General features: G+C 43.5%; 3 protein-coding genes across 4 annotated transcripts in view; all 3 read right to left on the reverse strand.

The window, feature by feature from the left end:
- Positions 1–2,243: 2,243 nt before the first annotated feature.
- Positions 2,244–78,761, reverse strand: LOC121571951 (collagen alpha-1(XXII) chain-like). Of its 2 annotated transcripts, none has more exons than XM_041883755.2 (63): positions 78,573–78,761; positions 75,789–75,935; positions 68,135–68,701; positions 57,323–57,403; positions 49,562–49,673; positions 47,961–48,084; positions 47,409–47,684; positions 46,146–46,226; positions 45,749–45,868; positions 44,919–44,963; positions 44,732–44,794; positions 41,474–41,512; positions 39,154–39,207; positions 38,930–38,983; positions 38,780–38,833; positions 36,242–36,295; positions 36,070–36,114; positions 32,671–32,724; positions 32,496–32,549; positions 31,900–31,935; positions 31,686–31,715; positions 31,322–31,375; positions 31,101–31,154; positions 27,137–27,190; positions 26,458–26,511; positions 26,246–26,299; positions 26,052–26,105; positions 25,689–25,742; positions 25,053–25,097; positions 24,869–24,931; positions 24,687–24,740; positions 24,282–24,323; positions 23,971–24,003; positions 18,469–18,522; positions 18,086–18,139; positions 17,201–17,254; positions 15,462–15,515; positions 15,287–15,340; positions 14,547–14,651; positions 13,773–13,817; positions 12,944–13,021; positions 12,785–12,820; positions 12,565–12,663; positions 12,323–12,358; positions 12,103–12,216; positions 11,354–11,407; positions 11,074–11,181; positions 10,866–10,919; positions 10,607–10,660; positions 10,335–10,388; positions 8,461–8,514; positions 8,311–8,355; positions 7,673–7,726; positions 7,524–7,577; positions 7,209–7,262; positions 6,746–6,817; positions 5,931–5,966; positions 5,714–5,758; positions 3,835–4,014; positions 3,578–3,644; positions 3,272–3,454; positions 2,918–2,995; positions 2,244–2,683 (listed from the first exon to the last, which is right to left on the reverse strand). In XM_041883755.2, the coding sequence occupies exons 2-63, from the start codon at positions 75,880–75,882 to the stop codon at positions 2,490–2,492; spliced, it is 4,875 nt and encodes a 1,624-aa protein (XP_041739689.1). In that variant the 5' UTR covers positions 75,883–75,935; positions 78,573–78,761; the 3' UTR covers positions 2,244–2,489. The 2 variants fall into 2 exon arrangements, with proteins under 2 accessions (XP_041739689.1, XP_041739688.1); XM_041883754.2 differs by having other exon boundaries at positions 78,428–78,761.
- Positions 78,762–81,743: 2,982 nt separating this feature from the next.
- LOC121572922 lies at positions 81,744–88,296 on the reverse strand. The gene is made up of 3 exons (XM_041884958.1): positions 88,215–88,296; positions 84,089–84,345; positions 81,744–83,862 (listed from the first exon to the last, which is right to left on the reverse strand). Exons 1-3 carry the CDS (start codon positions 88,275–88,277, stop codon positions 83,130–83,132), a joined length of 1,053 nt encoding a protein of 350 aa, XP_041740892.1. The 5' UTR covers positions 88,278–88,296; the 3' UTR covers positions 81,744–83,129.
- A 13,852-nt stretch (positions 88,297–102,148) lies between these two features.
- The window catches only part of LOC121572556 (potassium channel subfamily K member 9-like), a 47,823-nt gene continuing 5,792 nt past the window's right edge, over positions 102,149–144,179 (reverse strand). Inside the window, exon 2 of the mRNA XM_041884604.1 lies at positions 102,149–103,083. Coding sequence (XP_041740538.1) covers positions 102,149–103,083 — 935 coding nt within the window. The remainder of the gene's footprint in view (positions 103,084–144,179) is intronic.

Below are 144,179 nucleotides of genomic sequence, written 5' to 3' on the forward strand. Positions count from 1 at the left end.
AGTAGGAAACATAATAATTGAGAATGAAATTCATACCTGCACACAGGAAGATTACAGTACTCACAAAGGAAAGGAAATGGCTTTTCTATAAAAAGGGATCTGTTCCAGTCTTTATTACAACATGATACAGTATATAATATACCTTTCCATTACTTACAAATATACCAGCCACTAATTAAGGATATTTTAGCACCAATCTTTTAGGATAAACAGGTAAGGATTACCGTTGTAAAACCATTTTTAACATTCCACATACGGTAGGCTACTGGTAGTTCAAACTGTAAATAATTTAACAGTATAATGAACAAAAACCCTAAATCAGTTACATACAGTTAGTTGTTTTGAATAATCACAAATGTATATGAAATGAGGAAACAAGCCAAACAAATAATTATAAAACTAGAACCTTATGCATTATTTGCTATGGGAGCACTGGAAGAAAACATCAGACATTCTAATGCTCATATTAATGGGCTAACAAGCATTTTCCATTTACAAAACCATGATGTTACTGTAGTATTGCTCCTCTTTGGCATTCTGAAACATATTTCATAACGAAGTCCACACATCTCCACTGTGATGTGGTGGTAAAAGTCATTGAAGAGTACATCTGTCTCTTTGACTGCTATGGATCATGAGGCATAGTTTGATAGGCTACAGTACAATGGGCAATGTAGTCACTATATGTTTAGCTTTAAATATTCAGGAGAGCACTTAGGATGACCTTCAATGAAATGACCTGAGCTGCAGTTGGCCAAGCTGTGTTTTCACTGTGGGTGTTGGCCTGGGTTCTGGAACACTGTGGGTGTTGGCCTGGGTTCTGGAACACTGTGGGTGTTCTAACTGTGTTCTAGAAATACATGCTGGATCCAGGCTCACATTCATATAAGGAAGGTGTAAAATACAATATATCTATTTTACTTTAATGGTGACCCGATGAACATTTCGTAACCTCAACATTGATGCGTTACATTTCTTTGCCTTTTTCAAGCCAAAATAATTCCCCTAGAGTGAGCAGTGGGCTATCTATTGTATCTTTTTACTGATTCTCTCTCGCTCGACCCGTCTTGTGAGTTTTAGAGAAAGTATAATTGGTCCACTGGGGGCGTGGGTTGAGTGAGGAAGACATCCTTCAGACAGAATACTCACGGACCTTACCAATCAGAATGCACAATACAGGGAAGAAATAACTAATTTTGTATAGCACTTAATGATTTAGTTAGAACAATTTCTTTATTTGAGTCACTGTGTCCTTGGCCCTTTGTGCCACATGGAGACTGGCTAATAAGCAGGAGGAAGTGACACATTAGAGAGAATGGAGAAACCAGGAAACAAGCAACTTTGAGGAACGACTGGAACAAAGGCTGTGGTTTTAGTACCTTCTCTCTCCAGACTGTTTACAGCCAGACTCTGTGGAATCACCAGAGACACTTAGGTAGAAACGAAAGGGGAAATTTAGTTTTCCTTTTATAGTTTTCCATTTCCTTTTGAAAGAGTCTCATGGGTCTCGTCTACTTGACGGCCTTACATGCATTCATTAAGTTTGATTCCCTTTGGAGGAACAATGAACAAACACTGTACAAATAGGCAATTAAACCTGTCACAAATGGTTTTGTTATTGACACAGTATCTTAGTTTGTAATAAGGTGGAGATTGTAATAGGAGTTCTACAGATATCCAGATAATCTAAGAGCTCAGTATTCACCCTGACCAGTTCTGGTGGCCTGGCTATCATTATTCAAGACAATTGCACTATCAGAAGCGTACAGGCAAGGCAAAACAAAACAAAGCATGAAGTTGTTCACCACCATCCACATGCTCATTAAAGATCCTTCCATGAAACTCAGTATTGTTATTTCAGATTGTGCCTCAGTCACCCCTCCGCCGGTTTTTGTTTTCTTTGAAATAGTTTTAAGCGTTTGATTGAGCCTGCCTAAACTGCCACATAGGCAGGGTATGCACTTTTGGGGACTATTCCATTGGTTCCATTGTGTCAGGCAAGCTCCATCAAGTGAAAACAAATAGTATTTGAACCCAGGCCTGGTTCTGTGCCGCCACATTATAGCCCACTAAGCATGACTGTAGTCGGTGTTCTTTTACATGGTCCTTCGAACCGGATAGGAACAATGGCAGTCCGTCTGGTTTTGTAATTCTTGATGACATTACCAAATATCAGACGCCCCCCCAACCCTCCAAACCCACTTCCCCTGGTCATTCCACCCCCAACCCCCCAACCCCCCACATCCACTTCCCTGGTCATTCCACTCCCAACCCCCCACAACAAAAACGAACAAATTCTGATCGGCAGGCAGGCAGCACACTTCTCTCGAGCTACCTCCAAACTGAGAAAAGAAAAGTCCTTGGTTCATCCTGACACATCCCAGTTCATAAATAGGTGGACTTGTAGTTCTCTGGCTGCGTCTGAAATGGCATCCTATTCCCTTTATAGGTTGCCATTTCGGATGCACCTTCTGTGTGTCTCTGTCTCGTTAAGTCCCCTTGACGTTCTTGGTGTGGGGTCGTGATCCCAGACTGGCGTAGTAGGCACACTGGGAGGGGTCACACTGTCCTGGGGGTCCGCTGGGGCCTGGCTGGCCATGGGGACCAGGGTTCCCTGGTTCACCCTGAGCTCCAGCCGCCCCGGGCTGCCCATCCTTACCATAGCCTGGCATACCTGCTGGTCCTAGGGGGTGGAATAGCAAATGGAATGGCAAAGAGTCACACTGAAGCAACTGCTGCTTTCTTAGGAAGTTCAAGTGTCAGTCAGTCACTCACTCACCCCATTCGTGCTGGATAGCTCATAGTTTAGCAACTAAGGATCTCAAGATGGATACAAACAATCATCCATTTAGAATGATATAGTAGTAATAGAGACATTCTATTGATGTAATGCTGTAATAGAGGAACAGTACTGTACCTATAGGACCAGATGGTCCAGTCTCTCCTCTCTGTCCAACTCCGTTTTCCCCCTTTTCTCCTCTGGATCCTCTCTCACCTGGACGTCACAGAGATGACAGACACAACACTCACAATGATGTTTTTACAGACAGTGTCTGAATCAAGACAACCTAAATCAAGACTACCAAAGGCGACTAATATCAATGGGTGGCAAAAATGTGTTTTCTGGGTATAGTAGAAACCTGAAACCTCTCATGTAGTGTTTTGACAATATTACACTCTTTAATATTATGCTCTCACAGTGTGTTTATCTGAACCAAGAAATACAGGAAGTGTGACCAAATAAAATGGGACTTCACTTTGGATCAATTACCTTTAGGACCCATGGGTCCCCTCATGCCATCTCCTCCGTTCTGCCCAGGCATGCCAGGCTCTCCTGGGGGTCCGGGGCGACCATGGCTCCCTTCTTTCCCTGAGGGGCCTGGAGGTCCTGGCCGACCTGCCGTGCTCTTCACATGGGCTGGCTGGATCTGGGCCATCAGGTACGCCATTTTGTCTGGAGGTGGAACACACGGACACACAAGTATGACTTGCACAGCTCATTTTAGGTCAAACAAACTTTGCATACATTACAGATTGCACTAATGTCCCACTGTTCCTAACAATACGCCAGTCTCACCATCTAACGCTTTAGCTAGTTCCTCCTGGATCAGCCTTCTCATTGTTTCCAGTGATGGTGACTCTCCCTGTGGAAGGATAAATTAGCATGTTTACGTCATCGAATTCTAGAAGTCTGTAATATTTTCTATAGCACTCTGACTGTGACTGGGATTGAACCAGAGTATTCCATAAACCACAAGACTGTGTTCGCCTGCTGAGCTAAAACCTGGCGGTTAACTCTGGGGGGCTAATGCAAGTATTTAGATCACAACTCACCCGTGATCCTGGTTGTCCAGGGTTTCCAGGTGTTCCCTGAGGCCCAGTAAGTCCCATCTCTCCTGGTGGCCCGGACATACCCATCATCCCTGTGTGGCCCTTACGGCCTGGGGTTCCCGGGTTACCAGGCATACCTGGATCTCCAACAGGTCCCTTATCTCCCTTCCCACCTGAGTTGCCCTACAAAGACATCCAACAAAACACACTCAGAAACAATATACAGTGAGGGAAAAAAAGTATTTGATCCCCTGCTGATTTTGTACGTTTGCCCACTGACAAAGAAATTATCAGTCTATATTTTTAATGGTAGGTTTATTTGAACAGTGAGAGACAGAATAACAACAAAAAAATCCAGAAAAAAACATGTCAAAAATGTTATAAATTGATTTGCATTTTAATGAGGGAAATAAGTATTTGACCCCCTCTCAATCAGAAAGATTTCTGGCTCCCAGGTGTCTTTTATACTGGTAACGAGCTGAGATTAGGAGCACACTCTTAAAGGGAGTGCTCCTAATCTCAGCTTGTTACCTGTATAAAAGACACCTGTCCACAGAAGCAATCAATCAATCAGACTCCAAACTCTCCACCATGGCCAAGACCAAAGAGCTCTCCAAGGATGTCAGGGACAAGATTGTAGACCTACACAAGGCTGGAATGGACTACAAGACCATCGCCAAGCAGTTTGGTGAGAAGGTGACAACAGTTGGTGCGATTATTCGCAAATGGAAGAAACACAAAATAACTGTCAATCTCCCTCGGCCTGGGGCTCCATGCAAGATCTCACCTCGTGGAGTTGCAATGATCATGAGAACGGTGAGGAATCAGCCCAGAAATACACGGGAGGATCTTGTCAATGATCTCAAGGCAGCTGGGACCATAGTCACCAAGAAAACAATTGGTAACACACTACGCCGTGAAGGACTGACATCCTGCAGCGCCCGCAAGGTCCCCCTGCTCAAGAAAGCACATATACAGGCCCGTCTGAAGTTTGCCAATGAACATCTGAATGATTCAGAGGAGAACTGGGTGAAAGTGTTGTGGTCAGATGAGACCAAAATCGAGCTCTTTGGCATCAACTCAACTCGCCGTGTTTGGAGGAGGAGGAATGCTGCCTATGACCCCAAGAACACCATCCCCACCGCCAAACATGGAGGTGGAAACATTATGCTTTGGGGGTGTTTTTCTGCTAAGGGGACAAGACAACTTCACCGCATCAAAGGGACGATGGACGGGGCCTTGTACCGTCAAATCTTGGGTGAGAACCTCCTTCCCTCAGCCAGGGCATTGAAAATGGGTCGTGGATGGGTATTCCAGCATGACAATGACCCAAAACACACGGCCAAGGCAACAAAGGAGTGGCTCAAGAAGAAGCACATTAAGGTCCTGGAGTGGCCTAGCTAGTCTCCAGACCTTAATCCCATAGAAAATCTGTGGAGGGAGCTGAAGGTTCGAGTTGCCAAACGTCAGCCTTGAAACCTTAATGACTTGGAGAAGATCTGCAAAGAGGAGTGGGACAAAATCCCTCCTGAGATGTGTGCAAACCTGGTCGCCAACTACTAGAAACGTCTAACCTCTGTGATTGCCAACAAGGGTTTTGCCACCAAGTACTAAGTCATGTTTTGCAGAGGGGTCAAATACTTATTTCCTTCATTAAAATGCAAATCAATTTATAACATTTTTGACATGAGTTTTTCTGGATTTCTTTGTTGTTATTCTGTCTCTCACTGTTCAAATAAACCTACCATTAAAATGATAGACTGATCATGTCTTTGTCAGTGGGCAAATGTACAAAATCAGCAGGGGATCAAATACTTTTTTCCCTCACTGTAAACAATGTTGTTTATGGTCGTTGGTTGGGCAGGGTCCTGCATGTACTCACCCTCTCTCCTTTGAGTCCACGTTCTCCTGCTCTGCCTGACATACCCTGTGAAACAGACAAGGAGTTTGTTTAATATTTTGTGGGCAAGACATCGCCCAATCCATGTTCCACATTATATCCATTTCCTAGTGTAAAGACGCTAAAAGTAGCTGATGAAAATTGAAATATGTCTCAAAAAATCAATCAACAAACCAATCAATCAATCAATGGTTCTTACCTGTTTCCCCTCTGGGCCGACAGGACCAGTAGGACCCTAGATAGAAAGACAGATCGAAGGCAGAGACATTTATATAAAAATACATTTGATCAAATCAGAAACGCTTGCATCACAACTTCCAATCTTCTTATGGCAGAACATCAACTCAGACTATTCCAACATGAGTGGTAGGACTAGGAGGCATAGCAACAATCAGAGGTGGGAAAAGTACTCAGTTGTCATACTTGAGTAAAAGTAAAGATACCTTCATAGAAAATGACTCAAGTAAAAGTGAAGGTCACCCAGTAAAATACTACTTGAGTAACGTATCTTGTTTTAAATGTACTTAAGTGGTGGTGGCAAAAGTATTCAATTGTCAAACTTTAGTCAAAGTTAAAAGTTAAAGTAAATGCTATACATCTAATTCCTTATATTATGCAAACCAGATGGCACAATTTTCTTGTTTTTAATAAATTTATGGACAGCCAGGGACACACTCCAACACTCAGACATAATTTACAAACTCAGTATTTGTGTTTCGTGAGTCCGCAAGATCAGAAGCAGTAGGGATGACAACGCGTTATATTGATAGGTGCATGAATTGGACCATATTTCTGTCCTGCCTGAGCATTCGAAATGTAACGAGTAAAAAGTACATATTTTATTTAGGAATGTAGTGGAGTAAAAGTAAAAGTTGTCAAAAATATAAATAGTAAAGTAAAATACAGTAGTACTTCAAAGTATTTTTACATAGTTACTTTACACCACTGACAACAGTAGCTTAGAACCCTATTGATAATGTTTACATAAAAAAAGGAGCAGGAATCCCTACTTACGGACGGTCCCTTGAGACCACTAAAGCCTGGTAATCCTGGGTTCCCAGGGTCTCCCTTGGCTCCAGCCTGACCCTGTAATACACACAGAAACATGGGGACTTGTGACTTTCACATGGCGTAGTCATACTGTAGTCATACTGTAGTTGAACACTCACAGGCTGCCCCACTCGTTATAAGGGTTCTTGTGAACGTTGCTGCGCTTGGAGGTACAGTTCATAAAAGATCTTGCGGTGGGAGATGAAACAGCTGCAAGCAATTAATATTCATATTTACAAGGGCTTGATGGGACTTGATCTAGCTGGTTGTAGAGTACCAGATACAGGGTAGAGGGAAGCTGCTTTGTTCGCTACATACAAACAGCATTTCACTGCATGTGCATGTGCATGTTTTCACAGAAGCTAGGACCACGATGTCTGCAATGTTAAGAGCAGTTACTGCTGTATATAAATAAATAATCACTCACTGGAGTACCAGGGGCTCCTGGCTTTCCTGAAGGTCCTGGTTCACCAGGTTTACCCTTGAGAGAGAGACAGCGGTAGAGATGGAGGGAGGGAGAGGGAGATAGAGATGGAGAGAGAGGGATAGACAGAGAGGTAGAGAGGGAGAGAGAGAGCGAGCGAGACAGAGAGAGCGACAGAGCGAGAGAGCGAGAGAGAGAGAGAGAGAGAGAGAGAGAAATACAGACATTAGTGAAACGTTCTATCAGCCAGGTTGTCATCGTGCTAAATCTGGTGTCAGCAGATAAAGGCTTGTCTACTGCAGTATAAAGGTGACTTACATTCTCCCCTCTCCGGCCAGCCATGCCTTCTGGTCCAGGTGGTCCAGTATTACCCTTCACAAACAAACACAACGCATATATTATTAAGACATTCCCTGTATGTTGATAATTGCATAGTTATGATTGGTTATATTAGTGTTCTCACTCACGTCTTGGCCAGGTTTACCCTCCGGTCCACTACGTCCTTCCTTTCCATCTTCACCCTGATTGGTCGAAGACAGAAACATATTAATCAATGCAACCAATCAATTCACAGTAGGCCTCTCTTTCCTAATGAAGCCCTCAGGAAAATGTTTTGATTATAGCTATAGAAAGGGGCTCCAATTGTCAAATCCACCCCTTGACCTTGACGGCCTGGATGTACGAGTCTGGGGTCAAGGTGAGACACTCTTATCCATCCAATGTGGTCTATAAAATCCATAGGTTCACATGGAGATAGACAGAAGTCTATGTAACATAAGCCTCTGTCTTAAGATATGTGTTATAGTGATGCACTTGGGCAGCAGGGGATGTGAGCCTGGCACTGTGTCTCAGTGGCGTCTGTAATGAGGCATGCTATTGGTCACACAATAATAGGTCACACTATATTGAGACAGGCAGGTATTGTATCCTAGAGCTGAGAGCTGAGTGAGATTTAATAAGAGTAGGCATGTGTCACAATTTTGACAGTGAGATGATTTGATCTTGACAGACCAGGGAAGACATATGCCTAACCACGTTATTCACCACGTTATGGCCTAGTCATCTAATGTGTTGAGAATGGTGACATGGGAGTCAATGGGCTGACCTTTGAACCTGGTTGTCCAGGCTCTCCTCTGTGACCTTTGAAGCCCTGTGTGGAAAGAATGATCAACATGAATACACCAACAATGTTTTATTACTGAAATTATATCTCCATTAGCCACACAGTTAAATAATCCTTCCCACAGTTACTCACAGGCATTCCCCTGAGACCTGGTTGTCCTGATGGTCCTGGCTCTCCTTGTTTACCCTGAAATCCCAACACAGAGTTAGATTACACACCAAGGGAATGATGTGCAGGTAAATATGAAGGGGGCACATATTGTGCCATGTACAGTTGAAGTCGGAAGTTTACATACGCCTTAACCAACTACATTTCAACTCAGTTTTTCACAATTCCTGACATTTAATCCTAGTAAAAAATCCCTGTCTTAGGTCAGTTAGGATCACCACTTTATTTTAAGATTGTGAAATGTCAGAATAATAGTAGAGAGAATGATTTATTTCAGCTTTTATTTATTTCATCACATTCCCAGTGGGTCAGAAGTTTACATACACTCAATTAGTATTTGGTAGCATTGCCTTTAAATTGTTTAACTTGGGTCAAACGTTTCGGGTAGCCTTCCACAAGCTTCCCACAATAAGTTGGATGAATCTTGGCCCATTCCTCCTGACAGAGTTGGTGTAACTGAGTCAGGTTTGTAGGCCTCCTTGCTCGCACACGCTTTTTCAGTTGTGCCTACAGATTTTCTATAGGATTGAGGTCAGGGCTTTGTGATGGCCACTCCAATAACTTGACTTTGTTGTCCTTAAGCCATTTTGCCACAACTTTGGAAGTATGCTTGGGGTCATTGTCCATTTGGAAGACCCATTTGCGACCAAGCTTTAACTTCCTGACTGATTTCTTGAGATGTTAGTTCAATATATCCACATAATTTTCCTTCCTCATGATGCCATCTATTTTGTGAAGTGCACCAGTCCCTCCTGCAGCAAAGCACCCCCACAGCATGATGCTGCCACCCCCGTGCTTCACGGTTGGGATGGTGTTCTTCGGCTTGCAAGCTCCCGCTTTTTCCCCCAAACATAACGATGGTCATTATGGCCAAACAGTTCTATTTTTGTTTCATCAGACCAGAGGACATTTCTCCAAAAAGTACGATCTTTGTCCCCATGTGCAGTTGCAAACCGTAGTCTTGCTTTTTTATGGTGGTTTTGGAGCAGTGGCTTCTTCCTTGCTGAGTGGCCTTTCAGGTTATGTCGATATAGGACTTGTTTTACTGTGGATATAGATACTTTTGTACCGGTTTCCTCCAGCATCTTCACAAGGTCCTTTGCTGTTGTTCTGGGATTGATTTGCACTTTTCGCACCAAAGTACGTTAATCTCTAGGAGACAGAACGCGTCTCCTTCCTGAGCGGTATGACGGCTGCGTGGTCCCATGGTGTTTATACTTGCGTACGATTGTTTGTACAGGTGAACGTGGTACCTTCAGCTGTTTGGAAATTTCTCCCAAGGATGAACCAGACTTGTGGAGGTCTACAATTATTTTTCTGAGGTCTTGGCTGATTTATTTTGATTTTCCCATGATGTCAAGCAAAGAGGCACTGAGTTTGAAGGTAGGCCTTGAAATACATCCTCAGGTACACCTCCAATTGACTCAAATGATGTAAATTAGCCTATCAGAAGCTTCTAAAGCCATGACATTATTTTCTGGATTTCTCCAAGCTGTTTAAAGGCACAGTCAACTTAGTGTATGTAAACTTCTGACCCACTGGAATTGTGATACAGTGAATTATAAGTGAAATAAACATTTCTTGTGTCATGCATAAAGTAGATGTCCTAAACAACTTGCCAAAACTATAGTTTGTTAACAAGAAATTTGTGGAGTGGTTGAAAAACCAGTTTTAATGACTCCAACCTAAGTGTATGTAAACTTCCGACTTCAGCTGTATAACAAGGGACCATTTTGACTGATCATGTACAGAATATATCCATGAATGAAGCCCTAACAGGATAACAGGACATATAGAATATCCTGGGAATATAGTCAGGCCATATCATGTGTACTCACCGGTTCTCCTTGTTCTCCTGGTCGGCCATCTTTGCCAATTTTACCCATTTGACCCTATGGAACAAGGTTATTCAGCATTTAGTCTTTCTTGCTTTTAGCCTTGGGTTTCAAACTGTTTATTCACATTCCACTCCATAAATTACACGTATGTTTTCATGGATAGCGTGAGACAGAGGTTATAGTGATATTGTTACTACCACACCAAAACTATTTTAAGTCTTTAGCAGATCATTTCGACTCCTTCACAAAACTTTATCAACATTGTTTCTCACCATTAAGCCTGGTAGACCTGGTGGCCCCTGGATTCCCTTCATCCCCTCCTTGCCCTGCAGAGAGAAAACAAACACAAGATAGTTCCACAGTTTCAACCATGATAAATCAACAACAACACTATGATGATTAATGTCCTCTGCCACAACACTCATCCCAGTTGACCTATATGGCCAGCCAGTGGGACAAGGCTGGTATAAAACTAATGACATGTAGTGTAATATGCTGTCTGAATATAAAACACATTGACAACATCCTGACTTTTTCTCCAGGGGCTCCTGGGGGACCGATGGGGCCGGGTTGACCGTCGTTACCCTACAGAGAGACGAAGAGGCAAGAGTCAGAAAGAACATTCATCCTACTGCAATGACCATAGGAGTTGGTGATACTAAATAGCAAAAGAGCAGGTTGACAGACGATGGGATATGGTAGGTACTGGTAATACCACCAGGCAGGTACAGGTACTCACAGGATTACCAATGATACCAGCAGCACCGGGGTGGCCAGGGGGTCCGGTGTGGCCCTTTTCACCTTTGTCTCCAGGTCCTCCTTGGGGTCCTCTATCACCTTTCACACCCTGTGGAACGAACAATAAATAATACATATCACCTCTGTCCACTGTGTTATATGGCAGGTGACATAACAGACACAAACCACTGGATGGTTTCAGGTCTTGAACTCAATAATGAATGTTCTATGGAAGATAGATGTGTGTGGTTGATAAGCGGGTGTGGTTGAGGAGGACTTGCTTTCTCTCCGTTGGCTCCTGGGGATCCAGTGGGTCCGGTCGGGCCTGCCTGGCCCTGTAATGATAATGACACAGAGACACCATCAGTCTCTGGCTAACTAAAGGCTCTCTCTCTACATCTTTCTTTCTGGTCTGTCTATCTTTGTCTCTCCCCCGCTTCCCCTCTTTCTCCCTCTCTCTCTCTCTCTCTCTCTCTCTCTCTCTCCGGCTCTCTAAAAAGACCATCAGCAGCCCTGTCTACAGGTCCTGATCATTCACTGTACCCCCCAGAGGATAGTAAGCCTAACGATGCTGAGAGAGCCAGGCTGTTAGCTTCCCGCCACTTCAGTCAAACACAGTGTGATGGATACAGGAGACTCCTCGCTCTTCTCCTAGGCTACTGTCTGAGACATACTACTTCTATGAAGTTAAACAAAGTCCTCTTTGCAGTGTTTAGAGCAGGGTTGCCAAACCCTGTTCCTGGAGAGCTACCCTCCTGTAGGTTTTCGCTCCAACCCCAGGTGTTACCAACCTGATTCATCTTCTCAACCTGCTAATTATTAGAATCAGGTGTGCTAGATTAGGGTAGGAGCAAAAACCTACAGGACAGTAGCTCTCCAGGAACAGGGTTGGGCAGTCCTGGTTAAGAGCATGAAGAAGTGGTATGGAGAGGATCATTTTAATCCAATTCATGATTCAGGATGAGTATCTCCCAGTAAGGGATACCTTTATCATACAATATATGGCATGGTACTATGACTTTGTCCTTACTTGGTACCCGTCCTGTCCGTTCTTTCCTGGGGGTCCAGCGTGTCCCTTGTCTCCTGGTGTCCCTGGCAGACCAGACTGTCCCGGGGGTCCGGCTGGGCAGTCTGAACATATGTCCTGAAGGACAAGGAGAAACACTTAGTGATGAAAGAATCTGTCTGTCTCAGGATCATTTAACAAGATGGAGGAAACAGTACTATGGTAATGAGGCTCTCCTCCTTACCTTCAGATTCAAATCCGACAAGTCTGCAGCTGCTCCCTGAAAGAGATGGTGTCCATTATTATACAAAGGTTGATTGGACTTATACACTTCACACTGATATCACACCATGCGTTTGAATACATCCCCATAGGTGTGCTATCATGTCAGTGTAGTGACAAAAAAAGTGAAGGTACAGTATTTGGTCTCAGTTTGCTGTGTTGTTGGGACATTTCCAAGCCCATTTACTGTACATGTCAACTTACTGGCTCTCCTGGGGATCCCTTATCTCCTGGTCTTCCTGGTAAACCATTGTGTCCTGCTGGTCCCTGTGTACCAGCGACGCCTGGCAGACCTCTCATGCCCTGAACCAGGAAACAAACAGCAGTCAGTTGAATTTTTATTTGAACATTACTCCGTTTGTGTTTACACTTTGTCACACTAAGGCTGAGCATAATTATGACAAAATGTCCAAAATGGTTTTACCGACGGTCCAACTGCACCATTGAGCCCTGAAGGTCCCTGTAAAAGATAAAGATGTTCTCATACATGTTCAAAATATGCAGCAAGATTGAATGTGCCTGTGTGTGTGTGTGTGTGTGTGTGTGTGTGTGTGTGTGTGTGTGTGTGTGTGTTTGTCTATACCGGGGGTCCGACTTTGCCTTCTCCTGGAGGACCCCTGTCCCCTGGAACCCCCTGAAGTCCCTGGGATCCAGGTTGTCCCTGGAACACACAGACATAACCTTGGTTACCATCCAGTAAGGCACCAACAGAACCTTAGTCACCATCCAACCAGGGGACATTGTGTCCTGTTAATGCAATAGCCAATACTTTCTAATGACATTGCTGCAATATCATTTTGTTTGGCTCGTTTTGTTTGGCTCAGAGAGTTCTGCTGTTCTGAGCAGAGTGGTTGTTGATCTCTGCAGGTCTTGGCTGCTCAGGCAAGATACATCACGTGTGTTTATGTCTAACAACAGAGAATCCAATCTGAAGTTTCAGTTTGGCAATCATAAAGGTGACCAGGGAGGATGGTTTAACAACAACAGAGATAGAATCAACAGAAAAAATTCTCTCTCTCTCTCTCTCTCTCTCTCTCTCTCTCTCTCTCTCTCTCTCTCTCTCTCTCTCTCTCTCTCTCTCTCTCTCTCTCTCTCTCTCTCTCTCTCTCTCTCTCTCTCTCTCTCTTCTCCTCTCTCTCTCTCTCTCTCTCTCTCTCTCTCTCTCTCTCTCTCTCTCTCTCTCTCTCTCTCTCTCTCTCTCTCTCTCTCTCTCTCTCTCTCCTCAAAAAGTTGTTGTTAAATCACTGTGTTAGTCACAGTATGCTGGTCACAGAAAATTGCTTTAGTGCAACCAAAATTGATAATTTTCTTCATTTAGTCACCAGATAGAATCACCCCTGATTTCAAGGCACTAATGTTTCTCACTACCCCTCACTCCCTGCCTCCCCCAACCCAACTTTAAAATGAGTTACCTTCTGGCCGGGAGGTCCTTCAATTCCCTGCTGTCCAGGATCACCCTGTAATATAATATCACACATAACACTATTATGAGCCCACTGGCTGGTCAAATCAAACACTTGGCATGTCAAGTCTTATAGTATAACATAAATGGGTGCCCCTATATTCCCTGTATAGTGCACTGCGTTTGAGGCTAGGATTATATGTTATAGGCCAGCAGCTGACAGTAGTAAAATGGAACTGTTATGAACCACACACACACAGCACCTGTACACCGTCCTGCTGGGTTCCTTCATTAGTTTCATGTGATAAAGCTGTGTGTTGTTTCTGTGTTTGCTTTCTCAGCACTATCACCATATGTCTGTGTTGTAGAAAAGGAGTAAAAAGGTTCCAGGTCAAATCACTGGCATAACTGCATAATGTGGGTTGTACGGTACTAACGTAACCAGTCATATTTTAATATGGTTGTATTTAAATGCATGTTGATTTATGTACACGTGCAGCCAATACACGTACAGGATGTGAAGGGCTTTTAATTTGAAACTCCAGAGCCTGAGATCTTAATTGCCTGATTGGATAAGTGCCAACAAACTCTTGTTCATATTTCTTAGAGTGTGGATAACAAGTTAGATATGTGTTAACTCTGTAGTCAGGAGCTTTTCCTGACTACGCCACAAGACCAGGCAAATGTGTCTGTGTGACCTTGTTTATAGTGGTCACACAGACAGGAGAAACTCCTGGCCGTAACAACAAGGTTTGAACTTCTTATGAAGAGTGATGTATCTTACATTCTGTCCGTCTTTGCCCTTCCCTGGTAGGCCAGGGGGTCCTTGTATGCCTGCATCTCCAGGAGGGCCTGGGGGGCCAGCACGACCCTCCTTCCCCAACTCTCCCTGGAACACACCACACACAGGGAGATGAGCATAGCCTAGCGTAGCATAGCATAGCATAGTCAGTCATACAGCACGAGTTTGTCACGCCCTGGCCTATAGAACTCTAGCTAGTTTGGTCAGGGTGTGAATATTCTAGGTTTGTATTTCTATGTTTGGCCGGGTGTGGTTCCCAATCAGAGGCAGCTGTCGCTCGTTGTCTCTGATTGGGGATCATACTTAGGCAGCCAGTTTTCCTGCCTGTGTTGTGGGATTTTGTTGTGTTCCTGTTTAGGCTTGTGTGTTAGCCCTTTTGACCGTCACGGTTAAGTTTGTTATTTTGGTTACTGTGTCGTGCGTTTATTACTTAATAAACATGTACGCCTTTCACGCTGCACCTTGGTCTGACCCGTTTCTTAACGGACGTGACAGAGTTACAATAGAAGGTCCCTAGGACACATGAGTTACGAGTTACAATATGATGTCCCGAGAACACATGAGTTACGAGTTACAATATGATGTCCCGAGAACACATGAGTTACGAGTTACAATACGATATCCCTACAACACATCAGTTACGAGTTACAATATGATATCCCTAGACCAACACATTTGAGATCACGTGTTTTGATCCATATAGCAGTGATTAGGTTACTGACCCTCTCTCCTCTCTGTCCAGCTATTCCAGGTGGTCCAATGGTTCCAGGGATGCCCTGTGTTATAGACAGAGAGAGAAGTTCAGGGCACACATTAGGTTAAAGTTTAAAGCATTAGGGATGTCCTCGAACACCAACAAAATGTTTTTGGGTTGTCATTTCCACAAAATTAACCTACCACATTGCCAGGCAGTCCACGGGTGCCCTGCGTACCCTGCAATCCTTGAAGACCCTGGAAGAGAAGCAAGACTTAATTCACAACTGTCTATATGTAATACACTGCTCAAAAAAATAAAGGGAACACTTAAACAACACAATGTAACTCCAAGTCAGTCACACTTCTGTGAAATCAAACTGTCCACTTAGGAAGCAACACTGATTGACAATACATTTCATATGCTGTTGTGCAAATGGAATAGACAACAGGTAGAAATTATAGGCAATTAGCAATAAAGGACTGGTTTTGCAGGTGGTGACCACAGACCACTTCTCAGTTCCTATGCTTCCTGGCTGATGTTTTGGTCACTTTTGAATGCTGGCGGTGCTCTCACTCTAGTGGTAGCATGAGACGGAGTCTACAACCCACACAAGTGGCTCAGGTAGTGCAGCTCATCCAGGATGGCACATCAATGCGAGCTGTGGCAAGAAGGTTTGCTGTGTCTGTCAGCGTAGTGTCCAGAGCATGGAGGCGCTACCAGGAGACAGGCCAGTACATCAGGAGACATGGAGGAGGCCGTAGGAGGGCAACAACCCAGCAGCAGGACTGCTACCTCCGCCTTTGTGCAAGGAGGAGCAGGAGGAGCACTGCCAGAGCCCTGCAAAATGACCTCCAGCAGGCCACAAATGTGCATGTGTCTGCTCAAACGGTCAGAAACAGACTCCAAGATGGTGGTATGAGGGCCTGACATCCACAGGTGGGGGTTGTACTTACAGCCCAACACCGTGCAGGACGTTTGGCATTTGCCAGAGAACACCAAGATTGGCAAATTCGCCACTGGCACCCTGTGCTCTTCACAGATGAAAGCAGGTTCACACTGAGCACGTGACAGACGTGACAGAGTCTGGAGACGCCGTGGAGAACGTTCTGCTGCCTGCAACATCCTCCAGCATGACCGGTTTGGCGGTGGGTCAGTCATAGTGTGGGGTGGCATTTCTTTGGGGGGCCGCACAGCCCTCCATGTGCTCGCCAGAGTAGCCTGACTGCCATTAGGTACTGAGATGAGATCCTCAGACCCCTTGTGAGACCATATGCTGGTGCGGTTGGCCCTGGGTTCCTCCTAATGCAAGACAATGCTAGACCTCATGTGGCTGGAGTGTGTCAGCAGTTCCTGCAAGAGGAAGGCATTGATGCTATGGACTGGCCCGCCCGTTCCCCAGACCTGAATCCAATTGAGCACATCTGGGACATCATGTCTCGCTCCATCCACCAACGCCACGTTGCAACACAGACTGTCCAGGAGTTGGCGGATGCTTTAGTCCAGGTCTGGGAGGAGATCCCTCAGGAGACCATCCGCCACCTCATCAGGAGCATGCCCAGGCGTTGTAGGGAGGTCATACAGGCACGTGGAGGCCACACACACTACTGAGCCTCATTTTGACTTGTTTTAAGGACATTACATCAAAGTTGGATCAGCCTGTAGTGTGGTTTTCCACTTTAATTTTGAGGGTGACTCCAAATCCAGACCTCCATGGGTTGATAAATTTGATTTCCATTGAAAATTTTTTTGTGATTTTGTTGTCAGCACATTCAACTATGTAAAGAAAAAAGTATTTAATAAGATTTTAATAAGATTATTTCATTCATCATTCAGATCTAGGATGTGTTATTTTAGTGTTCCCTTTATTTTTTTGAGCAGTGTAGTATTATCAGACATGTAACTGAGAACAAATATACTGCCGTAAAGAACCTGAACTTACAGGGTCTCCTTGTCTCCCAGTCTCTCCTTTAGGGCCAATGTCACCTTCTGGGCCCTGAATTGAAAGGGATTACAAACAAACTTGCCAGACATTTAAGGATATGAAGGAAGCTGAAATCATTCAGTATAGTATGTTAAATTATGTAGAGTTTTGTTTTTCTATTTTCCAATGGATGACACCTTATGTAGGGACCTATAAAATATGCGGTGCAGAGAACGCGGACTGAATCACGGAATCCAGACATTAAAACGGAATTCAACCATTTTATTTTTTATTGAGGTTAGCTGGGAATGAACTAAACGTATTGAAAATGATTTAATTTGTCCAGGTTTATCATAAGACGTGAACAGAATGCATCAGTGATTCGTATTTCCTGCAACTTTCTGATGACGCAACGGCATGAGAATGCCCCTCTCTACCACTTTGTGTAGCCATTAGCGAGGATGCTAAGGAAAACCGTCTTCTCAATTAAATGTTAACTACAAAGTATCCTATGCTTACCTGGCAGAATGATATCATGATTATTTGCATCAATTCAGGTTATTTGTTTTGCAAACTCTACCATCACTTGTGCAAAAACACTGCTAAAAAACTGCCTATTGCTAGGTACGCACTTGAAATAAAGGGTAACTAGGCTACACTCCAAAATCAAAATGTATTAGATTTTTGCCCAGACCCCAGAAATTGTCTCCAGATGTGGTTTAAGCATTGTAGTGGACTTAGAACATCCAATTTTGTTGTTTTTCTAACAAAACGGAATTAGGCAAAAATTCTATGGAGTTTATAGTGCCCTACGTATGTTATTGTTGCTACATGGGTTGTGAATAGGTGAGTGTCAATTATAAATAACATTTGATTGACTGACTGATTGATTGAACTCCTTACCTGTGGTCCAGCCAGTCCTTTAAAGCCTGGTTCTCCAGGCAGTCCTCGTTGACCCTTCAGACAACACATAGGTTAGTAACATCCCCAGAATTATGTTCAAAATCAAACAAATTATACCGTATTTTGCTCTTTTGCAATGCCAGATGATTCCTTTAAAAGCCAAACACACAGTGGAGCACTGTCACTATTTTAGTACACATAGAGAGCACTGTAACTGCTGCATTGTTGATGTCCATTTGACTCTACCAAATAAAGGAGGCACTTTCATCGATTCACATCTCTTCTGACATCTAGTGGAGAGTTTGGAGCATTGCTGATTCTCCCTAAATGCAGCATAATGTTACTCCTTTCGTAAAAGGCACAATTTATTATGAATAACTTACAATCTCTCCTGGATTCCCCTGCTCTCCCTTTTCTCCTCTCTCTCCAGGATTTCCCTAGGGAGAAAGAAAAAGGATAAAACGCATGTCCAAGTTGGGAAATATCAGTGGTGTAAAGTACTTAAGTAAAAATACTTTAAAGTACTACTTAAGTACTTTTTTAGGGTATCTGTACTTTACTTTAATATTTATATTTTTGCCAACTTTTACTTTTACTTCACTACCTTCCTAAAGAAAATAATGTACTTTTTACTCCATACATTTTCCCTGACACCCAAAAGTACTCATTACATTTTGACCGGAAAATGGTCCAATTCACAAACTTATCAAGACAACATTCCTGGTCATCACTACTACCTCTGATCTGGCGGACTCACTAAACACAAATGCTTTGTTTGTAAATTATGTCTGAGTGTTGGAGTGTGCCCCTGGCTATCCATCAATAAAAAATAAAAAATAAATGGTGATGTCTGCTTTGCTTAATATAAAGAATTTGAAATGGTTTATACTTTTACTTTTATTTTTGATACTTAAGTACATTTCAGCAATTCCATTTACTTTTGATACTTTGATATTTAAAACCAAATACTTTTAGACTTTTACTCAAGTAGTATTTTACTGGGTGACTTTCACTTTTACTTGAGTCATTTTCTATTAAGTTATCTTTACTTTTACTCAAGTAAGAAAAATGAGTACTTTTTCCACTACTGGGAAATATACAGTGCCTTGCAAAAGTATTCATCCCCCTTGGCGTTTTTCCTATTTTGTTGCATTACAACCTGTAATTTAAATGGATTTTTATTTGGATTTCATGTAATGGACATACACAAAATAGTCCAAATTGTTGAAGTGAAATGAAAAAAATAACTTGTTTCAAAAAATTATAACAAATGAATAACGGAAAAGTGGTGTGTGCATATGTATTCACCCCCTTTGCTATGAAGCCCCTAAATAAGTTCTGGTGCAACCAATTACCTTCAGAAGTCACATAATTAGTTAAATAAAGTCCACCTGTGTGCAATCTAAGTGTCACATGATCTGTCACATGATCTCAGTATATATACACCTGTTCTGAAAGAAAAAAAGCAAACACGTTTGGTGTTCGCCAAAAGGAATGTGGGAGACTCCCCAATTGGTCAGAATTGAAGGAATGGTGGATGTTGCAAAATACAGGGAAATTCTTGAGACTGGGATGGAGGTTCACCTTCCAGCAGGACAATGACCCTAAGCATACTGCTAAAGCAACACTCAAGTGGTTTACATTTACATTTTAGTCATTTAGCAGACGCTCTTATCCAGAGCGACTTACAGTTAGTTAGTTCATACATTATTTAAAAAAAAATCATACCCCTTGTGGGAATCGAACCCACAACCCTGGCGTTGCAAACGCCATGCTCTATCAACTGAGCTACATCCCTGCCGGCCATTCCCTCCCCTACCCTGGACGACGCTGGGCCAATTGTGCGCCGCCCCATGGGTCTCCGGTCGCAGCCGGCTACGACAGAGCCTGGATTTATTAAGGGGAAACATTTAAATGTCTTGAAATGGCCTAGTCAAAGCCCAGACAACAATCCAATTGAGAATCTGTGGTATGACTTAAAGATTGCTGTACACCAGCGGAACCCATCCCAATTTTTTTTTTTTTTTTTATTTAATATGTAGTGAGGACCAGCCAACAAGAGTGTACAGGTCACAGTGGTGGGTAGTGTATGGGGCTTTGGAGACAAAACGGATGGCACTGTGATAGACTACATCCAATTTGTTGAGTAGAGTGTTGGAGGCTATTTTGTAAATGACATCGCCGAAGTCAAGGATCGGTAGGATAGTCAGTTTTACGAGGGCATGTTTGGCAGCATGAGTGAAGGAGGCTTTGTTGCGAAATAGGAAGCCGATTCTAGATTTAACTTTGGATTGGAGATTCTTAATGTGAGTCTGGAAGGAGAGTTTACAGTCTAACCAGACACCTAGGTATTTGTAGTTGTCCACATACTCTAGGTCAGACCCGTCGAGAGTAGTGATTCTAGTCGGGTGGGCGGGTGCCAGCAGCGTTCGATTGAAGAGCATGCATTTAGTTTTACTAGTGTTTAAGAGCAGTTGGAGGCTACTGAAGGAGTGTTGTATGGCATTGAAGCTCGTTTAGAGGTTTGTTAACACAGTGTCCAATGAAGGGCCAGATGTATACAAAAGGGTGTAGTCTGCGTAGAGGTGAATCTGAGAGTCACCAGCAGCAAGAGCGACATCATTGATATACACTGTGAAAAGAGTCGGCCCAAGAATTGAACCCTGTGGCATCCCCATAGAGACTGCCATAGGTCCAGACAACAGGCCCTCCGATTTGACACATTGAACTCTATCTGAGAAGTAGTTGGTGAACCAGGCGAGGCAGTCATTTGAGAAACCAAGGCTATTTAGTCTGCCAATAAGAATGCGGTGGTTGACAAAGTCGAAAGCCTTGGCCAGGTCGATGAAGACGGCTGCACAGTACTGTCTATTATTGATCGCGGTTATAATATCGTTTAGGACCTTGAGCGTGGCTGAAGTGCACCCATGACCAGCTCGGAAACCGGATTGCATAGCGGAGAAGGTACGGTGGGATTCGAAATGGTCGGTGATCTGTTTGTTAACTTGGCTTTCAAAAACTTTCGAAGGGCAGGGCAGGATGGATATAGGTCTGTAACAGTTTGGATCTAGAGTGTCACCCCCTTTGAAGAGGGGGATGACCGCGGCAGCTTTCCAATCTCTGGGGATCTCAGACGTTATGAAAGAGAGGTTGAACAGGCTAGTAATAGGGGTTGCGACAATTTCGGCGGCTAGTTTTAGAAAGAAAGGGTCCAGATTGTCTAGCCCAGATGATTTGTAGGGGTCCAGATTTTGCAGCTCTTTCAGAACATCAGCTGTCTGAATTTGTGTGAATGAGAAGCGGGGGGGGCATGGGCAAGTTGCAGTGGAGGGTGCAGAGCAGTTGGCCGGGGTAGTGGTAGCCAGGTGGAAAGCATGGCCAGCCGTAGCAAAATGCTTGTTGAAATTCTCGCTTATTGTAGATTTATCGGTGGTGATAGTGTTTCCTAGCCTCAGTGCAGTGGGCAGCTGGGAGGAAGTGCTCTTATTCTCCATGGACTTTACAGTGTCCCAAAACTTTTTGGAGTTAGTGCTACAGGATGCAAATTTCTGTTTGAAAAAGTTAGCCTTTGCTTTCCTAACTGCTTGTGTATATTGGTTCCTAACTTCCCTGAAAATTTGCATATCGCGGGGGCTATTTGATGCTAATGCAGTACGCCACAGGATGTTTTTGTGCTGTCAAGGGCAGTCAAGTCTGAGGAGAACCAGGGGCTATATCTGTTCTTAGTTCTGTATTTTTTGAATGGGGCATGTTTATTTAAGATTGAGAGGAAATTACTTTTAAAGAACAACCAGGCATCCTCTACTGACAGAATGAGATCTATATCCATCCAGGATACGTGGGCCAGGTCAATTAGGAAGGCCTGCTCGCTAAAGTGTTTTAGGGAGCGCTTGACAGTGATGAGGGGTGGTCGTTTGACCGCGGACCTGTTACGGATGCAGGCAATAAGGCAGTGATCGCTGAGATCCTGGTTGAAGACAGCGGAGGTGTATTTAGAGGGTAAGTTAGTCAGGATGATATCTATGAGGGTACCCATGTTTACGGATTTAGGGTTGTACCTGGTAGGTTCGTTGATAATTTGTGTGAGATTGAGGGCATCTAGTTTGGATTGTAGGATGGCCGGGGTGTTAAGCATATCCCAATTTAGGTCACCAAGCAGTACGAACTCTGAGGATAAATGGGGGCAATCAATTCACATATGGTGTCCAGGGCACAGCTGGGGGCTGAGGGGGTCTGTAGCCAGCGGCAACAGTGAGAGACTTATTTCTGGAAAGGTGGATTTTTAGAAGTAGAAGCTCAAACTGTTTGGGCACAGACCTGGATAGTATGATAGAGCTCTGCAGGCTATCTCTACAGTAGATTGCAACTCCACCCCCTTTGGCAGTTCTATCTAGACGGAAAATGTTATAGTTGGGGATGGAAATTTCAGAATTTTTGGTGGCCTTCCTAAGCTAGGATTCAGACATTGCTAGAACATCAGGGTTGGCGGAGTGTGCTAACGCAGTGAATAACTCAAACTTAGGAAGGAGGCTTCTGATATTAACGTGCAGAAAACCAAGGCATTTACGGTTACAGAAGTCAACAAATGATAGCTCCTGGGGAGTAGGAGTGATACTGGGGGCTGCAGTTAGTCTCTACATCACCAGAGGAACAGAGGAGGACTAGAATAAGGATACAGCTAAAGGCTTTAAGAACTAGTCTTCTAGTGCGTTGGGTACAGAGAATAAAGGGGGCAGATTTCCGGGCGTTGTAGAAAAGATTCAGGGCATTATGTACAGAAAAGGATATGGAAGGATATGAGTACAGTTGAGGTAAACCTAAGCGTTGGGTAACAATGAAAGAGATAGCATCACTGGAGGCACCGATTGAGCCGGTCTCGGCGTGTATGGGGGGGTGGAACAAAGGAACTATTTGAGGCAGTTTGAGAGGGACTTGGGGTTCTACAGTGAAATTGTATAATAAGAACTAACTGGAACAGCAATAGGCAAGGCATATTGACATGGGAGAGAGGCATAAAGCAATCACAGGTGTTATTAGAGAGAGCTAAGACAACAACTGGTAATGGCGATAAAGTTGAAGGAGCTGGAGCAGTTTTGCCTTGAAGAATGGGCAAAAATCCCAGTGGCTAGATGTGCCAAGCTTATAGAGATACCCCAAAAGACTTGCAGCTGTAATTGCTGCAAAAGGTGGCTCTACAAAGTATTGACTTTGGGGGGGGAGAGGGGGGGTAGTGGTTATGAATAGTGAATAGTTATGCACGCTCAAGTTTTCAGTTTTTTTGTCTTATTTCTTGTTTATTTCAAAATAAAATTATTTTGCATCTTCAAAGTGAAGGGCATGTTGTGTAAATCAAATTATACAAACCCCCAAAAAATCTATTTTAATTCCAGGTTGTAAGGCAACAAAATAGGAAAAATACCAAGGGGGGTGAATACTTTCGCAAGCCACTGTAGCTGTATAGTAATACGTGTTGTGTACATTTTCTAGGTTCTTTTTTATTAACACTACATAAAAAATGCCTAGATATGCAGTTTCTACCAGCCAGGTCACACCAGATCGACTTCAGTATTCAACGCTTTTCCAGGTCCCCAGGATCGTCAGGAAATGCCTTCAATACCGTCCACTAGGGGCTACGTGAGAGCATACATCTACTAGGCTCGCGGCCTTTAACCGCGCGCTCTGGCCCCCGAGGATTGCGGTTTCAATCCCAGTGCTTGACACTGGTTTTAATTTTTTCTTTTCTGGTTTAACCCTATCCCAAACCGGAAATAATGTCTAAACTTAACCCTCGGAATGTGAAGTTTTACCCCCCCCCCCACCCCCCAGGACAAACGTTGAATCCTGAAGTAAGACCGTGAGATCTTGTTGGTTTCTACAGTACTTACAGGCTCACCAGGCTCAGGGATAACATTGGCCACCTGAGAGAAAAACACAACACATAGAGACAAGTTAGCCAACAAGCATCCTCAGATTGCAATGCACTTTTCCAGGAAGTTTTTTGTTTGCTTAGTTGTACATGGATCATAAAAAATAAAATAAAAATTCATATATGCATGACAAAAATATTATTTAGTTCACAGAAATGTCAATTTTCACAGTTCGAATTTACTCCAATACGTTGTGTCCTTCCCTGAGGTATATTACAGTGTGTTAATATGGTAATTTGCTCCATTCAACATCCCTTGACTTTACTCACATTTCCTGGTATTCCTGGAGTTCCCTTGGGTCCTGTGTCACCCTGAGGCGACACACACACACACACACAGTGTGTGAATGTTAATTAGCTCATTACAACACACTAGTCCCCTGGTGGTCATAAGACAAAGTGGAGAGGAAGTCTCTTTGACTAATAAACCCTCTGGTACAAGCAGCAATTATCTTTCATGCAGCTAATATAGCTTTCATGCTAATAAGCATGCTTATCCCTTCAAACAAAACACAGTGTAACAAGAATCTTGTTCATTGTTACAGACTGTCAGTAACACATTCTAGTAACAGTAAAGGTAAACATTTGTACAGCATTTAAAGGATGTTGTGACATACATTAGCTAGCTGTTTACATAAGAGTCCTTGCAGATCCATCGTCTCATATCTCTCTTACCTTGTCACCTTTGTCACCCTTTGGTCCGAGAGAGCCTTCTTGTCCCCTGTCACCCTAAAATAGAAAACACAAGACATGAACAGGAGTGTAGTACACAAGGAGATTTAGATACGAGCTGCCGTTGGGCTGAAGCACAAATTTCAGGAGTGTGCCTTTAATGATGGTTATGAGATCAAACTCACCTGTCCTCCTTTCTCTCCTCTTGGTCCAACAACACCTGGTTGTCCAGTTAAACCAACTTGTCCCTGTAACAGACAAACACACACACACACACACACAGAGAGAGAAAGATTAAGAGCATGTGAGATAGGGAACTTTGAGTTGAGTATAATGATTTAAGGTGATAGCCAGGTATTATTGACTTACCCTCTCTCCTCCAGGTCCTTTTGGCCCAGGTGGTCCTTCTTCACCCTATAGGAGTGACACATTCAGTCATCATGAGATCATAAGATTCCTCAGACCATGCTGGACATTTCTGTAACACTGTCTATTAACTACCTAGCAATCATATCCATTTGCATTCAAATATGAAAAATGTATGCACTCACTAAGTGTAAGTCACTCTGGATAAGAGCGTCTGCTAAATGACTACAATGCAAATGTAAATAGGGAGCTGTAAGGAGCCATGTGCAATAAGAACATGTTAAGTCTATAAATGCACAGGTATATCTCAGAAGGTTTCTATCCAGCTCCCTGAATTGAAACATAATGCCATTAACTTAGTTTTACTCCTCCATCTCCTATTTAACAATCCCTCCAGCTCAAGTGAAATGGATACATTAAAAGTCACCTTTATAGACTCCATATAAACTTTAGTCTGCTGCATCACTTTTATGAAGTGCCATTGAAATGGCCTGGGTGTCCTGACAGAGGTTGCATCTAAAATGGCACCCTACTGTAATTCCTATGTAGTTCACTACTTTTTACCAGAGCTCTATGGAGTGCACTATATAGGAAAAAGGTTGCCATTGTGGACGCAGACAAAGAGTAGTATCACTGTACCTTAGGACCAGGTTTACCAGGGAAGCCATCCAATCCAGACTCTCCTCTAGGCCCCTATGGAGATGAATGAAAAACACAGCTTGATACATTTAAGGTATTATATCAGATATTATCCCAACTAACACATAACGTTGTCACAATGTTGCAAATAGGTTGTGAAAGAAGGTTGGTCATGACATTACCATGTGATAACGTTCTGAGAACCTAAATGTGTCAGTAGGGATAACACGCTGGCACACAGTCCTCTATGCCTTTGGAATGCTACATGTTATTAGATGTTTCCTTACTGTTAGTGAGGAATAAAAACCTGAAACATTTAGTTGGTTATGAAACATGAATCACTACTACTACTACTACACTGACCTTGGCTCCGTCATTTCCTGGAACTCCATCCAGCCCATCGTTTCCAGGTAAACCCTTTCAACAATAAATATTATATAGGGATAAGTCTGGGACATGAGTACTTTGACAACTCAATGTTACATTAGTGAATCATATCATACATAACATGTCAAACATGTAACATGTAAATGTGAAAAAAAAGACAGTAAACTTACAGCTTTGCCAGGCTCGCCTGGTTTCCCTGAAAATCCAATCTCGCCAGGTAGACCCTGAGCAAAGATAATATACTTTTTTTTTAGCTTTCTATTATTTCAATTTCCTCTATGTGGTTTAGACTAGCTTTGGAGGAGCTTTTGGAATGACTGCTGACAGTAAATCTACACTGTACAGCCTTCAATGTAAAGGATTGTTGGTGCACAGAACTCACAGGAGGTCCAGTTTGTCCAGGGTTTCCTTGCCCTCCAGGAGGCCCCTGGGGACCCTAGAAAGAGACACAGAATCATCAATAAAGACTGTCATCAACCTCAGTTCAACAGGCAAGACATACAGTACCAGCATCAGCCACTGGAGGGGAAAGTATTGTAATGTATTCTAGGTTGGCCTGATTTTCAGTCATAGCTCCAAGCCGTGGAAATGTCAAGAGTTATTCCTGGAAGGCTGGTCAAACTGTCAGAAAAAAGTCCAGGCCCTAAGGCGCTAATTATTGCTTTTAAGCGCGATATGGAATATAAATTAATTGATGTCATGTGGATGAGTTCCGAAGTAGCAGAGCATTTTTTCCCTCCAGTGGTAGTGTTTAGTGAAGCTAGTGTTAAGAGAGCAGTAATGTCAGGTATGTGGTCCATGGTGAGTAGTTAACATCCAGAAGAAAATGTAATTGAATGAGCCAGAGCCTGGTATAACAGCTGTGCTGATAGCTGACACATACTCCATTCATAAAGTCAAAAATATATCTTATGATGCAGCGAGTCATACTGTTATACATAGCCTTCATGTTCCAACAGATTTTTTTGTCATGGAATATATCTGTAAATGTTCTGATACTGTAGGACACAATAAAGAGTGCCTGCAGTGTATAGCACACAGACATAAAATAGTATTCTTACTGGTGGTCCGGGTAGCCCGTCAACACCAGGTAATCCACTTTCACCTTTCTTGCCCTGAAAAGGAAGACGCAAAATCAACCATCATACATCAAAACATGTCACGTTGGGAGAAAATAAAACTGTGCTAGAAAACATGTTTATTCACTTAGTACAATCAACCCTTTAAAACCTCTGTGGCTCTGGCAACTCCTGCACTTGGATTCTATCTACTCTCTCTCGTTCTCTGCACTGTGATATACTGTCCTCTGAAGGACTGTTTAAGGTACTGCATCATGGTTAACCTGAGACGGCCTTAGTGCTGTGACTGATATATGTAAAGGATGGGCAGGTGGACAATTCTTTGAGGCTTGTCAGGGCAACAGTTGACTGATGATGGCTGTGGTGTGGACTGCGGTGTGTGTGAGGAACCAGGAGAACACAGCTGATCAACCATGTGACTGGCCCTGTCGGCTGTGTCGGCCATGACAGCACCATTATCACAGCAGACATCCCCTCAGTGACTTCACATCCTCAATACACCTACACACAGACAGGCACACACACACACACACACACACACACACACACACACACACAAAGACACACACACTCAGACCAGCCCCCATCCCACCACAGTGGAGCTCACAGCAGCAGAAACAACAACACTGAGGTGCAGTTAAGTGCTACAAGCCACAGCAGAATAGCCAAAAAGGTAATGGGGGAAAATAGATCAAGCTGTAACTAACTGAACAGAGTGGGCTAGGTCAGGGGGTCCACTCTGAATACCCCACAGTGAACAGGCTAGACTTAGAGCTCCAGTCAAGGTAGCAGATACAAGGAGGAAAAAGCAGGTAGGTAGCCTAGCAGTTAAGCGCGTTGGGCCAGTAACTGAAAGGCTGCTGGTACCACTCCCCGAGCCGACTAGTGAAAAATCTGACGATGTGCCCTTGAGCAAGGGACTTAACCCTAATTGCTCCTGTAAGTCGCTCTGGATAAGAGCATCTGCTAAATGATTTAAAAAATGTCAATACTACGGAGGTAGGGTGATGGCTTCTCCATTCCAGATACAATGACATCTCCACATCCATATGAGAAACCTGTCATATCATTTTCTAAATGTATTTGTATGGATTTGTTTTAAGGTCATACCAAGGATCATTTAGCTATTTGATATTTAATTTTAAGACCCCTTGAAGTATCTCCAAAAAAAGAAAAAGAAATTATTTGATGAAAAATTATTTTTGGCCTTAAAGCTATTAGTCCATGCAAAATAATTGAATAACATATTCACTACATGGAACAACAGATAGTCCTCCCCCCAAAAAAATGTCATGTATTTAACCCCTTATTTTTGGCTCTAAACAGTGTCCATATATACTTCCATTCATTTTTTCAACTGGTGCCGGGGACCTTCAGACAAGTGAGGCTTGTGGGCATCCTAGAGCAAAACAACCGACAGAGGGGTCATATTAGTATGTACCCCAAACTGTTCGGACGCTACAGACAGAAGTTGGCAGATTGGCGGTGCGACTTCAGACGAGTCCCAAGACGCTTGTGGGGGTCGAAGAGCAAAACGGAGAGTCTCATCTTTATAAAGAGAGGGGTCAGACAATTTTTTGACAAGAACAATTTTCGGGATGTCTCATGGTCTGACAAACACCGCTCTAGCTCTGTCACCTTTCACCCCAGATGCAGATGTGTTACATAGGCGGATGCGGTGGATTGAGACGGAAACAATGCAAAATAATACATATCTCTAGCTTAAACTGACAGATTCTTATGGGGATGTTTTTATTATGTTCATTAGATTTCCGCGATTAGATTCGATTTCTAGAGGAAAACATATTTTTGTTATCAAAAACATTATTTTAAACCCTAACTAAAACTTAATGGAAATGTTAGTTAATGTCCTGGGAATCTTCCCGGCTTGCTGAGTAGTAACTGATGTCAGAGCAAGGCTAGCCTTCAGTAGTGTTTTGTAGTGTTCCTGGGTTAGGACTGTTGACAGGTCTGAAGTGGTGGATCTACTACTCATTGTAAGTCGCTCTGGATAAGTCTGCTAAATGACTAGAATGTCCATACAGTATATAGGGGAATGTGACTGTTGAAAGGTTTGACATATTGAAGGTACAGGAGTATATAGGTGGTTCCACCACAAAAGCAGGCAAAAGAGTAGACAGCTGTTAAGCTGCTCATGAACCCATTAGATACATCCAGAGATATGTGCAAAAAAGACCACATCGACAATGGCAATACAGAAAATGACGGTATAATGTTATCATAGGGATTTGCTTGCCTAGAATAGAATATACATTTATTTATTGTTAGGATATCGACATGGTTGTTGTGGTTCATAAACCTTTTACACCATCCCGGTTTCTGTGAGACAATTGACTTCCTAAACTGTCCCTGTAGAAAACAGAGGGACGATTCCAACAGCAGTCCAACAGCTTGTAATGCTGTAATACAGATTACTGTGTACTGTCAACATCCAGTCACTATGACTACAGTGCATTGATACGGAAAGAAAAAAATCTACCTTTGAGTACCATGTTGAGAAAGTTAGCTACAGTGCATTTGGTATGTATTCAGACCCCTTCCCTTTTTCCACATTTTGTTACGTTACAGCCTTATTCTAAATTTGATTTAATAAAACATTTTCCTCATCAATCTTCACACAATACCCCATAATGACAAAGCGAAAACAGGTCTTTAGAAATGTTTGCAAATGTATATAAAAAAATATATATAAAAAAATACCTTATTTACATAAGTATTCAGACCCTTTGCTATGAGACTCAAAATTGAGCTCAGATGCATCCTGTTTCCATTGATCATCCTTGAGATGTTTCTACAACTTGATTGGAGTCCAGCTGTGGTAAATTCAATTGATTGGCCATGATTTGGAAATGCACACACCTGCCTATATAAGGTCCCACAGTTGACAGTGCATGTCAGAGCATAAACCAAGCCATGATGGAAGCCAATCCTCAGTAAAAGGCACATGACAGCCCGCTTTGAATTAGCCAAAAGGCACCTAAAGGACAGACCATGAGAATCAAGATTTTCTGGTCTGATGAAACCAAGTTTGAACTCTTTGGCCTGAATGCCAAGCGTCACGTCTGGAGGAAACCTGGCCCCATCCCTACGGTGAAGCATAGTGGTGGTAGCATCATGCTGTGGGGATGTTTTTCAGCGGCAGGGACTGGGAGACTAGTCAGGATTGAGTGAAAGATGAAAAGAGCAAAGTACAGAGAGATTCTTGATGAAAACCTGCTCCAGAGCACTCAGGACCTCAGACTGGGGCGAATGTTCACCTTCAAACAGGACAACGACCCTAAGCACACAGCCAAGACAACGCAGGAGTGGATTCTGCACAAGTCTCTGAATGTCCTTGAGTGGCCCAGCCAGAGCCTGGACTTGAACCCTATCGAACATCTCTGGAAAGACCTGAAAATAGCTGTGCCGTGACTCTCCCCTTCCAACCTGACAGAGCTTGAGATGATCTGCAGAGAAGAATGGGAGAAACTCCCCAAATACAGGTGTGCCAAGCTTGTAGCGGTGTGCTTCAACAAAGTACTGAGTAAAGGGTCTGAATACTTATGTAAATGTGATATTTATTCATTTTATTTGTAATAAATGTGCATACATTTCTAAAAACCTGTTTTTGCTTTGTCTTTATGAGGTATTGTGTGTAGATTAAAAAAAAATATATATATATATATATATATATATACATATATATATATATATATATATGTCATCCATTTTAGAATAAGGCTGTAACGTAACAAAATGTGGAAAAAGTTAAGTGGTCTGAATACTTTCCGAATACACTGTCTGTGGTTTTGAGAGTATGGGAAGAAACCTGTATGTGCCACTCCTAAACTTCTTATGACTAAAGTACCAGTGAGGTCAGATGTAGGCCTACAGTATAACTGTAATCAAAGGCATGTAAATCCTATAACAAAGGTTAGACTCTTACCCTTTGGCCAAACTCTCCAGATTCGCCAGGTAAACCAAGTTGACCAGGTGCACCCTGTGGGGCAAAAAATCGCTTGTCATTTTCCTACCTCAGCTTTGACTGGTAAAGCTACAGAGCTAGAGGGCCTTTTTGTATTTATCTGTTATCTATACAGAGACATGTAATAGGGTCAAAGATGAAGGTGGGGTCTACAGAGGAAGTAATACATTGTGGTTCCTTACAGGGGGTCCTGGGGGGCCGTCAGGTCCTGGAGGGCCACGAGGTCCTGGCGGTCCCTGGAACACAGAACATACAGAAAGACATAACAGAGTCAGAGTCCAGGAGAGACAGTCGTCATATAGTAACAATATACTGTACATCACAGGAACGTTATACTGTCCATGTTACTGTAGCCATTAATGTGTAGTAACTCAACCTCAGTGCAATCTAGTGTACAAACCTTCATGACCTTACATGACACACTGTTCTTCTATGACAACAGATGGAGACTTAGTAAGGCAGTTGATAGTGTTAAAGATACAGACCCATGCACAAAATACTGAACAGAAAAATATGGAGATAGAATTACTATATCCATGTACTCACAGCCTCTCCTTTCAAGCCCTCGCTTTGAACCTGCCAAAACAAAGGTTTGGTTTAAAGCACTTTTATACAGGACTAACAGCAATGTACATCAAATGTTCAGTATTAGTTTTTACCATCCCTCTACGTTGTAGCAGGTTGGCACTTGGCATCCATGCTACTGGAGTATACAGTACATGACATTAAAGTATACTGCATATTATTTTTAGGGACTTACCATATCCCCAGGCATTCCAGCAGGGCCCATCTCTCCCTGCAAGACAGTGAAACCAGACAGAAATTAAAAAACGTTTTGAAAAGTTGTCTCTTTCAATCATTTGTGTGGTTTATTGGGTAATATTTCAGATGACACAGGTACATTAATATCAATGACCAGAGAAATAGTAGTTTCTGGTATGTAGTGTTACGTAAAGGTTACATTTTCATACAGTGCTTGAGGAGTGTGCGCGTGTGTAATTATAGGCAGACAAGAGTAGTGTGTTATCATATAAGACAGACAGATGAATGGGAAAAGAGGGGGATGATGGGAAAACAGTTCAGTCTAGCGAAGGATTTTGCAGATAAAATCTATTTTTTAAAGGTTTACCTGCAATGATCGTGATATTGTGGTTGTTTTACCTGCTAATGCACTGATTGTGAATCTCTCTGGATAAGAGTTTCAGCCTATCAATCCTAAAATGATGCATAGCATATCACCTCCTGTTTCATGTGTTTTCTTGAGTGTTCTTTGAGGAAAGTTTGGCTTTGATTCATATATTGTATTGTTCATGATCATGTGTTGTATTACAGTGTTTGATAGTGTGAAGACCATACCTTTTCCCCTTTCACTCCAGCAGCTCCAGGTGCGCCAGACAGTCCTCCCAAACCCTAGACAGTAAATCAAAACAAACAACATTCTGAAATGAAGATTACCAGTGAAAGAAACATACAGATCTTTCTCTTCTTTAAACGTCTGTATGCACCTGCAAAACAGAAAATGACAACTCACATCTTTTCCAGGAACACCAGGTTTTCCGGGGAATCCGTCAATACCATTGTCACCCTGTGAGGAACAAGGAACAGTGTTCAATGTCAAATAGAAATGGTCTTCTAGGTATATAAGAGATGAGATTCTGAAGTAACCTGCTATGACTAACAATAACCTTGCCACATCTTCCCAGCTGTATTGCATTCTATCAAAGACCTTGTTGTTTCAAAAGAACATCATTGTGACAGTCAACACTTTTTCCAGCAGGTAGCTAGTGGTGAATATATCACACACGTCTCGCATGTCTGTCAGGCTTTGTGACTGTTACATCTGCCAACAACAAGGATACCCCTGACCCCCATCTGACCCCCAGATGACTCTTCTAACCACCACTTCCTGTTCTGAACCACCACTTCCTGTGTCACCTCCAGAGAAGTAAACGCTTCTCCAGACTGTTCTGTTCTCAAACCTGCTACATGGCTTTCGGTCAGGGTTGGTGGAGAAGAGTCATGTGTTATGTACAGTACTGTACAGGGTTCAGTGGCAACCCATCATTCAGGGCAGTTGGCATGTTATTTTGACATTAATACGTGTCACATATCAGTTTGCAAACCATGTAAAAAAAAAAAATATCATTGAGTTAATAAAGCCGCATACAAACATGGTCTCTTTTTTGTTTTCTTGAGCAAGGCAGCTCCAAAATGCAGGTGTTTCAGCCTAGCTCAGTGCTTTCTGTGGTGGTGGGGCAAGCCAGCAGAAAATACGGAGCATTGTGCCGTGATTGGCTCAGTGTTATGTCACTCATGGGGACACTACGTCACCGCCAAGTCTAAGGGTAGAGCTAGAAAATTCAAGCCCCTTGGGTGCTGCCATAGAGTTACATTAGTAGTGCCCATCCAAGAAGGCTCAAGGTCATTGGCCACAGATAAAATGATGTCAAATCACGTTATATGTACAGTAGCTTTGATTGGACGGATCATGTCAAAATCTTAGCTAGCAGTCATCATCATGAATCAAGTCGACAATCTACTGGCAAATCCTTTTCAATCCTTGTCATATGAAGAGAAATAATGAAGAGAAATTATAGATAAAATGTATGTTATAGATAAAATGTATGGCTCATCGGCCATTGGACATAAACATTACACAACAAGTTGGAAATTGCAAATTCAATGAGTGGTTTGGAAGAAATTGGTGAAAGTGGCTAACTGCAAGCATTGCAAAGCAATCACTAGCCTGCTATTCAGTGGAGTGGCTGTGTGGTCCCAAATCTGGGATTAAGGGGCTCTTTTCCAAGTTTAAAATGATAAACATTCAACATTGGCCATGCTGTCAAAAAAGCATGATTTGTGCCGTGCTCAAAAAACTGTTAACTCGGAACTGCGAAAACTTGACTTCAGTGAGTTCAAGACAACTGGGAAGTCGGGAATAAACGAGCTCCAACTGGGAAAATACATTTTGAATGGTTATCCAACTCGGTATTGTAAATCCGGCCTCTTTCTCTTTCTTTGATGACAAAATGTGCCCATTAAGGACCGCCGCGCCACCTTCCTGTTCAAGTGAGCACAGCACAACAAGATGAGTCCAAAAAATGTATTGTATGCTGCTGTATAAATTATGTAATATGCCAGGGAGATATGCATACTGTAGCTAAGAAAGTAATACTAAGTGTATGTTGTGTAGTAAGATGTTAGTAGCCCATGTGCCTCACCCTAATAATTTGGTCTATGTACCCCTCTTAATTTCGCCTACTGTTCTGACTTGGTGGTGCACATGTTGCCTATAACCTTTTTTAAAGAAATCTAATCATCGAATATTGTAAGAGTTTTCATTGTCTGCTTATATGCCCCCTTTATTTATCCTATGGTTCTGACTTGGTGTACAGGGAGAACACTGTAAGAACGGCCCATGTTCTGAATTCTGTCGCTGTACATTTCAAAAGTGCTAAACAAATAGTTATATTGACTACGTCTGTCCTAGCTCGCTCATTAATGTCTTCATCGAAATTACAGATTGCCTCTTATCCGCTTGTCGTCCCTTATGCCATAGTTTGTACATCTCAATTGTCATTAGAAACCACATTTGTTTAAGCAAGTCAGCCATATCAGCTATGTTTTTTTTAAAGGCAGTAAATGAGGCTGAATGAACTGTTTCGCTGCCAGACAAGGCTCCGCTAATAGCCATGTGTAGCAGTGGTAAGATGTTGGGACTGCTGTTGGGACAGCTTTATATAGGCCCTAACAGTTTGTGGGCACCGCTTCTCACCATTCTAGTGCAATTAATGTATTGTTTAGTGTTGTGTTGTGTAGTGGCTTGCTGGCATGCATCCCACATTTTTGTTTTTTTGCCCCACCAAGATTTACATGCTAAAATCGCCACTGACAGGGTTCATTATTCTTCACTTTATGTGTTGACAGCCTGGACTATGAAGGACATGCAAAGATGTTCTGTTTTGCAACCTCCCCTTGACAGAGACGTACTGTATGTCAACGACCAATGGATGTGGTATACATGGGTTATGAGTGTGTTATAAAGTCCTTATGTAGGTGTTAACGTTTTCGCCTCGGTTGGCAGTTCATTTCACCCAACCCACCATGTAAATAATCTTCTTCTCTTGCTGTGAGCGTACATCTAAAACTCTTCTCCTTTAACCCCAATCTATCTCTATGACACTTACCAGCACATCTAAATCCCATCATTTCACATCATCACCCAAAGCAGAGGACAATCTGTATCTCAAAAGCCAAATAACAACCATAGTCCTCAACGACCCACTTGACATACTGTATGAAGCCCAGTAGGCCAGGAATCATATAGACACCATTTTTGGTGCTACTTCAGTATAATCATTATAATCATTGGCCACAATCACTCTGACTGATTGACTAGTGTGTTACGTCCGAGTCAATTGCCATCAGGAGAAAGTCTATATTTCAGGAAGCCCTTAAAGTTGAGAGGAAACTGAGGCATTGACACACAGTACTGTAGGTATTAGCCTTGAATGAGTGGTATTATTAGGATCCGCCTCCTCAGGCCCAGGACATGAAATGTGGAGAGTGCATCAAGGAAGCCAGTCCACATCTGTCTGCACCATTACTCCCCTCTGGCATTGAGGTCTATATTCCTTCTCAGAAACTACGGACTTAACCCTTAAATAGGAAAAATCTGTAAATTGTTAAAAATTCAATTACCTTTATTTCAATGTGTATACCCGCAGGGAATTGGTATAACCACACTTGCACATTTTAGCTAAGTGTGTCAGTCTCTGCTATTTTTAGAGTTAACCATACCTAGTGGAGATTTCTATTCTCAACTCTGTACATGCAGTTCTATTTGATTTCTTTAACCAGTCATGCTTGTGATGACCTATGATACTTGGCGATCATTTGAATCAAATATAGGACATGTAATAATACTTACCCTTAATCCTGCAGATCCTTTATCTCCTTTCAAACCTTTTTCACCCTAACATAGTACAACACAAACATACAGTAACATCCAAAGATACTTTTAAAAAACATTGGTTTGTCTGAGACAAAAGCATCTATTTATTTGGCTTATACATAGCATGTTTATTGTTGCTTCTACTCACACCAACACCTTTGGGTCCAGATGAACCAGGAAGTCCTGAGTCTCCTTGAATTCCCTGTAGGAACAAAATGACCATACATTATATTGACTGATAACAGATGCTGAGTAAAGACCAGTTAGCATTGTGACCCTCTGGGGGGACCCTGACCCCTGACCTTTGTTTTGACTGTGCCAAGTTTGGGAGAGTCAGAGTGCAATGGAAAGCCACCAATGGCCTACGCTAGGCTCCCTGAGAAGCAATGGGCTTAGCTAGGAAGTAGGTAGTGAGTAAACTCACCACAATAGAAAAGTATCCGTATCAACATGGAATTGACAATTACAAGGACATGCTATGTTCAGGCTTTTGACTCATTTCCCTGGTGTACAGTCTAAAAAACATGAACTTACAAAATTGAAACTTTCCAAAGTTCTGTCAACAGGGGTCGCTCATCCCCGCTAGTCTGAGCTGAGACCTTCTCTTTGGCTGGGAGGCTGGGACTGAGTGGTCACACAGCACATTGGCTAAACCTTAAAAAAAGCTCTCTCTCTCTCCCCTCCCCTTCTTTCTTCTCTCTCTTACCCCGCTTTCCCTCTTGCTCTCTCTCCCCCTCCTACCCCTCCCTCTCCAGCTCTCAGACAAGAGAAGTCAGCAGAAGACAGCCAGCCAAATCACAGAAAATCAATAGCAAGCAGAGAGGTAATTGTCCATCAAATGTCTAAACGCCCACCAAGACACAGAACACAAAGAACTTTGATATCAGAGTTGACAAAACCGAATAAAAACTCTGCTGCCTACATTCTTTAAGCTTTCACTTAACCTGCCACAAATCCTCCAACGCTGTGTCAACCACAATAAAATAGTTTGCAAAGAGCTGATTGCATGTAGTTATGAGAGTACATTGGCTATTGTACAGTCGTGGTCAAAAGTTTTGAGAATGACACAAATACTAATTTTCACAAAGTCTGCTGCCTCAGTTTTGATGATGGCAATTTGCATATACTCCAGAATGTCATGAAGAGTGATCAGATGAATTGCAATTAATTGCAAAGTCCCTCTTTGCTATGGAAATGAACTTAATCCCCAAAAAACATTTCCACTGCATTTCAGCCCTGCCACAAAAGGACCAGCTGACATCATGTCAGTGATTCTCTCGTTAACACAGGTGAGAGTGTTGACGAGGACAAGGCTGGAGATCACTCTGTCATGCTGATTGAGTTAGAATAACAGACTGGAGTTTAAAAGGAGGGTGGTGCTTGAAATCATTGTTCTTCCTCTGTTAACCATGGTTACCTGCAAGGAAACACGTGCCGTCATCATTGCTTTGCACAAAAATGGCTTCCCAGGCAAGGATATTGCTGTTAGTAAGATTGCACCTAAATCAACCATTTATCGGATCATTAAGAACTTCAAGGAGAGAGGTTCAATTGTTGTGAAGAAGGCGTCAGTGCGCCCAAGAAAGTCCAGCAAGCGCCAGGACCGTCTCCTAAAGTTGATTCAGCTGTGGGATCGGGGCACCACCAGTGCAGAGCTTGCTCAGGAATGGCAGCAGGCAGATGTGAGTGCATCTGCACGCACAGTGAGACGAAGACTTTTGGAGGATGGCCTGGTGTCAAGAAGGGCAGCAAAAAAGCCACTTCTCTCCAGGAAAAACATCAGGGACAGACTGATATTCTGCAAAAGGTACAGGGATTGGACTGCTGAGGACTGGGGTAAAGTCATTTTCTCTGATGAATCCCCATTCCGATTTTTTGGGGCATCCGGAAAACACCTTGTCCGGAGAAGACAAGGTGAGCGCTACCATCAGTCCTGTGTCATGCCAACAGTAAAGCATCCTGAGACCATTCATGTGTGGGGTTGCTTCTCAGCCAAGGGAGTGGGCTCACTCACAATTTTGCCTAAGAACACAGCCATGAATAAAGAATGGTACCAACACATCCTCCGAGAGCAACTTCTCCCAACCATCCAAGAACAGTTTGGTGACGACCAATGCCTTTTCCAGCATGATGGAGCACCTTGCCATAAGGCAAAAGTGATAACTAAGTGGCTCGGGGAACAAAACATCGACATTTTGGGTCGATGGCCAGGAACCTCCCCAGACCTTAATCCCATTGAGAACTTGTGGTCGATCCTCAAGAGGCGGGTGGACAAACAAAAACCCACAAATTCTGACAAACTCCAAGCATTGATTATGCAAGAATGGGCTGCCATCAGTCAGGATGTGGCCCAGAAGTTAATTGACAGCATGACAGGGCAGATTGCAGAGGTCCTGAAAAAGAAGGGTCAACACTGCAAATATTGACTCTTTGCATAAACTTAATGTAATTGTCAATAAAAGCCTTTGACACTTATGGAATGCTTGTACGGTAATTATACTTCAGTATACCATAGTAACATCTGACAAAAATATCTCATAACACTGAAGCAGCGAACTTTGTGAAGACCAATACTTGTGTCATTCTCAAAACTTTTGACCACGACTGTATACTCTCCAAGACCTATATGGAATCAACAAGGAGAAATAGAACGTTCACCCTAAGGAGAAATAGAACGTTCACCCACCTTTGGTCCCAGAGGTCCAGGTAATCCCTGATCGCCTGCCAGCCCTGATTCACCCTGTCACAATAAAGCAGAAAGATCCAGAAATTATTCAGAAATGTTTACATTATAATTACAGTAAGAGAATATTATGGTAAGATGGTTGTCTCATACTCTTCCTCCTTTAGATCCATCTTTCCCAGCAAGACCTGCCGCTCCACTGGATCCCTGGAAGGGGTTTTAAAGCACAATCGAAAAAGTATATCATTCCTGTCTATTGTACATGTCCAAATGTAGAATCTACTTGCAGACAAGCAGCGCAACAGATACAGTATGGCAAGCCTCAACATTTAATTAATCACCTCTGTGAAAAGCAAAACTCTTTAGGATCATCTCACCTTCTCCCCTTTGGATCCTTCATCACCGAATGTCCCCTGTCTACCGGGATCACCCTGTAGAGAGAGGAGAGGAGGTTAGAGTGGCTGGACACCGGTGATGCGTAGGCATAATGGTGTAACAGATGCAGACAGCGGCGACGTGTTGTGAGACAATATGGTGGGGTTCACTTTCTGAACAGGGATTAGTAGATTACTGTTAGAACAAGTAGTACACAAGAAACACATAAAAACTGCTTTTGGGACAAAACAGACAGTTATTCACGTACAGAATGCACACACTGTACATAAACAAGCAAGGATGAACATTTAGAATACATTCAACTTTTGAGCAATGGCGTTGGGGGCCAAACTATGGTAACAGCGGTCCGGTCCGGTCCAGTTCTTGAAGACCCACAGTGTTCTCAATGCAGAGGTCAGTTCATACACACAGCCTAACTCAACCCTAACTCAACCTCACTTACTCACAGCCAACCCAACCTCAAACTCAAGGAACAATGCTTAGAACGTTTTTATAGCCTTTTAACATTGTAGTTTTGGTTTGTGCTCTGATGTCATTCTTTGTGCCAAGGAATTCCTCCAAAGAATTTGAACTCTTAGAAGAAAAACGTATGGGTGTTTAATTACATAGTGCCACTAAGCCGTCGACCACCAGAAAGACTTTACTCTGACTTTACTTCATAAACCACTTTCTTTACAAGTCAAACTGCTACCCTTTCATTACTCTCAGAGCTTGTATCACTTTGACGCACGTCACTTCTTTATCAAAAGAGAGCAGTATTGCAACAAATATCTTCATACAACCAATGGTGGCCTATAATGAAAGGACATTATACACAAAATACTTTAAATTGCTTTTGTACGATCGTCTAGTCTAGACTGTTGAGGATGTATTTACTATAGTAGCAAGCAGAGCATGATGAATTAACTTTGACCACTTACAAGTCAATGTGCCAGCATGTCCATTCTGACCACACCTGTGGGTGTACTAACTAACTAACGTCAAGTTTTGCATTCTGTTTGCAAAGTTGACACAAACAGAATTGTAAAAACCCTATAGTAGAAACATGGATTTTCCAGAAATAGAATGAAATAGAATAGTTATTCTATTTCAATGGGTTTTGCAGACAGAGATAGAAAAATAGATAGTATTTAAGCAGAAATGCCCTTAAAACAGTAAACTCCTCAGACAGTAGGTGGGTGTTGCACTTCTTCTCCAACTAGCCCTGGAAATTCCACCACCACGTCATGTCCGCAAATGAATAAATTGCCAGGATTCAGGCATGCATCTTTTTGTAGCTAAGGGTGGCTGCTTGTGTTGTGAATCAAGATGGCTGGAGTGAGCCCATGACGTTGAGACTGTTAACCTGACCTTGATGTCGTAAGCTAATATTTCCTAACACTGTGGATATCAAAGCAGGAAGTTACACTGCCTACATGTCGCCTGCATGTTGAAATGACAGCACACTCGCTACAGGTGCAGCTGTCAGCACTAGACCTGGGTTCACATAGTATTTAACATATTTAAAATACATTGAGTGCTTGATTGAGCGTCTCTGATTCAGAGGGATTGGGCAAATGCGGAAGACACAGTTTGGTTGAATGCATTCAGTTGTGCAACTGACTTGGTATCCCCTTTCCCTTCCCTGGCTAGAGTGCCGGATTGGTGTGGTTTTGGGACTATCTAACAGGCAAGCTCATTCAAGCAAACAAAACTATTAAAAAAGACATCCTATTTGAACCCAGATTTAGTGTGGTCTGAACTGGCTGTATGCTACATGCCTGGCCTAGTCTGGGCTGAGGGGGAAATTATACCCTATAGCTCCCAGCTGGCAATGCCACGCAGGGCGAACCCAGTGTGTGTGTGTGTGTGTGTGGGTGTGTGTGTGTGTGTGTGTGTGTGTGTGTGTGTGTGTGTGTTTGTGTTTAACAGAACCAAATTGTGTGTTTCTAACGGAGCAGGTGGGCGTCTGCATGGGAAAGGGAAAGGGGGATACCTAGTCAGTTGTATTTCAATTGAATGCATTCAAATGAAATGTGTCTGTCCTTGTCCTCTGTGCTACACTTCCTCTGTGGCCAACAATCCTGTAATTCTCACTATGACATGTACGGCCATTGTCCTACTCCCAAAGAATGGTGTGGTATTCCGGAAAAAAAATCATAGTTTTTCTACAGTGCTACTGCACTTTAGGAGATGTAATTCTGTCTTTGTTAAATGTGTGTGATAGAGACAGACATCTTTGGTTGTAGAGGGTTAGAATATGATGTTATTGTTATTATTATTGTGACGGGAGGAGTTTTACTGTCAAAACCATGACCTTACCTTCTCACCTCTGTCTCCCTTGACAGATATTATTTTGCCCTGCAAATAATCAATCAACATGGATCAATTATTATCGAGGCTGGAGTAAGAAAAGGCAGCGGAAAAGATAAAAGAGGTGCATGCAACCTAAGATAACAGAAACTTCCAAGTCTAATATCTACCACAGGAGGTTGGTGGCACCTTAATTGGGGAGGACGGGCTCATGGTAATGGCTGGAGCAGAATAGGTGGAATGGTATCAAACACATCAAACACATGGTTTCCATGTGTTTGATGCCAATTCATTCGCTCCGTTCCAGACATTATTATGAGCCGTCTTCCCCTCAGCAGCCTCCACTGATGTCTACAGTGCATTGGAAAGTATTCAGACCCCTTGACTTTTTCCACATTTTGTTACGTTACAGCCTTATACTAAAATTGATTAAGTTGCTTTATTTCAATCATCAATCTACACACAATACCCCATAATGACAAAGCAAAAACAGGTTTTTAGGACATTTAAACAAAATTTAAAACAGAAATGCCTTATTTACGTAAGTATTCAGACCCTTTGCTATGAGACTCGAAATTGAGCTCAGGTGCATCCTGTTTCCATTGATCATCCTTGAGATGTTTCTATAAATTGATTGGAGTCCACCTGTGGTAAATTCAATTAATTGGCCATGATTTGGAAAGGTCCCACAATTGACAGTGCATATCAGAGCAAAAACCAAGCCATAAGGTCAAAGGAATTGTCCGTAGAGCTCCGAAACAGGATTGTTTCGGAGGATGCATTGGCTCTCGACCTTCTCCTCTCCCGAGTCCGTACGGGAGTTGCAGCGATGGGACAAGACCGTAACTACCAATTGGATATCACGAAATTGGGGAGAAAAAGTCCATCATTCTAAAATAGAAGAAGTTTGGAACCACCAAGACACTTCCTAGAGCTGGCCGCCCGGCCTAACTGAGCAATCGCAGGAGAAGGGCCTTGGTCAGGTTGGTGACCAAGAACCCGATGGTCACTCTGATAGAGCTCCAGAGTTCCTCTGTGGAGATGAGAGAAACTTCCAGAAGGACAACCATCTCTGCAGCACTCCACCAATCAGGCCTTTATGGTAGAGTGGGCAGACGGAAGCCACTCCTCAGTAAAAGGCACATGACAGCCCGCTTGGAGTTAACCAAAAGGCACCTAAAGACTCAGACCATGAGAATCAAGATTCTCTGGTCTGATGAAACCAAGATAGAACTCTTTGGCCTGAATGCCAAGCATCACGTCTGGAAGACACCTGGCACCATCGCTACGGTGAAGCATAGTGGTGGCAGCATCATGCTGTGGGGATGTTTTTCAGCGGCAGGGACTGGAAAACTAGTCAGGATCGAGGGAAAGATAAACGGAGCAAAGTACAGAAAGATCCTTGATGAAAACCTGCTCCAGAGCGCTAAGGACCTCAGACTGGGGCGAAGGTTCAATTTCCAACAGGACAACGACCCTAAGCACACAGCCAAGACAACGCAGGAGTGGCTTTGGGACAAGTCTCTGAATGTCCTTGAGTGGCCCAGCCAGAGCCTGGACTTGAACCCGATCTAACATCTCTGGAGAGACCTGAAAATAACTGTGCAGTGATGCTCCCCATCCAACCTGACAGCGCTTGAGAGGATCTGCAGAGAAGAATGGGAGTAACTCCCCAAGTACAGGTGTGCCAAGCTTGTAGCGTCATACCCAAGTAGACTTGAGGCTATAATCGCTGCCAAAGGTGCTTCAACAAATTACTCAGTAAAGTGTCTGAATACTTATGTAAATGTGATATTTCAATTTTTTTATTTTTAATACATTTGCAAAAATTTCTAAAAATCTGTTTTTGCTTTGTCATTATGGGGTATTGTGTGTAGATTGATGAGGAAAAAAACAATTTAATACATTTTTGAATAAGGCTGTAACATAACAAAATGTGGAAAAAGTAAAGGGGTCTGAATACTTTCCGAATGCAATCTACATAGATTAACACATCATCTAGCAAGAACTTTAAACATTATTTTTTATATATCATATACTTAACACAATACAACAAAAAAACTCCAATATGAGGTAAACAAGCTATGTGCTACTATGACTGTTTATTATGTTTACTATCAACTGTTTCTTTTTTAAATATCAGGCCCATACAGATCTGCTATCTTAATTTGATATTCTGTTGTCGCAGAGAATTTTCCAGCACAGTAGGAAATGCAAAATGTTGTGTATTCAAAGTTTAAAGGCTTCTAAAGCAGTAGTGGTTCGTGGGTAAAATCACTGGAAACAGGAGCTGCCTCCACTATTCCAGCACCATTTTAACTTCCAACATTTCAACATCATCAAATCACCTCTTCTTAGTCAAATACAGTGACAACTAAAAGATACCAAAAACAATTTAAAACTCGCTAGCCTAACTTCCATTCATGGGCAAGGTTAGCTAGTTAACATTTGCCTACTACCTCTAGCTACATATTGAACTTCCATCCTCTCAGGCCAGGGGCACAACAATGTATGAATTAATGGTTGGATCAGAATCCACCGGAGGACAACAACACAACGAGATGCAATAATTCAAGTTGTTTCTGTCAATGACGTATGCTCTCAATATGATTTGATAGGAGAGACGCCAAATCCATGCTGGCTTCCCTTGACACTTTCTTTTGGTGTGCCAGGACCCTTCACAGTTGAGCTCGCTCAGTTTAGCTCAACGCTGATTGGCAAATGTTTTATACTTTTATGTCAAGGGAAGCCAAATGATCGCTGGCTTCCCTTGCATTCAATGCTACGGGCGGCAACAATGTCATACTCATTTGGATCAGACAGCATCAGATAGATGGCCTACACGTAGAAAGACAGAGGGGCTCTGTTTCGCTCACTCGGATGCTTTCTCCTGTGAGGTACAGTATATTCAGCCTCTTGCAAATTGAAGAACAATTCTGAAACGCAGAGAGACGAAATATACATTATTTAATAGTTTTTGGTTGTTTTTTTAGCAAAAAAATGTGGGAAGCCTGGCTTACCTTGGTATCTATGAATACACGCCACTGTTCTAAAGTTTGTAATTTCCACTTCAAAATGTCAGACTTGATTTGCCCTAACGAATCAACCCCTACAAAAATGTCCATTCATTATAATCCACATAATAATTCACATTTCCTATTGCTGCAGGATTATTTTCCTCCTGTGAGAGACAGGGTCAAATTAAGATAGCAGATAAATAAATGGGACATTAGTACGTTTGACATTGTCACAGTAATGTTTTCATACAGTTTCTCCTTTGGCACCCTTGAGGCCAGAAGGTCCAACCGCTCCCAGAGCACCAGTATCACCCTGAAAGAGTAGGCATGTGGCATTATGACAGAGCACAACAACGAGCCCAGAGCTAATAGATTCAGAAAATAGGAATATTGTTGCATCACACATGAGATTTGGCTTAGGAGGAGCGTTAGATGACCTTTTCACCCTTGGGACCGGCAACACCAGGTACACCAATCTCTCCCTGTGGGGAAGGAACATTTATTTATCCATTATTTCATCATGTAGTCACATTGAAAATAAGATCTATTTTGCAAGTGAGTAAAACATTAAAGGGATACCTTGGAATTTTGGCATTGAGGCCCTTTATCTACTTTCCCTGCGTCAGATGAACTTTTATGTCTCTGTGTCCAGTATGTTAGCGGTAGTTTCGCGAGCCAATGCTAACTAGGGTTAGTGCAATTACTGGAAGTCTATGGGTATCTGCTAGCATGCTAGTAGATACCATAGACTTCCAGTCATTATGCTAACGCTAGTTAGCAATTGCGCTAGCGCTGGTTAGCAACTTCCTTCAAACTGCACACAGAGACCTAAAAATGGTAGCCACAAGTTAATCTGACTCTGGGGAAGTAGATAAAGGGCCTCATTGCCAAAATCACTAAGTATCCCTTTAAATAAACAGATCTTTGGAAACCGTAAAACACATGACCATTGATATAGAGGAGCTATGACCTATAATAAAGCAATAAGCAGGAGGGGGTGTGGTATATGGCCAATATACCATGGCTAAGGGCTGTTCTTATGCACAACGCAATGTGGAGTGCCTTGATACAGCCCTTAGCCGTGGTATATTGCCCATATATCATAAACCTCCGAAGTGCCTTATTGCTATTAAAAACTGGTTACCAACGTAATTAGAACAGTAAAACAAAATGTTTTGTCATACCCGTGGTATACGGTCTCATATACCATGGCTTTCAGCCAATCAGCATTCAGGGCTCGAACACCAAGTTTATAAATAGATCTTACCCTCTCTCCAGCAGGACAGGAGCAGTTGACCGCCTGGGGTCCTACCTGCTGCTCCCCCACTGCAGGGGTGGGGGTGGGAATCTCTATGGGAGGGGCCTCCGTCACCACCTTCTTGGGGCACTGGAATTAAAAAACTGTGTTACCATCTGAAGGTGAGCCAGGTAAGTGGACAGGACAGAGAAAATGAGAAAAAGGAAAGATGGCTCTCAGGAAGCAGTGAGGCATGATAGGCATTCTGTCCAGCACAGTGGCCCAGGCCCACCACAGTGACAGATGATTGGCTGACTCACTGGAGTGGCCCACCACTGTAAGGTGAGTATGAAAACCATGGCAGACATGCTCCTGGAGTGGACTACCACAGAGACAGGTACCCTGTTTGTCAGACTGTCTGACTCACCGGCCCGGTGGGCAGATCACAGCAGGTCTCCAGCTCAGCGTGTTTGGAGTCACAGTAGATCATCATCCTCTGGAGGTCAAACTGCAGGGCCAGAAAGTCACAAAGTAAGCTAAACATACACTACAGTACAGTAAATGAACACAGAATCACAAGATGGACACTACAGATGTAGGATCTTAATTTGAGCCAGTTTGCACATTTTACATTTTAGTAATTTAGCAGACGCTCTTATCCAGAGCGAATTACAGTTAGTGAGTGCATACATTTTTCTTACTGGCCCCCAGTGGGAATCGAACCCACAACCCTGGTGTTCCAAGCGCCATGCTCTACCAACTGTCCTGCAGCAACAGGAAATGTGAATTATTATGTGGATTATAATTAATGGACATTTTTGTAGGAGTTGATTCGTTAGGGCAAATCAAGTCTGACATTTTAAAGTGGAAATTACAAACTTTAGAACAGTGGCGCGTATTCATGGATGCCAAGGTAAGCCAGGCTTCCCAAAAAACAACCAAAAACTATTAAATAATGTATATTTCGTCTCTCTGCGTTTCAGAATTGTTCTTCAATTTGCAAGAGGCTGAATATACTGTATCTCACAGGAGAAAGCATCCGAGTGAGCGAAACAGAGCCCCTCTGTCTTTCTACGTGTAGGCCATCTATCTGATGCTGTCTGATCCAAACGAGTATGACATTGTTGCCGCCCGTAGCATTGAATGCAAGGGAAGCCAGCGAGCATTTGGCTTCCCTTGACATAAAAGTATAAAAAATTAGCCAATCAGCGTTGAGCTAAACTGTGAATGGTCCTGGCACACCAAAAAAAGTGTCAAGGGAAGCCAGCATAGATTTGGCGTCTCTCTTATCAAATCGTATTGAGAGCATACGTCATTGACAGAAACAACTTCAATTATTGCATCTCGTTGGGTTGTTGTCCTCCGGTGGCTAGCTAGCGAGCTAAAATTGGCCCTTTCCTAAATTAGCCAATTAGTCAAGTCTGACATTTCATAGTGGAAATTACAAACTTTAGAAGCCTTTTTAAACCTTGAGTACACTACAAGTTTGCATTTCCTGCTGTGCAGGAAAATTCTCAGCAACAAAAGAGTCAAATTAAGATCCCACATCTGTAGTCTAGAAATACAATATAAAGAGTACTTCCTTAATCCACCATGTTGTTCCACCACATACGGTACCATACTTCCATTCCCCTGAACTTCCCACTGCTCTTAACCTCAACCCTTATACTTGGAACACCCAGCCACTCACATCAATGGGCACGCTGTCGTACAGCCTCTTCCCGATCACAGTCTTCCCGTGGATATCAATGTCCTCCCTGTCCCCGATGGGCAGGGTCTGGATGAGTTTACAGTCCAGGTACAGAGACACCGACTTGGCCTCGACGCTCAAGGCGATCTTGTGCCAGTTCCTGTCGAACAGGTTGTCCACCTCCTCATTCTTGAACACAGCTCTCACTGCGTCTTTGGTCAGCCCCACTGCGTTGTATTCCACTGCCTTGTTCTCACCGTCCAGACGGATAGACACCTGGGTAGGAGCGCCGGGGGAAGGATCAAGTGAATAAAGTTGAATGTGTTAATAATGAAAGGATTCTCCTATGCATCTGATAGGCAAATATAACATGTTCTCTGATATTCAATGGTACAAATTATCAGGAAAAAAATAATCATGCCAGCCCTGAAACTGGTAATCAAATAGACTCAGCATGGAGTCTTTTGATGCCACACACACACACACACACACACACACACACACACACACACACACACACACACACACACACACACCACTATGATAACCCACCTGTGGAATTCCATACTTGTCAAAGATTTGCCAGAGGTACCAGTCCTCTCGTCTCGAGGTCTTCCTGAACTTGAAAGTCGTCACAAAGGCATATTCATCTGGCAGACCTTGAGGGAAAACATCTCTAGAAAACAACAGCACAGAGGGTTGCCAATTAATCATTTTTTTACGGGGCACTGCCAAAATCAGTGTGAAACAGAATGAGGTGCTCTCCCCACTATTTATTGTTTCTGCAGTGAGGATTCACCATCTTCAGAGAATGATTCTGTAAGCAGATAATCATTGTTTGAAGCTCAAAAAGTAGTAGTAGCAGTATGCAAATCAGGGAGCCAAGTAAACGTCTCTTTCACCGATGCGATTCGGTTCCTAACATTCACTATCAAGAGCCATTCATAATGGGTTAGTGCTAACTGGATCCTTTGGATGTCCCTTTCCTAAACCCTAACCCTAACCTTAACCCTTACATTAAACATTTTAAATGTCAACTTCAAAGAGATAGGGACATCCCGGGTAGCAAGGACCGTTCAAAAAGAGCTGTTTGTTCGCGAACGACACATCATTAGAATTGAACAGTAAACTGAAGTGAAGATGAAATTAGGCAACTCTTGGAAAGTAGTGGAAGTTGATGAAAACTATTATTACAGGTTTGGTGATACTGATGGTGTGTCGAGACTGATGATTTGTTGACAACTGTAGCTAAGCGTACCCAGCTATGGACAGAAGTGACTTCACGTAGCAGGTTAGTAGAATTAATGCAGAAGGTTAAGATAATTAACATAGCAGGTTAGGAGAATGAGGTTAAAGTTAGGAAAAGGGTTAGGGTTAGGCTTAGCTAAAATGCTATAGTTGTCAACAACAGCTTTTCGGATAGTCACTCTAGCTCTGTCCTCATGTGGGTGCTAGCAAGCTAGGTAGTGCTAGGTATCAACAGCCAATCGAGTAGGGTCTGGAAGGTATAGTGAGCTTTGATTGGTCAATAGCGTTGCGATATTGTGGAGTATTTGCATAAAGTTCAGCTTTCCCCAACGGTCCCCCCGCCCACTTCACTTCCCTCCATTAAAAATGAATGGGGCTCCGTTGTTTCATTACCCCCAACGTGTTATGTTGAAATGCACTGATATCCCCGATGCAACAACTAAATGGAGCTGTGCTGGGAGCCACAGCCATAAAAAACATCAGTCTCGACAAACCATCAGTATCATAACACCTGAACCTATTGGAGGCCATTTTCAAATGTAGCCTGTAAAAGCATTTACACAAGCAGCCCAATTCTGATATTTTGCCCAATCATTGTCAAAGAGCTGATCTGATTGGTAAAAATACCAATTAGTAGAAAAAAATATCAGAATTGGGTTGCCTGTGTAAACGTAGCCTAAGGGTAGAAACATGTTGGTGTTATCAATAAAGAAGCTTTAAAAAAAAAAAAAAAAACTTCCACTGCCCTCCAACAGTTGCTGAATTGTGTCTTCACTTTTTATTAGGATAGGAAGATTGTGATGGAAGACCTGTCAGCAACTCAACTCAATCAATCAATGTAAACCGTGGCCTGTGAATTAAATGTAGGCCTATTTGTCACAGCAAATACAGAATTGTTCACTCACTCTGTCTGTTGTACAATAGGCATGGTCCCAAGTCGGACATAGGAACTCTGGCCCTCATCAATCCTTGATCCCAGTATGTTTTCCACTTTGAAGTATTCCATCAGGTCGAACCCTGCAACAGACAGGACAGAAAATAACATGATTAGCCTAAAGTTGTAGCTGAGTAAATCAAATAATTGAAGTGGTTTGTAGAACTTTCTTCTGATCACCAACAGAGGGAGCACAGATCATGAAAAGTCCAGAGCAACACACTAAAAACCATAAAAAGAGCTATAGGTTGAAAATGACTGACAGACAGATACCCAAGTAGATAGGATGATATTTACTGTATACTGTTTCTCACAATTTATATATATATATATCCTTACTAGCTAGTCAGATTGGATCAGTTCAATTTGTGGGGTTTTGAGAGACAGAGAGAGAGAGAGAGAGAGAGAGAGAGAGAGAGAGAGAGAGAGAGAGAGAGAGAGAGAGAGAGAGAGAGAGAGAGAGAGAGAGAGAGAGAGAGAGAGAGAGAGAGAGAGAGAGAGAGAGAGAGAGAGAGAGAGAGATCACAAGGTTTTGTATAGTGATTCTGGATGTAGCAAATGGGCATTTGCCATCCCAGCACAAAACAAGCAATGATCACTCAAAATACCAAACAATTCTCACGCCCTAAAGTGGAGTAGAACTATGCATATTTGGGGTCTCCACCATATGTCATCACTTGAGAAAATAAAAGTTACAAACAAAAGGAAATCCTCTCTGTAGTTTGTGGTTGCCCACTAATTGACTGCCAGTAGCTATTTGAATGAAAACTTCCCAGACTGGTTTAGGCGTAGGGTCTCCTACCATTCAGCAATCCTATTGAACAAGTGGCGAGTCAGCAGAGAACCATAGAACCATAGACTGGTGGCCATGATATCCCCACTGTGTGTAATTATGAACCGACGATCACGGCAGCCTAGTGCCCAGATGTTGCCCCTGTCCGGATCAAAATAATGTCTTTCCCTTTCCCAGTTACTGCACTCATTTGGCGTTCCCCACAGAGCCAGGTCGCCCCATTGGCCGTCTATTCTCTGGCTTTTCAGAATAACTTTTTGGAGGATGATGATTATACAGCATCCTCTGCCAATCCAAATTACAGGTCTGTCCTACAGCCCGGCTCGTCATTAAAGCCACGGGACTCAGCGAGTGCACAGAGCATGGAGAGTATTTGCATAGTGCAGCACGGTGACAGAAGAGAAAACAGAGCTATAAAAAACCTCAGCTGGATTATGGGTAGTTGGGTACCTCCTCGACCACGACCCACCCAGATGACATCTGATCTCAAAGTGTTACTCTACCATAATTGTCTAGGCGGGGTGGGGAGTGGCAGTTAACCCCACAGACCAGTAGACCTGTCTGTCTGTCTGAGTACTTGGCACTTCCTTGCTGTGAGATGAAGTAGATAGATGCAGCAGGTCAGAGGAATGTTTATTGTTTCAGACAGTTGATGGGCTATGGGGTCCCTTCGACAGTTATCCAGCAGCATGCTATGACAGGGCTATGGGGCCCCTGTATGTTTTAAGGTTTAAATTTTTTTGTTGCTAATGGTGTATCTGCAGCCTGTGCAGTTTGCCACCTGCCTGTAGGCTTCAGTAGCACTGTCACATTACCGCCTTCATAATGAAACTTAACTGCCCCCTGAACAATGTTAAGTATCACATATTGACATTCACAAGTCATATTCCTTCTGAATTATGTCCATATGGGAAATGTGATTCAAATCTAGCTGAGAAAATGTGTACTGTAGCCTGATTAAGCTTACCTGGACTAGCTAGCATGTAGCTACTGGTAACTATTAGCAACTGTGGATAGTTGTTTCACGCTTAAGAGTGTCTGTAATTACGCCAGCTAGCTGCCTACAATAATTACATACAATAATGCCTACCATTCAGCTGTTTTTCTAACCTCATTGTCTGAAGCGTTAACGTTAGCTAGTAAGTAGCTACTGAGCTCGAAATGTAGCTAGCTTGTTGCTACCTGGATAGCTAACTAAACAATAGCTGGAACGATCTAGTGAACAGACGCGAACTGGCTGAGTCGATTCAGTGGCTAGCTTTGCACTTGGCTAGCTAACAGTAGCTGCTAGGGGTAAGTTATAACCTACATTTGTGTTTTGTTTTCACATACTGGTAGCCAGAGTCGTTCAAGGGAATTCGGGACATGGGTGACTAGTTAACATTAGCTTGGCTCTCTCTGTGTGTTCGTGCCATGGGTGGAGGGGTTTTTTCATTGGCAGAAAGCAATGGCTAGCTAGTATGCTAACTATTCTAGCTAACTAACTGGCTGAATAAGTTGACGACGGACTCGCTCAAGCTGTCAGGACTAACCCACAACGTTAGACACGGACACGAATGATCTGCTTAGCGTGTTGACACACTGGTGGTTTGTTGTGACCGAGTATTGGTGCTAAACCGTGTTGTTGGAGGCTGGCATGCTAGTTGGCTGTGGCGTCCTAGGACTAGGTGCCCTGGACGGTTTTCACGGAAGAATACTGTACCAAGTTAGCTAGCTGAATAAACTAAGTTAGTCTATTCCTAGAAAACATTGAACCATTATAGTATCTGAGGTGGAAGTTGGGAGAGTTATATTTGGGTGTTTCAGTGAAACGTAAGTGAGGGAGGCCCCGCTCTCTCGCTTTCCCAGATGTTTAGTTCATTTCATTCCGATCTCCTTTGCATTATTGTAGCCATTTTCTGTAGCCTGTCAACTATGCCTCTGTCTATCCCTGTTCTCTCCTCTCTGCACAGGCTATACAAACGCCTCACACCGCGTGGCTGCTGCCTCTCTAACCTGGTGGTCCCTGCACGCACGACCCACGTGGAGTTCCAGGTCTCCGGCAGCCTCTGAAACTGCCGTTCTGCGGCCAACAAGGCAGAGTTCATCTCAGCCTATGCTACCCTCCAGTCCCTCGACTTCTTGGCGCTGACGGAAACATGGATTACCACTGAAAACACTGCTACTCCTACTGCTCTCTCCTCGTCTGACCATGTGTTCTCGCATACCCCGAGAGCATCTGGTCAGCGGGGTGGTGGCACAGGAATCCTCATCTCTCCCAAGTGGACATTCTCACTTTTTCCCCTGACCCATCTGTCTATCACCTCATTTGAATTCCATGCTGTCACAGTCACTAGCCCATTCAAGCTTAACATCCTTGTCATTTATCGCCCTCCAGGTTCCCTTGGAGAGTTCATCAATAAGCTTGATGCCTTGATAAGTTCCTTTCCTGAGGATGGCTCACCCCTCACAGTTTTGGGTGACTTTAACCCCCCTACATCTACCTTTGACTCATTTCTCTCTGCCTCCTTCTTTCCACTCCTCTCCTCTTTTGACCTCACCCTCTCACCGTCCCCCCCTACTCACAAGGCAGGCAATACGCTTGACCTCATCTTTACTAGATGCTGTTCTTCTACTAATCTCACTGCAACTCCCCTCCATGTCTCTGACCACTACTTTGTATCCTTTTCTCTCTCGCTCTCCTCCAACACTACTCACTCTGCCCCTACTCAGATGGTAATGCGCCGTCGCAACCTTCGCTCTCTCTCTCCCGCTACTCTCTCCTCTTCCATCCTATCATCTCTTCCCTCTGCTCAATCCTTCTCCCTCCAATCTCCTGATTCTGCCTCCTCAACCCTCCTCTCCTCCCTTTCTGCATCTTTTGACTCTCTATGTCCCCTATCCTCCCGGCCGGCTCGGTCCTCCCCTCCTGCTCCGTGGCTTGACAACTCATTGCGAGCTCACAGAACAGTTTCACCCCTTCTCAAAAAACCTACACTCGATCCCTCCGATGTCAACAACTACAGACCAGTATCCCTTCTTTCTTTTCTCTCCAAAACTCTTGAGCGTGCCGTCTTTAGCCAACTCTCTTGCTATCGCTCTCAGAATGACCTTCTTGATCCAAACCAGTTAGGTTTCAAGACTGGTCATTCAACTGAGACTGCTCTTCTCTGTGTCACGGAGGCTCTCCGCACTGCTAAAGCTAACTCTCTCTCCTCTGCTCTTGTCCTTCTAGACCTGTCTGCTGCCTTTGATACTGTGAACCATCAGATCCTCCTCTCCACCCTCTCCGAGCTGGGCATCTCCGGCGTGGCTCACTCTTGGATTGCGTCCTACCTGACCGGTCGCTCCTACCAAGTGGCGTGGCGAGAATCTGTCTCCGCACCACGTGCTCTCACCACTGGTGTCCCCCAGGGCTCTGTTCTAGGCCCTCTCCTATTCTCGCTATACACCAAGTCACTTGGTTCTGTCATATCCTCACATGGCCTCTCCTATCATTGCTACGCAGACGACACACAACTAATCTTCTCCTTTCCCCCTTCTGATAACCAGGTGGCGAATCGCATCTCTGCATGTCTGTCAGACATATCAGTGTGGATGACGGATCACCACCTCAAGCTGAACCTCGGCAAGACGGAGCTGCTCTTCCTCCCGGGGAAGGACTGCCCGTTCCATGATCTCGCCATCACGGTTGACAACTCCGTTGTGTCCTCCTCCCAGAGTGCAAAGAGCCTTGGCGTGACCCTGGACAACACCCTGTCGTTCTCCGCTAACATCAAGGCGGTGACCCGATCCTGTAGGTTCATGCTCTACAACATTCGGAGAGTACGACCCTGCCTTACACAGGAAGCGGCACAGGTCTTAATCCAGGCACTTGTCATCTCCCGTCTGGATTACTGCAACTCGCTGTTGGCTGGGCTCCCTGCCTGTGCCATTAAACCCCTACAACTCATCCAGAATGCCGCAGCCCGTCTGGTGTTCAACCTTCCAAGTTCTCTCACGTCACCCCGCTCCTCCGCACACTCCACTGGCTTCCAGATGAAGCTCACATCTGCTACAAGACCATGGTGCTTGCCTACGAAGCTGTGAGGGGAACGGCACCTCCGTACCTTCAGGCTCTGATCAGTCCCTACACCCCAAACGAGGGCATTGCGTTCATCCACCTCTGGCCTTCTGGCCCCCCCTACCTTTGCGGAAGCACAGTTCCCGCTCAGCCCAGTCAAACTGTTCGCTGCTCTTGCACCCCAGTGATGGAACAAGCTCCCTCACGACGCCAGGACAGCGGAGTCACTCACCACCTTCCGGAGACACTTGAAACCCCACCTCTTTAAGGAATACCTGGGATAGGATAAAGTAATCATTCTACCCCCCCTTACCCCACCCCAAAGAAAGAAAAAAAAAACATATTGTAAAGTGGTTATCCCACTGGCCATAAGGTGAATGCACCAATTTGTAAGTCGCTCTGGATAAGAGCGTCTGCTAAATGACGTAAACGTAAATGTAAATGTAAAATTAAAACTCTCTTCAGAGTGATTCTCTGTAGCATTCATAGCAAACTGCAGTCTAGACTATAACTTATGAATGATATCTATATTCATAGGATGAAACAGCAGGTTATTCAAGCTAGGCCTAAGTCAAACAAACAGTGCAAATACAATTTGACCCAGTATTATGGTGAATTATGCCAGACTGTCTGTGTATTTACAGGACAACAGGACCATTGGCTGTAGTACTGAGATCAGATGGATAGCAGTCAGCATTAGTTAACGCCCTGCCCCTGGTCCTTGGGCCCTGCTAGCATTGCCATAGTGACTTGATTGTTGTTTAAAAGGGTGTGTCCTCTCCAAACCACATTAATATGGTGGGTGGCTAACCCGGGAAACCCTTACACACAAACACACTCGCACACACACACACGCACACACACACACACTGAGCTGTTCCATTGGAGCACCAATGACATAATTGCAAATAGGAGCTTATTTTAGGCCTCTGCCTTTAAACAAGTGGAGTTTAATGTCCTCTGGCAGTACATCTATTAAACAGACAAACCTAGTAGGCCTGATATCTAGCAAGGCCAGAATAGGGCTGTGGCTCCACTTAGTTTAAGCTCCAACAGAAAAGACACAAATACAGTGGTGTGTGTGTGTGTGTGTGATGTGTGTGTGTGTGTGTTTGTGTGTGTGGATTAACCCATATCAATCAAGCCCACACTGAGATCTGCCTGAACAATTCAGCGAAATGTAATATACCATTTAACAGATGCTTTTATCCAAAGTGACTTGTAACAACACATTTATTGTTGTTGTGAATGTGAAGCATCTTCAAACAAATTTGGCTGCATAGTTCTAGTGATTTATCCAGATTTCTTCCTCTTTATATTGCAGTTTATAGTAAAGGCCAGGCCACATAATTAGCACTGGGGTTGTCTACTAGAGGATGTGATGTATCCTGTCTAGTCAGTGGGAACCACCGGAGGAACTGTCGTTTCAAACACCAGAAACAAACACCAGCTCAGCCAGAAGGCCTCAGCTTCTCAGACAGGTTTACAACCCACGTTGTTAAACCTCTGTTCACCCCCGGATAGGGTTTTCCTGAACTTGGCTGAAAAGCTGTTTCAATGTGCAGCTCCACATGACTGAGTTAGGACTTGAATGCCCTAGAGGACTCCCCCAGGGGTCTTATCCGCTAAGGGTTGTGTGGGTGCAGGCTTTTGTTCCAGCCAAGCAGTAACACACCTGATTCAGATAATCAGTCTTATTTGAAAACCAGGTGTTACTGCTTGGCTAGATGAAATTGGCCACCTCTGACTTTAGCACTACATCGTGGTATCAAAAGCTTGACTTTTGAGTGAAAAGATTTAGGTTGTGGCAGTTGACCCTAAATCCATGATTATCCTACCACCAAGCATGTAGTCATGCACTCAGGAGAAGTAAAGGAACAATTACTAAGCAGCAAAACTCTGAAGTATGTTATTACAATTATTCACACCGCTTTGACACGTTAGGTTATGAAGCAAATTAACATTTTGAACAGCCCGTTAATCTAAAATGTCTCACTACTTGATGTTCTCTACATCAGATATCTCAGTGCCATGACTACAATATTTGTTTTTTGATCTGCATTCATGATATTTTATGCATTTCACACTAGATTTGACAGTTTCCTCTCCCCAGGTAAAGAGGCTGTAGCAGGAGTCAGACATCCCTCCCGGTCCATGTCTGTTTTTCCGCTTAGCATGATGAATGTGAATGGGAGGCATTGACAGGAACTCCGATCCCTTAAGACTGTAAGACAACATCCTACTTATCTGGTTAAGCAATACCGCTCCACATTTCGCAGAAACTCTCTTTTTTATATATACCGGTAAATACACAGCCACTGAAAATAGAGACCACAAGAACAACCTGAACCTGCTAAGATGCCTTAATATAATCAGTAAATACAGAACTAGACCATAATGACTATTTTTAAGTTGTCATAGATAGTAATATAGTCTGTGTTCACTTAGCAAAACGTCCCACCTTCTCTTGTAGTTGGATGGAAAGTCTGTGGGTCAACACTAGGGAAGTAGGCTGCTTCATGTACAAGCTTTGATACTTTTTGTAACATTATAACAATGGAAAACTAGTCCCAGCAAATGGATGAATGAAAAGGTATGTTTTGGCTTGGCTCAAAAACGTTTTCCTTTGTGTTCTCGAAGGAAGGTCTGAAGTGATAGAGGAGAGGGTAGAGAAAGTAAATGAATTTACCATCTGGTCTTAGTACAAATGTTCATGAAAAACAGGTATTTGTGTAGTGGGCCTATTTTCAGACGCTGTTATACACCATGATTGCATAGATCCAATGATCCTTGCAGTCAGATACATTGCGTTTGAGCTTTTAACCATTCTGTTTGATGAATGTGTAACAATGAGAAAAGTTTAACTGTGAAAAGTGGAGAAGAAAAGCTGTTTTTACCTGGAACTTCCTCCAGGCCATAGCTGGTGCTGTTGGGCTTGAAGCGGTCTGGTTGGACCTTCATATTGGGGCACAGCACGTCTGAGGAGAGAGCAGAAGAGCAGAATTAGATTGGGGTAACAGAGAATCTTATTTTGAGCAGTTTATGCCTTCCATATACAGTAATTCATGTTAACACTTTGTCATTTGTCTTCCGCTGCAAGAATACACACTTGGATTCATGTAGTCAACAAAGCAATGTTCACAGTGTGAAATAAAAAAAAAATTCTTATAGAGAATACAATCTTTGACATATCCTAGAAACCTTGTTAGCTACATCGTTTTAATTGAAAAGGATAATTAGTTTTAACTAGATGATCGGAGTTATGAAGGGCGTGTCCCATTGAAACGGGATCCTTCATTGAAACTACCGGTAGATCTGAGACAGTCTGTTTGACACAGTCAGACTGCCCAAGACAGAAGAGACATTGCCTCTGGCTCCAGTAGGAGTAGGGGCTGCATGCACCAACCCCAGCGGTGACAGTTTTAGACTCACACACACATACATACTTCACAGGCCTCTCTCTCTCTCTCTCTCTCTCTCTCACACACACATATCTCAGAGGCCTGGGATGGCCAAGTGATGCCAGTGGTGACAGAGAGGAAAGGCAACAGCCCCACTCAGGGTTAGTTTACATTGGCAGAGAAGTATTTTCTATTTGTAGGAGGGAAGATCCCATCCTGACTTTTCTATGTGTTGTTGCTGAGGTAACAGGTATCAATGCTGCTGGCAAAATGGGATGGGGTTCTTTGTATGATGTTCAAACTGGGATGGAGGCTAGTGGCTCAGTTGGAGACAGTGGAGGCTGGTGGGAGGATCTATTGTAATGTCTAGAACGGAATACATGTAACCATATCAAATATATGAAACCATATGTTTGACTCCATTCCATTAATTCCATTCCAGCTATTACAATGAGCCTGGCCTACTATAGCTCATCCCACCAGCCTCCTCTGCTTGGAGAGGGGGTATGCTGTAAATGTACTGCACATTTCTTTGCCCACCTTTCCTGGAATACTGCATGGTTTGTTATATGATGTTAATGTGCAAAAACAGGCATATTAGCGACACCAATTCTCATTGCATAGCATTGATCTCTATTAATAAAATCTCTGAAATAGTTTTCAGCTATGAACACTGAGAGGAGAGCAGACACACTGGCACTAAAAGGTACTGACGGTGAAATTATTTAAATTCCTCAACATAGTTGTGTTAAGACCAGAGGAATTCAGTTTTAACTCACATTATTGCCTTTGAACTGTGATACTATGATAAATTCGCATCAGAGGAACTAACGGCACTTAACCAAATGTATTGTTAGTCTCAAGTGTGTGTGTGTGTGTGTGCGTGTGTATGTGTGCATGCGTGTGTGTGTGTGGTGCATGTGAACTTGTGTGTGTGTAAAGCAGGCAGACACCCAAACCGCGCAGCAGATCGTGTCTCTGACGATCATGCACTGTCGGACCCTGTAATTTTCTTTAATCGTGGCTATAAAAAGGACTTTGTTGAGTTAAGGAGGCTTTAACTTTACTATGGTGTCCATTTTACAGGGATGGCTCTGTCGCTTGACAAGCCTTGTTCTTTGTAAATGCAGAGTCAAGTTCATAATGTCCTGGGAAAATCCAGGTAGACAGTTTATCCTTGGTAGACCGTTACAGTGTTTCACGGTGTTCGTGCCTGGCTGCCATAATAAGTTGTTTACTGTGGCAGAAAATGAATTAAGTGTCACGCCCTGGCTCTGGGGACTCTCGTATGTTGAGCCAGGGTGTTTATTTTGTTTAGGTTCTAGTCGTTGTCTATCTATGTTGGCCTGAGTGACTCCCAATCAGAGGCAACGAGTGTCAGCTGGTTGTCTCTGATTGGGAGCCATATTTAACTGTCTGTCTTTCACTTTGTGTTTGTGGTTTCTTGTTCTTATTTGGTTTGTGTTCAAACCGTAGACATCACGTTTTCGTCTGTTGTTTTGATCGTGTGATCATTCTAATAAATATAATGTTCGCATTCAACGCTGCGCCTTGGTCTCTCCCTGACGATCGTGACAGAAGAAACCACCAAAACCAGACCAAGCAGCGTGTCCAGGAGCCATCGCTAGCAGATCTCCGTGGCAACCTCGACTGGGTCAAGCCTAGTGAGGAGCAGAGAGGGTGGACTTGGGACCAGTTGAGGAAGAGCTTCGACTGGGTCAAGCCCATTGAGGAGCTGAATGGCGGGAGTTGGAGACAGAGGAGCGAGAGTTGGGCGAGAACGATGGAGGCCTGGCCCACGGGGAGGAGAGACCCCCAGAAAATTTTTAGGGGGGGGGCTCACGACGACGGGGCAGCAGGAGGCCGCGATAGAGCGGTCCAGCGAGTTGGCAGAGGAGGCCGCCAGGTTACGGGAGTCACTGGTCACCAGGGGGAAGGAGGTTGTAGAGGCACGGCGAGAGGTACTGGCGTGTGTTGCCAGTCCGGTCCGGCCTGTTCCTGATCCCCACGTAGGGCCAGTGGTGTGTGTTCCCAGTACGGTCCGGCCTGTTCCTGCCACCCGCACCAAGTCTACGGTGCGCGTCGCCAGCCCGACCCGGCCTGTTCCTGCCACTCGCACCAAACCTACGGTGCGCGTCGCCAGCCCGGTCCGGCCTGTTCCTGCCACTCGCACTAAGCCAGGGGTGCGAGAAGTCAGCCTGGTAAGGCCCGTTCCTTCTCCACGCACCAAGCCAGGGGTGCGAGTCGTCAGCCTGGTAAGGCCCGTTCCTCCTCCACGCATCAAGCGTAGGGGTGCGCGTCGTCAGCCCGGTCCGGCCCATTCCTGCTCCCCGCACCAAGTCAGTGGTGCGCGTCGTCAGCCCGGTCCGGCCCATTCCTGCTCCCCGCACCAAGTCAGGGGTGCGCTTCGTCAGCCCGGTCCGGCCCATTCCTGCTCCCCGCACCAAGTCAGGGGTGCGCTTCGTCAGCCCGGTCCGGCCCATTCCTGCTCCCCGCACCAAGGCAGTGGTGCGCTTCGTCAGCCCGGCTCGGCCCGTTCCTGCTCCCCGCACCAAGTCAGTGGTGTGCTTCGTCAGCCCAGTCCGGCCTGTCCCTGCTCCACGCACCAAGCCTACGGTGTGCGTCGTCAGCCTGGTAAGGCCCGTTCCTCCTCCACGCACCAAGCCAGGGGTGCGCGTCGTCAGTCCAGCACAACCCGTGCCTGGGTCATGTCCGGAGCCGGATCCGCCGCCGAGGCGGAGTGCCCACCCGGTCCCTCCCCTGTTGTGGTTGGTTGGCGCGGTCGGAGTCCGCGCCTTTGGGGGGGGGTACTGTCACGCCCTGGCTCTGGGGACTCTCGTATGTTGAGCCAGGGTGTTTGTTTTGTTTAGGTTCTAGTCGTTGTCTATCTATGTTGGCCTGAGTGACTCCCAATCAGAGGCAACGAGTGTCAGCTGGTTGTCTCTGATTGGGAGCCATATTTAACTGTCTGTCTTTCACTTTGTGTTTGTGGTTTCTTGTTCTTATTTGGTTTGTGTTCAAACCGTAGACATCACGTTTTCGTCTGTTGTTTTGATCGTGTGATCATTCTAATAAATATAATGTTCGCATTCAACGCTGCGCCTTGGTCTCTCCCTGACGATCGTGACATTAAGTAACTGATCATTTCTACATTTGATGTGGTCTCTATCTCTGAGATGTGTTTTATGTTTGTTTGTGTATCCTTGCTTGTTCAATTTACTTGGGTGTTTTATTTTTTATTTTATTTTACTTTTATTTTAGAGGAAAATTCCACCCCGAAACTATATTTTGGTATTTGTTTCATTAGTCCATTGTTGATATAGTCCCAATCAAGTTTTCAAAATATATCACTTTAAAAATACAGAAATATAGCCAGTATGATGCATTTTGCATCATAAGATGCTGTATTTTGAAAGTTACATATCTTGAAAACTTGATTGCTGACATGCAAAACATTTTGGGACTATATTAACAAATACCAAAATATAGTTTTTGTCTGGAGTTTTCCTTTATTTAAGCATATCCGAACTTGCTGGTGGTTATAGGAGGTCTTTAATTCCCGGTAGAAACACACAGTTTGTAAAGAGATGGTTGGAGTAATACTACATAGCTATTGTGGCCAACAATTACAATAGCTTTGAAAGGACAGCCGTGAGTCACTGTGTTTTAAGATGCAGCCATAACTGAAGGTCTGAGACTGAGCTCACTGCAGAGCTAGTCACTCCCTCTCCTTGTGGCCCAACAGCTATAATTTAAAGATCTGCCTCAGAGTTAAAATGGAAGCAATGCAGGGCAAAGCCCTAAACTTTTTGGAGCCGAGTGATATCTCATAGGTCTCATACACCAGCAGTAACATACAATGCAACAGCATGTCCTAATCAAGTTGAGGTGAATCTGCAGTGTGGGGCTCACCATATGTACTGTATGTCTGCTGCAGAGGGACAAGAGAGAGCCATGAGAAAACGAGTTTTGATCAGTCATGGAAATAAAAGTTCTGAAAACAAATTGGCTCACCATTTAAAAAGAAGATGGAGAACAAGCTATGAAGAAAAAATACTGACGTTTTAGTGCAGGTACAGCCGAATAGCGCAAAAATAATATTATGATACTAACCAGGTTTCCATCCAACCTTCTTATGCAAGTGAAGTACATGCAAACAACGGCTGTGGAAACACCTTTATGTGCAAATATTGATATAATAACCATCATATCGACGTAAACGTGGAGTCACGCAATGATATGTTGTGTGTGGTACTCCCACTACGACTCGGGAAAGCAAGCAGTTTATTAGGCTACAGATGAAATAAATGTGATGCTTTCCTCCGACACGTTGGTGCGGCTGGCTTCCGGGTTAAGCGGGCGGGTGTGAAGAAGCGCGGTTTGGCGGGTCATGTTTCGGAGGACTCATGACTCGACCTTCGCCCCCCGATCCCGTTGGGGAGTTGCAGCGATGAGACAACATCGAAAAAGTGGGTAAAATACAACAACAATAAAAATAAAATAAGTGTGATGAACTCCACAGGGTGGTGAAAGTGCAAGGTGATGAGCTTAATGCTCCTTTCCAATAAATATCAAGGGTCTTATTCTGGTGACATGATGCTCGAGGCTTGGCTGCCGTTTAAAACAATTTTTTAAAATGTCACTCTGCTATAATCACCATAACACCATAATAATCTCATCATGTAAACTATACCCGCGCTGTATCTGTGAGCTGTTGGCTACAGTGCACGTGCCAAGACCAGAGAGGGCACATTCGCTATATAATGCAAACGTTTTTGTGACAAAAACATCAGTAGAGTTGAAAATGCGATTGAAACCCGTTTAACTTGTATTTTTTATTCGGTACATGGGAATTTAACAGCAGCCTTTTATCTGCAACAAGTCAATTGGATGGAAACACATTTTTGATGGGAAAATGCACATATAGTTTTTATGCAGATTTTAGAACGTTTGCATGAAAACCTGTCGACAATTGTATGGAAACCTAGCTATTGTCCAAAATAATGTTGCAATATATTGTAAAAAATAATATCCCGATATCTAACTGTATAGATTTTTTTACCCCATCACTAACTACCTCTGGGAAAGAGATATCTGCAGAGACTGGAAATGCCATGTCATGGGTGGATTGGGAGGTCATGCATGGTCTTGTATCAACAGGAAACATAGTGGAGCAGGTGATGGGCCTTATTTAGCCTGCTGTTCATTGTTAAGTTTAACGAAAAACATCTGTATATGAAATAGAAAAATGAGGCACTTTGCTCAGATCTGAAAGCATAATAGGCCAAATTTGTCTAGTGGACTTCTATGGTTCACAAAAACATAATCAAAAACATAAAACATAAAACATGCTCTAACTAAGGAGTGTACCTAATTCAGTCTACTGTATTACCTCATAAGTACAATTATGGCAGTTGAATAGTCTTCGATTTGGCAAACACGCCTTTCTCATTCACTGAGGTTTAGTTGAGTTAAAAGGTTTCTGTTTATATATATATTATTCTCCCAGCACTGTGTTTAATAGTTAGATGAAAAGGTGAAAACATACAACGTGGAAGTCATAAACTGCTCTTTAGGACCCAGTGGCGGCTCCTGAAAAAATTCTCAGGAGGGGCAATTTTTCTGATGATTTAGGTGACCTACACACATTTAAAAAAAGATATGTCCAGCAACAACATGAAGACAGGGGCAGCATATAAGTCAATACCAGAAGCATTTATTGACTGATCTCAAAAGTGTTGGCTTACCAGGGTTGGTGGAGCCCTCAGTTTCATCTTTGCCTCGCAAAGCTAACTCAAACACTCCGCAAAACTTCACACACTGGATTAGCCGGCTGAGGATGTGGCGGTTCTTGCTAATGTCGTAGTAAATATATTTGTTATAGTGAATATGGAATATGATATGTTGAGTAAAATGTTGTGCTAAGATCTATTTAGGTCAGGAGCTGGTTATAAGTTCTGTTCCTATCCAATAACAATGGACAAAAGGGTCCTATCTTGTCAGCCTTGTCAGCAGGTGGCCAAGGACAACACCCACGCCATAGGCCTCTCAGTTCTTCCAACTCACGAGTTCTTGCTCTGAGGACACACACACACACAAACACACACACACACACATCATCACTGTTAAACACACACACACACACACACATCATCACTGTTAAACACACACACACACACACACACACAAAAATCCCCTCTCTTAGGCTGAACATTTGAAGACAGAGAACCCGACTCAGAGCCAATGCAACAGTGACAGTAGCCTGCAGGGGACCTCGCCCAACTCATCAGGACCAATCAGAAGATCAGAACTACTAGATTGAACCTACTTCATTTATTGCATAAAATGTCTGCACACAATGTTTCGGGGCTCTCTTCAGATAATAATAATAATAATAATAATAATAATATGCCATTTAGCAGACGCTTTTATCCAAAGCGACTTACAGTCATGCGTGCATACATTTTTGTGTATGGGTGGTCCCGGGGATCGAACCCACTACCTTGGCGTTACAAGCACCATGCTCTACCAGCTGAGCTACAGAAAGTGGATACTCATGGATGCGCATTGCAATTGTAAAATGTCAACACAATTGGAGACACCACGTCATTTTTGGAGACATGTTATTGACAGTAAACTATTGTAGATGCGACTGCTAACTAAATAAAACATTTTAGCTGGCTAGCTAATCATCTTAGCTAAATGTGGGGCAAACAATTCAGTTATTTACCGTTAATTTGAGGGATTGGGGTGAAAGAAATCGAGTTACATAGTGATACTTTACGATATACTGTATTGACAATATCGCAATATTTTAGCGCTAGTTGGCTGTACCTGCACCAAAACACCATTATTGTTCCTTCATAGCTTGTTCTCAATCTTTTCACATTGGGAGCAAATTTGTTTTCAGCACTTTTATTTCCATGACTGATCAAAACTCTTTCTGATCCCTCTGCAACAGACATATGGTGCGCAATAAAATCACAGTATCGAATCGCAATACGTATAGAATCATGAGACTCGCAATGCTGATGCATATATCTTATCGTGAGGTTCCTGGCAATTCCCAGCCCAAGTTCATTTGCCACAACAAATCTCTTCGCTAGCAAACGCGATGTCTTCTCCAAAACGGCAATGTGTCTCCAGCAATGTTTACTTTTTTGACGTTCTATGGCATCTCCACTTTCCAAGCATATATGACCACATGTAATATTTTGGTAAGTGATGCAAATAGTGAACTATGTAGGGCCAGGATGTAAAATATATGTAGCTGCAGCAATTTCTCTTATCTGATATGGTAAGTAATGGGGCTTAATTTATAGCTCCCTAAGAGTTTGACGAACGGGTCCGTGAACGCGATTCCAGATATATTTACCTCTGAATAAACTGCCTTTATTACACCATATCCACATCCAGTAAACTTGTGATTATCAACACTAACCTCATCGTTGTGGCGGCGGACAGCTAGCCTGTATCCCTCGTCATCCAGTTGAGTGAGTGGCAATGTCTTTTTTCGTTCGTACCAATTTTTGGAAAATCCTCGGGTGTAGGACTTTCCGCCTTTAGTAGAAACCTGTTGAATTATTAAATTTGGTCTGGGAGGTCCTAATTGTTTCGTTGCCAATTTATCTCCATTTGTTCGCCGACAAAAAGGAACTTCTTTCAAACAATCCACTCTTTTCTCAGTTACGTTCATGGTTACGTAACGTATGACGGCGCGTAAGTGCAAGCCCACAGACACCCATTGAGATTGTATTGAAGGCTCTGAAATTTGAAAAAAATAGATTTTACATGGGAGTCTATTACAGACTTCTGGGCGATTTTCAACCTGACTGAAATCGCCCCAAAAGGGGGGGGAGCCATTTGAAGCACGACTTTAGCCTGATTCGACATTTAGTGGCAGTGTGGCACTGTGGCAGATCAGACGTATAGATTACAACACTGATAACTACTGTTGCCGTGATATAATTGATTAGAAAAAAAATCCCTTCCTTTTCCCGTTTGGCAGTGCGTCGCCCATATCGCCCTATTGAACAGGCCGCCCCTGTTAGGACCTACTTGAAACATTAGAACTGTAATTTTCAGAGCAAAAATAACTTGGGCCACTCTGCGGTGCCCACTAACATGGTGATGCTAGAGATTACAGAAGGAAACATTTTGGGTGGCCATGAACTAGTTGTCCAGGGTAAAAGAGGTTCTATGTGGTGACCCCTGAGTACCCTTATCCCCATATCGTAATAGATGGTATGTCTGAAAGCATGTGCCATTATGACTAGAGAGGAATTTATAGACTGACTTCAAGGTGGGTATATTAACATTGGAATCTGTGGTCTCAGAGGGAAGGGTCAGGGTTAAGAGCTTCCAAATGAATCTCCTAGTGTCCTGCCAAACTCAAGTATCACTAATTACACAAGGACTCCTGTCTAAACACAGCTCTGAGTATTGTACTGTTGCTATCCTGTTGTGCTCTTCAGCAGTAAGTGAGAATATGGCTGCATCCCAAATGGCACCCTATTCCCTACATAGTGCACTACTTTTGACCAGAGCCCAATGGGGTGGCATTTCAGAGACAGGCTATGTTAAAATGATGGTCCAACACTTTTCTCGTGACGAGACCCTAATCGTCAGGTACAGCCGTGTGACCGTGTCATTTCATCTTCCTTATTTACTGTTTTGCAGCCAGGGTTTCAGGCAGGTTAGTGCTATCCGGTATCCTTGGGACGTCCCTTCCCGAAACCCTAACCAGAGTTTCTAAACCATACTGTGCTGTCTTTGCCGTAACCCTAACCTTAACCCATATCCTTACCCTAACCATAACTCTTCCCTAACCTTAACCATTTTAAATTTCAACTTTAATAGGCTGACGTCAGAGTTGGGAGGTCCCAAGGATTCCGTTTAGACGTTACAGCTTCAGACATACCCTGCTTTCATGTTCAGCTAATTTTAGTGGGGAATGCAAATTGTGGAGTGTGAAGCATCCAACCAATCATCTTCCACCTCCTGTCCTGAACATACAATACATACTCACTACTCCACTTTTCTCACCAGCCCAGAGCCGTCCCAGGCCACATACCTCACTGTTTTAGCACTTATCTATTTTTCTTGTCAAGACATTTTTAATATAGTATATACGTGTTGTTATTTATAATGGCAAACAAAAATAATGCAACATATTTGTACTGAAAGTTTCCCTGTCGGAGGATGTGTAGTAGTGTAGCTGGGTCCTGGAAAATACATTGAGGTTAGAGTAATTCAGGCTATCCAGCGTTACACACCTCTTACCCAAGTCACTGGGGCAAGCGGCCACAAAAATGTATCGGTCTCAAAAACTGTCATTTACGAGCTGATCTCTGCGTAACGCCCACACCTCACACATATCATGTCACACCCAATCAGAGACGAGGAAGTACAGGAAGGATCGGCCTAGTCGAGGGGAAAGGCCTAGTTGAGACGAAAGGCCTAGTCGAGAGGAAAGGCCTAGTCGAGGGGAAAGGCCTAGTCGAGAGGAAAGACCTAGTCGAGAGGAAAGGCCTAGTCGAGGGGAAAGGCCTAGTCGAGGGGAAAGGCCTAGTCGAGAGGAAAGGCCTAGTCGAGAGGAAAGGCCTAGTCGAGAGGAAAGGCCTAGTCGAGAGGAAAGGCCTAGTCGAGGGGAAAGGCCTAGTCGAGACGAAAGGCCTAGTCGAGACGAAAGGCCTAGTCGAGACGAAAGGCCTAGTCGAGAGGAAAGGCCTAGTCGAGACGAAAGGCCTAGTCGAGAGGAAAGGCCTAGTCGAGAGGAAAGGCCTAGTCGAGACGAAAGGCTTAGTCGAGAGGAAAGGCCTAGTCGAGAGGAAAGGCCTAGTCGAGAGGAAAGCCATGTGAAATAGCTCATGTACTGTAATTGAATTAAGGTGTGGGGTGGAGTTTGGGATTAGGGTCTTGCTTAGGGGTGTAAAAGGGTTAGTTTTGGAGTGTAAGGTTTAGGGGATAATCACAGTGTCATTTAAGGATACATACATTCAGAGTGATATAGATTTAGCTATCTTTAAAGTGCAGTTCAAAGTCACAGATTGTATAGTAAGAAGGTTGAGGCTTTTGATTGATAGAAATAACTGCATTTTCAACTGAATTTGAAACCCAATTCTGATATCCTGATTGTGTATGTAATGTAGACCTCTTGTTGGAATCTGTTTTCTCGAAACTGACAAACTAAAGAGTAAGGGCAGTCACAGAAAACTCCTACACCTGAAAATCTACTCTCACAGAGCCTCCTTCTCAGCCTGTGATTGGTTACTTACTCTCACGGAGCCTGTGTGATTGGTTACTTACTTTCACAGAGCCGTCTCCTCAGCCGCCCTCTGATCTTGTCAATGGCATTGAAGTCTGTAACATGGAACAGGTGAGCGTTCTTAGGTTCCGCAGCGATCTCCTCGAGCTCCACCTTCAGAGCCTCCCCGATGCCCACCGCGAACATCCTCACCCCGGCCTTTGCCGCCGCATTGGAAGGCTCCAACACGTAATCCTGGCTCCTCCCGTCCGTCAGGAGGATAGCCACCTTCTGGATGCCCCTGGCTGCAGGCCTGGCCCCGGCCCGCTCTGTGAAGATGTTGGTGGTGGTGTAGCTGATAGCATCCCCGGTCATAGTGTTCCCGCCCAGGTAGCGGATGTTCCTGGCGGCCCTCTTCACCTCGTCCATGGTGAGGTACCGTCCCAGGTTGAACTCTGTGGTGGGCCGGTCACTGTAGCGCACCACGGCCACGCGCGTCTTGTCCGGGCCCACGTCGAACGACTCCACCAGGTTGGAGACCCACTGGCGGATCTTCTCAAAGTTCTCCTTCCCCACACTGGACGACGTGTCCAGGATGAACACCAGGTCATAGTGCACGTTCTTACAGCCTGAGAGGAAGTGGATGGTAGTATGTTAGAATTCAGACCTGAGGAACTTCCAGTACTGTACATAAAGATAGTAGGAACCAGGCTTTGGTTCAAATAGTATTTATTTATTTTCTTTCTAACTACTGAAGATTGACATACAGTGGCTTGCGAAAGTATTCACCCCCTTGGCATTTTTCCTATTTTGTTGCCTTACAACCTGGAATTAAAATTGATTTTTGAGGGGGTTGTTTGTATCATTGATTTACACAACATGCCTACCACTTTGAAGATGCTAAATATTTGTTATTGTGAAACAAACAAGAAATAAGACAAAAAAATAGAAAACTTGAGCGTGCATAACTATTCACCCCCCCAAAGTCAATACTTTGTAGAGCCACCTTTTGCAGCAATTACAGCTGCAAGTCTCTCTGGATATGTCTCTATAAGCTTGGCACATCTAGCCTGTCACAAGCCGGGCTAGAACTCCGGTCTCAAATGTGTAGAGCTGGGGGTACTACCCCTTGCCACAGAGGAGATGTTGTAGGACCCAAATGAAACACCCCAGGCAATACTCCAGGTAAGTAGATTTAATGTTCAAAACAGGAGGCAAAACAAAACAACTCCCCGAGGGGAGAAAAACAAACTAAAGATAACTTCGAATAACTTACTAGGACTGATACGGTGGGACAAAGCAGGAGACACATAGACAGGACGCAATAACCAAGTGAGAAACAAGGGGAAAACACACAGCTAAAATACTCAAGGGGAAACAAGGCACAGGTGACATAGATAAGCTAATTAGGACACATGAGGAAAAACTAAGGCAAAGGGGGAACACAGCTGACCTCTAGAGGCCAGGAGACAAACAGGGGAAGCAGGAAGCTGACAGGACCCCCTCCTCTAGGAACGACTCCTGACGTTCCTTCCAGAACACCCTGGCCCCAGGGTGCGAAAATCTCGGATCAACCCTGGGTCCAGGATGTCCCTGGCCGGAACCCAGGAGCGCTCCTCTGGCCCGTAGCCCTCCCAGTCCACCAGATACTGCAGAGAGTTCTGGACCCTCCGGGAGTCCAGTATCCGGCGGACTGTGTAGGCTGGCTGGCCGTCTATGATCCTGGGAGGTGGCGGGGGTCTGTGTGGGGGCAAAAGGAGAAGACAAGACAGGTTTAAGGAGTGAAACATGGAAAGTGGGGTTAACTCTAAGGGAGCGAGGCAGAACTAAACGATACGACACAGGGTTAACCTTTCTAGAAATGCGGAAAGGGCCGATGTATCTCTGGGAAAGCTTCTTGGATTCGACCCGGCGGGGCAAGTTCTTAGTGGCCAACCAAACTCTCTGACCAGCTCGGAAACTAGGGGCCGTCCGGCGGTGGCGATTAGCCTGACTTTGGTATCTCTGGGAGGTCCGAAGGAGGGTACACCTGGCCTTCTTCCAGGTCCGCCTACAGCGTTGGACAAAGCGCTGGGCCGAGGGAACACCAACTTGCGCCTCTTCCTCTGGAAACAAAGGAGGGTTGTAACCGAACTGGCATTCGAAGGGGGACAATCCGGTGGCTGAGGACTGGAGGGTGTTGTGGGCATATTCAGCCCAAATGATATAGGTGGCCCAAGACGTGGGATTACTGGCCGCCATACACCGCAGGGTGGTCTCCAGATCCTGATTAATCCGCTCCGTTTGGCCATTAGACTCTGGATGGAATCCTGACGATAGGCTGGCTGTGGCCCCAATAAGCCTGCAGAAGGCCCCCCAAAACCGGGACGAGAGTGGGGACCTCGGTCGAGACCACGTCCAGGGGAATGCCAAATATCCGGAAGACATGGTTCATGAGGAGCTCCGCAGTCTCCTTAGCCGAGGGCAGCTTGGGCAGGGGAATAAACCGGGCAGCCTTAGAGAAACGGTCTACCACCACAAGGATGACGGTGTTGCCCTGGGATAGAGGAAGTCCCGTAACAAAGTCCAGAGAAAGGTGTGACCATGGCCTTCGAGGAACAGGTAAGGGATGGAGCAGTCCCTGGGGTCGCTGGCGTGTCGACTTTCCCTGGTTGCACACAGGGCAGGCCTCAACATAGACCTGCACGTCCTTCTTGATGGACGGCCACCAAAACCGCCGTCGGAGGAACTCCAGTGTGCGAGCACTGCCAGGATGGCATGTCAAGGGCGACTCATGACCCCACTGCAAGACGCGGGCCCGAACCGAGAGAGGAACGTACAGGCGACCGGCAGGACCACCGCCTGGATCGGGCTCATGGGCAAGAGCTTCTCGTACCCCTCTTTCTAGTTCCCACTGAAGAGGTGCGACGATCCTAGACCTCGGAATAATCGATGCCAAGGGCTTCTCTTGTACCTCGGGAGAATAGACTCGAGACAGAGCATCCGGCTTGACGTTCTTGGTGCCAGGTCGGTAAGTCAAGATGAACTGGAATCGATTAAAGAAAAGGGACCATCGTGCTTGCCGAGGGTTCATCCGCTTAGCCTGTTGGAGATATTCCAGGTTCTTGTGGTCTGTGAGAACCTGGAAAGGGGTGCTGAGCCCCCTCAAGCCAATGGCGCCACTCTTCCAAGGCCAGTTTAACCGCAAGCAACTCTAGATCCCCCACGTGGTAGTTGCGCTCGGCCTCAGACAGGCGGCGAGACATGAAGGCACAAGGGTGTAATCTCCCATCCGCACCCCTCTGAGACAGGACGGCTCCCACCCCCACCTCTGAGGCGTCCACCTCCACCACGAAAGGTCTCTCTGGGTCAGGGGGTCACCAGAATCGGAGCAGAAGTGAAGCGGCGCTTGAGATCCTCGAAGGCCCCTGCTGCTTCCGGACCCCAGTGAATCTTGGTCCCTCCTCCCTTGGTAAGCGTCGTCAAGGGGCTACCACCGAGCTGAAATTCTTAATGAACTTCCGATAGAAGTTAGAAAAGCCAATGAACCGTTGAACCTCCTTGACCGTGGCAGGTGTGGGCCAATCGTGGACCGCCTTGACCTTCTTGGGATCCATCTCTAGGTGCCCGGGAGTGACAATAAACCCGAGAAACTGAGTCTGAGAAACATGAAATTCACACTTCTCAGGCTTAACGTAGAGGTGATTGTCAAGGAGCCTCTGGAGAACCCGGCTAACATGCCCCTCATGCTCCTTCAGTGACCTCGAGAAGATGAGGATATCGTCCAGGTACGAAGACGAACAGATTAAGCATATCCCGGAGAACATCATTAATCAGGGCTTGGAATACTGCGGGGGCATTGGTGAGCCCGAACGGCATCACCCGATATTCATAGTGTCCCGTGGGCGTGTTGAACGCCGTCTTCCATTCGTCTCCTGGCCGGATCCGCACGAGATGGTAAGCATTGCGGAGATCCAGCTTAGTAAAAATGGGAAGCCCCTTGAAGCAGCTCAAAAGCAGTGGCCATGAGAGGAAGAGGGTATCGATTCGAACCGTGATCTTGTTGAGTCCCCGGTAATCAATACAAGGCCTCAGACCCCGTCTTTCTTTTCAACAAAAGAAGCCCGCCCCAGCCGGGGAAGTAGAGGCATAGATGAGGCCGGCTGCCAAGGACTCCTTAATGTAGGTGTCCATAGCTGCGTGCTCGGGGGAGGACAAGGAAAAGATCCGACCTCTAGGAGGGCAGCACCCAGGGAGTAGATCAATGGCACAGTCATAAGTGCGATGAGGCGGTAAGGCAGTAGCCCGGGCCTTGCTGAACACTGCTTTGAACCGATGGTAAACACTGGGGACTCGGGAGACGTCAACAGACTCTTGAAACTGGGTACTAGGGGCTGAGGAACTCTGAAGCATGCAGGTGAGTTGGCAAGTGGGACCCCAGCTAAGAATGGTGCCAGTAGGCCAGTCGATCTGGGGATTATGTCTGCATAGCCAAGGGTGACCCAGGATAATAGGATACTCGGGAGAGTCAATGAGATAGAAGGTCTCCTCCTGCTGGTGTTGAGAGATGGTAAGTCGCAGGGACTGAGTCGCCTCAGTAACTTTTCCTGGTTCCAGAGGTCTGCCATCTAAGGCTGTAACTGCCTGGGGTTGAGGAAGTAGTTGGGTAGGGATCTTAAGTTCCTTAGCCAAGGTTACATCCATAAAATCACCTGCGGCACCGGAATCGATCATAGCCTGGACCCGATGCTGGTGGCCCTCCCAGGACAGAGTGGCTGGAATAGCTAGGACCGCGTTAGTAGGAGGAGCTCTAATTTTCCCCCATCACAACCCTCCTGTAGCTGGGCGGGGACAGGCGTTTCCCGAAAGCTCGGGGCAAGTGGAGCGAAGTGGCCGGCAACCCCGCAGTAGAGGCACCGACGCTCCCTCATGCGACGTTCCCTTTCGTTGGAAGAAAGCCTGGAACGGCCTAACTGCATGCTCTCCGGGAATCCTGGGGCAGTTCAGGAGCCGGGGCAGCTCTGAATGACGGAGTCCAAACAGGAGAAACAGAGCTGCTCAGAGGAACTTGGGACTGAGACACCTGACGGCGAGCCGTTCTCCGCTCTCTTAGACGATTGTCCAGGCGGATGGCCAAGGCTATGAGGGACTCGAGATCTTCAGCTGGTTCACGGGTGGCTAACTCATCTTGAAGGGGCTCAGATAACCCTCCCTGAAAGCAGACCCTCAGCGCTTCATCATTCCATCCGCTCCTTGCTGCTATGGTTCGGAACTCAATGGCAAAATCTGCCGTGCTTCGGGGCCCTGACGGAGAGACAGTAGGCGCTTGGAAGCCTCCCGCCCACTGACAGGATGATCGAACACCCGCTTGAACTCTTCTACAAATGCAGCGTGGGAGTCACAACAGGCCTCCTGGGACTGCCACACCGCAGAGGCCCAGGCGAGCGCCTTGTCTGAAAGAAGGGTAATGAGGTAGGCAATCTTGGAACGGTCTGTGGGAAAACTTGAGGGTTGGAGCTCGAAGGTGAGGGAGCATTGGGTGAGGAAACCCTGACAAGAGCTTGGATCCCCAGAAAAGGGCTTGGGAGGTGGTAGTCGGGGCTCCGCCAACCGAGAAGGCCTGTCGTCACTGGGAGGTGACCGGGGGAAGGGGGGAGAACCAAGGAGGCGTTCAAAGAGCTGGTGAAGGGAACTCAACATTTCGGCCAGGAGTTGAGAATGTCTAGCCATCAGCTCCTCTTGTCGGCTGAGAACGGCTTCATGGCGCTGGAAAGAAGCCTCATGTCGAATGATCACCGCCAACAGGTCCTGGGAACTGAGTGTTTCTGGGTCCATGATTGACTTGGTTATTCTGTCACAAGCCGGGCTAGAACTCCGGTCTCAAATGTGTAGAGCTGGGGTACTACCCCTTGCCACAGAGGAGATGTTGTAGGACCCAAATGAAACACCCCAGGCAATACTCCAGGTAAGTAGATTTAATGTTCAAAACAGGAGGCAAAACAAAACAACTCCCCCGAGGGGAGAAAAACAAACTAAAGATAACTCGAATAACTTACTAGGACTGATACGGTGGGACAAAGCAGGAGACACATAGACAGGACGCAATAACCAAGTGAGAAACAAGGGGAAAACACACAGCTAAAATACTCAAGGGGAAACAAGGCACAGGTGACATAGATAAGCTAATTAGGACACATGAGGAAAAACTAAGGCAAAGGGGAACACAGCTGACCTCTAGAGGCCAGGAGACAAACAGGGGAAGCAGGAAGCTGACATAGCCACTGGGATTTTTGCCCATTCTTCAAGGCAAACTGCTCCAGCTCCTTCAAGTTGGATGGGTTCTGCTGGTGTACAGCAACCTTTAAGTCATACCACAGATTCTCAATTGGATTGAGGTCTGGGCTTTGACTAGGCCATTCCAAGAGATGTAAATGTTTCCCCTTAAACCACTCAAGTGTTGCTTTAGCAGTATGCTTAGGGTCATTGTCCTGCTGGAAGGTGAACCTCCATCCCAGTCTCAAATCTCTGGAAGACTGAAACAGGTTTCCCTCAAGAATTTCCCTGTATTTATCCATCCATCATTCCTTCAATTCTGACCAGTTTCCCAGTCCCTGCCCATGAAAAACATCCCCACAGCATGATGCTGCCACCACCATGCTTCACTGTGGGGATGTTGATCTCGGGGTGATGAGATGTGTTGAGTTTGCTTCAGATATAGCGTTTTCCTTGATGGCCAAAAAGCTCAATTTTAGTCTCATCTGACCAGAGTACCTTCTTCCATATGTTTGGGGAGTCTCCCACATGCCTTTTGGCGAACACCAAACGTGTTTGCTTATTTTTATTTTTATTTAAGCAATGGCTTTTTTCTGGCCACTCTTCCATAAAGCCCAGGTCTGTGGAGTGTACGGCTTAAAGGGGTCCTATGGACAGATACTCCAATCTCCGCTGTGGAGCTTTGCAGCTCCTTCAGGGTTATATTTGGTCTCTTTGTTGCCTCTCTGATTAATGCCATCCTTACCTGGTCCGTGAGTTTTGGTGGGCGGCCCTCTCTTGGCAGGTTTGTTGTGGTGCCATATTCTTTCCATTTTTTAATAATGGATTTAATGGTGATCCGTGGGATGTTCAAAGTTTCAGATATTTTTTTATAACCCAACCCTGATCTGTACTTCTCCACAACTTTGTCCCTGACCTGTTTGGAGAGCTCCTTGGTCTTCATGGTACCGCTTGCTTGGTGGTGCCCCTTGCTTAGTGGTGTTGCAGACTCTGGGGCCTTTCAGAACAGATCATGTGACAGATCATGTGACACTTAGATTGCACACAGGTGGACTTTATTTAACTAATTATGTGACTTCTGAAGGTAATTGGTTGCACCAGATCTTATTTAGGGTCTTCATAGCAAAGGGGGTGAATACATATGCACGCACCACTTTTCCGTTATTTTTTTATTTTATTTTTTGAAACAAGTTATTGTTTTCATTTCACTTCACCAATTTGGACTATTTTGTGTATGTCCATTACATGAAATCCAAATAAAAATCCATTTAAATTACAGGTTGAAATGCAACAAAATAGGAAAAATGCGAAGGGGGATGAATACCTTTGCAAGGCACTGTAGTGTGGAGTGCCAGGTGGGCAGGGTTTCTACTCCATTGGTTCCAGACAAGCTCAGTGTGGCTCAAAGTATATGAAAGAAAACAAATACTATTTGAATCAGCTATTAACAGCTGATGTCCTTACCTGCCCTGCTCTGAGCATCAACCCTCTGTCCTGAGAGCGTCAGGCCCAGTATGATCAGGACCAGGGAAGCCCTGCATCCCAGTCGCAGCTCCATATCAGGCTCTGATCTTTTGAGCTTAGGTTGTGATCACCATCAAGGTCTCCAACCTGTAGACATCAACAGGTCACCATTACAAACTACCAAGAAGCAGACAGGTGTGAGAGACTACTGGACATTTCCTGTTGCCTAAGCCACAGTATTATCCTTGAATATTGGAGTGCAATATCATGTAAAATGTCTTCTGATTCCGATAAACAGCTTTTCTTTGGGGAATATTGATTTCACAAAAAGCTACAATTCCGTATTAAACTCTAATTTACTCATTGAGGTAGTAGTCAACCAATCTAAATGTATGCATCTCTTCTGGAAGTAGATTGAGGAATGTGTCAGTTGACACTCTTAGAGAAGGCCAATTGAAACCTGACCCAGTGACTAGAGTGACTGGGCGTGAAAGTCAGTGACAGTGCTCTTGTAGTAACATGGTGTTGATAGAACACAAACACCAACTCTGCTAGAACTTACTGTGTCACCATAGAGAGGTTACAAGGTTGTGTCTGTCATCTGTCATCAACCTCATCTATATATTTAAGTCATCCTTACGGGAAGAGTGTCTGTGTGATTTAGCAGCAGTGAACTAAGATCAGAGTCAAATACAGTATAATAAGTCTGTGGGCCCAATGCTACACTGTCATCAGAGGGCTAGACGAGTGGTGTGTGGGGAAAGCTTTGTGTGGCTTTGGTGTATGGACGTCTGATGATGTGGCAATGTCTTACCATTCTACTTTCAACGCTTTATCTTTGATTTGTCCTTTTTTTAACAGTGAGTGTTAGACAGATCGTACATAGCAATGACAGGATAATGAAATCCAGAAATACAGCTATGTGAATGTTTTAGTAAAGTGAAATGGAGTGAAATAGTGGAACCCGTTTAAAAATATGTTATGTGAATGTGATTCCTACTGAGAACTTGGAACTTAGTAGAACTTGACTAAGTTAAGTTCTGTTCTTATATGGTTTCTCCTCTCCTGTCTTGTGTTCTACAGTTACATCATAGGGGAGTGCCCACAGCCAAAATTGTGTGATGTCCTACACTTTGCTTGATTGTTCATTATCCTCCAGCAGCATGGTCAACATGTGAACACCCTGTGCAATCACCATGATTTTGGGTTAAACCTGTAGTCTGGTTAGTTTGGCAGCAGCTTACTTTATCTGGTATACCACAGAGCTATTTATGCCCTGGAACATTCTTAGGTTTTACTGACACTAATAATGAGCTCAAGGCCTACTTAGTGAAATGGCTGCAATTTCTGTAATTAGTGTGTATGTAAAGCTGACGAAAATGAAAATATGTCTCAAGCGCCCACTCAAAGCATATAGCCTACTGGGAAACTTTTCAGACTTGTAAAAACTATCCACCCATCCACCCGCAATACATATGATAGGCCTACATCTTGAATGACTATTCAACAGATGGCTCATCAGAGAGATCAAATTATGAAACAAATAAATAATTTAGTGCTACTTTGCATTTAGCATAACTTTGTCCCACCAGATAAAGCTTTTTACACTACCACAGTCCCCCGCTGTCACCACATAAACTCCCTATATCACGTAAGCTTTCAACTCAGTTTCAACATGTTGACTTTGAAATACTTTCACAATTACAATAAATAAACAGATAAAAACATTGTGATGTGACTTAGTTAGCAGCCCAAGACCCAATCCTGAGCCCAGATCTATCCCGTACAAACTATGGTCTGTATCTTGCATGGTTCCTGTGTGTTTCCATCTCCTCTCTCAATGGCAGACTAGGGACTACAATGTAGATGTCTATTCCAGAAACCTGCCTTCCATCATCCAGCGAATGATGTAAAAAACAGCAGCAGTTTTCCACTCCAAAAGGATAATGAATAAGAGAAGGGCATGGCTCCTGTATCTACTCGTGATGGAGCATCAAACATGTGGCTCCTCCGAGCTCCTCTCACAAAAAATGTATCACAAACACAAAAATCCAAATGCACAAAAACATAAAACTACCCTCTAAAGAAACAATCTAAATAGCTAGAAATAAAACAATTTTAATGAGACAGACGTATTTAACTTTTTACTGCAGTGGGCTAAATCAGGGTCACACAGAGTGTTTCTTGGTTGTCTTAAACAAATCTACTATGAAATAAAAGTATATACCTCACACACATGGTTATGAGCTAAAAGAAAAAGAACACATAATAATAATATGCCATTTAGCAGACGCTTTTATCCAAAGCGACTTACAGTCGTGCGTGCATACATTTTTGTGTATTGGTGGTCCCGGGGATCGAACCCACTACCTTGGCGTTACAAGCGCCGTGCTCTACCAGCTGAGCTACAGAGGACCACATGTCAGATATAGAGTTGAAATGTATTCAGTTTTGAGTTTGCCCCCAATATTACACTTTATATACATCACAGAAGACTGAAATATAACAAAACTGTTTGACATAGAAACACCGGATTTTCAGTGTTACAATTTTTGTAAATGTTTATAAAAAAAAATATTAATAACGTTCCACCCATGAGGCCACTAGGTCATTTGACTGCAGGAAAGGGATACTCCTACCTGGATTACAGATCACTTAGTTTCACTGGAGGTCTCTCTTTCTCGCTCTGTGTGGCTCCTATCCTCCAGGTCTCACATGTGCACTTGTCCCTTAGCTCAGCATTAAAGCATCATCCCCTATCCAATGATAAATCCCCCAAGTTACCTCCTTTACAGGTGCGAAGAAATGTAATCCTAAAATCCACCGCAATGTCAATCCAAGTGTTGATAAAAAGTCAAAAGTGAGGTGAGCATCTGCTACAACCTCTTGGATGGGTGGACAGAGTGGGAGGGAGGGAGGAACTGACTGCAGTTGAAAGTGTAGGGTTTCACTAGGGGACGAGGTGGCTTGTACTGCTCTAGCTAGCTGCTCAGCTCACAGATATAAAAAACCCTGACAGGCCTGGCCAATAATAGACCAACTTTCTGGGTATATTTTAGTCAGTTTTTTTTCTTTATGGCTGCCTGGACTGCACCCATCTGAAGTGTTGCTGCCCTCAGAGACATGAGGCACACAGCTTCTCTCTCAGCCACCGCCTCCTCTGTTCAACCACTCCAACCCTCCAGCCATAACCCTGTCTCAGATATAGCCACAAAAGAGCTGCCTTAGCTGCCTGCGGAGGACTGTGGTGGTGGGCCGGTGGTGGCCGTGGTGGGATGGGTCTACTCTATCAGGGAACTTGCTGTATGGTGGTGAGGGTGTATTTGAGTTAGTGAAATGATTAGCAAGGAACACGTGTGCTTGACGCTTTAATGTGTCTTGTGTTTCTCCTTGTGCTTGTGCTGTCTGTCTCTTATGCAGTAGAATTGGACAGCAATTGTACATTCTGAAAAGTGCTCAATTATTTAAAACAACAAGAAAATGTCTGTTAACCACATTGAGAAGTAATGTTTACTTGATCGCGTTTTGTCAGCCATGTTCCCTGCAGGAGGGGGAAGGAAAGGGGAAGGAGTGGTATTGTTCCCCAGTGTTTTGGTTTCTCTCTTTCCCTCTCTCTCTTAGTGAAGTTGCCAGATATCCTGTCAGAATGGCATGTCTCCCTTTCCCCAATAACTGTCTCTGAACTCCTCTCCCCTCTGTGCTCTACATGTCTCTCAGGTCGAGGTGTTTGAACTGGAAAGTGATTGATACCGGTAAGTATACTGAAGTACACAACAGAGTCAACGTTAAAACAATGTTGTGTGCTGGTTGTGTGTTTGCTCAGGGGGAGTTGAGATATGCAAAAAAAACATTTACGATTCACACATGCGTACAATACAGGACAAATATAAGCACCCACCAAAAGTATTATTATTGTACGTTATTGACAAATACACTACCGTTCAAAAGTTTGGGGTCACTTAGAAATGTCCTTGTTTTCGAAAGAAAATCTTTTTTTTTGTCCATTAAAATAACATGAAATTGATCAGAAATACAGTGTAGACATTGTTAATGTTGTAAATGGCTATTGTAGCTGGAAACAGCTGAAAACTGTTGTGCTGATTAAAGAAGCAATAAAACTGGCCTTCTTGAGACTAGTTGAGTTTCTGGAGCATCAGCAATTGTGGGTTCGATTACAGGCTCAAAATGGCCAGAAACAAAGAACTTTCTTCTGAAACTCGTCAGTCTATTCTTGTTCTGAGAAATGAAGGCTGTTCCATGCGAGAAATTGCCAAGAAACTGAAGATCTCGTACAACGCTGTGTACTACTCCCTTCACAGAACAGCGCAAACTGGCTCTAACCAGAATAGAAAGAGGAGTGGGAGGCCCCGGTGCACAACTGAGCAAGAGGACAAATACATTAGAGTGTCTAGTTTGAGAAACAGGCACTCCGGGATGCTGACCTTCTAGGCAGAGTTGCAAAGAAAAAGCCATATCTCAGACTGGCTAATAAAAATAAAGGATTAAGATGGGCAGTCTGAGATATGGCTTTTTCTTTGCAACTCTGCCTAGAAGGTCAGCATCCCAGAGTCGCCTCTTCACTGTTGACGTTGAGACTGTTGTTTTGTGGGTACTATTTAATGAAGCTGCCAGTTGAGGACCTGTGAGGTGCCTGTTTCTCAAACTAGACACTCTAATGTATTTGTCCTCTTGCTCAGTTGTGCACCGGGGCCTCCCACTCCTCTTTCTATTCTGGTTAGAGCCAGTTTGCGCTGTTCTGTGAAGGGAGTACTACACAGCGTTGTACGAGATCTTCAGATTTCTCGCTTGGAATAGCCTTAATTTCTCAGAACAAGAACAGACTGACGAGTTTCAGAAGAAAGTTATTTGTTTCTGGCCATTTTGAGCCTGTAATCGAACTCACAATTGCTGATGCTCCAGATACTCAACTAGTCTCAAGAAGGCCAGTTTTATTGCTTCTTTAATCAGCACAACAGTTTTCAACTGTGCTAACATAATTGCAAAAGGGCTTTCTAATGATCAATTAACCTTTTAAAATTATAAATTTGGATTAGCAAACACAACGTGCCATTGGAACACAGGACTGATGGTTGCTGATAATGGGCCTCTGTACGCCTATGTAGATATTCCATTAAAAATCAGCTGTTTCCAGCTACAATAGCCATTTACAACATTAACAATGGCTACACTGTATTTCTGATCAATTTTATGTTATTTTAATGGACAAAATAATTGCTTTTCTTTCAAAAACAAGGACATTTCTAAGTGACCCCAAACTTTTGAACGGTAGTGTACATACATTAGACATAACGGCTATACATTCTGAGATCCTATTTGTGGTTACTTCTGTAGTCAGTCAGTCAGGGCAAGTGAGTACAGGCCAGTCTAACTATAGCCCCGGTGTGATGTGAGACGTTAAGGAAGTCTGGTGATTGGCTGATGGTATGAGGCAGATGGACGTTGCTGTGCTACTGGTGTCAGACTGACTCATTGTGGGTTGAGGAGTCGTCTGACTCCTTATGGTCGTAGGTTCAATTCCCGCAGGGTTCCCATAAGAATTCACTGTCAGAATGCAGCGTGACTCAAGGCAGAAAGTAGTGTGTTAGAAGCCTCTTGTTGTCTTCTGTATCCTGATTTTGGGTTTATGTCGCAAGTCTGTCAATGAGAGACTTGCCTAATATGACTCACTTGATCAGACGTTTTTAAAACAACGTAGAATGGCTGTGATGTGGTTTTGCATGTGTTTTCTCACTGTCAGTTCATTTTGACAAAAGATTGTCAAAGACTCCAGTCCTCCAAGTCATAGACTGTTCTCTCTGCTACTGCACGGCAAGCGGTACCGGAGCGCCAAGTCTAGGTCCAAAAGGCTCCTTAACAGCTTCTACCCCTAAGCCATAAGACTGCTGCATTGTTGAATAAGGGCTTGTAAGTACACATTTCACGGAAGGTCTACACCTGTTGTATTTGGCGCATGTGACAAATAAAACTTGATTTGATTTGACATACCTGAAAACTTGAAATCTCACATATGTTTTGGGAGACTTTTCTTTTCTCTATGATAAACTGCCTGATTTAGTCAAGGGTCAACATACGTTACCTAAATTACATTCCCATAACTACTGTCTGGAATGTCTAAATCCAGATTTAGGGAATAACTTGAAAGGAAATGGGTCACCTCAAAACTTTGATGTCTAGACTAGAGTAGCATCCTCTGTTCCAATTGGCAGAAGGTAGACCTTTTTATGTGAGTGTTCTTCAGTCATTCTTTTAGAGTGGAGGAAGGGGAATCTGGAGTTTCACTTGTTACAGTGAGGGATGGGGCTTGTTCTGTTACCAAATACATAGAGAGCTGTAATGCATGCTGAGAGGAGGAAAAACACTGCTTAAAGACTGAAAAGTTTTCACTTTAAAATTATTCTTAGATTACATGTACAATAGGAATCTACTGCACACCTGACAAAGTAGTTAAGGTGCAGGAAGATGATATAATTAACTGAAGGCCTAAATACACAGTACCCAAAGTGTGGGGTGGCTGTTTCAGAAAATATGGCATATTTTAAATCTCATGAATTTGCTGTTGTCAATGTAAACATCCGATTACTGCTGCGGTTCTGTTTGTGAGTTCTGTTACTAATCAATGCCATTGTTTGGACTAGATGGAGCTGTTTCAGTGGTCATAGATGAAGCCAATGTATCCGTCTGATGAGACCTTGATAATAATCCCTGAATGCAGGTCATTTTCGCATAGCTTTACATAGCTATTGTGATGCTCAAATATGATTATGTCACCTGAATATGCAGACATATCTCATCCAAAATATGAGATTGAATAGCCTATGTCAGAATATCTACACTGGTTAAACGTCACAATTTTTTTTACACATTCTAATGTGACCATGTTGGCATTTAAATGTATTACCAGCATCATCTTTTTATAAAATATGTTTTGGTCCATAATATACTTCTATGTTTATCCTCTGTTATGTACTGTACATACTGCCTGCCAGGGTACTTGGCATTGTAACTGGCTTGCTGCTTTGAATACCAGATGCTGTGTAAAGTAAGATGCAGGGGCTTTTCTATAGTAATCTCCAGGTGATAAGCACAAGTAAACACACGACTTAACACTGTCACGTCTGTTTTCACTCCTTCCTGGGCTGCTCAAAAGGAGTCAGGGGTTAAGAGGTCAAAGATCAGGGGTCAGAGGTCAAAGGACAGTGTTCTGGAGGTTGCTCACTGCCATTCTCCTGATGGTCTTTCTGGACACTTCCAGCGGGTTCTCCGGTAATTCCGGCCTGGCGTTCTTCCTGGAAGCCTTCTCCAGTATGCGACTGGCCTCCTTCAGGATTTTGTCAGATCCTTCTCTGTCTCTGCCCTCTGAGCTTTTCCCTGCTGGACACCTTGGGCCAGCTTGGCCTCTTCCCCAGGTAATCCTCCTGTTGACATGTTAGATTTGCTCTGATCCTCTTCGAGGCGCTCTGCCCTCTTCAGACGCAGCCTCCTTCTGCCTGTCTCCTGCTGGAATGTGCCGGTCGCTTGGCATGCGCTCTCCTCGCCATGTGGTGCTATCGCCTGCTGAGCCTGAGCTTTGGCGCTGGAGGGGAGAGAGGCAGAGGGAGTGGCTGGTTTGCTGCTAGGGGCAGGAGGAGGGCCTTTAACGGTAGTACCAGAATCTTCTGAGAGCCTGTCTCCTGTCTGTCTCTGGATTGGATTGGCACGGGCAAGCTGCGCTCTCAGAACCTTCTGCTGTCGCTGGACTCTGGATGCTGTTTCAGTCAGAGGCAGGGGATGTGGGGCTGAGGTGGAGACACACTCTGCCGTACCCTTAACCAGTCCTGGTCCCTCTCCTCTCACACCACAGGCCTTCACCTTCCTGGGGCAGGGTTGGTCGCCCACCGTAGTGTCCAGCTTATGGGCAGCAGCCTTGGCCTCCAGCCCAATTCCCTTCATCTTCTGTCTCTGGGCCTCCTGTACCTCCATGGGCAGCTCCAGAGGGGCCAGCTTCAGAGGCCACCGCAGGGGCATGTTCTCCCCCTCCCTCTCTGGGGACAAGCCAGGCAGGGGAGACCTGCACCTGAAGGAAAGAAAGAAAGAAAGAAAGAAAGAAAGAAAGAAAGAAAGAAAGAAAGAAAGAAAGAAAGAAAGAAAGAAAGAAAGAAAGAAAGAAAGAAAGAAAGAAAGAAAGAAAGAAAGAAAGAAATAATTAATTAATTAACACATTTATTTTTGTTGACAAATTAAAAAAAACATATACTGTACAGCTGCCTCAGCCAAATGAGCCAACAGTACATAATACATACCCGACCAGGAGCAAGGAGTCCCTCTGGGTGGCAGGGCCCTCCTGGCCTGGCGTGGGCAGCATGGCGGACCCTGGCATAAGCCGACCCACCATCACCAACACCTCCTCCTCTTCCCCTGCCTGTGTGGCTGACAGATGGAGGCCAGGTGTTTTGGAATCGCACATATTTTTAGATGCCAGCAGGTGGTTCTGGCCGGTGAGATGCATCATGGTATTTTCAGCCTGAGAGGTCAGCAGGTCTTCTGGTCGGGGCAAGCCCTGCGACAAAACACACATCACTCACAAATTAAAATCACTCACTCGCTTACATTACATAAATATCTAACACAGCCAATCAACACTGAAAAGCCTTCAGATTAAATTATATAGCAAAGTATTGAATACTTACAAAGTAGACCTGTCAATACTAAATACTGTATCATCTAAAGGTATTGTTGAACTGTCTGCTATGTAAACTCATTGTATACGTCTTGTTGAGACCAACATTCCACATTCCACTAATCAGAATAGCAATTTCCTGAAGATGACAGTAGTTCATGTAAAGCTAGTTCACAGCTCTCCTGTGTAACTGTATATTACAGGAACTGATGCAATCACCAACCATTTCTTCCTCTTCTACATATTCTCCTGAAAAGGTTATAGACCACATATACAGTGAGGGAAAAAAAGTATTTGATCCCCTGCTGATTTTGTACGTTTGCCCACTGACAAAGACATGATCAGTCTATAATTGTAATGGTAGGTTTATTTGAACAGTGAGAGACAGAATAACAACAAAAAAATCCAGAAAAACACATGTCAAAAATGTTATAAATTGATCTGCATTTTAATGAGGGAAATAAGTATTTGACCCCTCTGCAAAACATAACTTAGTACTTGGTGGCAAAACCCTTGTTGGCAATCACAGAGGTCAGACGTTTCTTGTAGTTGGCCACCAGGTTTGCACACATCTCAGGAGGGATTTTGTCCCACTCCTCTTTGCAGATCTTCTCCAAGTCATTAAGGTTTCGAGGCTGACGTTTGGCAACTCGAACCTTCAGCTCCCTCCACAGATTTTCTATGGGATTAAGGTCTGGAGACTGGCTAGGCCACTCCAGGACCTTAATGTGCTTCTTCTTGAGCCACTCCTTTGTTGCCTTGGCCGTGTGTTTTGGGTCATTGTCATGCTGGAATACCCATCCACGACCCATTTTCAATGCCCTGGCTGAGGGAAGGAGGTTCTCACCCAAGATTTGACGGTACATGGCCCCGTCCATCGTCCCTTTGATGTGGTGAAGTTGTCCTGTCCCCTTAGCAGAAAACACTTCCAAAGCATAATGTTTCCACCTCCATGTTTGACGGTGGGGATGGTGTTCTTGGGGTCATAGGCAGCATTCCTCCTCCTCCAAACACGGCGAGTTGAGTTGATGCCAAAGAGCTCCATTTTGGTCTCATCTGACCACAACACTTTCACCCAGTTCTCCTCTGAATCATTCAGATGTTCATTGGCAAACTTCAGACGGGCCTGTATATGTGCTTTCTTGAGCAGGGGGACCTTGCGGGCGCTGCAGGGTTTCAGTCCTTCACGGGATAGTGTGTTACCAATTGTTTTCTTGGTGACTATGGTCCCAGCTGCTTTGAGATCATTGACAATATCCTCCCGTGTAGTTCTGGGCTGATTCCTCACCGTTCTCATGATCATTGCAACTCCACAAGGTGAGATCTTGCATGGAGCCCCAGGCCGAGGGAGATTGACAGTTATTTTGTGTTTCTTTCATTTGCGAATAATCGCACCAACTGTTGTCACCTTCTCACCAAGCTGCTTGGCGATGGTCTTGTAGCCCATTCCAGCCTTGTGTAGGTCTACAATCTTGTCCCTGACATCCTTGGAGAGCTCTTTGGTCTTGGCCATGGTGGAGAGTTTGGAATCTGATTGATTGCTTCTGTTGACAGGTGTCTTTTATAAAGGTAACACGCTGAGATTAGGAGCACTCTCTTTAAGAGCACTCCCTTTAAGTACCTGTATAAAAGACACCTGGGAGCCAGAAATCTTTCTGATTGAGAGGGGGTCAAATACTTATTTCCCTCAATTTATAACATTTTTGACATGCGTTTTTCAGTATTTTTTGGTTTTTATTCTGTCTCTCACTGTTCAAATAAACCTACCATTAAAATTATAGACTGATAATTTCTTTGTCAGTGGGCAAACGTACAAAATCAGCAGGGGATCAAATACTTTTTTCCCTCACTGTAACAAGCAATGTCAGATACTTTCACTGCATGTGTACACTAATAGCCATCATACAGTGTGTCCTATTGCCAGTGCACCAAATTTGAGAGAAATAAACTTTCTGTGCATATGGAACATTTCTGGGATATTTCTTTCAGCTCATGAAACATGGGACCAACACTTCATATGTTGCGTTTTATATTTTTCTTCAGTATATATACAGTATCTCACAAAAGTGAGTACACCCTTCACATTTTTGTAAATATTTGAGTATATCTTTTCATATGACAACACTGAAGAAATGACACTTTGCTACAATGTAAAGTAGTGAGTGTACAGCTTATACAACAGTGTAAATTTGCTGTCCCCTCAAAATAACTCAACACACAGCCATTAATGTCTAAACCGCTGGCAACAAAAGTGAGTACACCCCTAAGTGAAAATGTCAAAATTGGGCCCAATTAGCCATTTTCCCTCCCCGGTGTCATGTGACTCGTTAGTGTTACAAGGTCTCAGGTGTGAATTGGGAGCAGGTGTGTTAAATTTGGTGTCATCGCTCTCACACTCCCTCATACTGGTCACTGGAAGTTCAACATGGCACCTCATAGCAAAGATCTCTCTGAGGATCTGAAAAAATGATGGCCTGGGCTATAAGAAGATTGCCAAGACCCTGAAACTGAGCTGCAGCACGGTGGCCAAGACCATACAGCGGTTTAACAGGACAGGTTCCACTCAGAACAGGCCTCGCCATGGTCGACCAAAGAAGTTGAGTGCACGTGCTCAGCGTCATATCCAGAGGTTGTCTTTGGGAAATAGACGTATGAGTGCTGCCAGCATTGCTGCAGAGGTTGAAGGGGTGGGGGGTCAGCCTGTCAGTGCTCAGACCATACGCCGCACACTGCATCAAATTGGTCTGCATGGCTGTCGTCCCAGAAGGAAGCCTCTTCTAAAGATGATGCACAAGAAAGCCCGCAAACAGTTTGCTGAAGACAAGCAGACTAAGGACATGGATTACTGGAACCATGTCCTGTGGTCTGATGAGACCAAGATAAACTTATTTGGTTCAGATGGTTTCAAGCGTGTGTGGCAGCAAACCAGGTGAGGAGTACAAAGACAAGTGTGTCTTGCCTACAGTCAAGCATGGTGGTAGGAGTGTCATGGTCTGGGGCTGCATGAGTGCTGCCGGCACTGGGGAGCTACAGTTCATTGAGAGAACCATGAATGCCAACATGTACTGTCACATACTGAAGCAGAGCATGATCCCCTCCCTTCGGAGACTGGGCCGCAGGGCAGTATTCCAACATGATAACGACCCCAAACACACCTCCAAGACGACCACTGCCTTGCTAAAGAAGCTGAGGGTAAAGGTGATGGACTGGCCAAGCATGTCTCCAGACCTAAACCCTATTGAGCATCTGTGGGGTATCCTCAAACGGAAGGTGGAGGAGTGCAAGGTCTCTAACATCCACCAGCTCCGTGATGTCGTCATGGAGGAGTGTAAGAGGACTCCAGTGGCAACCTGTGAAGCTCTGGTGAACTCCATGCCCAAGAGGGTTAAGGCAGTACTGGAAAATGATGGTGGCCACACAAAATATTGACACTTTGGGCCCAATTTTGACATTTTCACTTAGGGGTGTACTTACTTTTGTTGCCAGCGGTTTAGACATGAATGGCTGTGTGTTGTGTTATTTTGAGGGGACAGCAAATTTACACTGTTATACAAGCTGTACACTCACTACTTTACATTGTAGCAAAGTGTCATTTCTTCAGTGTTGTCACATGAAAATATATACTCAAATATTTACAAAAATGTGAGGGGTTTACTCACTTTTGTGAGATACTGTATATACCCAATAAGATACAACACAACTAAGAAGGGGATAAGTAGGTGATGATGATATACAGCTATAATACTTACAGGTTTGGCAAAATCCTCTTGCTTGAATTTTTGCCGAATAATTTCTTCCCTGCGAGAGCCCATGAGGAAAGGCTGTTGTTGTGCTGTGTATAGCACTGGACTGAAGGTAGGGGATGGGATGACACTACAGTAAAAGGCAGGGCAAGTAGGTTTTAGTTGCCTGCTGACTGGCTGTGAGGTCATTAGGAGGATTAGGGTCAGCAGGCAGCAAGGCCATCTGTAACGATCCCAAATCCAGCTCAGAGAACCATGAATCCAAATGGTAGTTTTCAATGGCGCCACATGCCAATGGTGCCACATGCAGCGTAGTTATCAAGTACTGTTTTCATTATTTATTATTGACTGTAGCCTTTTGACTAGAAAACTACATGAAATCGATGGCATTTTGTTAAAACCTCATTTAGGAGTGAATCATAATGAATGGGGACTGGTAGTTTTGTGTTGTTACCGCTAGATGTCGCCACAGGCCACTGAACTCTGTATCTGAACTGTGGATCTCTCAGTCTGTGGTCATCTCACTGCATCACTGGATAGAAGTCAAGTAGTGATTCCAGAGATATGGAGTTTGGAGAACTTCAGAGGAAGCTAGTGACTGTACCTGATCTTGTCTGTCAATATATCAAAATAGTTTAGGGATTGATTCAATCTGTATCGCTGAAGTTCAGCGTTATAGCGTGCTTGAAATGTAAAGGTAATTTCCGATTGAGCCGAGGTATGCAGAGTTTACCGTGAATGCAGTGTCTTCGAACGCAGGAACATTGCCTTTAGGCTACATTTCAATCACGCTGTAACGCAGAATTTCAGTTCTACAGATTGAATCAAGCCTTTAGTTAATTTCTACATAAACGGATAGAGAAAGATTAGTTTGCTATCTGGCAGCAGGCTATATGCTGTACATGGGAGTAATATAACAAAAGTGACTGTGATCTTGTTGTGATAGGTAGCCTATTGCATATGCCATGCACTTACCTACTCACATTCCATTCCTGTGTAAATCTATTTGGACAGGTTAGATTAGATGTGAGACTAGTGTGCTGCCTGCAGGAGTTCCTGTATCTCTACATCAGTCTCAAACAGCAGCATGTTTGTATATTATTTACCTCCAGTTTACCCAACTGCCACTTTTATTCATTGTCAACAAGGTGGTGTAGATTTTTGCAGGGGCTTAGGCATGGGTGGGCGCAGGCCCACACACTGGGGAGACAGGCCCACCCAATCAGATTGAGCTAACTTTTTCTTATGCTGTACTTGTCAGTGTTCCAAATGGCACATTATTTGTCTTTTTACCTAAGCACAGTACTTGACTTGGGCAGGAGCTTACCGGAACAGAGTACCGGCACTAAACATTTTCTTCTGCTTGAGTTCCTGCACCTCCTATACTACACTACCCACCACTGTGACCTGTACGCTCTTGTTGGCTGGTCCTCACTACATGTTCGTCGTCAAACCCACTGGCTCCAGGCCATCTATAAATCACTGCTAGGCAAATCCCCGCCTTATCTTAGCTCATTGGTCACCATAGCAGCACCCACCCGTAGTCTGCGCTCCAGCAGGTATATCTCACTGGTCATTCCCAAAGCCAACACCTCCTTTGGCCGCCATTCCTTCCAGTTCTCTGCTGCCAATGACTGGAACGAATTGCAAAAATCTCTGAAGCTGGAGACTCTTATCTCCCTCAATAACTTTAAGCATCAGTTGTCAGAGCACCTTACCGATCACTGCACCTGTGCACAGCCCATCTGAAATTAGCCCACCCAACTACCTCATCCCTATATTGTTATTTATTTTGCTCTTTTGCACCCCAGTATCTCTATTTGCACATCATCTCTAATTATTCTGTAATTATTCTGCACTATAGCCTATTTATTGCCTTACCTCCATAACTTGCTACATTTGCACACACTGTATATATATTTTCTGTTGTATTTCTGACTTTATGTTTTTTTTACCCCATATGTAACTCTGTGTTGTTTTTATTGCACTACTTTGCTTTATCTTGGCCAGGTCGCAGTTGTAAATGAGAACCTGTTCTCAACTGGCTTACCTGGTTAAATAAAGGTGAAATAAAAAAATTAAAAAAATTAGCTCAAAGGTATTGAGGAGTTCCTGCACCTAAATATAAATGGTACCAGCACCCAAAATGAGTACCGGCACCTATTTGAGTCCAAGTCAAGCACTGGCCTGAACATGCATACACAATCAGATAGAATTCATAGCAAGCAGTATGGAGGGGCTGAGAAAACAAAAGGGATATACACTGAGTGGACCAAACATTAAGAACACCTTCCCACAGTTGTGTCAAGTTGGCTGGTTGTCCTTTGGGTGGTGGACCATTGTTGATACACACAGGAAACTGTTGATTGTGAAAAACCCAGCAGCGTTCCAGTTCTTGACATAAACAGGTGCGCCTGGCACCTACTACCATACCCAGTTCAAAGGCACTTACATTTTTTGTCTTGCCCATTTACCCTCTGAATGGCACACATACACAATCCATGTCTCAATTGTCTCAAGGCTTAAAAATCCTTATTTAACCTGTCTCCTCCCCTTCATCTACACTGATTGAAGTGGATTTAACAAGAGACATCAATAAGGGATCATAGCTTTTATTTGGCAGATGCCTTTCAGGACACTCAAGGACATCTTACATATAATCTAGTGCTGTACATGAAATCTATTTAATTGAAGCCTATGTAACGAATTTGAATTACACTTGATTATTTACCAGGAGAAAAAAAACTATAAAAAGCAAATTGCTTTCAAAATAATGGGCGGGTTCTGGCACGTGTCACTGATACCATGAGCAGTAAACCATAGCTATCGCTGTGTAGGCTAGGCTACACTGTGTAGGATACTCACCGTTAGCTACTGTAGCAAGCTAAGACTCACTAGACAACTTGGCTAGCAAAAACAAGTCAAATGGCCAAATAAAGCTCACTGTTATATTTTTTCAAGAGACCTGTATAGAAGACGATGTTGGAGTATTTGCCAAGTTATTTGATATCAGTGATTTCGCAATGAAGGGCCTCCAGTCCCTCTCAATATTAATCACTGATTGCATTGATCTAACCCAGGGCCTTAAAGACAGTTTCAGTACATTCAGAGACAATGATCAGCACTACAACAATGTTTTTATTCAACACTTTTAAAGATCTCGACTAAGAAAAGGTTGGTGACCACTATTCTAGTCTATATAGGCTATGGCTGCCTATTGTGATTATTACTGTTATATCAGGGCATTATGTTCTAGTCTCATAATCTATGAATTATAGGCCTATGGTTTATTATGTGTGGGTCTATGTGAGTCACATGTTAAATGCAAGAGTTATGGATTTACGTAGGCCTACAAGACTATTTGGTCTGTAATGTGAATCACATGTTAGTTGTGTGCGATCGATTAAAGTGGAGTATAGGGTAGGGTAGGCCTTTATGATCATTTAATTACGATTTGAGTGCCGAAATATTGTCCCACCTACATTTTTGCTGGCCCTTCCATTAACAGATTTTTTTTTGTTTTCATGAATTCTCACATCATAGTGGTTTTCAGAATGCTGGTTTTCTTTGAGGCACTTTTGCTCCCAAACCGTCTCATTCATATGCCATACACATCTTCCATCTTCCCTGTTAGTCCTTCGTGTATTCACCATCTTCCCGAATAATCCTACATAAAATAACATTAGAGTCTGCTGCACCATCCGCACCTGCTTGCTGATATATAGAGACCCTCCTCCGTCCATCCAGAGAAAACCCTCCTCCGTCCATCCAGAGAAAACCCTCCTCCGTCCATCCAGAGAAAACCCTCCTCCGTCCATCCAGAGAAAACTTGGCTCTGCTTAGATGATCATTTGAGCTGTGGTGAAATTACAGGCTTAATTTTGAACGGAGAGCACCAAAGCCACCGCCCCTCTAGGCTTTGAACAGAGGGCCACGACGCAACAAAACTCCAACGCCCCTCCACCCAGGCTGTTCTTATTGTCCTCCTCCGTCCCTGACGTCCGTGGCTCTGGCAGTGTAATTAGCATGGCGTGGGATGAGGGGGAAGACAATGAGAACAGAGGCTGAATAAATAGGACTGCAGTGATCACCACGCTCTGCTCTGCAGAGATCCCACCTACTGAAAAGGGCAGGGGAACATCCAGCGGTAGAACACACAAGCGTTTTCTTGAGCACTGCCCCCCCGCATCTCTATGCCTAGACTTTGGCTTAGTGGGCTAATGTGCTCTTCTAGTGTGCAGAAGACCTGGGTTTGAACCCCTTCCGTAACACCACACGCAAACACACAGTACAGTATACATTTATATGCATCTTTCCCAGGCATTGACAGCTATTTCCAGATATAGACTTATAGTGCAATTTACAGCCTATATCTGCCATCATTACACACACACACACCTTCACTGAGTGAATATGAGTTCTCAGTCTGTCGCTGTGGTTCATTTACATTTCACACCAAGCTTGGGGAACTTTGCTGCTGATTTCTTTCTGTGTAATAAGGTGACTTTTTCAATACTTTTCCACCCATCTCCTCTACACCCAGACATTGTATTAGACAGGTATCGGCCTCCTGTGGCATTTCAGCACAACAGTGAATCTCTTTAGGGTTTGGTGTGAATTAAAATCAATTCGATAGTTGTCTTGTCTTGTGCTTTAATTATGAGTACACACAGGTTTATTCCAGTTCATCTTTATAATCACAGAAAGGATAGAGAGGGATAGAGACTTAACTAAGTCAGTGAGTAAGATCCTCGCTCACATTGTTATCCAGTCTAAATCATATTCCTCTCTGGGACGGTTGCCTCTAGGTCATTCTGAATCGGAATGTAAAATTCAATCTTATTTGGCTTGAAGTGTCCTATATTTTGATCAATGTAGACGTCTGGGGTCACTCTTTCCGGGCTAGAGATGTTCTCTCTCTTCACATGTCCTTAAGCCAACACTAAAATGACTTTTTAAGCCCCACTGTCTATCTGGAAGCCTTGAGCAAATATGAGCTTCAGTTTGGGTTTGAGCTCCAAATTAGATGCATATCCTATGCCTTCTGGAGGGTGATTCTTAATTAATGCACTATAATAATGAATTAATAACTTCTTCTTGGAGTAAAACTTAATTGCCCCAACAGGTAAGGTTTCGAACTCAATCTTTTAACTGTAATACTGTATGTCTTGGTAAGGAATGAATTTGGAAATGTATGAGTTTATAGACTGGTTCTTGTTTTACCTTGGCAGCGTAGTCTTTATACAATGTAGTCTGTCATGGGGTGAATAGTGAATACTGTACTTGGCTACTGTATGTCAGTGGGATATGGCAACAGTGTTGGGAGCTGACCAATACAGCAGTGTTACAGTAGTGTTATAGTGGGGTTACATTAGTGTGAGACCAAACACAGACCAGTCAGAAGGAAGAGTTTGAGGTGTGTACTACCCTGGCTGCTGCTACTATGGGTGAATAGTGAATACTGCACTGTGTATCTCATATAGAGGAGGAATATACACTGAGTATACAAAACATTAAGTTACATAACATGTATTATTATTATTATTATTATTACTATTGAGTGTACAAATATTAACAACACTTACTCTTTCCATGGCATAGACTTGACCAGGTGAATTCAGGTGAAAGCTATGATCCCTTATTGATGTCACCTGTTAAATCCACTTCAATCAGTCTAGATGAAGGGGAGGAGACAGGTTAAAGAATAATTGTTAAGCCTTGAAACAATTGAGGCATGGATTGTGTACGTGTGCCATTCAGAGGGTGAGTAGGCAAGACAAAACATTTCAGCGCCTTTGAACGGGGTATGGTAGTAGGTGCCAGGCGCACCGGTTTGTGTCAAGAACTGGAATGCTGCTGGGTTTTTCACACTCAACAGTTTCCTGTGTGTATCAATAATGGTCCACCACCCAAAGGACATCCAGCCAACTTGGCACAACTGTGGGAGGCATTAGAGTCAACATGGGCCAGCATCCCTTTGGAACGCTTTCGACACCTTGTAAAGTCCATGACCCAATGAATTGAGGCTGTTCTGAGGGCAAAAAGAAGGAAAGGTGTTTTCCTAATGTTTGGTATACTCAGTAGCTGACAATTACAGTAGTGTTACAGTAGTGGTGTTGTAGTAGATTTACAGTAGTGGAAGACCAGAGACCAGAGTCAGAAGTCAGAGGGTTTGGGGCGTGTGAGAAGGAGGCTCATAGTTTTTATTCAAGTGGTGTAATGGCTTCACCCAGGTCACCTGGCCAGGGAGTCACCACACCAAATCATGCACACACAAAAATGAAATGTCCATTGGGTCAAATTGGTCATTTGTTGAACCAAATTGATATAACATGTCATGTGGAGATGGTATGCATTTAACATTTTTGTAATGTTAAAATAAACATGGTGCATGGCATTTGTTCATCAGATCTAAAAAAAAAAAAATATATTATATTGCAAAGGATTATGTTTTTAACTAAATAAATGAGAGAAATTAAGAAACAGAAACATGGAATCATACAAGTAACCCAACAGCCTTCTAGAGTTTATCATGACACACATAGTTGTGCGATGTGTGTTTCTTTGTCCCTGTAATAAGAGAACTTGGCACTTTGGAGTTCTGGGCAGATAGAGAGCTGGCCGGCACATGGTGATATCTGCCACATTACGCCCCAGGTATTAATAGGACATGGAGAATGCAGAAAGATCGGCCAATAACCATCTGAATCCAGACTTTCTGTTTCTGGCTGCACAGCTTGGAGGTAAAAAGCTAAATATATTATTTCAAAAGGGCGGGGATAATTCAACAACTAATATAAAGGCTGATACTACAAGTCAATATCAATGTCTTTCGTACAATGTCTTTTATATATTTCTTAACAAACATCTGTTATCTGTTGACTCACTCAGCATTTAATCCATGCATTGTAATATGGCACATTTCATGGCAAGCAAACCCCAGTAACAATTATTGTTTTACTCTCATATAAATCAGTATAAACCATTATCATGTTGGCATCACCTCACTATGGTATGATCAGTCATTAAAATGCTGGTATACACTTAAAAAAATTAAATTAAATGAATAGAGATGTATTGAATATAGCCAATATTGACTCATAATCAATAAAAATGACTTTAACATTGACTCTCAACCCTTAATATCCATGTGCATGTCCACCATCTATGCCAAGAAATTACAAATGTAGTAGTTTTGCTAAATGTAAGAGTGAATTCTCCACCTATACCCAATCATTCACCTCAATAATTGGACAAGCATAGAACCTGGAGCAGTTCTGCCTAAATAAATCATTTAGAAGTTGTAAATCAGCTGGATTGGGTCTGTGTGGTTGCCTGAAAATAAATACATTTCTGCTTTGGTTTTGTATTTGTATGAAGCGTACATGAATCCTTAGAGATGGATCATATTTTATAAGGACAAGTGTTGGATTTATTTCTCAGATGTAAAATGTGCCTACAGGTATAGAAACATTGAAATATCGTTTCTTAAAGGCACATATGCTAAAATGTGTAAAAATGCTAACGCATCTGAGCTGTGGAAAGGCAGTTTTATACCAAAGGATGAATACTTACAATATATCTACTGTACAGTAGATATAAAGTAGTCTGTATATTTACATATGTATTTCTAGGGTCATCTGAACATTGTAGAACCTTGGATGTTAATGTAAAGATTTTTTGTTATTCTCATTCAAGACAAACACTATCTATGTTTCCATTAACTTGTCCATGGATTTTTTGTCAACATTTAGAAAGTTCACATAGAAAATAGATGCGACAATTGTCTGCTAGGGTGTGTTTCCATTTAACTACCTTGTGTCGATAAAAACAGCTGGACGTAATGACGTCACATCTAAACAAAACAACTTTTTTGCAAAAACTAGTGTCGAATAAAAATGTAGTGGTGAATTACCCATTTAGGCAAATTTCGCTGATTTCGCTGATTTCGCTGATTTTGTATGTTTGCCCACTGACAAAGAAATGATCAGTCTATAATTTTAATGGTAGGTTTATTTGAACAGTGAGAGACAGAATAACAACAAAAAAATCCAGAAAACCACATGTCAAAAATGTTATAAATTGATTTGCATTTTAATGAGGGAAATAAGTATTTGACCCCTCTGCAAAACATGACTTAGTACTTGGTGGCAAAACCCTTGTTGGCAATCACAGAGGTCAGACGTTTCTTGTAGTTGGCCACCAGGTTTGCATACATCTCAGGAGGGATTTTGTCCCACTCCTCTTTGCAGATCTTCTCCAAGTCATTAAGGTTTCGAGGCTGACATTTGGCAACTCGAACCTTCAGCTCCCTCCACAGATTTTCTATGGGATTAAGGTCTGGAGACTGGCTAGACCTGCTGTTTTCAACTCTTAATGATCGGCTATGAAAAGCCAACTGAGAGACCTGAGCACCTAGGACCATACGTCGGGACTACCGGCCGTGGTGACTCCTTGCTGTCCCCAGTCCGCCTGGCCTTGCTGCTATTCCAGTTTCAACTGTTCTGCCTGCGGTTATGGAACCCCTACCTGTCCCTGACCTGCTGTTTTCAACTCTTAATGATCGGCTATGAAAAGCCAACTGAGATTTATTCCTGATTATTATTTGACCATGCTTGTCACTTATGAACATTTTTGAACATCTTGGCATGGTTCTGTTATAATCTTCACCCGGCACAGCCAGAAGAGGACTGGCCACCCCTCATAGCCTGGTTCCTCTCTAGGTTTCTTCCTAGGTTTTCGCCTTTCTAGGGAGTTTTTCCTAGCCACCGTGCTTCTACACCTGCATTACTAGCTGTTTGGGGTTTTAGGCTGGGTTTCTGTACAGCACTTCGAGATATTAGCTGATGTAAGAAGGGCTATATAAAATAAAATTGATTGATTGATTGATAGGCCACTCCAGGACCTTAATGTGCTTCTTCTTGAGCCACTCCTTTGTTGCCTTGGCTGTGTGTTTTGGGTCATTGTCATGCTGGAATACCCATCCACGACCCATTTTCAATGCCCTGGCTGAGGGGAGGAGGTTCTCACCAAAGATTTGACGGTAAAATGGCCCTGTCCATCGTCCCTTTGATGCGGTGAAGTTGTCCTGTCCCCTTAGCAGAAAACACCCCCAAAGCAATAATGTTTCCACCTCCATGTTTGACGGTGGGGATGGTGTTCTTGGGGTCATAGGCAGCATTCCTCCTCCTCCAAACACGGCGAGTTGAGTTGATGCCAAAGAGCTCCATTTTGGTCTCATCTGACCACAACACTTTCACCCAGTTCTCCTCTGAATCATTCAGATGTTCATTGGCAAACTTCAGACGGGCATGTACAGTGGGGAGAACAAATATTTGATACACTGCCGATTTTGCAGGTTTTCCTACTTACAAAGCATGTAGAGGTCTGTAATTTTTATCATAGGTACACTTCAACTGTGAGAGACGGAATCTAAAACAAAAATCCAGAAAATCACATTGTATGATTTTTAAGTAATTAATTTGCATTTTATTGCAAGACATAAATATTTGATATATCAGAAAAGCAGAACTTAATATTTGGTACAGAAACCTTTGTTTGCAATTACAGAGATCATACATTTCCTGTAGGTCTTGACCAGGTTTGCACACACTGCAGCAGGGATTTTGGCCCACTCCTCCATACAGACCTTCTCCAGATCCTTCAGGTTTCGGGGCTGTCGCTGGGCAATACGGACTTTCAGCTCCCTCCAAAGATGTTCTATTGGGTTCAGGTCTGGAGACTGGCTAGGCCACTCCAGGACCTTGAGATGCTTCTTATGGAGCCACTCCTTAGTTGCCCTGGCTGTGTGTTTCGGGTCGTTGTCATGCTGGAAGACCCAGCCACGACCCATCTTCAATGCTCTTACTGATGGAAGGAGGTTGTTGGCCAAGATCTCGCGATACATGGCCCCATCCATCCTCCCCTCAATACGGTGCAGTCGTCCTGTCCCCTTTGCAGAAAAGCATCCCCAAAGAATGATGTTTCCACCTCCATGCTTCACAGTTGGGATGGTGTTCTTGGGGTTGTACTCATCCTTCTTCTTCCTCCAAATACGGCGAGTGGAGTTTAGACCAAAAGCTCTATTTTTGTCTCATCAGACCACATGACCTTCTCCCATTCCTCCTCTGGATCATCCAGATGGTCATTGGCAAACTTCAGACGGGCCTGGAGATGCGCTTGCTTGAGCAGGGGGACCTTGCGTGCGCTGCAGGATTTTAATCAATGACGGCGTAGTGTGTTACTAATGGTTTTCTTTGAGACTGTGGTCCCAGCTCTCTTCAGGTCATTGACCAGGTCCTGCCGTGTAGTTCTGGGCTGATCCCTCACCTCCCTCATGATCATTGATGCCCCACGAGGTGAGATCTTGCATGGAGCCCCAGACCGAGGGTGATTGACCGTCATCTTGAACTTCTTCCATTTTCTAATAATTGCGCCAACAGTTGTTGCCTTCTCACCAAGCTGCTTGCCTATTGTCCTGTAGCCCATCCCAGCCTTGTGCAGGTCTACAATTTTATCCCTGATGTCCTTACACAGCTCTCTGGTCTTGGCCATTGTGGAGAGGTTGGAGTCTGTTTGATTGAGTGTGTGGACAGGTGTCTTTTATACAGGTAACGAGTTCAAACAGGTGCAGTTAATGAGTGGAGAACAGGAGGGCTTCTTATAATAATAATAATAATAATAATATGCCATTTAGCAGACGCTTTATCCAAAGCGACTTACAGTCATGCGTGCATACATTTTTTTTGTTTATGGGTGGTCCCGGGGATCGAACCCACTACCTTGGCGTAACAAGCGCCGTGCTCTACCAGCTGAGCTACAGAGGACCACGGATTCTTAAAGACCACGGATTCTTAAAGAAAAACTAACAGGTCTGTGAGAGCCGGAATTCTTACTGGTTGGTAGGTGATCAAATACTTATGTCATGCAATAAAATGCAAATTACAGAGATCTTAAAAATCTTACAAAATCATACAATGTGATTTTCTGGATTTTTGTTTTAGATTCTGTCTCTCACAGTTGAAGTGTACCTATGATAAAAAATTACAGACCTCTACATGCTTTGTAAGTAGGAAAACCTGCAAAATCGGCAGTGTATCAAATACTTTTTCTCCCCACTGTATATGTGCTTTCTTGAGCAGGGGGACCTTGCGGGCGCTGCAGGATTTCAGTCCTTCACGGCATAGTGTGTTACCAATTGTTTTCTTGGTGACTATGTTCCCAGCTGCCTTGAGATCATTGACAAGATCCTCCCGTGTAGTTCTGGGCTGTTTCCTCACCGTTCTCATGATCATTGCAACTCCATGAGGTGAGATCTTGCATGGAGCCCCAGGCCGAGGGAGATTGACAGTTATTTTGTCTTTCTTCCATTTGCTTGGCGATGGTCTTGTAGCCCATTCCAGCCTTGTGTAGGTCTACAATATTGTCCCTGACATCCTTGGAGAGCTCTTTGGTCTTGGCCATGGTGGAGAGTTTGGAATCTAATTGATTGATTGCTTCTGTGGACAGGTGTCTTTTATACAGGTAACAAACTGAGATTAGGAGCACTCCCTTTAAGAGTGTGCACCTAATCTCAGCTCGTTACCTGTATAAAAGACACCTGGGAGCCAGAAATCTTTCTGATTGAGAGGGGGTCAAATACTTATTTCCCTCATTAAAATCCAAATCAATTTATAACATTTTTGACATGTGTTTTTCTGGATTTTTTTGTTGTTATTCTGTCTCTCACTGTTCAAATAAACCTACCATTAAAATGATACTGATCATTTCTTTGTCAGTGGGCAAACGTACAAAATCAGCAGGGGATCAAATACTTTTTTCCCTTACCGTATCTCTTTCATGTCTCAGGTAGCCTGCGAAAGCCAGCATGGATACTAGAATGCAATAATTTGCCAGCCAACCAGAAAAGCAAGGTGAAGCAATTCAGGCATTCTTGAAATTCAGGACAATCGTTGTCTAGCAAAGAAACATAATTTTTATACATGAAAAAATAGATTTTGCAAGCAGTAGGCATTTAGAATTGTGAAGTGGAGCTTTATAGTTAACCTACGTGATGACATCACATGCCCCACGTACCTTCAAAATTATTCGGCAATCATCACTTGTTAAATTTATTTGTCGCAATAAAGAAAGTTAGACAAAAGAAAATCCACCCCTGTTGAATGGATAAAAATGTTGTCGATCTTTAGAAAATGTCTCCAATATCTGCCGTTTTCATTAAACATTCCAAATATTTTTTTGCGACATTGCTTTTGTTTAATAAACCTGGGTCAATTGAAACCTGCCTAATGGTATCCATGGCATTTATCCCTTTGCCCTGTGGCTGCCTTAATTCCTTCAGAAATCCATCTTGTCATTTTTCACCCATTGATTGCCATTTGGCTGTCATTGAATTTAAATGTTTTGGATTGAACCCAAGGATAACATCATTGTAAACATCTCAAATGCCTGTCATTGTGTTCGTAGGCTGTAGGCGTGTATATATTCTTAGTGGCACAATTTAAGTTTGGACTCTTGGATTACACCTGTCAAAAACATTAACATTCTTACAGAATAGCAGTGGTAACCTGGCCTGCGCATCTATGGCTCGATACAGTGAAGATCTGTATGTGTGCGCGAGCTCTGAACCCACGCTTCTCTATAGTACAGGAAGATTCCCTTAGTAAGATGATGCATCTCAATACCCTTTTCCTGGAAACTTTGTACTATTTAAAAAATACATTGATATGTATTGTTTTGTTTGGCAGGTGCATTCGGATTTCTGGGATATCTTCTGTGATTTGATTCGGGGACCAGAACCTAAAGAGGCTATCCATTCAAAACCTGAGAGCAAAGGTTATTGTAAAAATTTTCTGAATGAAAAAAAATGGAAAAGCAAATAAGCTGTTTAGCCTACACTATACATCATTGCTTTTAAGTGGCTAAATAAATAAAGTATATTTTTAAATCATTGTATGATTATTTGCTATCAAAATTCAATTAAATTGCAAGGTTATTATTATTTTTCCCCATTCGTGCATACCAGTTTCACAAAGTACATGCACATATCAACTTTTCCAAACTGGCAAGCCTTAAAATCCTTGCTTACTCCTTTTCACATCCTCATATTTTACACAATCTGAAATCCAGAAAGAAAACATCTACAGACACAAAATCTGCTGTTAAAAATAAATAAAAAATAATATGGCACACTCATTTGATGACATCTAATGCACATGCTAAGATTGGCAACAATATTTTGGCATGATGTTCTGTAAATAAATCATTTAAACTTTTTTATTAGATAGAATTGCTTATAGAAAATAATACCTGATGCTTTTTAAGTCATTTCAAATTGTATCATCTCTGTCTGCATCTCTGCATCTCTGTCTGCAATGGAGAAAAAGCACTTAACTGCAATAATTTTAAGTTAAGGTGAAACAGGCATACTCACTTAAAAAAATAACATATCCCCCTTACAATGCTAAGAGTGCATCATTTGGTATGTTGTTTCCAAGGTCCTATATTATTTGAATGAGCCGGCAATAAGGAAGGTGAAATAACGTCTGATGGTTCTGATTAGTATTTATCAGATGGGCCAATTTCCTCGGAAAATAAGTATCCATGCTTCATGCGTTGAATCCTTAACAAGAAAAAACCCCACAATTCATGTCCAACAAGTTTTCCAAAGCTCCTTCCTCTTCAATCAATCCCTGTGAACCGCTTCAATATATTATATCTTTATACCAACCAAAAGAAACAAAACAAAAGTGCTAAAATGAGATTTGGTTAGGAGCAGCATTGGAGATGCATTGTACTTGTATATAAAAAAAGAAAAGCTAGGAGTTGTCTGTGTAGATAAGCCAACCCAGTCTGATGATCTGTTCCATTTCAATGTTTTAACATTTAGGCAAAAACATTGAAATGCAACATATAGTTCAAAACACTATGATGCGTTAGGCTCAGATAGATTTCCTTCTCTTCATCAGTCGGTGATTGTCTGTGAAGCTATGGAGGCCTGGGGAGACTGAGCTGATGGGCGAGGGGAAGAAGCTGTTCTTTAGGGTGCTGGGAGAGATTTCCTCGATGCGGTATGACACCGAATGAAAGTACTGGTGGGGGTTCAACTGGGAACTAAAGGAGTTCTGGTGGGAGAAGGCACAGTCCATCTCTCCTCCTCCTACTCCCATCTCTCCTCCTACTCCCATCTCCCCCCCACAGCTACCGAACTCGTGTGAGTGGTAGTTCATGCAGGAGCAGACAGACGGCACATCGGTGACCTCGGCGCAGTACTGGCCTTGCGTTTCCCTGCGCCTCCTCCCTGCACCTCCTCCTCTCCCCAGCGTCTCCTCCTGAATGTGGATGATCATGCTGTTTCTGTTCCCCGCCAGCGAGGCCCTCTCCTCTGCGTCCCGCCTCTCGTCCTCACTGTTCATGGTCAGGAACCTCAGCACCACCAGGTTGAGAAAGGCTCCTATGACAGTCAGGCCCACCAGGATATACATGAAGCTGAAGGCCACATACAGAGGCCTCCGCTGCAGGGCCCGGTTCTTCTGCAGGGCAACAAAGTCCCCGAAGCCGATGGTAGTCAGTGTAATGAAGCAGTAGTAGTAGCTCTGGAAGAAGCTCCAGTCCTCGTAGTGGGAAAAGGCGGCCGCCCCGATGCACAGCGTCCCGATGCAGGAGAAGAACCCCACCGTCACCATGTTCTCCATGGAAACGTCGGTGATGCGCATTCCGCAGCACTTCTTGATGCGCTTCAGGAGGGACTTGACGAAGGTATTCATCCTCTCGCCCAGGCTCTGGAACATGACCAGGGTCAGGGGTATCCCCAGGACGGCATAGAACATGCAAAAGGCCTTCCCCGCGTCTGTCCCGGGAGCTGCATGGCCATAACCTGCAGGGAGACAACAGACCACAGTCACCAGGATGTAATGGTACAGCCGCATGGTAGAGCAGCATGGTCATAACCTGCAGGGGAGAGAAGACGGAGACAGTGATTAGGACATAACATCTGTGATACAGTACCATGGCAATAACCTGAAAGAAAGACAACAAACCAGAAACCAGGACCAGTATGTTACAGCGATGGCTGGATAACTGCCAGGGTTGGGCTCAATTATTTTTTCAATTCAGTACATTCATGAAGTCAAATAGCCCATTCATTTCCTCAATTCATTGAATTGAAAATAGAACTCAGCCCCACCAAGCTACTTATCATAAACTCAACTCCCCCGGTTGGCTTTTGGATTTGTTTACAAATAATACCCAGTGAAAAATCCCCAAAGCATCCTTCTGTCCCTCTGTCAAGATGGCTATTGAATAAGAGCTGAGTCCCACAGACAGGGCCGGTACTGAATAAGAGGGCAGCACAGAAATGGGTCCAGTCATTCATCTGAGTACGGCCCAGAGATTATAAGGTTGTCTAATTAGTGGGAACTTTCCTCTCCGGTTCTGTGAGCTGCAGGGAAGTGTTGGAAATGTAGGAGTTATTAGATGAGGAAGGAGTCGTACAGGAGCCAATAAGGCTTTTAGGATAACTCAGTTTTTCACAATTCCTGACATCATTGTCCATTTGGAAGACCCATTTGCAACCAAGCTTTAACTTCCTGACTGATGTCTTGAGATGTTGATTCAATATATCCACGTAATCTTCCTTCCTCATGATGCCATCTATTTTGTGAAGTGCACCAGTCCCTCCTGCAGCAAAGCACCCCCACGGCATGATGCTGCCACCCCCATGCTTCACGGTTGGGATGGTGTTCTTCGGCTTGCAAGGCACCTTTTTCCTCCAAACATAACGATGGTCATTATGGCCAAACAGTTCTATTTTTGTTTAATCAGACCAGAGAACATTTCTCCAAAAAGTACAATCTTTGTCCCCATGAGCAGTTGCAAACCATAGGCTGTCTTTTTTATGGCGGTTTTGGAGCAGTGGCTTCTTCCTTGCTGAGTGGCTTTTCAGGTTATGCCGATATAGGATTTGTTTTACTGTTGATATAGATACTTTTGTACCTGTTTCCTCCAGCATCTTCACAAGGTCCTTTGCTGTTGTTCTGGGATTGATTTGCACTTCTCGCACCAAAGTACGTTCATCTTTAGGAGACAGACGCGTCTCTTTCCTGAGCGGTATGACGGCTGTGTGGTCCCATGGTGTTTATACTTGCGTACTATTGTTTGTACAGATGAACGTGGTAACTTCAGGCGTTTGGAAATTGCTCCCAAGGATGAACCAGACTTATGGAGGTCTACAATTCTTTTTCTGAGGTCTTGGCTGATTTCTTTAGATTTTCCCATGATGTGAAGCGAAGAGGTATTGAGTTTGAAGGTAGACCTTGAAATACATCCACAGGTACACCTCCAATTGACTCAAATGATGTCAATTGGCCTATCAGAAGCTTCTAAAGCCATGACATCATTTTCTGGAATTTTCCAAGCTGTTTAAAGGCACAGTCAACTTAGTGTATGTAAACTTCTGACCCACTGGAATTGTGATACAGTGAATTATAAGTGAAATAATCTGTCTGTAAACAATTGTTGGAAAAATGACTTGTGTCATGCACAAAGTAGATGTCCTAACCGACTTGCCAAAACTATAGTTTGTTAACAAGAAATTTGTGGAGTGGTTTAAAAACGAGTTTTAATGACTTCAACTTAAGTGTATGTGAAATTCCAACTTCAACTGTAAATCCAACCTGTGCTCATAACTAAAGAGATAATAATAGTGTTTTGTTGACAGTCCAGATATGGAATATGATTAGATCTAACGCAGATGTAGGGTAGGCTATACATGCTTTGTTATACAGTACAGTACGGTATATGAGTGGTTTTTAATATGAAAGGCCATGCTGAGAATACATGTTACATTTCTGTAATACATTTCTTCTGTATCCTGCTCAGACACAGTAAGTACAGTGAGGGAAAAACGTATTTGATCCCCTGCTGATTTTGTACGTTTGCCCACTGACAAAGAAATGATCAGTCTATAATTTTAATGGTAGGTTAATTTGAACAGTGAGAGACAGAATAACAACAAAAAAATCCAGAAAAACACATGTCAAAAATGTTATAAATTGATTTGCATTTTAATGAGAGAAATAAGTATTTGACCCCTCTGCAAAACATGACTTAGTACTTGGTGGCAAAACCCTTGTTGGCAATCACAGAGGTCAGACCTTTCTTGTAGTTGGCCACCAGGTTTGCACACATCTCAAGAGGGATTTTGTCCCACTCTTCTCCAAGTCATTAAGGTTTCGAGGCTGACGTTTGGCAACTCGAACCTTCAGCTCCCTCCACAGATTTTCTATGGGATTAAGGTCTGGAACTGGCTAGGTCACTCCAGGACCTTAATGTGCTTCTTCTTGAGCCACTCCTTTGTTGCCTTGGCCGTGTGTTTTGGGTCATTGTCATGCGGGAAAACCCATCTATGACCCATTTTCAATGCCCTGGCTGAGGGAAGGAGGTTCTCACCCAAGATTTGACGGTACATGGCCCCGACCATCGTCCCTTTGATGCGGTGTAGTTGTCCTGTCCCCTTAGCAGAAAAACACCCCCAAAGCATAATGTTTCCACCTCCATGTTTGACGGTGGGGATGGTGTTCTTGGGGCCATAGGCAGCATTCCTCCTCCTCCAAACACGGCGAGTTGAGTTGATGCCAAAGAGCTCCATTTTGGTCTCATCTGACCACAACACTTTCACCCAGTTCTCCTCTGAATCATTCAGATGTTCATTGGCAAACTTCAGACGGGCCTGTATACAGTGGGGGAAAAAAGTATTTAGTCAGCCACCAATTGTGCAAGTTCTCCCACTTAAAAAGATGAGAGAGGCCTGTAATTTTCATCATAGGTACACGTCAACTATGACAGACAAATTGAGATTTTCTTTTCCAAAAAATCACATTGTAGGATTTTTTATGAATTTATTAGCAAATTATGGTGGAAAATAAGTATTTGGTCACCTACAAACAAGCAAGATTTCTGGCTCTCACAGACCTGTAACTTCTTCTTTAAGAGGCTCCTCTGTCCTCCACTCGTTACCTGTATTAATGGCACCTGTTTGAACTTGTTATCAGTATAAAAGACACCTGTCCACAACCTCTAACAGTCACACTCCAAACTCCACTATGGCCAAGACCAAAGAGCTGTCAAAGGACACCAGAAACAAAATTGTAGACCTGAACCAGGCTGGGAAGACTGAATCTGCAATAGGTAAGCAGCTTGGTTTGAAGAAATCAACTGTGGGAGCAATTATTAGGAAATGGAAGACATACAAGACCACTGATAATCTCCCTCGATCTGAGGCTCCATGCAAGATCTCACCCCGTGGGGTCAAAATGATCACAAGAACGGTGAGCAAAAATCCCAGAACCACATGGGGGGACCTAGTGAATGACCTGCAAAGAGCTGGGACCAAGGTAACAAAGCCTACCATCAGTAACACACTACGCCGCCAGGGACTCAAATCCTGCAGTGCCAGACGTGTCCCCCTGCTTAAGCCAGTACATGTCCAGGCCCGTCTGAAGTTTGCTAGAGTGCATTTGGATGATCCAGAAGAGGATTGGGAGAATGTCATATGGTCAGATGAAACCAAAATATAACTTTTTGGTAAAAACTCAACTCGTCGTGTTTGGAGGACAAAGAATGCTGAGTTGCATCCAAAGAACACCATACCTACTGTGAAGCATGGGGGTGGAAACATCATGCTTTGGGGCTGTTTTTCTGCAAAGGGACCAGGACGACTGATCCGTGTAAAGGAAAGAATGAATGGGGCCATGTATCGTGAGATTTTGAGTGAAAACCTCCTTCCATCAGCAAGGGCATTGAAGATGAAACGTGGCTGGGTCTTTCAGCATGACAATGATCCCAAACACACCGCCTGGGCAACGAAGGAGTGGCTTCGTAAGAAGCATTTCAAGTTCCTGGAGTGGCCTAGCCAGTCTCCAGATCTCAACCCCATAGAAAATCTTTGGAGGGAGTTGAAAGTCTGTGTTGCCCAGCGACAGCCCCAAAACATCACTGCTTTAGAGGAGATCTGCATGGAGGAATGGGCCAAAATACCAGCAACAGTGTGTGAAAACCTTGTGAAGACTGACCAAATACTTATTTTCCACCATAATTTGCAAATAAATTCATTAAAAATCCTACAATGTGATTTTCTGGATTTGTTTTTCTCATTTTGTCTGTCATAGTTGACGTGTACCTATGATGAAAATTACAGGCCTCTCTCATCTTTTTAAGTGGGAGAACTTGCACAATTGGTGGCTGACTAAATACTTTTTTTCCCCACTGTATGTGCTTTCTTGAGCAGGGGGACCTTGCGGGCGCTGCAGGATTTCAGTCCTTCACGGCGTAGTGTGTGACCAATTGTTTTCTTGGTGACTATGGTCCCAGCTGCCTTGAGATCATTGACAAGATCCTCCCGTGTAGTTCTGGGCTGATTCCTCACCGTTCTCATGATCATTGCAACTCCACGAGGTAAGATCTTGCATGGAACCCCAGGCCGAGGGAGATTGACAGTTATTTTGTCTTTCTTCCATTTGCGAATAATCGCACCAACTGTTGTCACCTTCTCACCAAGCTGCTTGGCGATGGTCTTGTAGCCCATTCCAGCCTTGTGTAGTTCTAAAATCTTGTCCCTGACATCATTGGAGAGCTCTTTGGTCTTGGCCACGGTGGAGAGTTTGGAATCTGATTCATTGCTTCTGTGGACAGGTGTCTTTTATACAGGTAACAAGCTGAGATTAGGAGCACTCCCTTTAAGAGTATGCTCCTAATCTCAGCTCGTTACCTGTATAAAAGACACCTGGGAGCCAGAAATCTTTCTGATTGAGAGGGGGTCAAATACTTATTTCCCTCATTAAAATGCAAATCTATTTATAACATTTTTGACATGCGTTTTTCTGGATTTTTTTGTTGTTATTCTGTCTCTCAATGTTCAAATAAACCTACCATTAAAATTATAGACTGATCATTTCTTTGTCAGTGGGCAAACGTACAAAATCAGCAGGGGATCAAATACTTTTTTCCCTCACTGTAGGCCTAACTCACAACAACCTAACTGTAGCCAAATAACACCTACCATTCTTATCCATGGATACAAATGTTTTGACAAAGATTTATTACTCTACTACTATTTTTCACAGACCCATTGTAACCTGAACTAGTCCATTGGCCTTTGTGTTTCTTTACTATTGATTTCACACATTCCCTGATGGGCATCCTCCTACTCAAGCACGTGAGGAAGGGTTCTATTTATAGACTCAGGACTAGATCTATCTGGTTTGCAGCAAGCAGGGACTGGGATTTTATGTGCATATAAAGTGTGCTCCCGTGACCCAATATGCTTTACTCCTGCAGCTTCTCTGGACTAGATTGAGTAGGTAGCACATTAGGGCACACAGTTCACAATGTTGCATTATATTTTGACTTATTTAGCAAGCAAATGGAAGGGAAAATTGGTTTGAAGATCTACGCTACATAACATATAATGCCTTCAGAAAGTATTCACACCCCTTGACTTTTTCCACATTTTGTTGTGTTACAGCCTGAATTTAAAATGGATTAAATTGAGATTTTGTGTCACTGATCTACACAAAATACCCCATAATGTGGTCCTCTGTAGCTCAGCTGGTAGAGCACGGCGCTTGTAACGCCAAGGTAGTGGGTTCGATCCCTGGGACCACCCATACACAAAAATGTATGCACGCATGACTGTAAGTCGCTTTGGATAAAAGCGTCTGCTAAATGGCATATTATTATTATTATAATGTCAAATTGAAATTATGTTTTTAGAAATGTTTACAAATTAATTAAAAATGAAAAGCTGAAATGTCTTGCGTCAATACGTATTTAACCCTTTTGTAATGGCAAGCCTAAATAAGTTCAGGAGTAAACATTTGCTTAACAAGTCACATAATAAGTTGCATGGACTCACTCTGTGAGCGATAATAGGGTTTAACCTGATTTTTTAATGACTACCTCATCTCTGTACCCCACACATACAATTAGCTGTACGGTCCCTGAGTCGAGCAGTGAATTTCAAACACAGATTCAACCTTAAAGGTTTTCCAATGCCTTGCAAAGACGGGCACCTATTGGTAGATCGGTAAAAAAAAAAGCAGACATTGAATATCCCTTTGAGCATGGTGAAGTTATTATTAATTACACTTTGGATGTCGTATCAATACACCCAGTCACTACAAATATACAGGGGTTCTTCCTAACTCAGTTGCCGGAGAGAAAGGAAACCGCTCAGGGATTTCACCATGAGGCCAATTGTGATTTTAAAACAGTTACAGAGTTTAATAATGGTGATAGGAGAAAACTGAGGAAGGATCAACAACATTGCAGTTACTCTACAATACTAACCTAAATGACAGAGTGAAAAGAAGGAAGCCTGTACAGAATACAAATATTCCAAAACATGCATCCTGTTTGCAATAAGGCACTAAAGTAAAACTGCAAAAATTTTTGCAAAGAAATTAACTTTATGTCCTGAATACAAAGTGTTATGTTTGGGGCAAATCCAACACAACACATCCCTGAGTACCACTCTTCTCTTCTTTTCAAGCATGGTAGTGGCGGCATCATGTTATGGGTATGCGTGTCATCATCAAGGACTAGGAAGTTTTTTAGGATAAAAAGGAAAACCTGCTTCAGTCTGCTTTCCAACAGACACTGGGAGACAAATTCACCTTTCAGCAGGACAGGTGTCTTTTATACAGGTAACAAGCTGAGATTAGGAGCACTCCCTTTAAGAGTGTGCTCCTAATCTCAGCTCGTTACCTGTATAAAAGACACCTGGGAGCCAGAAATCTTTCTGATTGAGAGGAGGTCAAATACTTATTTCCCTCATTAAAATGCAAATCAATTTATATCATTTTTTACATGCGTTTTTCTGGATTTATTTGTTGTTATTCTGTCTCTCAATGTTCAAATAAACCTACCATTAAAATTATAGACTGATCATTTCTTTGTCAGTGGGCAAACGTACAAAATCAGCAGGGGATCAAATACTTTTTTCCCTCACTCATGACATTGAATGTTCCTGAGTGGCCTAGTTACAGTTTTGACTTAAATTGGCTTGAAAATCCCTGGCAAGACTTGAAAATGGCTGTCTAGCAATGATCAACAACCAACTTGACAAATAATTTTTAAAAGAATAATGTGCAAATATTGTACAATCTAGGTGTGCAAAGTTCTTAGAGACTTACCCAGAAAGACTCACAGCTGTAATTGCTGCCAAAGGTGATTCTAACATGTATTGACTCAGGGGTGTGAATATTTATATAAATTAGATATTTCTGTATTAATTCTTTTAAAAAATGTCTAAAAACATGTTTTCAATTTGTCATTACGGGGTATTTTGTGTAGATGGGTGAGAAAAATAATCATAATCCATTTTGAATTCAGGCTGTAACACAACAAAATGTGGAATAAGTCAAGGGGTATAAATACTTTCTGAAGGCACTTTATCTCACCAGATACTGTGACACTCTGGCTCCATGGACTTTGATATTTGAGCCAGGGTTGTTCATTTTCATTTGTTTGGGTGTATTTCTATGTTGGGGTGTCTAGGTTGTTGATTTCTATGTTTGGTGATTGTGCTTGATTAGTCATATGACTCCCAATCGGAGGTAACGAGTGTCAGCTGTCGGCTCGTTATCTCTGATTGGGAGCCATATTTATTCTGTGTGGTTTCTCCTTGGTTTTGTGGGTTTTTGTTCCGTTTTTCGGTCTGTGTACCGTGGACTTCATTGAGTCGTCTTTTGTTTTGGATTTTGGTTACTTTGCTAAATAAAGTCATGTTTCTTGGACACGTTGCGCCTTGGTCATACTTGGACGACATAGACGATCATGACAGAAAAACCCACCACAAAAAGACCAAGCAGCGTGTCAAGCGGCAACAGGACCTACCTACACAGGATTTATGGACTCCCATAAAGGATTCATGGACATGGGAGGAGATTCTGGATGGTGAGGGGCCTTGGGATCAACCGGGAGAATATCGCCGTCCTCGTGAAGAGCGGGAGGCAGCTAAAGCCGAGAGGCGGCGATATGAGGAGGCAGCACGGAGGCAAGGCTGGAAGCCCGAGAGTACTACCCAAAAATTTCTTGGGGGGGGGCTAAAAGGGAGTGTGGCGAAGTCAGGTAGGAGACCTGCGCCTACTCCCTGTACTTACCGTGGAGAGCGAGAGTACGGGCAGACACCGTGTTACGCAGTAGAGCGCATGGTGTCTCCTGTACGCGTGCATAGCCCGGTTCGGTACATTCCAGCTCCACGTATCGGCCGGGCTAGTTTGAGCGTTGAGCCGGATGTCATGAAGCCGGCCCCACGCATCCGGTCACCAGTGCGTCTCCTCGGGCCGGCTTACATGGCACCAGCCTTACGCATGGTGTCCCCGGTTCGCCTACATAGCCCGGTGCGGGTTATTCCACCTCCCTGTACTGGTCAGGCGACGGGAGCATACAACCAGGTAAGGTTGGTCAGGCTCAGTGCTCAAGGGAGCCAGTACGCCTGCACGGTCCGGTATTTCCGGCACCACCTCCTGTCTCCAGTCCAGTACCACCAGTGCCTACACCACGCACTAAGCCTCCTGTGTGTTCCCCGAGTCCTGTGCGTCCTGTTCCTGCTTCCCGCACTAGCCCTGAGATGCGTGTCCTCAGCCCGGTACCTCCAGTTCCGGCACCACGCATCAGGCCTACGGTGCGTCCCCCAGGGTCCAGTAGGCCCTGTTCCTGCTTCCCGCACTAGCCCTGAGATGCGTGTCCTCAGCCCGGTACCTCCAGTTCCGGCACCACGCATCAGGCCTACGGTGCGTCCCCAGGGTCCAGTAGGCCCTGTTCCTGCTCCCCGCACTAGCCCTGAGATGCGTGTCCTCAGCCCGGTACCTCCAGTTCCGGCACCACGCATCAGGCCTACGGTGCGTCCCCAGGGTCCAGTATGCCCTGTTCCTGCTCCCCGCACTAGCCCTGAGAGGCGTGTCCTCAGCCCGGTACCTCCAGTTCCGGCACCACGCATCAGGCCTACGGTGCGTCCCCAGGGTCCAGCATGCCCTGTTGCTTCTCTCCGCACTAGCCCTGAGATGCGTGTCCTCAGCCCGGTACCTCCAGTTCCGGCACCACGCATCAGGCCTACGGTGCGTCCCCAGGGTCCAGCATGCCCTGTTGCTTCTCCCCGCACTAGCCCTGAGATGCGTGTCCTCAGCCCGGTACCTCCTGTTCCGGCACCACGCACCAGGCCTACGATGCGCCTCAGACAGCCAGAGTCTGCCGTCTGCCCAACGGGGCCTGAACTGTCCGTCTGCCCAACGCCGTCTGAACTGCCCGTCTGCCCAACGGGGCCTGAACTGTCCGTCTGCCCAACGCCGTCTGAACTGCCCGTCTGCCCAACGCCGTCTGAACTGTCCGTCTGCCAAGCGCCGCAGGAACTGCCCGTCTGTACTGAGCCTGCAAAGCCGCCCGTCTGCCATGAGCCTTCAGAGCCGTCCGCCAGACCGGAGCCGCTAGAGCTCTCCGCCAGACAGGAGCAGCCAGAGCCTTCCGCCAGACAGGATCAGCCAGAGCCTTCCGCCAGACAGGATCAGCCAGAGCCTTCCGCCAGACAGGATCAGCCAGAGCCTTCCGCCAGACAGGATCAGCCAGAGCCTTCCGCCAGACAGGATCAGCCAGAGCCGTCCGCCAGACAGGATCAGCCAGAGCCTTCCGCCAGCCATGAGCAGCCAGATCCGTCAGCCAGCCATGAACAGCCAGATCCGTCAGCCAGCCATGAGCAGCCAGATCCGTCAGCCAGCCATGAACAGCCAGATCCGTCAGCCAGCCATGAGCAGCCAGATCCGTCAGCCAGCCATGAGCAGCCAGATCCGTCAGCCAGCCATGAGCCGTCCAGCCAGGATCCGCCAGAGCCGTCCAGCCAGGATCCGCCAGAGCCGTCCAGCCAGGATCCGCCAGAGCCGTCCAGCCCGGATCCGCCAGCCAGCCAGGATCCGCCAGAGCCAGCCAGCCAGGATCCGCCATTCAGTCCGGAGCTGCCCCTCAGTCCGGTGCTGCCCCTTAGTCAGGTACTGTCCCTTAGCCCGGTGCTGCCCCTTAGTCCGGTGCTGCCCCTTAGCCCGGTGCTGCCCCTTATCCCGGTGCTGCCCCTTATCCCGGTGCTGCCCCTTAGTCCGGTGCTGCCCCTTAGTCCGGTGTTGCCCCCTTAGTCCAGGTGGGGTTAGTTGGAGGGTGGTCATTGGGAGGAGGCTACTGAAGCAGGTTGTGACTGTGGTGGGGTGGGGATCACGACCGGGGCCAGAGCCGCCACCGTGGACAGACGCCCACCCAGACCCTCCCCTAGTCCTTATGTTGGTGCGCCCGGAGTTCGCACCTTTAGGGGGGGGTACTGTGACACTCTGGCTCCATGGACTTTGATATTTGAGCCAGGGTTGTTCATTTTCATTTGTTTGGGTGTATTTCTATGTTGGGGTGTCTAGGTTGTTGATTTCTATGTTTGGTGATTGTGCTTGATTAGTCATATGACTCCCAATCGGAGGTAACGAGTGTCAGCTGTCGGCTCGTTATCTCTGATTGGGAGCCATATTTATTCTGTGTGGTTTCTCCTTGGTTTTGTGGGTTTTTGTTCCGTTTTTGGTCTGTGTACCGTGGACTTCATTGAGTCGTCTTTTGTTTTGGATTTTGGTTACTTTGCTAAATAAAGTCATGTTTCTTGGACACGTTGCGCCTTGGTCATACTTGGACGACATAGACGATCATGACAGATACAAAACTTTGAACCCCCTCAACAAAGGATTATTGTCTGCCCCCAACGTGAGAAACCAAACATGATCATTTACAATTACTGTACACCTATACAAACTAAGGTCCGGTTTCCAGGACCAAGATTAAGCCTACTCCTTCACTCAAAATCCATGAACCCAGCCCTTCTGCAACAAAAGGCCTTGTGTGATATGTACGTATGATTAAGTATGTATATTGTTCCGCAAGGTGAAGAGTTTAGCACTATGAATGTATCCAAAAACATTACGCTGAAAAATGGTGTAACGGCAGCTATGACTGTGCCCTCATTCATAACATATTTATTTATTCATGTTTATGCCCCAGTCCTCTCAGTGATACAGTAGCCATGCGGTATTCATAAAATGAATGAACTGCATTATTAACCCAGAGCCTGCACACTGACTACATGTTCTGTCTGAACAAATGAAACACAGTTATTCTATCAGACTGATTCTCATATTCCTCCTCAAAGTTTCTTTAAAAGTGTCTGTCAAAGTTGTTGTGTACAGCTTGATAATGTTTCTACAAGCAGCCACCAAATAGTTGGATGGCTGACTTGCATCTGATAACAGAAAGGTGCAAATCTCACATTCTCAGTAGGAATTTTGCACCACATCAGTGAACCTCCACAGCTCTATCTACCTCTCAACACAGACAGAGAGATGACTGAAAGTGTTGTCTGTCTGTGTGAGCGGAGGGAGAAGTTGAACACCTGTCAACTGGGATTTAGATCAGTTACAGTGTATGGGGGTGTGTTTATGCTGATAGTAGAATTGTGACATTCATAAAAAATACAGCTAGGGCCCCAATCACAACACTGATATGACCATATTACTCAGTTCCAGCAGCATTTACTTTGAAATCTCTAGCTTCAAAAGTCCATGAGAACCACCTTTGTTACAGCAGCTAGCTATTAGATTTGACTAGAGATGCCCTGTATACACTCCATCACCTTGCTGCGCTGCTTCCCTTGCCAGTGCTTATTCATCACCTTTAGATGAAGTGATGTTATTAACATTATCACCATCATCTTCATCATCTCTGTGTTCTGTCTTTTAATCAAGTTGGGAGAGATAACACCCTCTAAGTGAAAAGAAAACCCGTAAATGGATTTTCTGAGACCAAACTGAGAGCCAAGACAAACACAAGTTGTTTGGGCATTACCAGGAGGATTGTGAGGATATTCTTAACAAAATTGCTTCATAACATTTCATTGCAACTATAAAGACAGTAGCTAGTGAGATAACTTTATTCATAGCCTATTCATAGTGTTTTTCTTAAGTGAAACATCTCTGGATGGGTCCTTCCAGCTATTGCATCATGTACACCTTCTAGCAGCAGCAACCAGCTGTCTTCGTTCCCTCTTGCACATTAAACAGCCTAATTAATATTGATTTTAATGGCTCAAATTATTCCTGGGGAGTAATCAGGCGGTAATGAATTACATTGGCACACAGAGATGACGATGAATGGATATAAATCATATTTGATTTGTGGCACTACTTTATGACTGTGCTGAAACTGGCTCAACACCGTCTGCTAGCCTATTGTGAAACAAGTGCATCTGATACTCTTATATAACCAAACCATCAAAGCTGTCCTATCTAATACACAGGTGTGTATTAGATATTGATTCAATCATCTTTACCCCTTCAGACACCGTGTGTGTGTGTGTGTGTGTGTGTGTGTGTGTGTGTGTGTAGGAGCGCAGCCCACTAAGTACCTCTGTCTCCCTCACTCAAATCCACACAGAGTATGTGGCATCAAAGCTCACGTCCTCTGTACTCAGTCTCACAGAGAGAGAAGGGATAAGGGCCTAGACACATTGGTAAGCTGACAGCATGCACTTCTCTAACGTAAAGTGTGAATCTTTAACTAAAACGTTAAGGAACCCACTGACCCCAGAACTGCTGTTACCAATGTCCTTGAACAGATTCAACCATAATTGCTCAGAGTCAGTGTTAGACTCTGAGCGTTCATGGTAATACATCAAGTCCTGCTACTGACTAGAGGAGCAAATAAGACTACATTATGCTCCTTCCCTCTGTCCCTGCACATCATTAGAAGGCATGTGTTTCTATAATAATAGTTTAATGACAATGTGCAACCGTGCTGTTATGCTTTCCTATAAACAGGTGCAGCTGTAAATATAGCTTACAGTAAAATATGGTAATTTTTGTAATGACTTTATTCGTACAGTATATACAGGTGTTCTCTTTGAGCTGGCCTGCTCAAGTGCCTGTTTGATGTTGGATACTTGGTTTTGTGTTGCAGTGTTGGACTCTGTGATTGGATACTTTGTGTTCTGTATTAGTGATAGACTCTGATTGGAGACTTGCTGGACTAATTTGTTTGTCCTGCTATAATGACTCTATTACCTGTTGTTGTCAAGGGAACAGACACATTTATTCTGCTGAGCAGAGACCTGTGTGTCTGTGGGTGTCTGTGTGGATGGGTGCCTAAGTACGTGGGTGTTTGTGTGTGTTTATAGATGTGTACCAGTGATGCACTTGACTATAAAATTGCTGAATAATCCCCTGAGCCTTTATATTTAGCAATTGAACATGACACTTACAAGACTTCGATACAAATCAGTACACACTATGTTGGTCAAGTCAAAGCATTTGATACCTCTTTGATATCAGCAGTATTATCCAATTTGGTGCTAACCCTGTATCTCCTCATCTTTCCTCAAATATTTCAAGGCAAGATAATCAAATCAAATCAAATGGTATTGGTCGCATACACATATTTAGCAGATGTTATTGCGGATGTAGCGTAATGCTTGTGTTCCTAGCTCCAACAGTGCAGTAACATTTAACAATTCACAACAATACACACAAATCTAAAAGTAAAATAATGGAATTAAGAAATCTATAAATATTAGGACGAACAATGTCGAGTCCGGAGTATACATATATATATATGTATATATATGTATATATGTATATATAGAGTACCAATCAAAAATTTGGATACACCTACTCATTCAAGGGCTTTTCTTAATTTTTACTATTTTCTACCTTGTAGAATAGTAGTGAAGACATCACAACTATGAAAAAACACATGGAATCATGTCGTAACCAGAAAAGTGTTAAACAAATCACCAAACGCTATGATGAAACTGGCTCTCATGAGGACCGCCACAGGAAAGGAAGACCCAGAGTTACCTCTGCTGCAGAGGATAAGTTCATTACAGTTACCAGCCTCAGAAATTAAAGCCCAAATAAATGCTTCACAGAGTTAAAGTAACAGACACATCTCAACATGTTCAGAGGTGAATGCGTGAATCAGGCTTTCATGGTCGAATTGCTGCAAAGAAACCAGTATTAAAGGACACCAATAAGAAGAAGAGACTTGCTTGGGCCAAGAAACACGAGCAATGGACATTAGACCGGTGGAAATGTGTCCTTTGGTCTGGAGTCCAAATTTGAGATTTGTGGTTCCAACCGCCATGTCTTTGTGAGACGCAGTGTAGGTAAACGGATGATCTCTGCATGTGTAGTTCCCACCGTGAAGCATGGAGGAGGAGGTGTGATGGTGTGGGGATGCTTTGCTGGTGACACTGTCTGTGATTTATTTAGAATTCAAGGCACACTTAACCAGAATGGCTACCACAGCATTCTGCAGCGATACGCCATCCCAACTGGTTTGGGCTCATTTGTTTTCCAACAGGACAATGACCCAACACACCTCCAGGCTGTGTAAGGGCTATTTTACCAAGAAGGAGAGATATGTTTTCGTTTCAGTCGCCTCCATCTCCTCTAACTGAAGCTAATTGTAGGGATTTTTTTCTATTGATAATGTAAAATTAACAGTCATACAGAAAGACTCATGTGAAGGTGAAATTACAGAGGAGGAACTTCTGGATACAATTAAAGACTTTAAGTCCAGGAAAACTCCAGGGTTGGATGGCATACCAGTCGAGGTATACCAAACCTGTTTTGATATACTCAGAGGACTGTTATTAGCATGTTTTAACCACTCCTATGTACATGGTAGATTATCAGACACTCAAGAAGAAGGTCTGATTTCATTATTACTGAAACAGGATACAAGTGTGAAATATAAAGATCCAGTCCATAAAAAAAATTGGAGGCCCCTTGTGTGCAAAAATTCTAGCAAAATGTATATGGCATAGAATTAAAAAGGTATTGTCGGACATTATTCATTCTAATCAGACAGATTTTTTACATGGACAATACATTGGAGAAAATATAAAGCAAGTACTGGAAACAATAGAACACTATGAAAAATCTGAGAAACCAGGCCTGCTATTCATAGCTGATAAAGTACGACTGGAGTTTATACATAAATGCCTGGAGCATTTATATTTTGGAGAATCTCTTATAAAATGGGTTAAAATGTATAGTAGCCCCAGGTGTAAAATAGTAAATAGTAGTAATAGTAAAGGTTGTCCACTATCGGCATATCTATTTATTATGGCCATCGAAATATTAGCTATTAAAATCAGATCCAACAATAATATCAAGGGATTAGAAATCCAGGGCAATGTCAATGTACGCTGATGATTCATGTTTTCTTTTAAATCCACAACTTGAATCCCTCCACAGCCTCATAGAGGATCTAGATACATTTTCTAACCTCTCTGGATTACAACCAAATTATAATAAATGTACTATATTACGTATTGGATCCAAAAAAATATATTTAAAAAAAGGACATTCCCATGTAGTTTACCAATAAAATGGTCTGATAGTGATGTGGATATACTCGGAATACATATCCCAAATGAAATAAATGATCTCACTCCAATAAATTTTTATATAAAGTTAGCAAAAATAGATAAAATCTTGCTACCATGGAAAGGTAAATACCTGTATATTTGTGGAAAATTCACCCTGATTAACTCTTCAGTACTTTCCCAGTTTACCTATTTGGTTATAGTCTTGCCTATGCCTAGCAAACCGTTTTTTAAATTATATGAGAAAAAAATATTCAATTTTATTTGGAACGGCAAGCCAGACAAAATTAAACGGGCCTATTTATATAATGAATATGAATTCGGAGGACAGAAATTGTTAGGTCTAATGCTTTAATATTTATCACTAAAAGCTTCAGTCATACAAAAGTTATACTGAAATCTGAACTGGTTCTTTAGCAAATTAGTAAGATTGTTTTACCCCATGTTCAAGAATGGCCTTTTTCACTTTATTCAGATTACAACCTCTCACTTTCAGTTATTTGAAAAGGAAATAATCTCCCAAATAACACTATTTCTAAAACAAGCCATAGAAAGTTGGTTGCAATTTCAATTTAATCCTCCAGAAACGACAGAAGAAATAATGCAACAAATATTGTGGTTAAACTCAAATATACTAATTGATAGAAAACCATTATTTTTTAATGAAAAAAAATGTATAATTTTCTTCAACGATATCATAGGTAGGACTGGTGGAGTTATGTCGCACATGCAGCTAACAAAAACAATTACAACCACATAATTGCAGCATTACCGCAAAAAAGGAAGAGGAAAGTGGAAGGGGGAAAAAGTAAGGAACTTGCCCTGCATTAAATACCATAATTGGTTAAAGAAAATTGTGATAAATAAAAAAGTATACCAGTTTAATTGAAGGACCAAAGGATTGACAGCTGTCCCATATAGATTTCAAAATAGTTGGGAAGAGATTTTTTATGTACCGATTCCATGGCATAGTGTTTATGAACTGATACGCAAAACAACGCCGGATTCAAAACTTATAATTTTTCAATTTAAATTATTACACAACATTCTTGCTACCAATATAATGTTATTTATATGGGGGATACAATCTTCCCAGCACTGCAGATTTTGCTGCAAGGAGACAGAATCATTGGATCATTTGTTTTGGTACTGTCCATTTGTAGCTTGTTTTTAGTCATAGGTCCAGGAATGGCTGAAGGATTGCAACATTTACCTGGCGCTAACCCTGCAGATAGCACTACTGGGTGATCTGAGAAGTCATTGTCAATCGATCAATAATATAAGAATACTTTTAGCAAAAATTTTATTTTCAATTTATAATCTGTAGAAACAATGAGAATAGAAGGGTTCAGAACTTTTGTAAAACATCACAGTACAGTTGAAAAATATATGGCAAATAGAAATCTAATGTGGATGGTGTTAGGAGATAGATGGGAGGTGTTGAATGGAGCTGAAGGATGGGACTAATAACAACTAACAACAACAAGATAACTAATGTAAAGCATACTGTGTCCATAATAAGTATATAGGTTATAGGTTGAGAGCTTTTGTGAAAGAGCACAGTTAGAAAGATATGGCATATAGAAGCAAACTGGATGGACATCATGAAAATGATCGGAGAGGTTGAGGGTAGAGGAAGTTCAGGGTAGAGGAAGATCATACACCTTAGCCAAATACATTTAAACTCAGTTTTTCACAATTCCTGACATTTATCCTAGTAAGAATTCCCTGTCTTAGGTCAGTTAGGATCACCACTTTATTTTAAGAATGTGAAATGTCAGAATAATAGTAGAGAGAGTGACTTATTTCAGCTATTATTTCTTTCATCACATTCCAAGTGGGTCAAAAGTTTACATACACTCAATTAGTATTTGGTAGCATTGACTTGAAATTGTTTAACGTGGGTCAAACGTTTCGGGTAGCCTTCCACAAGCTTCCCACAACAAGTTGGTTGAATTTTGGCCCATTCCTCCTGACAGAGCTGGTGTAACTGAGTCAGGTTTGTAGGCCTCCTTGCTCGCACACGCTTTTTCAGTTCTGCCCTCAAATTTTCTATAGGATTGAGGTCAGGGCTTTGTGATTGCCACTCCAATACCTTGACTTTGTTGTCTGTCCTTAAGCCATTTTCCACAACTTTGGAAGTATGCTTGTCCATTTGGAAGACCCTTTTGCGACCAAGGTTTAACTTCCTGACTGATGTCTTGAGATGTTGCTTCAATATATCCACATACATTTCCTTCCTCATGATGCCATCTATTTTGTGAAGTGCACCAGTTCCTCCTGCAGCAAAGCACCCCCACTGCATGAGGCTGCCACCCCCGTGCTTCACGGTTGGGATGGTGTACTTCGGCTTGCAAGCCTACCCCTTTTTCCTCCAAACATAACGATGGTCATAATGGCCAAACAGTTCTATTTTTGTTTCATCAGATCAGAGGACATTTCTCCAAAGAGTACAATCTTTGTCCCCATGTGCAGTTGCAAACCGTAGTCTGGCTTTTTATGGTGGTTTTGGAGCAGTAGCTTCTTCCTTGCTGAGCGGCATTTCAGGTTATGTCGATATAAATCAAATCAAATAAAATAAAATTTTATTGGCCACATGCGCCGAATACAACAGGTGCAGACATTACAGTGAAATGCTTACTTACAGCCCTTAACCAACAGTGCATTTATTTTTAACAAAAAAGTAAAAATAAAACAACAACAAAAAAAGTGTTGAGAAAAAAAGAGCAGAAGTAAAATAAAATAACAGTAGGGAGGCTATATATACAGGGGGGTACCGGTGCAGAGTCAATGTGCGGGGGCACCGGCTAGTTGAGGTAGTTGAAGTAATATGTACATGTGGGTAGAGTTAAAGTGACTATGCATAAATAATTAACAGAGTAGCAGCAGCGTAAAAGGATGGGGTGGGGGGGCAGTGCAAATAGTATAGGTAGCCATGATTAGCTGTTCATGAGTCTTATGGCTTGGGGGTAGAAGCTGTTGAGAAGTATTTTGGACCTAGACTTGGCACTCCGGTACCGCTTGCCGTGCGGTAGCAGAGAGAACAGTCTATGACTAGGGTGGCTGGAGTCTTTGACAATTTTGAGGGCCTTCCTCTGACACCGCCTGGTATAGAGGTCCTGGATGGCAGGAAGCTTGGCCCCAGTGATGTACTGGGCCGTACGCACTACCCTCTGTAGTGCCTTGCGGTCGGAGGCCAAGCAGTTGCCATACCAGGCGGTGATGCAACCAGTCAGGATGCTCTCGATGGTGCAGCTGTAGAATTTTTTGAGGATCTGAGGACCCATGCCAAATCTTTTCAGTCTCCTGAGGGGGAATAGGCTTTATCGTGCCCTCTTCACGACTGTCTTGGTGTGTTTGGACCATGATAGTTTGTTGGTGATGTGGACACCAAGGAACTTGAAGCTCTCAACCTGTTCCACTACAGCCCCGTCGATGAGAATGGGGGCGTGCTCAGTCCTCTTTTTTTTTCTGTAGTCCACAATCATCTCCTTTGTCTTGGTCACGTTGAGGGAGAGGTTGTTGTCCTGGGACCACACGGCCAGGTCTCTGACCTCCTCCCTATAGGCTGTCTCATCGTTGTCGGTGATCAGGCCTACCACTGTTGTGTCGTCGGCAAACTTAATGATGGTGTTGGAGTCATGCCTGGCCATGCAGTCATGGGTGAACAGAGAGTACAGGAGGGGACTGAGCACGCACCCCTGAGGGGCCCCCGTGTTGAGGATCAGTGTGGCAGATGTGTTGTTACCTACCCTTACCACCTGGGGGCGGCCCGTCAGGAAGTCCAGGATCCAGTTGCAGAGGGAGGTGTTTAGTCTCAGGATCCTTAGCTTAGTGATGAGCTTTGAGGGCACTATTGTGTTGAATGCTGAGCTGTAGTCGATGAATAGCATTCTCACGTAGGTGTTCCTCTTGTCCAGGTGGGAAAGGGCAGTGTGGAGTGCAATAGAGATTGCATCATCTGTGGATCTGTTGGGGCAGTATGCAAATTGGAGTGGGTCTAGGGTTTCTGGGATAATGCTGTTGATGTGAGCCATGACCAGCATTTCAAAGCACTTCATGGCTACAGACGTCAGTGCTACGGGTCGGTAGTCATTTAGGCAGGTTATCTTAGAGTCCTTGGGCACGGGGACTATGGTGGTCTGCTTGAAACATGTTGGTATTACAGACTCAGTCAGGGACATGTTGAAAATGTCAGTGAAGACACTTGCCAGTTGGTCAGCACATGCTCGGAGTACACGTCCTGGTAATCCGTCTGGCCCTGCGGCCTTGTGAATGTTGATCTGCTTAAAAGTCTTACTCACATCGGCTACGGAGAGCATGATCACATAGTCATCCGGAACAGCTGGTGCTCTCATGCATGCTTCAGTGTTGCTTGCCTCGAAGCGAGCATAGAAGTGGTTTAGCTCGTCTGGTAGGCTTGTGTCACTGGGCAGCTCGCGGCTGTGCTTCCCTTTGTAGTCTGTAATAGTTTTCAAGCCCTGCCACATCCGACGAGCGTCATAGCCAGTGTGGTACGATTCAATCTTAGTCCTGTATTGACTCTTTGCCTGTTTGATGGTTCGTCGGAGGGCATAGCGGGATTTCTTATAAGCGTCCGGGTTAGAGTCCCGCTCCTTGAAAGCGGCAGCTCTACCCTTTAGCTCAGTGCGGATGTTTCCTGTAATCCATGGCTTCTGGTTGGGGTATGTACGTACGGTCACTGTGGGGACGACATCATCGATGCACTTATTGATGAAGCCAGTGACTGATGTGGTGTACTCCTCAATGCTATCTGAAGAATCCCGGAACATGTTCCAGTCTGTGCTAGCAAAACAGTCCTGTAGCTTAGCATCTGCGTCATCTGACCACTTTTTTATTAACTGAGTCACTGGTGCTTCCTGCTTTAGTTTTTGCTTATAAGCAGGAATCAGGAGGATAGAGTTATGGTCAGATTTGTTTTACTGTGGATATAGATACTTTTGTACCTGTTTCCTCCAGCATCTTCACAAGGTCCTTTGCTGTTGTTCTGGGATTGATTTGCACTTTTCACACCAAAGTACGTTAATCTCTAGGAGACAGCGGTATGACGGCTGTGTGGTCCCATGGTGTTTATACTTGCGTACTATTGTTTGTACAGATGAACGTGGTACCTTCAGGCATTTGGAAATTGCTCCCAAGGATGAACCAGACTTGTGGAGGTCTACAATTTTTTTTGGCTGATTTCTTTTGATTTTCCCATGATGTCAAGCAAAGAGGCACTGAGTTTGAAGGTAGGCCTTGAAATACATCCACAGGTACACCTCCAATTGACTCAAATGGTGTCAATTAGCCTATCAGAGGCTTCTAAAGCCATGACATCATTTTCTGGAATTTTCCAAGCTGTTTAAAGGCATAGTCAACTTAGTGTATGTAAACTCTGACCCACTGGAATTGTGATACAGTGAATTATAAGTGAAATAATCTGTCTGTAAACAATTGTTGGAAAAATTACTTGTGTCATGCACAAATTAGATGTCCTAACCGACTTGCCAAAACTATAGTTTGTTAACAAGAAATATGTGGAGTGGTAGAAAAACTAGTTTTAATGACTCCATCCTAAGTGTATGTAAACTTCCGACTTCAACTGTATGTGTATGTATACAGTGGGGAAAATAAGTATTTAGTCAGCCACCAATTGTGCAAGTTCTCCCACTTAAAAAGATGAGAGAGGCCTGTCATTTTCATCATAGGTACATGTCAACTATGACAGACAAAATGAGATTTTTTTTCTCCAGAAAATCACATTGTAGGATTTTTTATGAATTTATTTGCAAATTATGGTGGAAAATAAGTATTTGGTCAATAACAAAAGTTTCTCAATACTTTGTTGTATACCCCTTGTTGGCAATGACACAGGTCAAACGTTTTCTGTAAGTCTTCACAAGGTTTTCACACACTGTTGCTGGTATTTTGGCCCATTCCTCCATGCAGATCTCCTCTAGAGCAGTGATGTTTTGGGGCTGTCGCTGGGCAACACGGACTTTCAACTCCCTCCAAAGATTTTCTATGGGGTTGAGATCTGGAGACTGGCTAGGCCACTCCAGGACCTTGAAATGCTTCTTACGAAGCCACTCCTTCGTTGCCCGGGAGGTGTGTTTGGGATCATTGTCATGCTAAAAGACCCAGCCACGTTTCATCTTCAATGCCCTTGCTGATGGAAGGAGGTTTTCACTCAAAATCTCACGATACATGGCCCCATTCATTCTTTCCTTTACACGGATCAGTCGTCCTGGTCCCTTTGCAGAAAAACAGCCCCAAAGCATGAAGTTTCCACCCCCATGCTTCACAGTAGGTATGGTGTTCTTTGGATGCAACTCAGCATTCTTTGTCCTCCAAACACGATGAGTTGAGTTTTTACCAAAAAGTTATATTTTGGTTTCATCTGACCATATGACATTCTCCCAATCCTCTTCTGGATCATCCAAATGCACTCTAGCAAACTTCAGATGGGCCTGGACATGTACTGGCTTAAGCAGGGGGACACGTCTGGCAATGCAGGATTTGAGTCCCTGGCGGAGTAGTGTGTTACTGATGCTAGGCTTTGTTACTTTGGTCCCAGCTCTCTGCAGGTCATTCACTAGGTCCCCCCGTGTGGTTCTGGGATTTTTGCTCACCGTTCTTGTGATCATTTTGACCCCACGGGGTGAGATCTTGCGTGGAGCCCCAGATTGAGGGAGATTATCAGTGGTCTTGTATGTCTTCCATTTCCTAATAATTGCTCCCACAGTTGATTTCTTCAAACCAAGCTGCTTACCTATTGCAGATTCAGTCTTCCCAGCCTGGTGCAGGTCTACAATTTTGTTTCTGGTGTCCTTTGACAGCTCTTTGGTCTTGACCATAGTGGAGTTTGGAGTGTGACTGTTTGAGGTTGTGGACAGGTGTCTTTTATACTGATAACAAGTTAAAACAGGTGCCATTAATACAGGTAACGAGTGGAGGACAGAGGAGCCTCTTAAAGAAGAAGTTACAGGTCTGTGAGAGCCAGAAATCTTGCTTGTTTGTAGGTGACCAAATACTTATTTTCCACCATAATTTGCAAATAAATTCATAAAAAATCCTACAATGTGATTTTCTGGATTTTTTTTTCTCAATTTGTCTGTCATAGTTGACGTGTACCTATGATGAAAATGACAGGCCTCTCTCATCTTTTTAAGTGGGAGAACTTGCACAATTGGTGGCTGACTAAATACTTTTTTCCCCCACTGTATATATATATATATATTTATTTGCCGAAAAAAAAACATATGGGGGATTGGAAGTGATGCAAACAATTTTATTGATAGAAATTACAATCTATCTGCAGTATTAAAGCTGATCTACCTCCTAAAAAAAAGAAAGAAAAAAAAAGAAAGAGAGTGATGGAGTGCTGCATCAGATGACCTGGCCTCCACAATCACCCGACCTCTAACCATTTGAGATGGTTTGGGATGAGTTGGACCTCAGAATGAAGGAAAAGCAGCCAACAAGTGCTCAACAGATGTGGGAACTCCTTCAAGACTGTTGGAAAAGCATTTCAGGTGAAGCTGGTTGAGAGAATGCCAAGAGTGTGCAAAGCTATCATCAATGCAAAGGGTGGCTACTTTGAAGAATCTAAAATCTAAAATATATGTTCAATACTTTTTGGGTTACTACATGATTCCATATGTGTTTTTTCATAGTTTTGATGTCTTCACTATTATTTTACAATGTAGAAAATAGTAAAAAATAAAGAAAAACCCTTGAATGAATAGGTTTGTCCAAACTTTTGACTGGTACTGTGTATATATATATATATATATATATATATATATATATATATATATATATATATATATATATCTGTATGTGATGGGAAGTATAGACATTATGGACAGTATGTGGATAGAATATTTAGTATATCTGTAGAATACGTAGGACAGAGTAGTATATATACAGCTGTTACAGGAGGGGGTCGCAGTTCCGGAGCGACCCACTAGGTGTCATCCTCCAACAACCTTAGGCACCTCCTCACTCACAGTCAGGCCTAATCATCATCCTATTGGTGTCACCTGGGTCTATCTGTTCACCTGTGTATTTATGCCCTCACTTCCCTGTGTTCCCTTGCTCAGTTTTCTCTGATAGTTTCTCGATGTCAAGCAGTATTAATCAGTGTCTGATCACGAGATGGAAGTACAGGTACTTGAGAAGTGTTCTCCCTGTTTCATTGTTGTTTTCAGTCATAGTTAGTATTTCGTATTTTTGCTGTCAGCCTGTTTTTGGAGACAAATTTGCTCCTCCTTTATTTTTCGTGATAAGTCCATTATTTTGTATCCTGGCTTTGGGACCACCAGTAAAGATCCTTGTTTCACCATCTTTGCCTACTGCCTACTGTCTATCCTGCACCGCACCTGGGTCACACCTCACACCAACCCTTACATACAGCAATAGTTGAATAGGATGGCATTGACTAGAATACAGTATATACATATGAAATGAGTAAAACAGTATGTAAACATTATTAAAGTGACCAGTGTTCCATTATTAAAGTGAGTAGTGATTCCATGTCTATGTACATAGGGCAGCAGCCTCTAAGGTGCAGGGTTGAGTAACCGGGTGGTAGCCGGCTAGTGACAGTGACTAAGTTCAGGGCAGGGTACTGGGCTATTTAACAGCCTGATGGCCTTAAGATAGAAGCTGTTTTTCAGTCTCTTGGTCCCAGCTTTGATGCACCTGCACTGACCTCACCTTTTTATTTTTATTTTATTTCACCTTTATTTAACCAGGTAAACCAGTTGAGAACAGGTTCTCATTTACAACTGCGACCTGGCCAAGATAAAGCAAAGTAGTGCAATAAAAACAACACAGAGTTACATATGGGGTAAAAAAAACATAAAGTCAGAAATACAACAGAAAATATATATACAGTGTGTGCAAATGTAGCAAGTTATGGAGGTAAGGCAATAAATAGGCTATAGTGCAGAATAATTACAATAGTATTAACACTGGAATGCTAGATGTGCAAGAGATTATGTGCAAATAGAGATACTGGGGTGCAAAAGAGCAAAATAAATAACAGTATAGGGATGAAGTAGTTGGGTGGGCTAATTTCAGATGGGCTGTGTACAGGTGCAGTGATCGGTAAGGTGCTCTGACAACTGATGCTTAAAGTTATTGAGGGAGATAAGAGTCTCCAGCTTCAGAGATTTTTGCAATTCGTTCCAGCCATTGGCAGCAGAGAACTGGAAGGAATGGCGGCCAAAGGAGGTGTTGGCTTTGGGAATGACCAGTGAGATATACCTGCTGGAGCGCAGACTACGGGTGGGTGCTGCTATGGTGACCAATGAGCTAAGATAAGGCGGGGATTTGCCTAGCAGTGATTTATAGATGGCCTGGAGCCAGTGGGTTTGACGACGAACATGTAGTGAGGACCAGCCAACAAGAGCGTACAGGTCACAGTGGTGGGTAGTGTATGGGGCTTTGGAGACAAAACGGATGGCACTGTGATAGACTACATCCAATTTGCTGAGTAGAGTGTTGGAGGCTATTTTGTAAATGACATCGCCGAAGTCAAGGATCGGTAGGATAGTCAGTTTTACGAGGGCATGTTTGGCAGCATGAGTGAAGGAGGCTTTGTTGCGAAATAGGAAGCCGATTCTAGATTTAACTTTGGATTGGAGATTCTTTATGTGAGTCTGGAAGTTGAGTTTACAGTCGTTGAGTTTATCACCTTCTGGATGATAGCGGGGTGAACAGGCTGTGGCTCAGGTGGTTGATGTCCTTGATGATCTTTTTGGCCTTCCTGTGACAACGGGTGCTGTAGGTGTCCTGGAAGGCAGGCAGTGTGCACCCGGTGATGTGTTGGGCAGACCGCACCACCCTCTGGAGAGCCCTGCGGTTGTGGGCGGTGCAGTTGCCGTAGCAGGCGGTGATACAGCCCGACAGGATGCTCTCAATGGTACATCTGTAAAAGTTTGTGAGGGTCTTGGGGCCAAGCCTGATTTCTTCAGCCTCCTGAGGTGATGTGTACGCCGAGGAACTTTAAGCTTTTATCCAAAGTGAGGCCCTGTCGATGTGGATGGGGGCGTGCTCCCTCTACTGTCTCCTGAAGTCCACGATCAGCTCCTTCATTTTGATGACGTTGGGGGAAGAGGTTATTTTCCTGGCACCACTCCGCCAGGGCCCTCGCCTCCTCCCTGTAGGCTGTCTCGTCATTGTTGGTAATCAGGCCTACTACTGTTGTGTCGTCTGTAAAGTTGATGATTGAGTTAGAGGCGTGCGTGGCCACGCAGTCATGGGTGAACAGGGTGTACAGGAGTGGGCTGAGCACGCACCCTTGTGGGGCCCCTGTGTTGAGGATCAGCATAGTGGAGGTGTTGTTTCCTACCTTCACCACCTGGGGGCGGCCCGTCAGGAAGTCCAGGACCCAGTTGCACAGGGCGGGGTACAGACCCAGGGCCCCAAGCTTAATGATGAGCTTGGAGGGTACTATGGTGTTGAAGGCTGAGATGTAGTCTATGAACAGCATTCTTACATAAGTATTCCTCTTGTCCAGATGGGATAGGGCAGCATGCAGTGCGATGGCGATTGTATCGTCTGTGGATCTATTGGGGCGGTATGCAAATTGAAGTGGGTCTAGAGAATACAAAACCCAGCATTGCAGCACAGTGCTACTCATAACCCCTCTCATACTAAGGTGTTGGTGAACCTGCTCTCTCTGTCATTCCTAACCATATCAAATGTATGCACGCATGACTGTAAGTCACTTTGGATAAAAGCGTCTGCTAAATGGCAGATATTATTGAGGCCCCTCATTGGTGTGCGGAGAAAGGTTAATTACTTGAGTAGTTGTTAAAACTGATGTATTTTAGCTTGTCTGTTCTGGGAGGTTAATCCACCTCACATTATTCCAGTGGCCCGGAGACATTAATTGCCTGTGAGCCATGGAATTATAATGAAGGTCAGGACAGGAGATTTAGACTGCAGGATAGGAGGTGGAGCAGCAGTTAGACTGCAGAACACCTTGTGCATCTCTCTCTGATGACCTGTCACCAGCCGCCACACTGACAAGAGCTAACTAATTGTGAGCTAACTGTCTGCGCTCCAGAACAGCATGTACAGATAAGACACTCAAACAGTCCCCTGTAGCTCAGTTGGTGGAGCATGGCGCTTGCAACGCCAGGGTTGTGGGTTCGTTTCCCACGGGGGGCCAGTATGAAAATGTATGCACTCAGTAACTGTAAGTCACTCTGGATAAGAGCGTCTGCTAAATGACTAAAATGTAAATGTAAACACTCCCTCATGACTCTGGCTGGCTCTACCTTGACAGAACGGCCCAGAATTAAGTATCCTTAAATCTATTTATTTACCATAGGAAACTTTCATTTATGTTTGTTTGTAGTTCTGGAGAACCTGAGAGAGAGGTAGAGAGGAAAGCCAATGAAGATTAACTGTATGACATAAAATATCTCAATGGCAAAATAGTATCAATAGCCCTTCATTGCAATCACTGTTGCTTCATATGGAAAGTTGAATATGTGTAGTCTATAGTAGTCTAATGCTTTGTGAAGGATGAAGCCAACGCTTGAAAGTATTTGTTTCATAGATAAATCTAGTTTCTCTATGATGAAAGTACAAAGACAATATCTGTCATCTCAGTTTACAGAAAACTTCCCACACACACTCTCAAACACAGATACCAATATGCAGCGACGTACACAAACACACACACACCAGGCTGTTAAGATATATACTACCTGCTGTTCAAACATGAAATTGGATCATATCTTATTAGATTGTTGTCTGCACCCACTCACCCTTTCTGCCCTACATCTCCTGTGAGGCACACATACACATACACACACACACACACACACACACACACACACACACACACACACACACACACACACACACACACACACACACACACACACACACACACACACACACACACACACACACACACACACACACACACACACACACACACACAAACTGTCTCATTGAAAACACACAGGGGTTGGGTAGGTTATTATATTACAGCATTAAAGCAGAGGTGACTCACACGTCATTCACAACAACAAAGGAGAGAAAGTCTTATAATGATGTTTTACTCATTTCCACCGTCTGAACACATGCTGGGAGCAGCAGGCTTTGAAGTGTTTGGTCTGAGTCCTGATTTGTTTGTCTTTCTCTCGCTGGTTGTCTGGTGCTCCCAGACTGATGCTAGAAGGGCCCCCTGAGTTACTAAAGAAACACACGTACTGTACATGGTACAAGTGTGGTTGAATATTGATGCTATTTAATCAGTGTGGTTGCGTATTGATGCTATTTAACCAGTGTGGTTGAGTATTGATGCTGTTTAACCAGTGTGGTTGAGTATTGATGCTATTTAACCAGTGTGGTTGAGTATTGATGTGGATGTCAATCATGTAAAGGTCAGTAATTTGTGCTATAGTCATGGTGGCTTATATGTTATTAGTAGACAATCTCGTGCCAGAATAACATTATAGATTTCTGTATTATTCTGAGGTGAATTAGGGTTTGGATTTCAGAATTTGATGTGAAGCATTTCAGTTCAGAGTTCAGTGAGCATACTCTCTCTCTGCCTCTGTCTATCACATTTCCACACTCACTCACTCGCTCACTCTCTCACTCTCTCACTCATAAACATACACTCACTGGTGCTAGCAGTTAACACTGGGATCTTTCTAGAAAGGTGCCAGGCCAGACTGGAACACTGTGAATTAATGTGTACTTCCTCTTTCCTTCCAGCCTCCACTGAGTTAGGACTGTAGATGACGTAGTGCCCCAGTCTGTGACATAGTGCCCTCCTCTGACTCCCTAGTGCCTCTACTCTGCTGCTCAGCTGATTGGTTGCATATAGAGCCTCCATGTCTCCTACTGAGCCATCTTCAGCTCTGATTAACAGACATGGAGCCAGAGACAAGGGAAATTAGCAGACTTCTGCTCTGTGGAATATTACCAACTTGTCAGAGCTCTCCCTGTGTGTGTGCGTTCTCTTTTCTCTCTCTCTCTCGCTCTCTCTCTCTCTCTCTCTCTCTCTCTCTCTCTCTCTCTCTCTCTCTCTCTCTCTCTCTCTCTCCCGCTCTCTCTCTCTCCCCGCTCTCTCTCCCCCCCTCTCTCTGTGCCTAGCCTGCCTCCCAGTCCCAGTCGTCACTGTGGAAGGTCTACAGGTCTATTGATGCTCAGTGCCCAGCACCACACTAAGGTTGTTAAGTGCTGCTAAGCAACAGGCATTTACACCACAGGAGGCTGGTGGCACCTTAATTGGAGAGGACAGGCTCGTGGTAATGGCTTGAGTGGAATCAGTGGAATGGTATCAAATACATCAAACACATGGTTTGATGCCATTCCATTTGCTCCGTTCCAGACATTATTATGAGCCGTCCTCCCCTCAGCAGACTCCACTGATTTACACACTGTAGTGTCTGACCTGCCCCCCCCCACACACAGTGCCTGCCTCCCCCTCCCCTTACACACTCATTATGATGCTGACACTAGTTCTTTGTCTGGTCTCCCCCTCTCCCCCTCTCCTCCTCTCCACTCGTAATGAGGAGCTACTGCATGTGGCCTTAGTCAGCAGTTAACCTTTCATCATACAATGACCTGACATAACATACAGGTTGGTATGTGTATCTTCTTTTCTTCTGTTGGTAATTAGTCTGATGCTGACAGGTTGTGGTGTTATAAAGGTTGGTTATTGATATGATAACTCCCCACACTGTATCCAACAGGCCCTCCTTACCCAACTGTCGTGGAAAACCAGCTAGTGGTCTATGGCCCCTTCTTTACTCTTGTGGCCCAGATCATTAGTCTCTGCCTGGTCCCTGACTTACCCCTCTCTTCTTCAGTTGGAGGGCTGTTCAGACAGGAGGGAGCTCCACAAACCAGACAGCCCCAGCACAAATACTGTACAGAGGAGAGTGAACTGCAGTGGAAATGGTCATAGTACGGCTCTCTTTCTCTCTGTTTCTCCTAACTGTTAGATAATCACAGTACATGAACATTCACATGCTGAACTTATGCCAGAATATCAAATCAAGCTGTATCTACATAGCACATTTCAGACATGGATGCAACGCTTCACAGCATGCTGCAGCATTCTGTATGTTTTGCAGTTGACCAATGGCTTTCTTGGGTAGACCAGACAGGAGAGCATTACAGTAGTCAAGCCTGCTTGTAATAAAAGCATGGATGAGTCTGTCTGTATTAGTCTGAGAGAGAAACTGTGAATTTGGTTAAACTTAATTGTAAGTAATAAGTCATTATTTTCAAGAAGCTGGAACGTATAACAGGGAACGTCTTTCACATACAGAAGCTTTTTATAGCAGATATTTGTGCTCATGCTGCACACACATGGTCTAATTCTACGCTACAGCTCACATTCTACACTACTGCCTGTTACCTCACACTTCTGGATGTTGTGACTATCACTGTTCATATAGGGCTATTTATAGTTCAGCTTTTTTCACAGTGATACACACGCACACACACACACACACACACACACACAAGCGATGCCATTCCCTGCTGTGAACTGCAGGGGAAGCTGTGAGCACAGTGTTGATCAACTCTGGGGTTTATTTGACTATGCAAGCCGTGAAAACCCACTGTACTGCAGCCCTTCCGTGTGTGTGCTCTCCTACTACCGTGGCTCTATTGTTTTCCAGCCTCTAGGGACACACCGTTTAGAATCACAGACACCACTTGTAGAGCACAGCATGCTCTAAACAGCCAGAGCAGTTATTTCAGTGGCGACTTCTCTGGGGAGAGCATCGACTGTGGTTGTGGTACGACAGTCTGCTTTTACAAGGCAAACTACTGTACCAAACTACTGCTAGAAGTACTTTTGCTGAAGGATTCAAATGGACATTTATCATTGCACAGATGTTAATATGTATATATTTTAATTTTAATTTTTATTATTATACATTTTTATTGTTTATTGTTTTATTTCACCTTGTGAATAATGACCTAAACGACAGAGTGAAAAGAAGAACACAAATATACAGAATACAAATATTTCAAAACATGCTTCTTGTGTGCAACAAGGCACTACAGTAATACTGCAACAAACAAAATACACAGCAAAGGAATACACTTTTTGGCCTAAATGCAAAGCCTTATGTTTGGGGCAAATCCAACACATCACTGAGTAATTGCCTCCTTATTTTCAAGCATGGTGGTGGCTGCATCATGGTATGGGTATGCTTCGGAAAAGATTTAGGAGTTTTTCAGGATAAAAAGAAACGGGATGGAGCTCAGCACAGGCAAAGCCTGTTTCAGTCTGCTTTACACCAGACACTGGGAGAGGAATTCACCTTTCAGTAGGACAATAACCTACAACACAAGGCCAAATCTACACTGGAGTTGCTTATCAAGAAGACAGTGAATATTCCTGAGTGGCCAAGTTACAGTTGACTTAAATCTGCTTGAAAATCTATGGCAAGAGCTTGAAGAATTTTGAAAATAATAATGGGCAAATTTTGCACAATCCATGTGTGCAAAGCTCTTATTTACTTACCTAAGAAGAATCACAGCTGTAATCGATGCCAAAAGTGTTTCTAACATGTATCGACTCAGGGAGCTGAATACTTATGCAATGACTATATTTGAGTAATTTTTTAGAAATGTGATTAATCTTTTAGAAAATGTTAGAATTTTCTTCCACTTCGACATTACAGAGTATTTTGTGTAGATTGTTGACAAAGATGGCAATTAAATCAATTTTAGTCCCACTTTGTAACAAAATAAAATGTGAAGAAATTCAAGGGGTGTGAATACTTTGCAAGGCACTGTATATCAAACCATACATATGTTTTAAGGCATTATGCAATATTTAAAGTGCATAAATCAATATTTTAAATATGACTGCTTCATTTTATGCATTATTAATATCGGTACCCCTTTACCGCCAGTTACGCACCAGTTTTGAAAGATTCCTGCATATTTTAATGTATTTTTGGATAAGAGTATGGTTGGATAAGAACAAGCCTATGTATTTAATGGCATTGGAAGTGTTATTTTAACATGAAGGTTTCAAGGCTAGGGTTGTTAAGGAATAAGATTCATTCATTAAATCATTTGTTTTTAAAATTTTACTTGTTGACGTTGTTCCTACTCGTTGTTCATACATCTCAGTACTGGTCCAAACGGTTTCATTTGGATTTAGTATTTCTATTGAAAGTGTTGGTTTACATGTCAGGAGATGAGAGAATAGTAGTGCCCTAACACAAGCCAAACGGTACACTTGTTTTCTCCAACACCTGCAGAGTTCAAGTGTTTAATCACTGTCTTTAACCAGAGAGAAACCAGACACAGCAGGGAGTGAATTGGATGGAGAGGAATCCTGCAATAATCTACCTTCTTAGAACAAAGACTAAAAGCTAACCCCTCCCCAAAAAGTAATGTCATTACCTAGCCCAACACTGGATTATACTGAAAGTATGTGAATTAAAATACATTGGAGAATATTACATGTCATAAGTACAAGTAACTCCCCACACAGGTACTCTAGATACTTCTTCTTTCACAAGAAAATATCTGCACAGGCAGTAGCCATTTTTCTACACTTTCTTCACAATCTCCATTTCACAGACAGTGATGAAGAGAACTATATCTGCTGTAAACTCAGAACAAAGAGTGAAACAGAGGAGGAGCTCTCCTTTGGTAATAGATGTTCGATGCAAGCTGCTCTTTGAAAATGGGGGTGATACTTAAATGAATAGAACATGAAACATGAGTTTGATGAAACACGCAACACGCTGTGCAGCCCACTGTGAGTTTCAAGAACATCCTCACCATGTGAACATTACAATGAAGGCTCTTAAGACCAGGGGCCTTATCTACAAAGCGTCTCAGACTAGAAAATGTGTCGTAAGTGCTGAGAATAGAGACATTTTACTCCTACCATTATGGGTAAAAATAAAAGCTATGCATGAAGCTTCTTTAGTCATAACAGTCCCACCTAGTCGACAGATATTTAGGACGCCTAATGAGTTGAGTTACCAGCAGGTGTCTTGATAATAGAAAATGTAGTCAGTGGTTCCTGCGCTACAAGCAATTGCTTTGGAGTTGTTGAAAGAATGTTTTGAGTTTTCTATATGATCAATCCATATATAATCTAGACCTCACATTATATGCCGAAATACTTACAACCACATAGGCTAATAAATAATCACATATTTTTCTTTTGATTATTTAACCTACATCATGTTATTTCAAGATATCCCTTCGGAACTCAATAACACGTTACATAATACCTAAATTAAAGGCATCTAGGGCCTATGTTAACATTGATTGTGTTCGATAAAATGATAGACCTTTCAAACATTTTATGCAAAATTATCGTCAAGAGATTTGATGCCAACTGTGTCAAAGAGATTTAGAGTTGTTAAACGGGAATGATGAGTGTGTTGATATACTGAGTGTACAAAACATTAAGGACATTTTCCTAATATTGAGTTGCACCCCCCCTTTTGCCCTCAAAACAGCCTCAATTAGTCGGGGCATGGACTCTACTAGGTGTCAAAAGCGTTCCACAGGGATGCTGGCCCATGTTGACTCCAATGTTTCCCACAGCTGTGTCAAGTTGGCTGGATGTCCTTTGGGTGGTGGACCATTCTTGATACACACAGGAAACTGTTGAGCGTGAAAAACCCAGCAGAGTTGCAGTTCTTGCAGTTATGTATTTTTAGTCATTTAGCAGACACTCTTATCCAGAACAACTTACAGAAGCAATTAGGGTTAAGTGCCTTGCTCAACGGCACATCGACAGATTTTTCACCTAGTCGGCTTTGGGATTAGAACCAGCGACCTTTCGGTTACTGGCACTACACTCTTAACCACTAAGCTACCTGCCGCCCTATATGCACACCAATATTATAGCAAAGAATTAAGAGTAGGTAAAGTGATTGTGTCAGGCGAAAATTCAAGTAGTCGTTTTACCATTGCAACATTTGACACTCACATTCACTGTGGTTGTCTGAAGCGTGCACAGCTGGCGATGCCTCTTCACGATTGGTTATTCCCCATCATTTCCAACAATGTCAATGAGCGTCATCACTATCTTTCCTTTGCGGCACCTCAAACTGTCGTGATTACCAGCTGAGATCAACTTTTATGAGTTGATTTTACTCCTTGCTCAGACATTGTCTGAGCAGTGTCTTAGCATCATCTTAAAACCTACTCTTAGCTGGTAGTTATTTTTGTCTTAAAACAGGTTTTAACAGGATTCCTACGACCTTTTTTGAGACGCTTTGTGGATAACGACCCAGGAGTCTCTGGGAAATTTCTAGTCCTCAAAGTAACCAATATCGTCCAAACAAACTCGCCAAACAATCGCTGTCAAGACCCCACACAAACACACACACACCTCACCCCACTAAAAATGTGCTGTCAGGACCACAACCTCATTGGCAGAACCACACACACACACACACATTCACACACACACACACAGCACCACCACCAAACAACAATCACTGTCAAGACCACACGACCCCATTGACAGAACTCTTCACCAAACAATCCTTGTCAACAGTGGTTGGAGATGACAGCCCCTGAGGCACACACACCCTTCCATATACACACACACACCATACACACACAAAGTACACACACACATCCCAAACAATAACTGTCAACGTTATGGTCCGGCTCATGTGGCTGTAGGAAATGACAGCTAAGTAGGGAAGGAGGGACAAAGTCCGGCTGTGAAGTGCCTTTGGCTACCGAGAGCTGTCAATCACACTGGCAGCAGACAGAAGAGTGAGTGTCCACTGTCATCCTTCTCCACACTAGATGCTATCATCACGCTGGCAGACAGATGAGACACAGAGGCCAAAATGACACCCTATTCCTTATATGGTGCACTACTTTAAACCAGGGTCGATAGGGAATACGATGTATTACACAATACAATGTAGGGAATAGGGTGCAATTTCAGACGCAGTCAGAGAATCAGCTGGTGCTGTGTAGCTCCATCAGTCATACATATGGTACATCACCTCTCTCCTGCACAAATTAGCAGCATATGGTCTATAGAGAGATATGGCCAGGGTAAACACGTCATTATAAATGTTGGCCCTGCACTACAGATGGCTATATCGGTCTGCTAATACAGGACTAGTAAAGGCCCAGTGCACTACTTTTGTGAAGAAGGTTTTCAAGGGGGTGCTGCAGCACCCTAAGCACCCCTACTTCCTGCAGCTATGCTGAGGTCCACATAGCTACACTCTTAGAAAAAAAGGTGCCATCTAGAACCTTAAAGGGTTCTTCTTCTGTCCCCATAGGAAAACCCTTTGAAGAAGATCAGCACAGTCTGATTTACTGTCATTCAACTACACTTTTAGAAAAAGGGGTTCCAAAAGGGTACTTTGGCTGTCCCCATAGGAGAACTATTTTTGGTTCCAGGTAGAACCCCTTTCGGTTGCAGGTAGAACCCTTTCAGTTCCAGGCAGAACCCTTTTGGGTTCCATGTTCTACCTGGAAGCAAAAAGGGTTCTACTTGGAACCAAAAAGGGTTTTACCTGGAACCAAAAAGGGTTCTCCTATGGGGACAGCCAAAGCACCCTTTTGGAACACATTTTTCTAAGAGTGCAGTTGAATGACAGTGAATCAGACTGTGCTGACGTGCACCTTGTTGACAGTGCTTAACCCCTGTCTATTGCAGCGACTGTATACAGAACATGATTGGTCCTCAGACTTTAATAGGTCCAGTAGTTGTTGTTATGGTAGAAAGACGTGGGCAGTGTTTGTATTGGAGAATCTAACTAGTCGTGACACACAAAAGCAGCACTTCAAAGGGCTTATTCCTGGCTCCCATAAAAGCTATTGTTCTGAGAGCAATAAGAATGTCAGTGGACCTGTCATACACTCAGGTGTACACACACATGCACACACACACACACACACACACACACACACACACACACACACACACACACACACACACACACACACACAAGGCAATGGGAGCTTTTTCATCTCACACAGCATCATCAGAGCTTTAAAGATATTGTTGTCTTGCATGATGTCGATCTATATCCAACATTTTCACATTTAGCTGTATTCCAGTAAGACATCAACAGCTTTTTTAATTTTGATTGAGCAGTTCCATGTTTCTTGCTCTGTATTAGAGTGAATTAAAAGGCCTGTTAGACTAATACATTTTGTAGCATGCCTTTTGAAGAGAGTGCTTTGTGATTAATGGTGTGGGTCCATGTCATGTTTCACCAGTATACCCCATTACTCATTTAACCAATTCAAATGTATGATTTAATCGTAGGACCGAAATCACCGCAGAAAAAAGCTCTACAACTGTTTTCACACCTCAAGATACATATGGGTCCTGGTCGAAAGTAGTGCAGTAAACAGAGAATAGGGTGTCATTTGGGACGAAGCCTGAAATAACGTGTTACATAACAGCCCCTGTTGTAACCTGTGCTTGATCCATCACTGTACTGTAGTCTCTGTCTCTGTACATAACAGACTCAGCAAGTCAGACCCCAGTTCTGCAAGACATGGGGTTTTTTCAAGTCCGGGTCTACTTTCTGCACACCACAAGACTGTGTTAGCCTGTAGAACTAAAGCTTATTCTGTGCAGCTAATGCAAGTCCTTAGGTCTCCGTAAACTACTCATGCGAGTGTGGTTCACCATCTGAACCACATCCATTACCAAAGCACCCTTTGCCTATGCAGTCTTTCTTCACACACCAATGTACAAAGCCAAGAAACGTCTTCACTTTCCGAGCAATTAGTCAGAGAAATTAGTGGAATCAATCCCCAGGCCAATGTGGACACAGTGGAAACGTGAGTTAGACCTGCAAACAGAACAGAATCACCACGACGACATGGCACGCAGTGTCTCCACGGCAACAACCAGGGTCCTAACACCGCTACAGCTGTTCTCACATGCACTCATCTCACATCAGCTTCTAAATCAGGACAATCGCAAGCTATTTATAGATTACTAGTAGTTAGCAGTGTTGGTGGCCATGGTGATGATGATGATGATGAGGATGACTTTGTTTGAATATCAACTGTAGTTAAACTAGTCAAGTTCATGGAATAATTCTACAGTTTCTGATGTTTTAATTACACACAATGAGCCAGATTCCTACAGTAAAGCCTTTACTGGAGTCTGTAGTTGTTCTCTCTCGAATGACTTCTCAAAATCAATATGACAACATGACTGTTCTGTATCCAGAGACCAGAGTTGTGGATATCGACTTTCTTTGTTCACCTATGTTGTGCACGCATGCACACACACTGTACAAAAAACAATCACAAGTCTAGTTGTTTCAACTAATTACTATTAAGTGACTGGTTCCACAGCTTTTTTGTTTTTTGTACATGAACTTAAGATTCTTTGTTGGCCCAAACTTAGCTCCAACATGAGAAAACATGGGCAAAAATGCAGTAAACTTAAAATTATGTGTTTGCTCAATATGTCTCATATGTTCATTGAACAAAAAAATAATATTTTTGGTATCTTACCTAAAAAAAGGCTGTGTAACTAGTTACACGCACAGTGCTTTTAACATACAATGTTTTCAACTTACATTTTTGACATACATGATTACATTGCGCATGTTCATTTATATAGTTATTATTATTCAACATGTCCTCACCTGGGATTTGAACTCACAACCTCTCGGTTCATAGCATTCTGATCTTCCTGCTACGCCACCATGTCTGTATCAATTGACAGTTAATGTGACTATTCTCTCATCATTGATTTGATTTACTTATTTCAGCAATTTCAGGTTTTTCTGTATAGTTGTCTAATGTTGGTGGGGCATATTACTCTGTTTTAATGTTGCTCCTTAATCACTATGATAAATAAAATAGTTTTTCTTGAGTGTAGTTTTAACAGAGCTGAGATTTACTATGAAGTGCGAATGGTAGCAATACCATTGAAATCAGTTTCTGACACAGACATGGTGGCGTAGCAAGAAGATTGGAATACTGCGATCAAGAGGTTGTGAGTTCAAATCCCACGTGAGAACGTGTGTGTGTAACTAGCTCTGCAGCTTTTTGTTGTTGTTTGTAAAATGCCAAAATAATCATTTCTAGTAGAATGAACATATAAGATAAATTGAGCAAACACATAATTTAAGTTGACTGAATTTTTACCTACGTTTTCCATGTTGGAGCTAAGTTTGGGCCAACTAAACCAGTTACTTAATAATAATTAGTTGAAACAACTAGATTTTTTCCCAATGCACACACACAGGCACCCTGAGAGGTTCCTAAGGTTCATTCTGCCCTTCTGATGTCTATCCAGACGGCACTAACAACTACAGCCAACATTATTAGCCTTGTGTACATAACATTCACCATTTGTGTTTTTTTTATTTTTTAACCCATCACATGGCAAGCAGTGTCAAGTCAAGTGACTCATCCTCCTGCTGAATATTTTGATGGAAAAACAAATAGTTAGTCAAAACTGCTATGCTGTGGCCTGTATCCATATAAACTCTTTCTATATCTGTATATGGAACGTGTATCTTGCAGTGTAATTACAATTTAATAACCTCTGTATAATTGAATTTCCATAACTATCTAGCTCAATATATAATTAATATTTTAAACATGTTCGTATTATTCAAACATAACAGGTAACTAACCCCTTCCCCATCTGTTTAAACCAGAAAAGCATGAGCCATGTGCTGAGTATGAGCCTGGTCGGGTAAACTCATTATACCTCAAGCCATCAATACACTACAGCCATACATAGCCATGGGCTGATCCACTCATAAAACACTGTGTACAATACTAAACCTATAGGCTATACATGTAATCTCACAATTACAGATTATATAAAAAATGTTGTTCATACTTTCGACCACTGCACAGTGCTCCTCTTATCATTCAGTTTCCTATGGGATGTCTCAGTCTGCACCTAAGGCAGGGGTTTCAAACATACAGCCTCCGGGCCGGATCCAGCCCATGAGCATTTCCAATCGGGCCCGAGGGTGGTTTGAGTAAAAATAAAATAAACAAACTCAATATACTTTAAAATAACTAAAACCAAAATCTAAACTGTGTAGCGCTCCCTAATTATCACCAAAATTAAAGCGATAAAGCCACGGAGTATCAAAAATTATAAAAATGATGGATAGAGGACTGTCTTTTGCAAATATGGACGCAAGGAAATATATTTTTTAAATAAAAAATTAAAGACCGAATGCGGTCCCCAGGGCAAAATGTGTTTGACACCACTGATCTAGGGTATTACTACATTTCATTTGTTTCAGCTTTACTCCAAATGCATTACAGCATTAGTGTCACCATTACCTAAGCACAATCGTTATCATTACCTAGGCCTATGTGATTGCATGCTTTGTGTGTGTGTGTGTTTGTAGGCTATGTTACCTTCATTTTCCAAACCTCCACATTTGGAATGCACCCCAGAAATATTTTCTATTTCTCCTGGATTGTAGGACAACATACTGTACTTTGTGAAAGGCTCATGGGTTATGGCATGATCTATAATGAATCGGTAAGTGGAGCTGCTTTTTGTAGCCTCTGTACAGCAGGCTGTGTTGGGTGTCTTTGAACAGGTTTCACTGGACCTTTAACGTGATGTAACAGATGGCTAGAACGTTTTGATGGAAAAACAAATAGTTAGTCAAAACTGCTACGTTGTGGCTTACATCCATAAAAACTATTTATTTATGGAACGTATCTCTTACAGTGTAATTACAATGTAATAACAATTGTATATAATTAGAGTTTCCATACCTACCTATCTAGACACAATGTAAAACCAACTGTTAAGGATCTGAACACATGACTAAGCACTTTTCTGTAACACTCTTTAAACGCGTCAAGGCATTTAGAATTTCAATGAAAATACGTCACAGTGTTTAGATTGTAAACACCAGAACATGTTTATTCGCTGTAACCCTTTTTAAACACATTAACACGTTTATTCAACACTAAACACTGTGTTGTTTTAACAGGGTGTAAAGCCGTATTTGCATATTTCCCAGCATGTCTTTTTTGTGGAATGTTTAAGATACCCACCCATGACTGTGTTTGTTAGTGACACATTTACATTTACATTTTAGTCATTTAGCAGACGCTCTTATCCAGAGCGACTTACAGTTAGTGAATACATATTTTTTTATACTGGCCCCCCGTGGGAATTGAACCCACAACCCTGGCATTGCAAACGCCATGCTCTATCAACTGAGCTACATCCCTGCCGGCCATTCCCTCCCCTACCCTGGACGACACTGGGCCAATTGTGCGCCGCCCATGAGTCTCCCGGTTGCGGGAGACTTCTTCAAATGACTGCCTAAGTGAATGTGTTTCAATTAAAAGTAAACCCTTTATAACCACATATTATACTTTTAATAAGGCCTTTAGTTATGGCCTAGTAATCCTCGACATTGCGGTCTAAAAATCCTGGCTCATGGGCCACATCAGACCTGTTAGTCACAATATGCTGGTTTGTGAAGTGATTAGAGGGAGGATATCCAACTATTTTGAATATTTTATAACCCACAACCTGCACTCGGAGTGACTGCTATGGTGAAGGACTTTACAAACAAGACTCCCTAAACCATCTAAACTGGAACAACCATCTCAGTAACGGGTACAAAAAGTGTAACCCCTTAAAGATTTGATTAGTTTAGAAAAATGTAAGTTATTTAACTTTGTATAGTATAATATTAATTAATCAATCAATGTGCATGAGGAAACAGATACAGTATTAAAATAAACTATTCTAAAAATCAACCTGCAACAAAGCATGCTGGGAAATATGATAATGAGGCCCCTCCCACATCTTTGAAGTCAACACAGTCGAGTAACAACAATACCATGCGATTGAAAAGATTTATTGAATCAAATGTCCTGTTCAGTTGTGCTGAAATGTAGATAAGGTGGTCCTCTGTAGCTCAATTGGTAGAGCATGGCGCTTGTAACGCCAGGGTAGTGGGTTCGATCCCCGGGACCACCCATACGTAAAAATGTATGCACGCATGACTGTAAGTCGCTTTGGATAAAAGCATCTGCTAAATGGCATATTATTCTGTAAGGTGACAGACATTCCTAACACTGATCTGAATTAAAGGCATGGAAAGTCACATCTATTTATAATGACCAAATGCACGCTAAACAGGATGATGGGGAAGTAAACACTAGTGTTTAAAATCTTAACACTTAGGAGATATAGGTGTTCTCCTGGTTGGGAGTTAACTGGAAAAAGCTGACCATCATATTTAATATTGCATTGTAAATGCCTGTGTTTAAGATGAGAACACTTACTGGCAAATCTAAATGCCTAATGTTTAAGTTTTAAACACTGACGTTTAGGTTATAAACGTGTCAAATGTTTCATGTTCCACATCATTAAGGAATTATCATGGTCCACACATGATAATAAAAAGTTATACAGCTGCACCATTGAGAGCACCTTGACTGGCTGCATCACTGCTTGTTATGGCAACTGTTTGGCATCCGACCGCAAGGTGCTACAGAGGGTAGTGCATACGGCC

Source organism: Coregonus clupeaformis, chromosome 8, assembly GCF_020615455.1.
Source record: "Coregonus clupeaformis isolate EN_2021a chromosome 8, ASM2061545v1, whole genome shotgun sequence".
Taxonomy (NCBI): Eukaryota; Metazoa; Chordata; class Actinopteri; order Salmoniformes; family Salmonidae; genus Coregonus; species Coregonus clupeaformis.

Coding starts and splice junctions, on each gene's coding strand:
- LOC121571951 (XM_041883755.2), bottom strand. CDS start 75,882: ATGGAGCTGCGACTGGGATGCAGGGCTTCCCTGGTCCTGATCATACTG. Junction 24,004..24,281: donor CTCCAGGAATACCAGGAAAT/GTGAGTAAAGTC, acceptor TTTTTCTCTCAG/GTGGCCAATGTTATCCCTGA. Junction 11,408..12,102: donor ACGGACAGGACGGGTACCAA/GTAAGGACAAAG, acceptor TTATCATTACAG/GGCCAGGCAGGCCCGACCGG.
- LOC121572922 (XM_041884958.1), bottom strand. CDS start 88,277: ATGGGCTCTCGCAGGGAAGAAATTATTCGGCAAAAATTCAAGCAAGAG. Junction 84,346..88,214: donor AAGAGGATTTTGCCAAACCT/GTAAGTATTATA, acceptor GTTTTGTCGCAG/GGCTTGCCCCGACCAGAAGA. Junction 83,863..84,088: donor GACTCCTTGCTCCTGGTCGG/GTATGTATTATG, acceptor TCTTTCCTTCAG/GTGCAGGTCTCCCCTGCCTG.